General features: G+C 40.1%; 5 protein-coding genes across 8 annotated transcripts in view; all 5 read left to right on the forward strand.

Moving 5' to 3' along the window:
- The first annotated feature begins 8,111 nt into the window (after positions 1 to 8,111).
- TAAR1 (trace amine associated receptor 1) lies at positions 8,112 to 9,131 on the forward strand. Its single transcript, XM_009966033.3, has one exon. The coding sequence runs from the start codon at positions 8,112 to 8,114 to the stop codon at positions 9,111 to 9,113; it is 1,002 nt and encodes a 333-aa protein (XP_009964335.3). The 3' UTR covers positions 9,114 to 9,131.
- An 8,772-nt stretch (positions 9,132 to 17,903) lies between these two features.
- On the forward strand, positions 17,904 to 20,102 carry LOC104367095 (trace amine-associated receptor 2). The gene is made up of 3 exons (XM_032983226.2): positions 17,904 to 18,278; position 18,854; positions 19,359 to 20,102. Exons 1-3 carry the CDS (start codon positions 17,919 to 17,921, stop codon positions 19,934 to 19,936), a joined length of 939 nt encoding a protein of 312 aa, XP_032839117.2. The 5' UTR covers positions 17,904 to 17,918; the 3' UTR covers positions 19,937 to 20,102.
- Positions 20,103 to 27,077: 6,975 nt separating this feature from the next.
- LOC104367094 (trace amine-associated receptor 5) lies at positions 27,078 to 33,121 on the forward strand. Its single transcript, XM_032983162.1, has 3 exons — positions 27,078 to 27,286; positions 30,789 to 30,812; positions 32,131 to 33,121. The coding sequence occupies exons 1-3, from the start codon at positions 27,078 to 27,080 to the stop codon at positions 33,119 to 33,121; spliced, it is 1,224 nt and encodes a 407-aa protein (XP_032839053.1).
- A 7,331-nt stretch (positions 33,122 to 40,452) lies between these two features.
- On the forward strand, positions 40,453 to 73,364 carry STX7 (syntaxin 7). 4 transcript variants are annotated; one of them, XM_042795892.1, is made up of 10 exons: positions 40,453 to 40,568; positions 46,328 to 46,468; positions 60,812 to 60,881; positions 62,758 to 62,848; positions 65,075 to 65,212; positions 65,890 to 65,942; positions 66,707 to 66,797; positions 68,071 to 68,143; positions 69,127 to 69,209; positions 71,948 to 73,364. In XM_042795892.1, exons 2-10 carry the CDS (start codon positions 46,387 to 46,389, stop codon positions 72,038 to 72,040), a joined length of 774 nt encoding a protein of 257 aa, XP_042651826.1. In that variant the 5' UTR covers positions 40,453 to 40,568; positions 46,328 to 46,386; the 3' UTR covers positions 72,041 to 73,364. The 4 variants fall into 4 exon arrangements, with proteins under 4 accessions (XP_042651826.1, XP_042651825.1, XP_032839096.1 ...); XM_042795891.1 differs by having other exon boundaries at positions 40,454 to 40,781; XM_032983205.2 differs by lacking the exon at positions 40,453 to 40,568 and adding an exon at positions 40,914 to 41,050.
- Positions 73,365 to 95,063: 21,699 nt separating this feature from the next.
- The window catches only part of MOXD1 (monooxygenase DBH like 1), a 52,338-nt gene continuing 3,222 nt past the window's right edge, over positions 95,064 to 144,179 (forward strand). The window contains exons 1-11 of the mRNA XM_032983266.2: positions 95,064 to 95,581; positions 107,722 to 107,868; positions 109,371 to 109,538; positions 109,665 to 109,748; positions 128,079 to 128,258; positions 130,548 to 130,650; positions 133,739 to 133,905; positions 135,354 to 135,545; positions 138,307 to 138,366; positions 140,328 to 140,470; positions 144,041 to 144,179. The exon at positions 144,041 to 144,179 is cut by the window's right edge and continues 30 nt beyond it. Coding sequence (XP_032839157.2) covers positions 95,315 to 95,581; positions 107,722 to 107,868; positions 109,371 to 109,538; positions 109,665 to 109,748; positions 128,079 to 128,258; positions 130,548 to 130,650; positions 133,739 to 133,905; positions 135,354 to 135,545; positions 138,307 to 138,366; positions 140,328 to 140,470; positions 144,041 to 144,179 — 1,650 coding nt within the window. The 5' untranslated portion in view covers positions 95,064 to 95,314. The remainder of the gene's footprint in view (positions 95,582 to 107,721; positions 107,869 to 109,370; positions 109,539 to 109,664; positions 109,749 to 128,078; positions 128,259 to 130,547; positions 130,651 to 133,738; positions 133,906 to 135,353; positions 135,546 to 138,306; positions 138,367 to 140,327; positions 140,471 to 144,040) is intronic.

Below are 144,179 nucleotides of genomic sequence, written 5' to 3' on the forward strand. Positions count from 1 at the left end.
CTCAGTGAAACTTCAGGGGAGCAGCTGCTGGCAAGCATGGGTCTCCATCAGCACAGCCCACAAGCCAATGCACACGAACTGACCCAAAGTGGATCAGTTCTCCTCCCTGGGGTTAATTCTTTCTGGAAGGACTCTCCTTCTTGAGTTCCACAGCAATACTACCTACAACTCTTATTGTTTGAAGACACAGATGCCGGTCAATGAGCTGTGCTTTAAAAAACAACAAGTTGCAGTTTGGCCGCTGCTGATTTGTAATTTGACCACATCTAGGTATAGTTTTTCTGGTATCATAAAAGATATATAAATAGGCAATCAACACCTCTTAGGTCCTTGCTACAAAGCATATAAACACCAGAGCATCATAAATAAAAGACAAGCAGAAGTTTTTCCTTAGGAGGAAACAATATATTTTTAATCAGTCTTATTTTCAAATACTTTTGAAGCATTGTAGTTGTTTTTTTTTTGCAAATATTCACCCTGGGATAGACAAAATATTCAAAGATAACTGAAATTGCTATAGTTTGTCAACATTACAAAAAATTGAAAGGAGTGCAAGAAACATTGGGTTATCTTAAAAACAGTTCAGTGCTGCTAGCTTCATCTGTGCCTTGACAATAATAAAAATTTGCCTTCATTTTGTATGCTTCTTTCCATAAGCCTGGCTTTAACTTGTTTCAGACAGATTCATCTTTGCATATGCTAGTGGCTAGTGCCAGAATAGATTTATTATTTCCTTATCTTTTCTGAATATTTAATGTTTACGTCATCCTGTTGAGATTTTTCCAGCAGGCTGTAAACTAGTCAAACCAAATGTGCAGCCGCTCAGCTGAGGGATTCATGTGGGATGAGTCACTATCGTGCTGTATCCACAGGCTGCACCAGTTCATGATGAGGAACTAACTCCTGAGCAGGTACCGTCTCCGTGTCACGCAGTCCGAAATACGGTGAGCTGCTAATATGCTAGTCTGGGATATTATTTTGGTTCAAAGATGACTCATCTATGGTTAGCGCTAAAGATTATAGCTGTTATTATGCACAGATCACTGCGTTTTTTCTGTAATGAACAGCAATATCAGAAACAGCAACAAGGTTTCGGTGGTGGCTGAGAAGATGATTTAAGAAGTCATTCATTCCCAATAGCTGAAAAAGAAACACAGTTAGGGGGAAAAATGCTTCTCAGACACAGCTATGAATTCAGAGTAAGGGTCTTTATGTTCTGTGAAGTTATTCCAGGGCCATGAGTTTGCAGAGAGCTGGGATCGTGTCTGCTTACTGCTCGCTACCTCCCTCCTCCATGTTCACCTCTGTATTGGAGGCAGTGTTGGGAGGCCACCAAACCTCTACAAAACAGCCACAGTCCTAAGTTTACTCCCAGGGAATTGGTGGGTACACAGGAACACTGGAGAGCCCCGGGGGACCTGCCCCACTGTGTGGGTGCCTCTGCTCTGAACCCACACCGTGGCTGGGGGGATTCGCTCAGCCTGCCCCACCGGGAGAGGCAAGGGGCTGTTCCTGCCCGCCAGCAGCCCCAGTGCTGCTGTCTGCTGGAGCAGCCTTTGCTGCCGAGAAGAGGCAACAGGCTGTGTTATGGCATTACTTAGCAGGGCTATCAAATATGTAGAAACCCCCTCCACCCCATGCAGAGATAGCTTCTTGACTTTGGATGGCTGTGGGTTGCTGTAAAAACTTTATCTTCTTGGAATCTCTTATTCCTCTGTGCATTTCAGAAGTTTGCATTTATCTTGAGGCTTGGATTTATAGTCCTGATTCTGAGCACTACACTTCAAGAAAGCACAAACATCACATTACTCTGTATAAACAGCTAGTTTTACTTGACAAGGAAAAGTGATGGTTTCCTCTGAGAAGTAAGAATATAAACCATGGGAAAATATCTAGAGGTCAATAATCTCATCCATTCTTTAAATTCCTCTCGTATAAATTTGGGATAATTTCAAACTGTCTTCAGTGGAATTGCACCAGGTTTACAGCAATAGTGGTCAGATTAGTAGCTGGCACATCTTTGTGTTGAATGCATAGAATGAAATATTTATTTTTAACTAATAGCTCATCGGGAATTTGTGTATTTCCCCCCAGATTTCAAACATATGAATGGAAACTTAAGAAGATAATTTTTTGTAATACTATGTTTTTTTTTTTTTCTGAGGACTACATAAATGGTGAGTGGAGTTATATACTTTCAAAATTCCTCTCCAACCACGGGGCCACCTTAGAGCCTCCAGTAGTTTTAAATCCATGGTTCCTCTCATAGAGAGCCAGTTTTTAAAATGAAACATATGAAAATGAGAAACTTTTCTCTGTCAAATATGTACTGTAAAATTATATTTTCTTCCAAATGACCAGACTGTATCCATATAAATACAAGCTAAAAGAATCACAGTAGAAATCAGTGCTGTCCTGCATTTTGGGTTTTTTCATGGTTTTTCTCATCCCCGATCCCTGTTTTATTCCTTTCCATTTCCAGTGTCTCTTTCACAGTCTTGCCTAAGAAGGACAGAATCATTTTTTAACACATTGTTCAAACGGGTTTGGTGTCTGGCAAAAGTGCTATATCCATTCTCTTCTGTGGTATTTTCCATTTTGATTATTTTGTTTTTTAAAAACAAGCAAGAAGTGTAGGTGACCTAAGGTATGCTAGACTGTGTGACAACATCTCTTGTTCTCGGTTTTTCAAAAATCTGAAAACTGATTTTTGCAGAAGTATAAATTTTCCAGAGAAGAAAGCCACAGCAACAATTTTGTAGACAAGTTTTTAGTTTAAATTTTGATATACAATTGCTTTACTATATTACAGACTCAAAAGACTGTTAAACACTATTTACAAGTGCTCTGAGGTCTCCCAAAAATAGATCTTGACCTGTTTCTCTTTAATATTATAAATATCAAGTTTGAGAATATTTTCATGATCAACATCAGCATTAAGCCGCAAGAAAATGCCTGTTTGAAGCATCTGCAACAACAGCATGAAAGCTTGTTACCAAAGTGCTCCTTGTTGCTCTAAATCAGTTGACAATTTCGCCTGCTTAATTACTTAATTATCTTGATATCTTATAAACTGCCACTTTACATTTTGTTCAGTAAACATACCATTAAATTCCACCCTCCCCATGCTCACAGATTCTTCTAGGTCTGTGGTTCATTCCTTTCCTATGCGTATGGGTCTTTCAGTACAAGATGGTGTATTCAGAGATAATGAATGCTAAGTGCTACGTCCGTGGGTTGGTGTTTGGTAAAGAGTGAAGGGCATCTCCAAAAATAGATTATACAGAGACATCGTCCTGCTGTGCCCTCCAGCGGCTCCAGCCGTGGGCAGCCTCCTGCTGCCGTGGGGCTGCTGAAGGCACCTGCTGGTCCCTGCACCATCCCTGGCCCTGCCGCGGGCAGTCATGCTCACCAACCAGCCCCGGCCCATTCTCCCCTGTGCTTTGCAAAGCACGTGGAAGGTGTTTTGCAGCCCTTGGTCCTGAGAGGACTTTGGTAGGAGCAGGAAGTCTGGCCAGCCCCGCAGATGAATCTTTTCTTCTTTAGAGGTGAAGTCAAGGTGAGAGCCCAGACGTGTTGATACGAGGGACAAAATTCACCTTAATGTTGCCAGGCCCCTTTCTCTGCATTTTTTACTTTTGAAATTACATTTCATTATTTTAAATTATGTAGGCAATGTATGTACTCAGCTATGTGATGGCCTGCCCTAGGCACCTGTGCTCATACTGGCTGGTCTCAGATTTGTTATCTGAACTTCCCTTCCACCAGCATATACCAGTGTTCGGTGCACAGTGCAGGCACAGTGCGGGCAGACAAGGTATGAATGCCATACAGTCATCTGATAAATATAATAACCCTACAACATACTGGTTTGCATCACTGGGTTTTGACTCTTCCTCTTCACTTTATTTCATCTCCCTGAGGACTCCTAACCCTTCCAAAAGTCCCCAGCATGTTTAAAAAGAATCATGTTGCCTCCTGGAGAAGTATCAACTGTGAGAGGAAAAATGGCAATTTGTTCTTGCATTTTATCGCAAGTCAGAAGTTTGAGGGAAATGCTCCCTCACTGGACTCAAAATCTAGTCATGAAGGGAGGCAGAGCAAAAACCCAGACTTCAGAGCTGCCTGCTGCCTGCCTGCCTGCAGCAGAGCAGAGCTGCTCGGGGCAGGGGAAGGCTCCCCAGCCCCAGAGGGTCCCCTAGGGTTCTGGCTGGTTGCCGCTAGGTAGCTGCATCTGAAACAAACACTTCAAGCAGATCTGCCCTTCCAGGTCATGCCCTTGAGTTTTAGCCACCGTGTCACTCGAAGGGGAGGGCATGGCAGGGAATCAGTGTGTGTGCATGCGTGGAAGTCCTTTGACTAAGTCCCCATAATGAGCTGGCTGCCAGACTACAATTAAGAGTTTTGTACAGAGTATGGCAACATGGATTTGTTCACCCAAACTTTACCTTCCTATAACATGTATGTGTCAGTATAGTAATTACCAAGGCCTAAAACTTCAGTCTTCAAAGAGGAGTACCTGGTTCCAAGAAAGGCCCACAGCTATGAATCTCAAAATGTTGAAGGCCTCTCTCAGTGATCAGAATTTAATGTTGCTTTGACATTTCCCCAACTTTGAGCCAGAATCCCCTCCTCAACATATACTCTTGACCAAGAGGTTTTTCACCCAGCCTGATGGATGTTTCTGCACATCTTTTATTTGGCAAACACTTTTCCCATAGCAAGAAGAACCTTGCATTGCAACACCCAAGACCCTTTATGAGTGCGCCCTCAAGAAAAATAAAAGAACAAAGTTGTTTGCATTCATTTAGATTGTTGAGCACATAATATAAAGAAGAGGTTAATTCAGGTCATGCAGCAGATCTTGCAAGAAGTAGTATCTTAATCTACCTTGTTGCATATGTCCCTGAGGCATCCAGCATAACTGGGCTTTAGCTGATGGTCACCATATTAACAGTCATTTATGTTCAGCAATATCACTGTTTTAAAAGGCTGCATGGTCTTTTGTTGAGCAAAAAATTGATGCTCCTCATCTGTGACGCCAGTACAGTCAATAATAGGTGTTTACTTTAAACACCTTTTTAGTAGCTGTATCTTGCAAATGGCTGTTAACTGATTAGGCTGTTAGATTAAACCTGTTTGATCAGTAGAGTAATCAAAACTTAGCTAATAAATACACATCATGTCAGTCAGTACACAATACGCCTTTTCAAGGAAATCTTACATGCAGCTGTAAACTACCTATACTTATTTGTTCTCCTATATTTTAGAAGCTCACAGAAGGGCAACTACGTAGTGGGTTTTGTTCTGCACCTAGATAATCTTGGACTGCTCACAATCTCACCACAACATTTAATCAAACAAGTAAAGGTACTCCAAGTGAGTTCAATTTACCTATAAATAAGGCCTGTTAAACAAATGAGTGTTATAGCCATTATTTTGTTCTTAAGTGTGTGACAGAATAAACAGTCTGAGCTACTATTCACATTAACAGCTGCTCCTCAGACCAGGGGCCAAGAACACTATTCATTACATCCAACATCCTCCAGCAATGTGCCAGAGCTTCTGAAGGCTGCTCTGGCTGTGGATTAAGTACCTGTCCTCTCAAAATTTGTGTTATTCAGCACTGTTATGACTGTGAAGAGGCTCACCTGTCTTTTGAGATGGTCTTTAAAAGGAAGGGGTGCCACTCAATCATCAGAACACAGATGAGCTCCAAGAGCAGACTTCTACCCAGCGTGAGGGAAGAAAGGTAGGAGGACAGGATTTTAAAAGGATGTATCTTCGTATTTCTATTTTATTGAATTTTAAACTTTGCAATTAACTATAGAAGAAAAGTGTTCTGCTTTCCTGTTGAAAGTTTCAGTGTTCATCTCATTTAGACAGTTTGCCACATGAGTTTTTAATTATTTTGTTTCCATTCCATGCAAAGCCACACACATGATCTCAATTTGCTCAATCTTTTGGTTGGAGATTGGAGTTTCTTCTTTCTGTTTAATAAAAAACCAAAATCCCCTGAACATAAGATTTTTTTTTTAAGGAAAAACATTTTCCAAGGGACATCATGTTTCTTTAGGTTAAACGGTTTCTCTGTCAGAGAACAATAGAGAAGATATTCATCGTTTAAATAGAAAACTAAAGATAACACCTTAATTATTTTTTATTGTCTTTTTAGCCTGTATTACTATATTTGTTTAATTTATATATAAATTAAATTTATATTATTTATAATATAAATTTAATTTATATATACATTAAACAAATTAAGATCAAAATCTATGTGAAACCTTTATAACCTGAATGTGCTCAAAACTTTTATATTTATATCCAGTACATTCAGTTAAATTGGTGTTGAATTCTTTCTGCTGTGAAAAATTAAAATTTGGGTTCATAAAGATCCATCTGGCTGTGATTTCTCTATATTGGGTGTAAATGAGCCAAAAGAAGGAATCATAGGAAGGAAAAGAAACATGTAGAAATGGACCAAAAGTAAAGGAAAAAATATATGAAGTGATAGTTAAAGTGATGTGGAAAAGAGCAGAGATAGTGTTAAACATTAGTAGCCAGAAAAAAGGGGAAGCAAGATACATGCCAACCAGTAAACAAATATGCTTAGATTCCACATGTCCTTTTTTCCTGAAGAGTGTCTCTAGATGCACCTTGTCCCTGAGATCCGGGTACCACTTCCTGGCACTACTTGAAAATCCGTCTATATAACACAGGCCGTTAGTGGTAACTGCCAGGGTTTTGCAAGCAAAGGTTCATCATGTCTATTCAGCTTCCATTTAGTTTCTAATGGCATGGTGTGCTTGTAATAGCATTTGTTTTGATAGAGGAAAAAGTAATTATTTTTTGTATTCTATTGAGAATAACCAGAGGCTGCAAAGTCTCGAAGCAAATGGGTCAAATTAGTACTGGCTGAATTGCCATGTCAGTATTTTTCTGACTTAAACAACCATGCTATATCTTAATGATAATGCTCGTAAATAGTTCTCTATTTTTCATGAGAATACTATTTTTCTGTTGATCAAAGGAGAACCAGATCTTTCGACAATGAATGTTTCTTGACGAGTGCTTAAGTACTTCATTAAATGCTTTCATAAAGAGAGATTTGCAAAAGGCACATGCTATGCACACACAAAAGACAGCAATATTTGTGTCCTCAGATGCAGAATAAAACAATATTCAGAAAATGCTTCTCTCCATGTTTGTGTCTTGACTAAAAACAGTATTAACGTAATAAATACACACAATGATACTAAACTACTATAACCCAACAGCAAAGATATTTGCTCATACAGCAACTAATACTTCAGATTAGTCAGGATCTTCCAGCATATTTTGGCAGCAAAAGGGCAGAAAAGTTTTTTCCTCTTAGATATTTTCCTTACATCTCAATCTACAGCTAGAGACTACAAGAATTTTGCAGTAAGATTTGATCTGGTGATGCAGTGCTGTCTGCCTGAAAACCAAGGGCTCGTGGAAACTTTTTGGTTTTGCCAGGCTGCTCAGTGGGTTCAGTTATTGCTGTAAGGACAGGGCTGGAGGAGAGGCCAAGCATGAGCTCCTCAGCTTTAGCCTTCTGTTTTAGACTTGTAGATCTTAGACTTATGTATCAGAAAATAAGTTGAGGGAGTTTCAGAATCTAAAATTACTGATTTTCAAGAGCAAAGAGAGAGATACAGGACTCCAACCAGTTTTGATGAAGACAACTAAGACTGTCTAAGCAGAAAATAATGAAAAGGAATTCTCATCTGCCCGCTAGACAAGACATTGGCCAGTGCAGGCCTCTGGGAGCCACTGCTGTTCTGGTGTGGGGACACCCCATTACACAGTTTATTTCATCAAATGAGATTCCCATTTCAAGGGAAGTCTAATGATAAAAGTGTCATTCTGTTAAAAGTATAATTACAAAATATTTTAATCTTTCATAAATAATAAAATGTTTATTTCCTATTCAACCAAATAAATGAAGGTGTTTATGATTGCCATTTTTTTTTTCCTCCCTACAGCTCTCTCCATACAGAAAAGAAAAAAAACAGTTGTAAATGTATCTCAGGAAAAACAGTAGCAGTGCTGCATACCTACATGGATTTGAGACCTCATTAAGGATGCAACTGTGTTGTGAATCTGTAAATGGCTCTTGCATAAGGAGCAGCTGGTCAAACAGTATCCGTGTTTCCATGTATATCTTCATGGTTTGCATTATTCTGGCCACAGTGGTTGGAAATTTGACAGTTATCATCTCAATATCACATTTCAAGCAGCTTCATACACCTACCAATTTCCTGATACTTTCTATGGCTATAGTAGACTTTCTGCTGGGATTCCTCATCATGCCTTGCAGCATGGTGCGCTCTGTTGAGCACTGCTGGTATTTTGGGGAGCTATTCTGCAAGTTCCACACGAGCACGGACATTATGCTGAGCACAGCTTCCATCTTCCATCTTTCCTTCATATCCATCGACCGTTACTATGCTGTGTGTGACCCTCTAAGATACAAATCAAAGATAAATACTTTTGTTATCCTGGTCATGATATTCGTAAGTTGGATGGTCCCTGCTGCTTTTGCTTTTGGGATGATCTTTCTAGACCTAAACTTGCGAGGGGCAGAAGACATATATAATCATGTCCATTGTGCAGGAGGATGCTTTGTCATTTTTAGTGAAACTTCAGGTGTTGTGGCCTCTATAGTGTCTTTTTACATCCCTGGATTTATTATGCTGTACATCTATGGGAAAATATACTCTGTAGCCAAGAGGCAGGCAAGATCCATTGATGCAATTAGCCAAAAAAAGATGCAATTTGAAATGAAGCACCACGTTTCACTCTGCAGAGAAAGGAAAGCTGCCAAGACATTAGGCATAATAATGGGAGTGTTCCTCATCTGCTGGAGTCCATTCTTCTTTTTTACAGCAACCAATCCATTTATGAATTATGTGATACCTCCTGTTCTCATTGATGCTTTGGTTTGGTTTGGTTACTTAAACTCTACACTTAACCCAATTGTTTATGCCTTTTTTTACATGTGGTTTCGGAGGGCATTAAAGATGATTCTGTTTGGAAAAGTTTTTCAACAAGATTCTTCCAGGACTCATTTGTTTTTAGAGTAACACTTTAAATTGTTGGATTCCTGGCTTTGAATTTTTGCCTCAAGGCTGAACTCCTGGACGTAAGAGTTGAAAATGAAAGAAACAACTATTTGTTTACTCATTTATCAAATCTGGTTCAAGCACATATGCAACTACTGTGCTTTACATCTTCTTTCATTCCAGATTGGGATTTGTATGTGGTGTTTTGGTTATAGCTCTTTATGTGCAATGCACAGAAGAGCAAGGCTTAAGTTTAAAAACCCCAGCAGTTTATAACCCTGCTCTTAATTATTAAGAAATTATTCTGATACAACAGATTAATTTCTTGAACACAGTATATTTATATTACAATATTTGTGTTTATTTATTGTCCTCTAGAAAGAGTAGGAAAGCTTTTCCTTTTGAATTCCTAGACATCTCTGAGTAATAACTGAAAGCTCTTAAATTTTGTCCCCTTCAGTATATGAGCAGAGGTCAAAACAGGCCCATAACCAGCCATACCAGCACTCTCCATGGAAGGAAGATGGAACCGAGAAAAGTTGTGCTACTCCTTCTGTTTCATTTCAACTAGTGCTTGTCACTTATGAGGTTGTCACTTCAAGGCTTTGCTGCTTAATGAGACCAAAAGCATTTTTAACAAGATCAAAGACAAGGAAAAATATGATGTGTGGAATGAAAAGCGATAGTGAAAAGCAACACTGAACCTAACAATGCCAGAAAATGTTGCCTAGTTAATGTTTCAATGTAAAATATTTGCCAATTTGCGTCTGGTGGAATTTTTTTTTAGCTTGGACATACTGTTATTTTGTCTGATGGCAATGCCATGACATCTGGTGAGGAAAGTATATAGAGAATTGTGAAGAAATGTTATGGTTGGCATGAATGGAGGGTGAATGGGTCAGGGTATCTGTGGAAGCACCAGGAGAAGTGGCAGGACTATGGGAATTGCTTGGGGTGAGCAGGCTACCAACGTTGCATTTGTGGGCAGCTTCTCAGGACACCCCGGTTGGGGCACAAAGGACAGGCAAGTAAATGAAAAACTAGCACATGGTCACCAGCTGAAGCAGACCCACAGACTATCATTTTTTTAATCTATGACCTGTTTTTTCTAGAGTTAACATATCACCAAACAGAAGGAAATAATACCTCTGGCCTGATCCTGTGACATCTGGTTGGACTATGAAGGACCAGTCCTATGAATGGACAGGAAAGGATTAGTATCTAGGAAGAGACTATGGAGAGAAATTGATGACTCTGTACTGAAGTAAGAGCTATGCTCGGCAGTAAATGATGTCCTCCATTTATGTTGCTTGTATAAGTACACATCGTACGTGTATCTTGTCTTTCTTTTCTACGCTTTGTACAGCACTGAAGCACTCTAAAAGTTAAATGATGCTATATTTCAGCAGAGCAAAATATCAGGATCTGAGATTGTCTCTTTTATTGTTTCACTGCCGTCTTGTAAGTTTGTACTCTCCAAAATGACATAAAAAGGAATGATGAAATATACACCATATCAGCACTTGTGTTGTGGGAGATAATCCTTGCTAGTGACAATATGACTACTTTAATACTTTATCTCAGGAAAAAAAAGTAAGTTAAGATTAAAAAAAAAATCTATCTTTCTGATAAATTAATGGGTAATTCTCTTCTTCCTTCATCCCCCAGTGAGGCTGGCCAATGTAGTCAATTTTCTCATGTTCAGTGTTACTTTCTGAAACGAACTGCATGATCACTTGGATATCTTGATCTTTCTTGAAATAGCAGTTTCAGAAGTGCTGCCAGGTCATTCCTCCTTTCTTCTGGTGGTGTTATAGATTGAAGGAAAATGATCTTTCCCTATGAGGTATGTTGTCCATCTGAGGCTTTCTAAGTATATTTAGTAAGTTCAGCACATATTATCTTAGTCTCTTCGGGAAGTCAATGGAGAAGTTGTTTCTTTCCCCTCATCCACTATCTATATCCCTGAAAATTTTGAAACATTACTGTGTTTCCAATGAATTTCAGCTTTACCAGAGTTCACAGCGGGTCAGTCTGTCTTCATAACTTGTTCTAGCATCTTTCTGGCATTATTTGCTGATTGCAGGAGGAGTTTGTGAATGAATATGATCCCAGCTTGCTTGTAAGATAGCTTCTAGTTCAAATAGAGCACACATCTCTCCAATCTGTGCCTACACCCATGTGCAAAGCTAATCCACTTCAAACCATAAGAACCAGACTCATAGTCCTGAAGGCTGATATCCATCTAATCTAAATTTAGACATCCAAAAGTTAAGCATTACATATGCTCTAGTCATTAGTAGCTCTCTTTATACTCACTGTAGAAAAATAGTCACCTTCACAGGATGTTTTATCTCACCATCTTATCCATTTTTAGGTAAGATGAATTGTTCCAGCAGGTATTCTTTCTCTTGCTACCAAGAGGTGTCTTCCAGTCACTAGAATAGATATTTTGATGATTTTAGATACAAATTTTAAGAAGCTGAGATGTGGACTATTCAGCATAGGTGAATCCCACACTATGGAAAAGTTGGCGTGATCCTAGAACTCCAAAAATGCTTGCATCAAAGGCTAGTTTTCTGGAACTAACAGTTAGATATCTTCTCAGGACCAGCTAGCAAGACCCCTGAAATGAGATTTTGGATTTAGGCAGTGATCCATAGAGCTACTACTGAAGATTTACCTGAATAGCTGCAGCTCAGAGACAGTGGTGGGACGATGGATTGTAAAGTCTCAGAGGCACACATGCAGTTCCCTGTGTCCTGCCCTGGAGCATGTCAGGAGGGAAGCAGGTCAAAAATTGTCAGCAGGCAGTAGGTTATCCTGAGGAGACAGGGGAAACCTTGTGTTAAGGGAGTCCCAGTTATCCCTTACATTCTGTGCAGAACTTTGGAGGGTGTCATAGTTTAACTCCACCCAGCAACTAAGCATCACACAGCTGCTCGCTCACTCCCCCAGTGGAATGGGGGAGAGAATTGGAAGGGTAAAAGTAAGAAACTTCATGGGCTGAGATAAAGAAAGTTTAATAGGTAAAGCAAAGCTGCACGTGCATAAACAAAGAAAAACAAGGGATTCATCACTACTTCCCATCTGCAGGACATTTCCAGGAAAGCAGGGCTTCACCATGCTTAATGGCTACATGAGAACACAAACACCATAATGTTGAACATCCCCCTTCCTCCTTCTTCCCCCAAGGTTTTATTACCGAACATGACATCATATGGTGTGGAGTACCCTGTTGGTCAGTTGGGGTCAGCTGTCCCAACAATAGTTAAAATGGGGAGAGGGGTTTATCAATGCTGTTTTAATCACAAATCCAAAACATAGCACCATACAAGCTATTATAAAGATAATTAAACCTATCTCTGACAAAACCAGTAAAGAAGGCATCCCAATATCATGGCTGTACAACATCATCACAAACTATTTTGTGTAAATGGAAATAGTAGAAGACATTTTCAGTGTATAGACCAACAACTCTCCTGCAAGCTAGTTTGGCCAAGATGTCACCAACATTTATTCTCTGCAGAAGTAACATGGGGCTTCCACACACAGACTGCTGGTGACCTTAATTCACACCTAGAAGGCAGTTCTCCTCTTTCTTAATAACCTACAATATAAGTCAGCTTTGTGCATGGCCCAGCTTAGAAAGTTTCAGAAATAACTTTTTCTCTGGTGTCCTATTACCTAAAGGTGGCACTTTCCCAAAGAGCCTCCTTGCCTTCTGTTTACAGAGTGCCTTCTCTAGCAGAGCAACTTTAATGAAGTCTCATGTTACTTTCTCTCATTAGCTCTAATCACAGGCAGCGCAAAGCTATTTCTCACTGTGAAGGGGATGTACAAATGAGCTGTGTTAATCAGGCCACAGGGACTCTATTTGAACCCAAGACTGAAAAATTAGGAGAGCACAATAAAAATGCCTCATGCTGTTGTCTGATCAGATTGAGTTGGGTCTGGTGAAGCAGAATGTACCTTACTGCAATCTCGAAGTGTCATGATGTAAATGAAGTGCAAAGGGTATTGTTAAATTCCTTATCAACACACATAATTAGTGACCTTATTAAACACTTCCCAGATGGCTACCTTTTTCAAAACAAATGAGTCTCCAGTGGGTGATTTCATATGTCTTAACTTCCCTGAAAACTTGTGCAAAGCAATTACTCCAGCATGACAAAAGGCTCTGTTTCACCAGCAAGCCTATGTCTGTTCATTTTGCCACCAGTGAGCACAAGTTGCGACGTCACCTTCCTCTCATGCTTTGCACAAAACTGGCAGTGAATTTCAGAGCCATGGGCTGCTGCCTGTCCTCTCTGCCTTAGTGGCTGTAGCTCATGTTTTGGTGGTTGTAACATGGTGCTGCTGCCTGTGGGCTGCCCCTGGCTATGGCCTCCTGCACAGTGGTCCCAGCTGAGGTCAAGCCTTATGCTTTGTCCCTCTGACAACAGATGCACCCAGACGGGGGAAGAGGAGGAGCACCAACTGTCCAAGCAGTACCCTTCTAGAAGCCTCACAAGAAAAGCCTCCCTCCAAAATGGAGTATTTTAAACTGATAGATAAAAAAAAGAAAAAAAAAAAAAAAGAACACATTAGTGCAGTGTTCAAACAGAAAAACTGAGCTCTCAAACTGTGTAAATATTGCCAAGTGTATAGCTATAGCTTTCCTTAAATCATTAACTCATCTAGGTTGTGCACACTGTGCACTCTTTGTCCTCTACAATGCACTGATACCTATTCAACAAGGAAGAAAATACTACAGTCAAACGTAAGATATTTAATGTTCTACAAGTATTTTACTTCTGTAGTTTTTCTGAGCATCTTCGTTCTCTACAACACTACTCACAGTACTGTATCTAAAGACATAATTCAGAAAGATTATGCCTACCTGTAAGCACTTCTTGACTAGTCTATTTCCATTAGACATAGCATAATTCTTATGAACTTCTGTGATGGCATGACTGGCTGGTAGATGAGGGGAGAGCAGTGGTTATTGCCTACCTAGACATCAGTAAGGCTTTTAACACTGTCTCCCATAAGATCTTCATAGAGGTGGTAATGAAGTACGGGCTGGATGAGCAAATAGAGAAGTCAATTGAAAACTGGCTGAACAGCCAGACCCAGAGGGTTGTGATCATTGGCACAAAGTCTAGTTGGAGGCCAGAAGCTGTTGGTGTACCCCAGGGGTTAATACTGGTTCCAATCCTATTCAACATCTGCATTAATGATCTGGATGATGGGGCAGAGTGTAGATTTCCAAGCATAGCCATTCTGTGACTCTGTGAAATTTAATTCCTATACTTACTGAGTCTTTCTTAATGTTACATAGTCTTGCATAACTAGATTTTTACAACTAAATTTAATTTCCTACTTTGTAGGGTTTCTGATAAGATCTTTTCACCTTCATGATGGCACTTTAACCAACTGCATAGGTAATTGAAAATGTTTCTATGTGATGACTATACAGTAGACTTTGTAAAACAAATTAATTTCCTAAGAGACCAGATCCACAGGTAACTTAGAGAGTGGGAAATCCACAGCCCACTCCCAGATGACTCCACTTCTTATTTCCCATAGTTATAGGAAAAGTCAATCTCCTTAAACACTGACTACTCACAGCATACTGACTAAATATATCTGTCAGTTAAAGAGAGATCACTGAAAACACAGTGCATCCTATACCCTTTGGACTTTCTCAGTTACCAACAGGAGGAAACAATTATTTGGGAAAGTTTAAGCTTGTCTTTTGCTCTCTATAGCTGTGACTTCTGCTTTACTGAAGCCAGCTCAGAAGAATAAGTGGTTGGTAATAAGTAAACAAATAGTTGTCTCCAATCATTAACTAAGACCAACATTGAAATGATGAGGTACAACATGGAAAAAACTCATAGGCTGTGATAAAACTGAACTGTTTTATCAGTGAAAATAATGACTACAAAAATTTTCTCTCCACACTGCTTTTGCAGTACAGTAGTGCCTTATATGACTAATTCTCAAAGACAATTTCTAAGGTCCTTGCTGTAGTCTTGCTTTAGCCTGGTTAAACAGTTTCTTTTATAAAGGTTTCAGTTCCTGTACATTTGTTGGCAGGTTTTAGACATTTAATTTCTGAGAGGTAAGGTGTCAAACTGTTCCCCCATCACTGTTTTCTGTCCCATGATGAAAGGAGGACCAATGGTGAGGCACATGGGACACTGCTTTCTGAAGGTAATTCAAGTGTAGCCTCTTTCCACAGATTTTTTTTTTTAATCTAATATAATTGTGTCTGCATATATTTCTGCACAGATTTATGCTTCAGTAACCTATTTTAATAAATAATCATGTCTGTGAAGCTTGCATATCTCAACTGATTATTCAAAAATCAAGTTACTAGACATGTCTGTCTCAAAAATACTGGCAGATCTCAAAGATTAAATTTTTCTGCTGTACACATTGACAAAATTTTACTATTTTTGGTGTTTGTAAATTATTTTGTTGTAGATAATCCCAGAGATTTGAATTTAGTTTCCAACAGAAAGCTTCCTTCTTTGTCTTTAAAACAGCTGCCATAAAGGTAGACTCCTTTAAATGTTGTTAATTTTTCCTTAATTAATTTTAAAAAACATGTTTATTTTCTGCCCTGTTCTCATGACATACCGTATATCGTATTCAATAAAAATCCAGCCTCTGCTGAATAGCAGTCATTTACCCTTGGATTAGTAATACATCTTCAACACACCTGCATAAAGGTCAACATTAAGTCTGAATATCCACCTCTGACCTCAGAGGACTCTGTTTATTCACATCAATAGTGAATAGTTTGTTATTTTCGTGTAAATACTACCTTTCCTACTTTTTATTTCTTTATAAAGAATAGATTGTCCTATAACAGATGACAGATTGACCTAAATTAACACTTCTTTTTATCCATTTCTGTAACATATGGGGAAGACTTTCTGTATGTTATATGAAAGATGTAGATGCAACCAGCATGAGAGAAAGTGCTGTTGCAGTCCATTAAACTACAAGATTATAATCTTCTTCAAGATTATTAAAAATTTCATTTCTACGTTTCATTAGAAATGGTAATTATTAAAAAATAAGAATGTATTTACCACTAAACTAAATAAAAAAAAAACCAAACAAACAAAAAACAAAAACCAGAACATCTTTAATTCATCTTTACCTTTAGACATTCTATTCAAAGACTCCCTTTGATATGACTTGTTTCTACCTTAAGTCACTAAAATAGCTCCCCTATACATAAGGGTAAATGAATTAACAGAGCAAACAAAAATAATGGTCTTGGGTATACAGAGACTTGGCTTTGTTTATATAAACCCCTGTTGATATAAACCCCTAAACTATATACATAGTTTTAACTCAAAATATCCTGGGAAATAAATATAATATCATAAAAGAAAAATAAATTCTTACCTTCCATTAATCTGAGCCAAGTTACAGAGGGGGGTCTGTCTTCTACCAACATTGCAGTCTTGTAGAACAATAGCAAAACAAGAAAATGTCTACTTAATCTACTGATGGTATTATTAAAAGACATGCAGGTAGGAGTAGCCTATAACACTGACTGCCAAGCACTCTTAATCTTTTGATGCTCTGTTTCTATATTTCTTCATTCCAAGGTGATACATATTGAAAACAACTCCGTGGACCAAGTTACTTCCTGAGTTCATTTTAAGTGGGTTAAATTGCTGTAGAGAAGATCATCTCTTTCTGCTTCTATTTCTAAACTTGCTCTTAGTCCCAAACAAGTTATCATGTAAAGAGGTGGAAGAAATGGGTCTGGTTCTCCCCAAATAAATGAAGGAAATTTTTTGCCCCTTGAAAATATTCAGTAATGTATTTGTTTGCAACAACTGCAGCTGGACCACAGTCTATTGTAGGAGACAAGACTCAACCTATCTCCACTCCTTTTTCATTAATGGAATTAGAATGATAGAAAACAAGTATATATGTAGGGAAAGAAAAGACTGGTTTTTATCATACCAGTTTTACAACTGATTTCCATCAGATACGTTCATTTCTAGTACTTCACAATCCACAGCAGGTGAGTTTATCATCATAAATACTTTGAAAAAGGGGATTTTGGCAGCCGATTTGTGACTCTCAAGATGAGCATTTAGGTGAATAACTCATTAACTGAAATCTCCGAGGAAGCTGAGGTATATCAGCTTGCATACCATTTCTCCTATAGAAAAAAAAGATTGACATTCTAAGATTGAAAAGGCAAATAAATCCTACATATTATTTACAGACTGAAGTCACTTGAGGGGTTTCTTTGTCTAAGCATTTTCTTCTAACACTTTAAAATTACTAAAATTGTGATATATATAAAATACAAGAACCATAGTTTACAAAATGCTCCAGATATAATAAAATGCACAAAATAAAGTTGATGTTATTATATCATTTAGTTTAGTTAAGAGATAATTAAGTTTACTTTCAACTGCTTTGTTTTAAATATTATTTGCAATTAATTTTATAATAGCTTCCAGTTATCAGATTTCATGTACCATTTCAGAAAAATAATGGGTTGTAGTTAGTCCCTATTTAAGCCAAGAGAAAGTTTGTCTCTGAAATACTGCATTTCACTCAATTACTGAGTTCACTTTATCTTGACTTATTTTGTCTTGTATCCTCCTGTTGGGATTTGGAATCTTTTGGAAACTTATGAAAAGTAATTCTGCCTATGGGACTGCATCTCCAATAGAAAAGTCTAATAAAGAATTGATCATGCTTTCTCCAAATATCTCAAGGGATTTGACTGATTGCTCTGAGTTTGGAAATAGATCCTGTCCTGAGAGCTTTAGGTCAGCAGGAATACGAGGGGTAATGTATCTATTCATAACAGCAGCCTTTATTCTCACCGTTTTAGGGAATCTGGCCATAATTGTTTCCATCTCATATTTCAAGCAGCTTCATTCTCCGACCAATTTCCTCATCCTATCCATGGCCGTCACGGATTTCCTGCTAGGCTTTGCCATTATGCCCTACAGCATGGTGAGGTCTGTGGAGAACTGCTGGTATTTTGGGATGATATTCTGCAAAGTTCATTACAGTTTCGACCTGATCGTCTGCTTAGCTTCCATTTTTCATCTTTGTTCCATTGCCATGGATCAGTTTTATGCAATCTGCCACCCCCTGCATTACACCAGCACCATGACTGTCATGGCCATTAAACAAATCATAGCAGTGTTGTCCTGGGTTGAGTGAGTGGTGGAGTTTTTTGGTGGCAGGGGAGGGGGCTATCGGGGCGGCCCCCTGTGAGAAGCTTCTCGAAGCTCCCCCAGCTCCACGTCAGCTCCACTTCTGTTTGAGAAATTGAGCCAATCGGCTGCGCCTCTGCGATAATGTATTTAAGAAGGGACGTGGTGACGGGCAGTGGGACTTGTGAGGAGGAGTCGCTGCAGCTGCATGAACACCAAGGTCAGTGGAGGAACAGAGGAAGAAAGGAGGGGGGAGGTGTGCTGGAGCAGAGACCCCCCTGTATCCTGTGGGGAGACGGCAGGGCGCCCCCCCCCCCGCCACCCATGAAGATCTACGGTGGAGCAGACATTGATTTACAGCCTGTTGTTCCTGCTCGGATGATCAAGGTTCTGTGCCCGAAGAAGGCCGGGGTCTCATGGGAAAAGGTAGCCCCGCTGCTGTAATTCAGCGCTGGGAGGATTGCAGCATGCGGGGGAGTCCCACGCCGGAGCAGCTCGGGAAGGGCTGCAGCCGTGGGAGGGAATCCAGTCGGAGGAAGTTAGTGACCCATGACGGAGCAGTGTGGGGAACGCTGCGGCCCATGGGAGGAATTCAAGTCAGAGAAAGTTTGTGGAGGACTGTCTCCTGTGAGAGGGGGACCACGATGGAGCAGGAGGAACAAGTTTTGGACAATCCCCTCACCGAACATGAAGTAAGCAGCAGCACTGACTGCACCCTCCATTCCCTGCCCCTGCGCCGCTGGGGGAGGAGGTAGAGATATTGGGAGCAGAGCTGAGCCCGGGAAGAAGGGAGGGGTGGGGGGGAGGTGTTCTCAAGATGTGGCAATGCTTCTCACTGTCCTACTCTGTTATGTGTCATTAGTGTCTGTAATAAATGTATGTCTTTTTTTTCTTCCCCTAACGAGTCTGCCTTTTGCTCGTGATCATAAAAGGGGGATTTTTCCCCCATCCCAGTCCTATCTTGAACAGAAAGCCCGGCTCTCTGTCCCTTCTCATTGCCGGAGGGGAAGGGAGAGAGAGTGGCTGCGTGGTGGTTGGCTGCCAATCAGGCCTAAACCACGACAAGTGTGCTGGTCAGTGCCCGCTGCTCTTGCTTTTGGTGTGGTTTTCTCAGAAGCTTATGCTTCTGGAATTGAGGGCTATGAAATACTGGTTAAATGCTCAAGCTTGTGCCCTATTGTGTTTAACAAACTGTGGGGGGCTGTTTTATTTACAGTTGGTTTATTTGTTCCTGCTTGTATTATGATAGGGATTTATGTTAAAAATTTTACAGTCTCCCAAAGGCACACATTTGATTCGATCCAGGCACACATGCACACAAAAAGTGGTCAGAAACATGAGCTTTCTAAGAATAAAGATAGGAAAGCCGCCAAGACTTTGAGTATAGTTATGCTAGGTTTCTTAATATGCTGGTTTCCCTGTTTTTTCACAATCTTAATTGATCCATTTTTAAATTTCTCTACTCGTTTACCTTTGTTTGATGCTCTAAACTGGCTTGGGTATTTAAATTCTTTCTGCAACCCATTAATATATGTTTTTTTCTATCCATGGTTTCGGAAAACATTTAAGTATATCTTAAAAGGCAAAATATTTAACCCACATTTTTGTACAATAAACCTTTTATCTGAAGATCAGTCACAGTAATAGATACTACTACTGACAGCAGCTCTAGAAATGACGAAGAAACAGTGGATTACTGGATATTCATGGTTCAATAAAAGCCTGAAATGTGCAATATGAATTTTGAGTCAGCCCTGTAGAATTGTATCATTAAATATTTCTTAAATAAAATGAGACTCATTTTATATTATATTTATTTACCACTTGTATTCACTCTTAATGCCTTGGTAATGTTTCAGAAGATAAGTCTTTCTCGGATCTCTTAATGCATTGATTTTGTTTGTTGTGTTGTCTTTATTTATTTATTTATTTCAGAAGGTATTTACATACAGTCCATAAACTCAATTTTTCATCTGATCTTGTATGCATGTAGATATCTTTCTTGAGGTTCACCATCAGTAATATCCTACACTGAATACATCCCAGGCTAATATGGTGACCCCTTTTTGTGACTGGGGCATTAGCAGAGTCTGCTGTTATTCCCAAACAAATACGACTTGAGTGTAATTTTGTCTTGAAATTGATCTTTTCCCCTGAAAACAATAGAATTTGGATTTCTTATCATCCATGTGCTCTGTACTTGGGGAGGAATACTCGGTAATGAGAGTACTGCTCATACTCAGGTATGTACTTGTCCTTTCTTTGTTTAAATGTCAAGTTCCAGATGTCATAAAATATGCTTGCTGACAGTCCACCTTGTATTCGCCCCACCACAATTTCACACTGAGCTGGAGCCTCTAGTTGAGGTCCTTGTCATGCTGAGCTCCCTCTGAAGTCAGAAAGAGTCACTGCCATAGTTCACATCAGTTACACGCTTAAAATAAGGTCGACTGAGTTGTCATTACTGAATGCAGCTATTGCAGGGTTTTTTATCGTGAATTATACCTCTGGATTACCTTTTGCAGTATGCATACAGTTATTAAGGTCTGACTACCAAAAAGCCACCCATATGCTTATTCACTTCTTGCCTTATTGCATCTATATTAGTATGGCATACCAGTGATAGCCGCTCATTTTCCTTGTTGAAAACTTTTTAACGGATCTGTGATAACAGGAACGCGTTCTATTTTGGATCTGGAAAATCCCAATTTCACCCCCACCCTGAAACACCTGAGACAGCAAGGATCTGGAAGGTCACAGACTTTTCTGGGGTGGTGTGTAAGGCTCTCACCTTTCATAATAAGAAACATAAAACCCAGGACCTTTAAGTTGATACAAACACTCTCTGTGTACCATTGCCAGAACAGCCAGAGCAGGGAACAGAGCAGGGCAGGATGCATTGAGGACTTTAGGCACCTAGTAGTTAGATAATACATTGTCCCATATCATTGCTCAATACATGTCCAGGGACACCCCTGAATTAAACACAAGGGCAGCAGGAGAGATGACCAGGGAGATAAAGAAAACTGAGCAGCAAGTTGCTTGCGGCCAATGGCCCAGCTCTGGAGAGCTGCATCACTTTAAGACAGCCCAGCCCTGACTTTCAGAGCCTGTGCTGTCACCTCAGGTTTGTCTAGACTAATCTTAACCTGATTTTGCTCCTGCAGTGCTTTCCTAGAGATCAGCTCTCTGGAAGCTCTGGTGAAGTGGAGGGCAACCTTTGCATACATTTTACACAACACCTTACTGGGCAAGGCACCATCTGGGATGCTGTCAGGGTCCTTCTGCTTCTCCTTTTGGAGCTGAGCCACATGAAATACACAGTGTTTGAGGGTGATACGGAGAACCTGCAGTGTGCCAGTGCTGGCAGGGACTGGGGAGCTCCATTCCAGGTGATGGGGGACACAGCAGAGGCGACGTTGTAACCAGCTGTGCCAGGTCATGTCTACATGCAGCTCAATGCTGCTTCTTCAGAGAAACTTGCATGCCACCACATCCATCTTTGTGTTAAAACTAGTCCATGAGAGGTTTTTATGAGTCAGACAATGGCCCACAAAAGATTAAATATAACGCTAGACTTGGAGGCAGCTACAGATCCTTTTTAAGTGTCTTCACAATATTTGCTGCCAGCAGTATTTGCTGCTGTACTCAACTATTCTGCAGGGCATGTTTTAATCCCCCCTGTTAGTTACATAAGTATGTGTTAAGTCAATGTTAGATGTCTAACTAAGTCTCTAAGTCCACATTTAGGCATTTCTGAAAATTCTTCTACATATTAAATGTGTAGCTGGTGACACATGATGCAATTGGAGACATTGTAATAATGATTGAATTACTTCATTAACATATAGCATAAATAATTCAGAGCCATCCCAATACATTGCAGCCCCTACAAAGACAACACTTCTTCCAGACTATGAACATTGGGGGAACAATTCTGAGCTGTCTGTAAGGCTTCCGTGTGTCTTGTCCTTGTGTATGTCCAGTGTGTGCCCTTGGATGTTAAAGGAGTGTCTACTTAGTCTTGCTATTCAACTTGCAGCCTGAAGCTAGATCTTCTTCAGTAGTTCTTCTGGCCAAGGGGTCTTGCAAATCTGTCAGACACTGGGATTCGTTTCCTGAAAGACTTTGTGGTATGCCATGCTGTTCCACCTGCTGTTAAACTTGATGTTGGTTCTAAACAAAACACTGCTTTGCACAAAGCCTAGGGCATCAGAATAACAGATTTTTTGGGGGGGACCACACCTGTTGGTGCACAAGGGAACCAGAGTGTCTGTGGATATTGATATAACATATTCATCACATTCAATTCAATAGGATACATTTATGTTCAGATGCAAGCACTGCAGATCTCTTCATTTCCTCCTCTCCTTAAATATCATGGTAAGTTGCTTTGGTTTATTTTTTTCTGAAACACATGTTCACCCATTAATCTGTTTTCCCAGACTACACAGTGAACTGTTTTAGCATGTGTTCTGGTCTATATCAAACCCAGACTGCGTTCTTCTCCTCAGAGCAACAGACAGAAGAGTTAGGACTTCTTGTATCTTTTTTACTGTGAATCATTACAGCAAGAGCTAATGCTGCTCTTGGAGGATATATTTCCAATCCCAGATTCAGGAGGGAGTTCCATCTCCCACATCCAGGTGGGCACCTCAGTCTGAGAGCACCCCCCCCCCCATAGTCCTCTTCCTCTCTGGTACATCCCAGTTGGAACATGCAGGACAGCAAGACAAGTGTAAAAGCATCCCAGCCAGGTAATCCATACTCAGCCTCCCTTTTGCAATGCAGCCTCTCACAGCAATATTCAGAGCTGTCTTCAAAGCCAGTGATCTTTATTCAAACAATTGTTATATTTTTATTCTTAAATGGTTTGCAACTCACCAACTCATGGGCATTATCTGCAGTGCCTGCTTGTGGTCAGAATAGTTAAATTCACGATTATATTTTTTTTTAATCTTTTCTGTCACAGCCTAAACTGTGAGAAAGGATTTCCTACCCCCTTGTGGAGTCCACATGCAAAGGCAACCTTAAAGAGAAAAGTCGACATCTATTACTAAAATAAGGGTAACAAAAAAAAAGAAGTTTAATCCTTGGGTTGCAAAAACACCAGCTGAAAACTTTTTGAGAAATAGACTGATTTATTTTTACAGGCTCTGTACTGATTTTTATTTTATACCTTAATACAGCAGAGCGCTTAACAAGTATTTAGCATGAGGACACTGACATAACTGATTCTGAAGGCAGGCATGTTCTGGAGGTGAAGAAAGGGATTAATAACATAAAATATCCAAATGGCAATTCTCTGGAGACACTGCAGTAGCATTTCCAAAATAAATTCTTCAAGATTTAAATTAAGGGTTTTGGTTTACAGGCATTAGTTTTTCTATTCAGAATGAAAAGATGCCAAAGAAGTCAGATAAATTCAGGTAAACTAATGCCCAATAGTCAGCATCCAATTTTTACTTATAATGTTTTTTTTTGGCAAAAAACCCCACAACATTTTAATCAGCTTTAGTTAAAACAAAGTAAATAAAAGCAACTGCTATGTGAATCTCCTGACAAAAGGGTGTATACAGCTGTAACTTTAATATATTAAAATAATTTATTTATTTTTTTCATTTATGTAACCTAATCAAATCATCTTCCCACTGGATTGGTTACGTGTCATGGCTGCAGCAGTAATAAAGCATTGATGAAGCACTACAGAGAAAACTGACACAGGATGTGAAGTTTCTCAAGAGACAACCATGAGTCTTTTTACATATATATAAACCAAGAACATTCCAGTTTTCTTGAAAGAAAAGAGGAGTGTTTTCAGCTGTATTTTTAGTTATACATCTCCTCCAAAACGCGGGATGGAGAAAATCCAAAGCAGATTTGGTTTTCTTAAGAGAAAGGATATTCAAACACAAAAAATCCCATCTGGTAGTGCTTTGGGGTGTAGACGGGAGCAAGATGGAGGGGCAGGAGGGGAGAGGAGAGCAGGCAAGTGTTTATTTGCCTCTGATTGGGAGCAGCTTTCTCCTGCTCAGTGCCTGCAAGCAGAGGCTGTGGCTGCAGCAGCTCGTGGGGAGGCCAGCGGGGAGCGTGGCGGCTGGCACGTGCCACCAGCCCGCACCAGCATTTTCACGCTGGGCAGCTGGGGACATCTGAGCTCCTGCCCTCAGGGATCCTGCCCTCAGACACTTCCATGTCGGAGCCTGCGTGTGTCCCAGGTACGCTGGTGCCGCAGGTGGAGCGGACATCAGCGGAGCTAAGGGCCAGGTTTTGTCCCCTCGTCCTTCAGCTCAGATGCAGAGTGACAGAAGTGGCAGTCACAGCACTTGGCGACTGTCACATCTGTCTCCAGACCCGATGTAACACTGTATTCATGGTGGTTTAAAGATACTTCTGAAGATATAAAGATATGTTTTAAATAAATCAGGAGAGGCAAGATTTGAATCAAAGGAGGGACTGTGTGCTCAAGAACATCTTTTTCCCAAAAAACTTTCCCCTACACATCTCATTCTTCAATGCTTAAACAAACTTCTTTTATCTGTTTTCCTTCCCCAGGACTGGCTGCGTTGCAGTACTTCAGCGAATACTTCATGCTGCCAAATCATGATTTCATTCACACTCTGGAGCTCATAGCTGGTGTAGTATTGCTTTGATTTTGTTAAGATTTTTTAGGGCCTAAAACCACAAAGCATAGAATTTGCCCTTGTGCTATGTAGATGCACACGAGTGGAACCATCCTGTCCAAAACAGGAAGAAAAGACATCTGTGACTGCTTCCGTCCATCACCTCCACCAATTCACTCTCCTACAAAGTTTCTGGTTTGCTCCATGGTCAAAACTGACTTTTCCTCAGTGTCATATCACAGCGCAGCCAGGTCCATTAAATAGTGCCAGTACCTTGGGGTTCTCTCCTGCAAACTCTGAACATCTTATGAGACAGTTGTGTGTAGCACCTCTCTTTTTTGTCTGATTTATTTTGTCTTGACTGTAATTATACCTTCTTTGACCCACTGAATTACATCACCAAAATGATCCTCCCTGTGATATAAGTAATTTGCTTAGATAACTAGACAATTTTATTCTTGTTCCCCTTTAGCATGGTTTTCTCAGGGTTAAACACTGACATTATTGAAGAATATATGGCACTTATTGCCTGCAGCATTTTTTTTTGTTTAATAAATCCTGAGGAGTGTTGGCTTCTCCTTTTTCTTCCTCTTTCCCAGACACCAGGATGGTAGAGATATAAGTCCACATGCTTTCTGTAGCAAGAAAACATTCCAGAAAGATTACTAAAATTCTCCTTGTGTCACAATCAGGTGCAAGGATCAACATTCCTTCAAAAAACAAAACAATGTAAAAGAAACACCATATGTAATGATGGAAATCTAAGGGCTTTTTGGTTGGTTTGTTGGTTTGGTTGGTAGTGTTGGCTCCCTTTCTCACAATAGTTGATCTTTTTATTAACTTCTCAGCAGCTAAGGACTTGTGCAGTGCCACCTTTTGAGTGGATTATTTCAGCTCTGCATGCAGCCCTATCATTTATGGTTTGTTTTACTCTTTGTTTCAAAAACCTTGGAAAATGGTCATTGAGCTGCAATATTCAGACTCCTATTTTCAGTGTACTCTACTGCCTCCCTGTTAAAGCTTGGTTAACTAGACACATTCATTATAAATGAATTAGCAACTCCTGGAATTATTTTCAGAAAACTTTGCAAATATTTCTATCGTTCTTTTTATCTTTACAATATTTGTATATACTGTCAAATACAATAATAGGTAACCTATGAGTGGACTTACATTCAGCAAGATAATACAATATTCTAGGCAATGTTGTGTCTGGATGCTAGGAAATGACCCAGCATGCTGACAACCTATACAGGACACATTATCCAGATTCTCTGCTGTGCGCAGAGAGACACAGGCTACGTGGCCATGGAGCTGAAGAGCCATTGTGTCCAAGGGCCAGCATGAACTCTCAAGTTTAAGCTGCATGAGGTATTTATTTAGATATCATTGTCTGAAAATTAGCAACCTAGTCATCCCAATCTATTAGCCGAACTTTCTGAACAAGCCAGAGGAGCAGAATGGAGACAAAACACTTTTCACTGCTGAAAAGCATTCCTTTGTCTTTATCTACTTACAGGACTCCAGACACAGTCTTACAAGTGCTGGTAAACCAACCTCAGCCTGCTTTTATAAACATAATTTTTGATACTGTAACTGAAAATTATTTCAAATATGGGTTGATCTGGGGTATGATGTTCTAGCTTCTGAACAACTGCCTCTCTCTCCACGTGCTGCCCTGCACTCCTTATGAAAATAGTCATCAAAATAGTCATCTGTGAAAGTAGTTACATTCCCTCAGAGGAATTAAAGGTTAGATTTTAAGAAAAGGAGTAAATGAAATATAAATTAAAAACAAACAAACAAACAAACATCATATCTGTCAAAAGTTGCATGGGCAAAGTTTCAATTCTGTCTTCCCAGTGGTTAGTGCACTGTGTCCCTTCCCCACAGTCAGGATGCCGAAGTGATGGCTGGGTGGTGCCATGCAGCTGCTCTGTTGTGTGAGTAAAAAAGGAGAGTGGTCCTACTTGGGGACACAGGACATTCCAGTGCATCTGACTTTTCTAATAACGGGCAGAAAAGTGATTTTTATTCCGTATTGTGACAGTTTAGGAGGAAACAGTATCTCATTCAAGTGACACTGCCAGCAGTGCCACATTGCCAAGTCAGACAGGAAGAAAATGTGTTTCTACAGGGTTTGAAAGTGATGCTTGGTGCCCATGGAGCAGCCCTGGACCAGAACATCCCCTCTAGTCTTGCAGGCCCCACACAAGCTGAGCAAGGAAGAAATTGTGGGCATTTATATTGGCAATTTCTGCTTCCGTTGGTGGAAATTGCAGGGAGTGAGTGATATCTGCCCAGTCTGGGATCAGCAGCCTGGCTGCAGGTGCCTCGAACCAGCAGAAGATGGGCGCTGGGGAGCCCTGCTGTAACCTGCCGGGTGCTCTCCTGCTCCTGGCCCAGGGGAGTTCGGCCGCCTCTGCCCACTTTGTGCCACTAAAAAATTGTCCAGTACAAAAAGGCAGCTTTGCAAAGGCCACATCCAGATGGCTGAAGGCCATTTGATGCTTTTCACACCCGGACTACTTAGTGGCTTGTATTTCAGTATTAACAATTCGTTCATTTATTTTCTGCCAGCACTGTGCAGTACAACACCATACTTCTCCCTCTCCCTTTTTTTTTTTTTTTTTTTTTTTTTTTTCCCCAGCTTAAAATACCTTAAGTTTCTGATTTTTCTTCTGAAATGTGAATTAACAGGCCCTATTAACATATTGCTTGTTTTGGTTAGATTATTCCCAGCTGACATGTGTTTTGCTCACTGCAAACAACAGCAAAGGGAATCGGGAGCTCTGGGGAAGGGCTGTATCAGTTGTACCTGCAGACCTCTTGCAGTCTTGGGATTACCTTTAACACCTATTATTAATGAATTATTCTGCAAAGAACTCTTGAACTAGAGTATGTCGCATTCAACTTCTTTTCTGTGTATATTTTGGCTTTTTCTGTCACATCTTTTGCAATTCCTCTGCTGCATCACTAAACACTGATTTCACTAAAAACTGCACTTGGGGTCACATTCAGAAAAATGGGTTGGACAGAAAAAAAATTATGAGAAGAAATGTTTTGAAGATGATGAACTATTGAGATTTTCACTTTATAATGATGTTGAAAATTTCAAATTTTACATAAATGGGAAAATGAAAGGAGACAACAAAAGGATAACAAGATCAATAAACTGAAAGAAAACAATTTAATTTGGGGTTAAGACAATCCTAGACTGAAACAAATATACGAGTTGTTAATTTCAGAGATAACAGATAAAATATTTGAATTTATTAATTCTTTTTATTAACTTCCTGAACTAAAGTGTTTGTTTGTTTGTTTGTTTGTTTGTTTGTTTGTTTGTTTGTTTTTACTCCTTCCCTAATCCAGAATTCCTCAGCTTTAATCCTTCAGTTGACTAATTTGGACAAAGATGCTTCAGATGGAGACCATGCCAGTGAGTTCCTCTCTCTCCATCTTCACTTCCACTTTTAACACGGTTTAAGAGGTCATAGTTAACTTACAAAGATTTCACTTCTAAAACTGCTCATATAGGTGTGTCCATTATGAGCACTTGAATGGACAAAACATAGACCAGTGTAACCAAGAGTGGGAAAACGTAAAAGCAAAAGTTACATAAAAATGGGATGCAGCAGGGGAAACCATTTCTTCTGAGTGCTGTGGACAAGAATTTTCCATTGTTACAAAACTGAAGGCCAAATGCTGACATTTGTGTAAGAAATATGAAGAAAAACATACATGCCACACCCTATGGAGACCACCTGTCTGCACAGAGGTGGGGTGTGCTACACCTAACAGAATTTTAAGATGGAGTAGGTGAATATTTACTCTACAAACATTTCCGCCACTCTGCAGTAATGAACACTCATATATGATACACCAACTTCTTCTGAGATGATCACTGCTCACTACTACAAGGGAGAGCAAAAGGCTGCACTACAGACTATACAGATGTAATAGACGTGATGGAAGATTTGAAGTTTAGATTCTGTAGCTCAATGTAGGTCATTCTAGTAAGCCCATAGTCTTTCCATGATATTGTATTCTATTTAGAGATCTCAGACTGACTCTTTTGGAAAATGTGGGCAAAAAATTCATGACAAAAGAACACTGATGATGGCCATCTTAGAAAATATGTAATCCTTTGAAATTGTCTTGTTCTCTTTTAAGGAACTCAGACTCAGAGGTTACTTAGAGGAATTTAGATCTTAGAGGTTACGTGCAGCAGTTTCAATAAAAAAAAAAATATTGGCTATGCATGTCTTCACTGCAGGAGATCAAATAATAGCAGACAATACACTTTTCCTTCTATTTTTTTGTGTTTTCCTGCTGAATACTAGGTCGCACAGTACATTCCATAAAAATTCAGTTTGAGATTATATCCGGCAATTTTGTCTGAAGAAGGAAGGGTAAAGAGAAGGAACATCTTGAGAATGATTGGGATTTTTCATTATATGATAGCATTTTTACTTTCAAAGTTGATACATGTTAAAAATCTTTTCTTGTTCCAAAGTATGAAGACCTATATTTTCAGGATTTGAGACTTCTCTTATTAGTGAATTGGTGTCTTTTCCCATGACCAGAGGAGAAGAGGGGAAAAAATGCAAAGCTGAGATGGTTTTGTTACATGTTATTCCCTTTAGGGCTGGTGAGAATCGCTTCAAAAGCATCACAATAGTTAGCTAGCTAGACAGGGTAAGTATTTTGAAAAGGACATGATTTTACTTGGAGTCTGAATGACAAAGTACTTGGATGAGAATGATATTTCATTGCATATAAAATACAGGAAGAATGAAAACTAATGAAAATGTCAGAGCATCAAGGACAAAAAGCTTGTTGTTAATCTCAAAAACTATCCAAAAGCCACTGACAATCTTAATACAAATGATCACTTATTGAAATGCGGAAATATGAAAAGGAGAAACAAATCTCTTTGAAGTTTTACAGCAAGTCTCCATCTAAACACAGTGTTTCAGAGAACTATACCCAATTTATACCTTTTTGCACTGGGATTTCTAGTAACGCAGAAATGTTACCTTAAATCGTTGTTAGAGCAAAACTGAAAAAAATAAAAATAACTTGCTCTTGTAAGAGTTTTTAAATCCCTATAGTAATAGCTGTTACTTGTGTCCTGGCATAAAACAGAATGATATGGAAACTGACGTTGACTTTAGCTCTTGTATTAAAAATTGTCTAAAAAATTGCCTCAGCCCTGTTTTAACAGTCTCTGATGGGCATCAGCAACCTTTGGCACAGAGAGCCTCAAAAACATCAAGAGGAAGGGAAGGGCAGCTGGGCAGCAGGCAACTTCTTAACTGAAGAAACTCAAAGTAGGGAAGAGGAAGGATGGCAGTCATACTGAAGAGCTTGTAAAAAATTAATTGCAAATCAGGGAAGAAGAAGATGAGCTCTGAGAGATGTACCATCAAATTCCCTTAAGCAGCTGGTATGAGCTTGCCCTGATTGAGGAGGAGATGACAGTGGAGGATCTAAGCACAGGGAAAACTGTCACTGAGGAGTGGAAAATTGTTTTAAAATGCTGCACCCTATCTAGGATGAAAAATTCAGGACTTTCCTGAGTGATATTTGTCTTTGTAATGTCCACGTTAAAACAGACTGTTCCATTGCATCAAAGAAATATTACAAAATCGTCCAGGAGTGAAGGCTGCTGTACCTACCTCATCTGCCAGCTTATACTGTGGGATAGGAATGGGGACTACTATGGGGGAAGCAAAGAAAATCCAGAGGTGCCTGATGTACCTCCTTCTGGAGTGAAAGACATGGTTTTGGGAAGACCGAGGCTCAGGAGCAGGCAAGGGAGGCCTCCATGGGATGAGGGTCACTGATGTCCCAGGATGACCTGACATTAGCTGCATCTTCTTGCAGGAACACCCAAAGAAAGAAAATTCACAGAAAACTCTGATACAAATATTCAGAGATTCAACAGCAGCTGAGCGTGCATGCATTTAAACTTTTTCTTAGAAAATGGCAATTTTTGCCAAATACACAACACTCTCTATGCCTCTAAGGTATATTAGTCATCTATAGGGACTCTCTCCATCTGGTTTATATAGCATCTCATGCTTTCCACGCAGGCAGTAGACATGTACTTAGAAAAGGATTTCAGTGCACTGCAGTACAGCTCCCATTCTACAAAAAGAGATATTTTACCGTAAGTATTCCTGATTTAAATGTTTATGGGCATACAATTAAGAGAGATTAGCTATTATGTTTTGTTGCTGCTGGGAAGGATGGGAGAGGTGGGAATAATTTCCAATTGTAATACTAGTCATTTCAAGAACAAAATTACATGTAGAAAAATGTAATGTATTTAACTGTAGTTGTCCCACTGGTAAAAATCATACCATTCAGTTATCTGATTTATTAAAAACATTATGGGAATAATCCATTATAATCCATTAATATTGTCTATTTCTTACAGTTCAAATTTCATAACTAAAAAGCAGGGGCAAACTTTAGGGCACATAACAGTATTTCTGTTTGCCTTGCTACTTATATCATCAGCACAATGGATACCCATATATATTGCTATAGCCAGAACACTATAAAATTAGCAACTTGCCCTGAGGGGTTTTCCTTTGCAATCAGATATTACTTGTTTTAGAATAACCATTTCACAGCTTCTACTTAATAAAAAGAAACAAAACTAAATTGGAATTTAATTTCCAGGGAAATTCACAAGAACCAGTGTACCACTATACTAGAGTCAGCTTTCAAATCCCTTAAGGAGCTTTGGCTTGCAATGCCAGTTACTCAGCACTGGTTTTCCTTCTAAGGCAGACCTTCTCTTTACTGATTTCTTGCCTGTGGAGCTCTGGATTTGCTGAATTTCCTGTACTACTTGTGGTATTGGCTAAAAGAAGACCAAAATATAATACGAAAAATGATGCCACAAAAATTGAATACACTGATCGGGAACTGATTTATTTCAGTAGAGATATAAGCCAGATAAATCTGGCTCATTTTTTTTTCACCTGAAATATGGAAACTCTACCATGGCTTTAATAAAAGTACTTGATTAAAATACATCTCACCTGCCTTTTTATTGCCTTTTTTTCAGATTAGTCATTTGGCACCTCTGCTGGAAGGTGAATCCTTTTCCAGGCTTGTGGCAGAGCCGGGGGAGGCAGTGGGATCTGGGCAGACTGGCATGAGCTCGGCACAGGGCCCCAGTGCTGAGGAGGGGATGCTTGTCTCCTTGTGCTACAAGGTGAACAGCTCCTGCTACCGGACTTCACGCCCCTTTGGGGTCCAGCTGGCCATTTATCTGGCCTGTGCCTTGGGCACGCTGATCACGGTGCTGGGGAACCTGCTTGTCATCATCATAGTTTCCCATTTCAAAGCCCTGCATACCCCCACCAACCTCCTGCTCCTCTCCCTCGCCCTTGCTGACCTTCTCTTGGGGCTGACTGTGCTGCCCTTCAGCACCATCCGCTCCGTAGAGCGATGCTGGTATTTCGGAGATGATTTCTGTAGGCTGCACACCTTCCTGGACACAGTCTTTTGCTTGACCTCCATATTTCATCTGTGTTTCATTTCCATTGATCGGCACTGTGCCATCTGCGACCCTTTGCTCTACCCCACCAAATTCACCGTAAGAGTGGCCTGCATTTACATTGGGGTGGGGTGGGCAGTGCCTGTGGTTTATACCTCTGTCTTCCTCTACACTAAAGCGAATGCAGAAGGACCGGGGCAATTTTTGCAAGACATGCCCTGTGTTGGTAGCTGTCAGCTGCTGTTCAACAAGGTCTGGGGGTGGCTGAACTTCCCATTATTCTTTTTCCCTTGCCTTGTAATGATAGTTTTGTATGTAAAAATATGTACTGTGGCTAACAAGCAAGCCAGGCTGATAAACAACATGAGTAGGAGTATTGGGTCTCAGCTACATGTAGGAGCATCCAAGAGTGAAAGAAAAGCAGCAAAGACTCTTGGGGTAGCTGTAGGAGTCTACCTCCTGTGCTGGTTGCCCTTTACTATTGACACCATGGTAGAAGGTCTTCTGGATTTCATTACCCCTCCAGTTCTGTTTGACATCCTAATTTGGTTTACTTACTTCAATTCTGCCTGCAATCCCTTGATCTATGTATTTTCCTATCATTGGTTCAGGAAAGCTGTGAAACTAGTCTTAACTCATGGGATCTTTTGTTCCAGCACATCTACAGTAGACTTGTACCAAGAATGACCAGAGCCTTCACATGCACTGTAGAAAATACTGTAGGCTATATCACAGCATTTCTCATTAATATTCTTCAACATCCACTTAGCTAGTATTTCTCATCTTATTTTCTAATATTTTTAAGCAGCTGGCTTGGGCAGATCCCCAGTTTAAACAGACATGTCATTTTGTGACTCACCTTCCACAACATTTGTGCCAGCTCACACACGTCATTAAAGTCTTGTGTTTGTTATGTAATGCTAACAAGTGTTTGAAAATTGGCTGTAATCAGCTCCAAAGAGGATCCTGTCCATATTATTCCTTGGCTATCCTGAAATAGTTGCTGCTTTTTTCTGAAGAGGTTTTCTTCACAGGCCATTGTCTAATTTTTACACAAAACAGGTGGTGCTGATTTGCAAAGTTACATAGGTTGTTATGTCAGTTTTTAAATACAAAAAAGGCATAAGGATGCAACTACAGGTGAGTTGAAATGTCTGCCTAAGCTAGTGGCCAACAATAGAGGAGAGAGTAACATTATACCAGTATTTTTTACATTATTTTTCTAGCCCACAGGGACATGCCCTTAAACCAAAAGGCTACATATGGGAGATACTATCCTGAATTCCTTGGTAGTGTCCATTGAAACCCATAGAATCTTTGCCTGTTTGATCCATGTGTGCAAGGAGGCTGCTGCATACCTTTGAACACCTTTTTTGCCTTGCTCCATATCTTTTCTACTCTTACTGCATAAAGGGAGTTAGAAGAAGGAGGAAGAGGGAGGACAGGAACTGCACTGGGTACTCCAACTCCAGATATCAATAGGTGTTACGGTGTTTTATGTTTTGTTTTTCCATGACAATCCTGAGATTCCACACCCTCTTTTGTTTACTTGTTTCCAAGGAAATGAGTAGGTTTGCTTACAGACATAACATATGCTTACATACTGGGGCTTACCAAAAAATGTCAGTGTGTGTTTTCAGTTTTCTTTGGCTATGTTTATGTACTTTCATGAGGTCGATTTTAAAACGGTAGGTACTGCTAAGTTGAGATCTCTGTTCAGCAGGAAGCTGCATGACAAAATATTGTGCTATTCATAAGGGAGTTATTTTCTACCTCACTGTTATGAATATTTTATCAGAAAAAAAATAAATTGTAGTAAGCATTAACTCTTCTATACAAAGTTAGCAAGCAGACAAATAACAACTCCAATAACTTTGTCTTCTCTTTCTCTTAAGGGTATATAAACCTATAAATAGGTTTGAAGGTTGTTGTCCAAATTTTTAATGCCTTTAAAAAAAGTTATTCTGTCTTATAGTCAGCTGCATATTTTCTGAGTGACAAACACTAAAAAAACAAACAGCTACAGAAAGCACGTAAATAACAGTAGGATGCCCCATAGACTACTGAAAAGAGCCATCTGTTTCTCACTACATGCGGCAAGCAATTGAATCGGGCCCTAGATGTGTAAGAACAAAAGAAAGGAATTGCACATCAGATATTTTGTAGGAATAAAGTGCAATACAGTGGTTGTTGTAACAGATGGGTATTTTAATGTATGTAATAAACTAAATGATAAAACTATTTTCCCTCTTTTTCATTTTATCATGTTTTTTGCATAGCAAGAACAGTTTCCCCTACTAATACAAATGAGCTACATCTTTGGGATGTTGTAATCTGTTCTGACACCCGTTTATGTCCAACCCTTTTTGGTTTTGTCTGTAATCTTAAAACCTCAGTCAGAAAAAATATTAGTATTTAAAATGTTCAAAGGTAAGGCATATATCTGGAGGAAGGAGAAGAGAAAGAGATCTTATGTGTTATATTCAGGGATGTACTGAATAGAAAGAGACCATAAAATGTTGGTATTTTTAAACTGAGACATTTATGAAGCCTTATGACTGGAGTTGGAGTGTCATTCAATCTCTCTTCATTCTCCCAGTGCCTGATATCCCCCCAGTTTGCTATATTAATCTTCATTGCTTTTTAGGACAGAAGCCAAAGCTTCTACTATTCCTCTGTCTACTTATAATTGTAGAAAGAGGTAAAAACCTGACCCCTACTGCATACAGCTGTAGATTTTCTATAATAAGGGTACCAAACCCAGGGACCAGGGTGAAAACTGAAAGACAGAATCAGATTCTTAGAAAAATTCAGGTGCCAAATTACCATAGAAATATATAGAAAAGCTGTGGTACATCTTGAAAGACATAGACTGTGGGACATGTTTTGAGATTAAGACTCTTAAATTTAATGGGTACAGGTAGGTGTTTACAATTATGGTAAATGTCTAAGCACTGATTATAACTACAGCCAGAAAGGCTGTTTAAACTTGGGTTGTAGTCAGTGGATATTTAGAGGATATGAATCATTTGCCTAGTGCCACCTGAGGTGCCTTAGGGAACCTGAGACGTCTGTACAGGGCTAGCATCCAGCACCAATGAAGCAGCAGTTGAGAGCCCAGTGGGACACATCTGGGTGTCTAAAATGGCACTAGACATCCATCTGTGGGTCATCGAGCTTAAGCAAGGCACATAATAGAAGTTTAGACGTTTAGCTATGTAGAAATCTTCAGGTCTCAAACTGAGTCATGTTCTACCGGCATCTTAACAACATCTTTCATTGACATTTTTTGCTCTGAACTCACTGCAGCCAAAGCAATAGAAAAAGATAACTTCCACTGAGTTTCTAGTTGCTTTTTGAGACATCTTCTACCAGTCCTCAACAGATTTCAGAGGGTATATGCCAAGAATGCATTCAATTGGCCGCTTCTTATTTGAGCCCCATTGCATAATCTGTCTTTATAGTTTTCTTTTCTTCTATGGAAGTGGATGAGCCATATTCCCTCAATGGATTACCACTCTCTATGCTGTTGTATAAGGATTATACCATAACATCATGTGATTGTTGCTAGATGTTCTTTTTGGCTAAACAGCATGTTGGAATGATGGAGAGAGGGAAAAGAAGAACTCAGAGTACTGATGTGTACAGTGACGGTGGCAGAGCAAACAAGTGAGAAAGAAAAGCTGCTAAAACTCCAGGAGTAGCCAGGATTGCTTTCCTGATTTTCTGAACACCTCATTTCACAACTACCATTAAATAATGTTTTCTTCATCTTTATAACTCCTCCTCTGTCCCCTTGCCTTTGATGTCTGTATGGCTTACCTAATGAAATTCTATCAGGATCTCTTTGCTTGTTTTTTTTCTTCTCCATGGTTTCAAAAAGAAATGAATGTAATTATGAATTGTAAAATGAGGAGGAGGAGCTGTAAAATAATGAAAATTGATTGCTCAAGAATGACCTAATTTTTCAAATGAGAATCTATCAGATTCTATCAGAGCTAGCTGCTGACCAAAAAGTCCATAGATTTTCTTGCTTAGAATATATTTCCTTCTGTAGATTTTTATTTCTTTATCTGGACAAAATGTTGCCATTTAATTTTATGTCCTTTATAAATATTTATTATTTCAAAATGGTCTGGCTGATGTTAGAAAGATTATGTATTTGCAGGTATTACTTAATTAAAGACTGGGCTTTGAAATAACAATGTCAACTCATTTCACTAGTGCAGATGAAAGTACTCAACACAGGACAGTATAATATAGTCTTTGAAAATTAAACAGAAAGGCAAATAAAGATTTGAAAATATATTTTGTCTTTTTTTTTAAGAAACATTATCAATATTAGGAACAAAAATTTTTCTCTGTTTATTTAAAGCATATGTTACCATGTTAATTACTTCTGCTGGAGAGCAAGTGCCAGCCTAAATAACATGCAAATGGTCAATATGTTTTTATTTTAAGCAAATAGGTTTTAAAGGCCGTTCTTCAATATAATTAATCCATAAGCTTGTTCAGGCTAGAAACCGTCATTCATCATAATTTTGTACAGCATCATGTGTAATAGGAACCTAATCTCATTTCAGGTTCTGGAGCGGATATTTTAATTAAATTAGCAAATGCAAATGATGACAACAATAACAGGAATTCTTCCTGATGATGGAAAGCGTCAGTAACAACCGCATGGGAGGCTCTGCCAGGCTATTTGCCGTCAGTACCAAATATTGGCAGCGTTGTTCTTCCTATCTAAAGTTAGAAGTGCGCAAGTGAAATATGATAGCAGCGAATTAAATTTGCCCATAAGGTAAATTACACACCACTTGGGCACCGCTCACGCCTTGGAAAGAGGACACTCATCGGGAATACAGGGCCGGGGCTGGGCTGCTTCCCTTTCATTTCATCACGCACCGTGCAGGCACGGGGAGCTGCATGGAAACGAGCGCCTCATTCCTGCGTCACCGTCACCAGCAGCCCTGACACTTGTGCCACCCACCCTGCCGGGCCCACGTGCCTGCCGGGGAGGTGCCAGGGCAGGAGCAGGAGGTGGGAGGTGGAAATACAGAGCCAGCAAGGTGGGGCAGATTCGGATACTGGGCTAGGAGGAAGGTGTGCTCTTTCAAAATCTCACTATGCTGGCAAGGTCTGACTTCCAGCTCTTCCAAACATGAGATACCATACTGAGTATGGACCCTCAAACAGCTGTGTTTGAAGTGGCGTCCCTTTTAGTTCAGTTTTACACACAATAACGGGAACATAATTGTCAAATACTCGGATCTTCAGTCAGAGAATAACCAGAGCATTCTCCATCGTATGCTGTGCCTATGTTTATCAGGGTCTTGACATTTTCCCCTTTCTCTCCCCAGAGCTTTCCCCATTTCATTTAATCAATTGAAATCTGATCGTACTGCAAAAGCAACAGGAAAGGTAAATGGATACATGATTCTGAACTCAATCCCCAGGTAACGCTGGTATGGGAGCTCTAAAAAGAAGCCAGTGAAATGAGTTTAAGAGACAGAATTGTGCAGCAGCACTCGGTTTCAGCACTTCTGACGATGACACTTAGAGACAGCTTCTTTACAACTCCTGTCCATGTACCACTGCTAACAGAGGAAAGCATGCGGAAACTGAATGAATCGTCCTATTTTATCTAAAAGGGTGAAACAGAGCACATTCTCTCAGTCAGTGGCTTTTCTATAGGAGCTAACAAAAATCTTCTGAGGACGTACTGTGCTCTTAGCAGTATCTGATCAATGAACAGGACTTTCTGGCTTGTCTATTTACTGTATCTTCATAACTATTTTATATGATTACATTAACGAAGCTATTTAAGTACTTTCAAAGCACAGACAACATTTTAATGAAGAGTTCATTTTGTAATTCAGTTTTTCCTCCCAGGATGTAACATCTTTGCAGCAACTCATTACATTAAAGAATTATATCACAAAGATTTTTAGATATTTAACAATAAAATGTGGATGCTGACGTCAGCTAACAGCAGGTGAACACCAGCATTTTGTTCATAAAACACCCAGCACTGATAGGAAAGCATTTGGATACCTCTTTTCCATATCATGAGAATGAACACTGATCAGTGCTGACTGTGTATTAACTCCAAGCCTCAAAAAAAAAGTGCCCAAGCGATGATCTGCAGATAAAGCATCATCACTGATAAAGGGTCACTTCTTTTAATGGGAAGTACATTTTTGAAATCAGATAGCAAAACATTTATTGTGTTCTGGAGAAAAACTGACAGTGAGCTCAGCTGAAGCTTTATAAAGCAAGAGTGGCTGGGCTCAGTTAGCAGAGTTTTTATGGCAAACACTTGGAGATAAAAATCAAGGCGAGGATTTATTCTGGAGGGATGCGCATCATGCTCTCATTAGTGCACTGTCTAGTGGGACCACCTTGGATCAGCATCAGTATGTCAACCGCATGGGGGCAAACACAGGTGCCTGTAGCAGCACTAAAATCACTGCTAATCAAAATAGCCTATTAAAACCAGAATGAAGATGTATACAGCATTCCTGCAGCAGACAGACATATCAGAATGTTTTTTCCTTAGTGACTTTAATTTACGAAAGCGAGAAAAGGATGTTTCCAAGCATCAGTTAACATAAGAACTCTATGTAGGCATACAAGTCTTGGAGGCTATGCTGTCTCTCCTTTCAGCATGCTTTGAGGTACATCAAGAACCACCTACGTAAAGGGTACTCTCATCTATGGCAGGCCTTTAACCCCAGTCCACTGTGCTGGCAGTTTATTGGACTCTTATATTAGTGTTATTTGGTTAGGATGCTATTAAGGTTTCAACTGTTCTAGTTATGTCTAAGTCTTAGCGATGACCGAGATCTATGACGCAGAAGAAATAAACTTGCACTTCCCAACTTCCGCAGCTGTTCCCTGGGCAAGGCTGGGCTCTGCGGCAGAGGTGGCGTTCCCAGCCATCAGGTGCTGTGTGTCATTTGCTCTGCGGCACTTAACGCACACACGGCGTGTCCTGCAGGCGAAGCAGCCCAACCCCAGGTCTCTGGGGAGCACCCGGTCCTCTAATCTTCCCTTTAAAGAACTGGGGAGGGTGCAGAAGCGCCCCAGCTGTCACGCAGGGGGGCCTCGAGGGTCACCTGCCTCTTCTCCTCGGGGCGGCTGGGGCAGGAGGACACCCGGGTTCCCCGTGGCTCGGCTTGGCTCCCCGTGCCCCCTGCGGCCTGCTCCGCCTGCGCACCCCCAACCCGGTACCGGCCCCCCTGCCAACACACCCTGCCTTCTTCATTGTTCCTGGCACTGCTTAACTAAATATTGTATCATCTAAATATTGTAAATATATTTATATTTATTTATACATCTACATAAGTTATATATAATGATATAGAATAATAAATTCTATATAATTCAATATACCCATTTAATAATATAATTAATATAAAATATAACAAATATATATTTATTCTATGTAACAATAATTTTTAAAATCTCAGCACAATATTGTAACTCTTCATTTAAAGTCACCTTTAAATGTACCTATAATTTCCCACTCACTTTCTTCTAAGTGTCCGTTCCCACCTAGAGACAAAGTGGCCCAAACCGAAGGCAGTGCTGCAAGGCAGGGTCTTCACGTAGGAACGTAACACTTGTAATACCGTTTCCTTACTCATGTTTTCCCTCGCATTCCTGACGCGGCAGCACCTTTTCCTTCAATAATGACACCCTCTCCCCGCCCCCGTTTTTTCCACTCGGACAAGGTTGTGGCTGTCGGAGCGGCCGGGCTGCCCCGTTCCCAGCGGGAGCCCCCGGGGGGCTGCCCCGTTCCCCCCGGGGGGCTGCCCCGTTCCCCCCGGGGGGCTGCCCCGTTCCCCCCGGGGGGCTGCCCCGTTCCCCCCGGGGGGCTGCCCCGTTCCCCCGGGGGGCTGCCCCGTTCCCCCCGCGGGCTGTCCCGTTCCCCCCGCGGGCTGCCCCGTTGCCCCGCCCAGGCCCCGCCCCCCGCGCGGCCTGGTGGGCGGGGCATGGGCGCGGCCCCGCCTCCCCACGCCTCCGCCGTCACGGCGGGCCGGGGCGGGAACGGGCCGGGGCCTGCCCGCCCCTCCCCTCCCCGCCCTGCCGCCGCCGCCGCGCCCGGTGGGATCAGGTTCGCCGGGGCCGGGTAAGAGCGGCGGGAGCCCAGCTGGGGCACCGGGTGTTTGTCCGTCCGGAGGAAGGGGTGGTCAGGGCGGTGTCCGGCCAGCCGGAAAGGAGCTGCCGGGCGCGGCGGGAAGGGCCGCAGCGCCCCGCGGGCCCTCACCGGGACCGGGACCGGGACCGCCCCACCGCGGCCCAGCGCTGCCGCCTGGCCTGGGGCGGCTGTGGCAGAAGGGAGGTGAGTGGGCCGTGGGGCGGGCAGGGCCGCGGTCGCGGGGGGAGGAGGGTGCGGTTTTGTGGTGCTGCCGGTTGGGTCCCTCCCACCCCCACGCCGCTCCCCGTGACAGCGCCCTGGTGTCGCAGCCTTGGGCTTCGCGCTGACCGCGGTGCTCGAAGGAGGGACGCGGGGCCTGCGGCTGGTGTGTCACAGCAGCTCGTGCCGAGGAGTGGGGTGGCGTGGACACCTTCGCCGCACCGAAACGCGCTCCGTGCTCTTCCAGACCCGAGGTGAGCAAAACATGTCAGCAGGAGGAGGGGAGGTTATAAGAATCTGCTACATAAATAGCGAGCCCGGCGCCTCAGGCCCCTGGCCCGGCGTTGTCACCCCTTCCCTGATGACCCATTCGCCGTGGCACCAGGAGCAGGCACTTCTTGGAACTCTAGAAGGAAGCGGAAGGTTCCACTCTGCTTTGCGTGACATGCAAGGCGCTGCATCGTAATCGAAGCTCGGTGATAAAAATCCCAGGATGCTTATTTCCCGAGGCGGTGTGCTCCGGCGCTGTGACCCCCGCTGCTGCTGACCGAGCCGTGCAGAGTCAGGGAGCTGTGCCGGTGGGGCGAGCGGAGCCCTCGTGGTCAGTCATCACCCAGACGTGTGCTTTGCCGGCAGGGCAGCCCTCCTGCTTGGAGCCTGGGGTTTTGTGCAAGTGCCCTTAATAGAAAAGGAAGAGAAGACGAGGGGGGAAAAAAATGTTAAAATATCTTAAAATCAGAAGGAAGTGATGCTAAGTGGTGACATTGTTATAAACTGTACTTATGTTCTCTTTCATGAAGACATCCCATGTAGTCTTATATCAGAATATTAAGTAGCACTCCTCTTGGTGATTCATGTTGAAGTGAAACCATTTTGGTGGGGGGAGAAAAAAAAAAAAGAGACCATGAGCTATATATAGTTGTTAGCATCCTGGTAGGCCTCAGTGAGACCCAGCATCCAGCGCCATCAGATTCTGTGCAAAGGTAACTTCTCCCTCAGTGTATTTGATCTGAACACTTGGTTCAGAGTGAACAAGCTGCTGGTAGAGACATTTGAGTGAAAATGTGTAGCGTGCTAGATGTCTGGTGGTTCTGGTCTATCTTTGTTTTCCCATGAGATGTTGTTTGTCTACCTGCAGCACAAGAAACTTGGAACTTTGCAACAGTCATCCTGGGTTCATTTTCAGCCCTCCCTGGAATTCAGCTGGAATACAGCATGTACTTTTTGCTTTCTGAAAGTTAAGGAGCTGTGAAAACATTTCTAGGTTCTGATATTAAAAATGTTGCTTAAACAGTAAAATTATTGCCTAAGGGTCTTTATCCTAATGTATATATGCTATGTTTGCAAAAGAAAGAAAACTTGTAGAATATCTAAATGAGAAAATACAAAATAGATTAGGTGCTTATTAGCTGTAGCTGACTGGAGCCTGCAAGAAATTTGGGTGACTGCTGATGAGATCTAACATGTGCTGTGCTTGTCACGCCGCATCATTTTGTCCTGATGGAGCTTTTAAGAATGGCACTCTGGAGCTGCTCAGTTGTGGAGTTCCCACTTTCTTGTCTCTGCATTTGGCAGTGATCTGACTGGAAATAGCCAAGGGAAAAGTGGGTTTTTTCCATGCCCCACCTTTCTAGAAAACAAGTTGATACTAAGGTGTCATTTTCTGCTTGGGTATGGAGTGACAGTGTGATGCAAGAACCAGCTAATGCAGAAATTGGGAAAAATACATAGCAATCCTTTGATTTCTTTAAAAGTCATGTATGTACGGAGAGGTCTTGCTTCAGTGAGTATTGACAAAGACTTCTGATTATTTTATTTGTGCCAGTAGACTCCATTCTTCGGGCTTTCTTCAATAGCTTGGCAAGCTGAGTTGCCACTAGGTATATTCCCATTCAAAGACAGAGATGTTAAAGAGAAGATAAAGGTACAATCAAAAGCTCACCCCTTGACTGAAACTTTTAGAGGAACTGAAGACTACCACAGATGCAGCTTTGTTCCAGTTTGAATGCAAAGTGTACTTCCTTCAACTGCAGCAGGTTATTAACTACCATTTTAGAAGTTATGCAGGCAGCAATACCAAAATATGTCACAACAGAGTAGGTAGATGCTGTAGAAGTGAAAAGGGGTAATTTCTGTGGAAGTTCAGAGTCTTGATGAACGCTCCCCTCACCTTGGTATGGAAGGAAGTGCTTGGTGCACGTGTCTGTTTTGTTTCCTGGTGGTTGAAACCCAGACCTTGTGAAAGCCACTAGCAAAACTCCCATCCTCTTCCCATTGGCTCAGCTATCTGTGTTTACAGAGGTGTTTGAGTAGCTCAGTGCTAACAAGCGAAGGGTGTGTGAGTAGAAGCAAGGTGTTCATTCAGTTCAGACACCCATGTTCCTCTGAGAACTAGAATGAGGAAGAAGTTCACATTTCCCATTTGAAAAATAATAATAAACAAACATAATTTTCCTTCTATTTGGACTGTTCTGTTTTGGTTTTTCTTTACTTGGGGAGTTTGTGCTGAAGATTCTGAAGTGATGAGAGCTGCTGTTGACCCTGTAGCTCTCCTTCTGTCTGTTCCCCAGACCCGTAGCTTACCCTGTCACCAACCTGTATTCTTAACATTCTCAGGAATAGCATTGTTGGTGAAAGAATTTGTATGGAGTGAAACAGCTGTGAATTTGCACTGATATCGTACAAATTTACTATAAATCTCTATTGAAATATGTGTGTTGATACAAAGAACTGTATCAACAATCAGATCTACATGTGCAGACAAAGAGCTAAACTATACCCTGTGGACTTTGCAATCTATCATCTGAACATCCTCTCATTATGTGTTGTGCTTGGCTGCCCAACTATGTAGCTATAAAGTTGAAAAGCTCGAAGCCTTATGTATTGTACAGTCTGTACATTTGTCAGTATAGTGCAGTGTAACTTGTTTAAAGATATGGTTAGCTGTAGGAAAATTCAAGGCAAAATAAAAAAAAAAAAAAAGTCAATCCCTGCTTTTGTCAAGATTTGGATGAAACATTCTGTGTGTGTCTCTCGATTGTAACGCTGGTGCTGACAACAGTGTTACAGACAGTTGTCTAGTGAATACAGATATGAAGGGAGAATAATCTATGGTGAAAAACTATCTCAGTTAATTTTGTAACCATTCTACACAAAGTAATTTGGTCTTTTGCTGTCTCTTCTCCCAAGCAGCTACATTTTAATGTTTAACTAAAAAGTACTTTTAGCCAGTGCTAACATTGTAGTTAGCATGGCACTAATGTGTCTAGAAAGTCATAAATTTTAAAAGAAACAAATGATGTCAACAGTTCTGAGAAATCTCCTTTTTCAAGCTAACTTCTTTTAGGTGGTTTCTTCGGATTTTATGCCTACAATTGTATTTTCCACTAAACTGTTAGAATTCCTTTACTTAGTCAATACACCAAGGCATAGAGCCATTTATTCACTATAAAGTTTGCATGGATTTGGTGTTACAATACAAATTCAATGCAATATTGTCTAGAATTTCCGAGAAGTTCAAGCATTGTTATGCCAACCTTGGAGCAGATAAGTGGGATTTAGGCTAGCTGACTGACTGACTTCAGACTTTAGTCTGTGACCCAAAATAACTTGAATCTGCGTGTGGTGCAGACAAAGACAGGAAACAATACTGCAGAGAGCTAACATGACTAGGGGGTGATTGTGCAGCAAGTACACAGAAGAGTGCAAGTGTACTCCCTGTTGCCTCACCGGCGATCAGGTTGTTCATTCCTAGGGGATATTTCACGGCCTGAAGACTCGAAGCAGGGTTTTGGGATCCTGGTGCAGCAGCCATTTCAAAATCATGCAGCGTTTGTCTCTGCGGTAGCAGCAGCTTGTTCATCCAGCGTAGGTAATGTAACCTGCAGGGCAGCAGAAGTGGGCCTGACCTCTGCACTTAGAGCCCTGGTGAAGTTCTGGGGGGACGTTTCGTGTCTGACCAGTGCACTGTCTCGGCAGCTCTACCAGAGATCATCTCGTATCGTGGAGATATGAAAGCAGTCATGTTATAAAACACCCAGAGTGTTGCTGTGCTGTATTAATACAGACATTTCCAAAGGTGAAAGAAAATAATATTTGGCAATGAGGATTGTTACTTTTTTATTTTATTTTTCCTTAAAAAGAGTACATAAGGACTGGAGTTTGCAAAATGTAGCACAGCTGATATCACACTTGACAAATCAGCTGGGCTTTCCAGTTCCTTCTTTTCTGTTTCAACACTTAAATATGCTTTCTCCCTCTCCCTGAAATTTAGTTTTAGCAGTGTCAGTTAACCAGAAGCTGACAGGCTAGGAGAAGAGGACATATCTTGGAAGGCACGTGACTTGGGTTGAACAGTGGAAGTGTGGGGAACTGGCTGGAAAGGATGAAGTTAAAACTAAGCACAGCCTGGATGAAGTTGTGGGATTGTGTTGGATGCATGTATGCTTGATTGGTCTGCATTCTCACTGCAGATAAATGGTCAGTTTTGGTTTGCATGTGTATCCTAAGCTATATGTTGTTAATTTAGATTTAGGATATCTTTGAGCTTGCGCTGAAATTTGGTCTATATGGATGGAAAGAGGGGTTGGACATCTCTGTTAGTTACATGCTGCATGATTTTACGTGTGCTTTTAGGACAAGTGTATTTGTGAGTGTTTGTGTTGTCAGATTTTGACCTTTTCAGTCAAGATACGATAGTTCTGGATGCAAAAAACACCCCTAAAATCACATTTGTATACCCAAATTATTGAAAAATTAGTTCATATTGAGAAACGCAGCAGTTAAAACAGGATAAAGTGGCAATTCCTAGAGTTCAGATGAAACTGGATTACAACTAAAACTGAAGTTGATTCAAATTATTGGTGTTTAGGATGAATTGGGTTCCTCCTTCATTCTGGTACCTTGTGTGATATCTGCTGGTTTGTTTGTGTGGTGGTTTTTTTTTTTTTTTTTTTCCAGTTGTTTGTTTTTTTGGTTGTGTGGGTTTTGTTTTTTGTTTGTTTGGTTTTTTTTTTTTCTCCAGTGGTTTATATACACTAAGTTGTATTGGTGGGATGGGTGATACCCTATAATTGGTTTGGGACATAATTCATCAAAGGATTTGGTGTTGATGGATTAAATGTACAGCTCTTTTCTGAAATGGTGACAAATTAAAATGTATACTTTTTCATTGCTTACAGTGGGGAAAATATTTAAGAAGTTTGACAAAGCATGTAGTTTCTGTGATGTAGCTGCTGTAGAGTAATTGCAGATCTTAAGCCATGTGTATTACTAAATCTTAATAGCAAGCATTATTGTAGAAAATACAAAAGGATGTCATATTCTTATTTAATAATTTGTTTTTAAGAAAGCATTCCCTTAAATTCTGTCTTAGAAGTACTGTGTTTTTGGAGAGGGTAAACATTAGCATACCAAGTTTTCTGTAACCTTTTCCTGTGTATTCTTCTTTAAGATGATGAAGACCATTGCAAGCCATTGACCAAAATATAACTGTTTTCTTGGGGGGCGGGGGGTCTATGCTTCCTTAATAGGTGGAGACGGTCTGACTTGTTCCCATCGTGGATGACCTTGACAACAAATCTACTCAGCCATGTCTTACGGTGCAGGCTTTGGGGATCCTAACCAACTAGCGCAACGCATAACTTCTAACATCCAGAAGATCACACAGTGCTGTAAGTTGCATTTATGCATATTTTATATCAAACTTTAATAGTGGCGGTCCCCCCCTTTTGAGGTTAGTTTCTCAGATTCATTTGTGGGAATTCACTCTTTGGCTTCACCTGTTCATTTGACAGGTTTGTGACACTTCACACAGCAAATCCAGTCCTTTATATGTATGGTCAAGTGTGATCTATCCTGGGGAAGTATAGTATCTCTCTGTATTCACCAAATGAATAAATAATTAGTAAGGTGGCTGCTGATAATAAGCCAGTTTTGTCCTGGCCAGTTACATGACACCATACTATGGTAGGCTGAGATGTTTGCTGAGCAAGGATTGCATCAAATATTTGCTGGAGCTTGAATTGCTTAGCAGGGACAAAAGCTGTGGCCTTGCAGCTTGTCCTTGGAAGTACATATTAGATATGTAAATAAGATTATACAAGTTTATTAATATGCTTTTTCTTAGATTCATGCAATTTAATTTTTTTTGCCACCTAACTGGAATGTTCAAGTTAGAGGTAGATTAGGCTGCTGGTGGATTTTGGTCCTTTTTCCTTTCCCTCCATTTTCCATTATGTTTTTAATGCTTGTGTGTGTGTGTATATGTATAAAGCAAATACAACTTGATCTCACAAATTATGCAAAGTATCCTGTTCATCAGAAGGGAGCTAGCCATGAACAACATGTGGCTAGGTTTTAGCATGTATGTTTTTAATTGTGTCCATACAGAAATGGGTATTATTTTATTAACTGATCATTTGAAGTTTTAAGTATATCAGTTTTTATTAAAACTTTGATTTTTGTTTTGCAAGACAAGTTTTAGAAGTTGGTCCTTGTAGCACAGATTAGTGGCACAGATTGGGCTTTTGCCAGTTTTTCAGCTACACTTTGTATTTTCTTCCAGAAATACTTTCTTTAAATCTCAACAGACAGGAATAAAAATTTCAATTTTCCTCTAGTGAAATGTTTCTGTACATCGGGGTTGTATTTCCTCAACCTAAAATTAACAAACTGGGTCTGTAAAAGCCTTTATGCTTTATTTCCTAAATTCTGCTCAGTGAATTCACTCAGTCTTATGGCTTCTAACTTGGTCTTCCAGAGATGCCTGCCAACCTGTGACAGACACTGAGCTTCCAAGATGTAAAAAAGAAATCTTGGTTGTGAGGTGAAAACGTAAAGTGAAAATCAACAGCTAAAACTGGAGCATTGTGAAGACAGCTACTGAACATTATTAACCATCTTGTGCTGGTCTCAGCGAGTCCTTAGTCTCATCCTGCCTTTTCCATCTCGCCTCTTGCTTCTGCTGTGTCTCCCTTCCCCTTGCGACTAACAAGGCGTACTAAAAGTAGGCTGCTCAGGCTTAAATAGAAGATGACATGCCACAAGGCTTACCTGCTCTCCTTTCCTTTTTGAAATTTGGGTGGCTGATGTCTGAGCAATAGACAGGTGCTTCTGCCCTTCTAAGACCCAAGTCCAAATCTCTCTTAACCCCACTGGTGCGTGACTTCAGAAGCATAAGGTTTGCCTTTAAAAACTCCAGCCAAGCACTTTTCTAGGACTGGTAGGTATACAGCTGGATTCTATCCCTTGCTCTTCTGTAGATCTGACTGAACTGTAACTACTCAGTTACTCTGGCAGTCCATTCTCCTCTGGTAGATTTTACGAGAATCTGGATCCTATGGACATGATGAACATGTTTCCTGGACTGACCTCTCCAAGGGCTTATGTACCCTTTTCTAGCTTTTTTGTTCCCACGTGTACTACCTGTCCAGCTTTCTGTTGGAAGATGTGAGCTGCAGGAACCTCCAGGTCAAATGGGGAAAAAACATGCAAGCTTGGGGAGTTACAGAGGTGGTCAGCTGCTGAGTGGGTGTCTCTTAAACTGCGATTTGTGATCTTGCTTGGGGAGAGAAACAGCAATCTTGACCTTCAATCCATTTGACTTGATTTTGCACTTCTGACCAGAAATGCTGAGTGTTTGTGAGGTGTGTCAGTACATTTGAAATTGTCTTGGTTAACCTGGAGTTGTGTAGATATTCTGGTTTTCAGAGCGAGATTAATGAAGTCAGAGAGTTTTGTTTTGGATTACTGAAGAATTTCAGGAGGTCCCTCAAAACTAACTCACCTTTCTGCTAACATGCAAGCAAACTGTGAATACTACTGCAGAAATATAAATGAGATACAGATTAGTTGAAAGGAAGCTGGCTCTTCCATCTAGAAGCTGGCCCTTTAACTTGTGGGAGAAATACAGAACAACTTCCTGAAGTAGGCAACACTATGCTGCCGAGATTTCATAATACACCAGAGTTTTATAGGAAGCAGCATTGTTCGGAACAACAATCTTTACTGTAACATTTCTTCAAGGTTGAATTATTACATACCCCCCCCTCCAAGTAATACATTTGATCTGGTTCTTGATTAACTGTTTTAATATGCCATACATAGACAAGATAAAATACATATATTAAATGCCTCATATTTCATAATGCATCCACATGATGCTGCTGTCCTATTAATGCTTGTGATCCTTACCTCCCTTCTTTCCTAGTTCATGTAGCCCACTTCTACTGATTGACAAGCAAAGCTCATCCCTGTGCTGGTTTAGCACACCACTTCAATAATTAAATCAGTTGCAAGATAGTATTCTTTTTGATTTGGGTTGTTCTGTAGTAATGGTGAGGACCTGTATTTGTATGGGGTAACAGCTGGGTTAGCTTAGCACCCTTTTAACTTTAAAGAACAGATTCTATTTATCTGTTGATCCAGTCATGCAGTTGGTTGTTTTGTTGAAGATGTGTTGAGAGTTGTACATTGCTTATGCCTTGCCTGAACCCTTGGTGAACTACTACTGTAAATGCTAACTGTAGTGGGCTGTTTGTGTTTCTGCCAGAGAGGCTTGGTGGGTCATTTTTTAGGACCTTGAAGATAAAATTGAACTAGCTAATGGGAAGCAGCATACACTGCTGTCTGCACTCTGAGCTCTCTTGGAAACTTAAGCCAGGAGTGTGGCTTAAAACACCCCTGTGTGTTTGGAATCCCAAGCCCCAGAGCCTTCTGTGAAAAGAAGGTTCTTTCAGCTGTTCTTTAAACAAGGATCTGTGTTCTGTTTTGCATTTCCAACACTTCTGCAGAAATAAGTGATTATAACATCACTTAGCAACACCTGGGGAATGGAGTTTACTTTCCTTGGCCTGAAACTCATGTTTTGCTTATCAGTGACATCTCCAAGCAGAGTGTTTCTCCCTGCCTTTTGTTAAAACTGTTTGAGCAGCTGGAACTGCAGAACTCAAGGCTCTTCTTGACATCTGATATAGAGCAGCATGCCCCAGGCAGGAGAGGGACAGTTAGGCTCTCAGACCTACTCCTAAGCATTTTTGGAGAATCCATGTGACTCTCTGTGAGCCATGCTCTAAAACCCGGGGAGCCTGGATCACATGTGCTTGAATGAGCTGCAGTGTTGTGAGCTGAACCATGATGAGGTCAGCCATGCCTGTGAGCTGTGTCTCGCTGGTTGGGTGTTGGGTCTGTGTTGACTGTGATGAGAAGTAGATCTGCAAACAGCTAGGGAAAATTCAGATTTAAATAATAAAAACAGAGAAGTGTATAATGGACTTTGGCACCTCTTAGGCTTAGGCAGTTGCTAAATTTCTGTGTTACTAGAACACAGTTTATGATTAAGGTTTTAAAGTCTGGCTGTCTGGAATCTGGTCCAAAGTAACTGTAATTCTCATTCCAGGCCTATCTTATATCTGATCATAAAAACTAGATGACACACATTGTGTTGGACTTTTGAAATGTAAATTTAAAGGTGATTGAGGTTTGTCCCTAACTTTCTGAATGTGGAGAACCGAATATAAGGAATGATGCAGGGTGTAGAGCTCTAACCTGTCTGGGCTTTGCAGATGGAGAACCTATTATCAAGGTGTTTTAATCAGTGTTTACTGAAGGAGCAGTAATTCCAGAACTGGGTTTCATAGGTTGCACTCTTATGTGGCAGCTTAATGGCAGCTGCTATTAACTTGAGAGAAATCTCAATGCCTTCCTTCAATATTTTCTGTTGGTCACTCATTTACAGCAACTGGATAGATGAGGAATGAGTGTGATGCACAGAAACAAGATGATCTAGCAAAAAATTTCTTTGCGACAAAACAAGTCCTGCCTGCTTAAAAATCTGTATTTCTACCAGGCGTGTTCATTTGCCATACTAGGGATATGCCTAGTAGCATGAGATCATTGAGTCCATATTGTGATTTTTTTTTTTTCTCCCTCCTGCTCTTCTTGAAGAGCATGTAGCAAACCGTACAAGAAGAAAGCTGGTCTTTCAGCAAATAAAGAGATGGAAGTAGAATAAGTAAAACAAACAAGACTAATTTAGAAGCCTTAAAAGGTTAATTTCAGAATTCTTATGACTGTGAAGATGAGGGAGATCTGTTATTTGAAATCTGTCCTTTTTCTGCATTTTAAAGAACTGATGCTCAGTGTGTAGCAAAAAGATGAAAAACATTTTGTTTAAAAAGATGTTCCCAAGAGGGAGCAAAATGGGAGCTGCATTCATCTGCAGGGACAGCTCCAGAGTTGTAAGAGTGCGAACGATAAATTTAGAGGATTAGGGGCCTCTTTTACTCATCTGGAAAGATTTGGCTTGTGTCTCTGACAGGAACTGTGAAAGAGGAAGTAACCAGCTGTGGTTTTTCCTCCCCCCACATACTACTACTCAAGTCTTTCCCCCACATGTTTGTCACTGAGGAAGAAGGCTTATATGCCTTTGTTTTGGTTTGCTCCTAACATTTTCTTTGTAATTACTGAATATCTCACTTGGTGCAATCCCCAAAGAAAAGCAAGAATGATACAGGCTAGATAGATAACGATCATGTCTCCTGGCATCTTAAGCCAGGGTTTGGGACCTGTTGGTTTAGAAACAGTTTAGCGTGTGGATTTTTGCTTGGGAACACAGAACAAAGCCTGGTGTTGATAAAGTACACCCAGTCTTTGAGTTTTAAGGAATTTTTAGTTTGCAGACTGCAATTAGTTACAGAGCCTATGCTAACTGAAGTGAGGCATTTGTATTCCCCCCCTACCTCTCCCTTCCCAACTCCTCCAGTTTATAGAGGTCATGGCAGGATTTTGTGCGGTGGTGGTTGCAAAGTCAGTAAGAATGGCATAATCTACCCTTGCTCAGTATTGGCAAGGTCAGTGATAGAGTATTTGACTTGTTCAGACACACTGGAAATCAGCCCAGCCAGAGAAACATATACTTTGCATTCCGCAAGATAACAAAAATAAAATTCAGTAGCCACAATCCACTTATGGCTAAAGGGAGTCTGGCTTTGAGAGATTCTTTCTCATAAGGACTCTTGCTTTCTGCTGACTTTATTTTCTGTTTGTTAAGGTAGCACAGACATCAACTCATACAGAGCACATTCCCAGGTCAGCTTCAGCCAGCCAAGATCCCTCTGTCATATGATACCTCTCCTGTGACATCGTTTGTCCAATTTCTGTTGTAGCCCAAATTTTCTACAAGCCAGTATTTTCACTGAATGTTTTTAAAATGGGAGTTGCATTACACCTATCGTATGACTTTCCCTTTCACTTTATGTAACTGTAGAAAATCATAAACACAGATTAAACCCTTGAAGAATGTTAGAGTTCTTATATATGCCTTTTTGTTGAGGTTTAAGACCAGTAGGTAGTTAAAACATGCAGCTAAAACAGGCTGAAACATTAATGAAACACTGTGTCTGCCAGTATGTTTTTAACACCAACAGATTCACATGATTCTTCTTTAGCTAAAGAAGGACATAGATGAGCAAGTGAAAAGCAAATGAAATCAGTGAGGTGTTGAGATCAGAGACTGTATGAAAACAACATTCTGTTTTGTCTATATTTAAAGTGCAGTTTTGTACAGGTGTGGTTTTAAAGCAAATAGGCTTAAAGTAGAGCTTGGTGAGACTTTTAACAGTGATATTGTCAGAAATTTCCAATTAGCTGCAGTTAACCAGAATTTAACTTTGTGGGAATATATGAATTGAAATTGAAATAGATTTTTTGTTGTTGTTGTTGGGGTTTTTTTTTGTATTATTGTTGCTGTTTTCAGGAAGTTTTCTTGGATTTGGGATGAAGCTTCTGTAAAACCTGGAAAAGTCTGGCTATTTAGGGGTTTTAAGCACTGGTTATGGGTTATGGTCCTGCACATTCCATTTTGTGGGCTTTTCCAAGGCCGAGGAATTCAACTTTAATCTCCTATATTCAATTCATAACCTGAATATGGAGGATAACAGGAGGAAGAATTCAGATATTTTGGGTCTTCCTGTGATGAGGTGAAGTCATGAAGCCTACAGTCTAGAAATAAACTTTCTGAAGACTTCAAGAATGAAACATTTTTATGCTGTTCCTAAAGGCTTTGTTTTATGTAAAGTAGCATATATATTTAAGGTATTACACCTTACAGATTTGTTGATTAATTTGGAGAGTTCTGTTAATATTTTTGTGCTTTGTCTTGTTTGTTAAAATTATTTTGATTCTATGGGAAATAACGTATGAAACTGTGTCTTATGTGAATGACATTGCACAGGAGGGACAGGGATTTATTTATGCTAGTGGCAGAACAGAGTGAAAAATGTGTCTTCCATGTACACCCCAGAGCGCTATTTGTGTTAGTATGTGCAGAAAAGACAGAATTTTCCTTGTCTTACATTGTTTTACTTTGCCTTAGTTAACTAGTCTGGGGGTGGTGGGGACAGAAGAGGTCTGTAAATTAACCCATTTTTAGTTTGGAAGTGGTTTAAATAGCAATTGTAAAACCACTGTGGAATTTATAAATACAAGGTAACCGGTAAAGACATCCACAATTTGTCTGCAACTGTTGCTTTTGCTGATGGAGCAAGTAGAAATGGACTCACCTGGACAAGATAACTTTTGCAAACCAGCCTGCATTTGCAGCAGAGGGGGGGAAGGGATGTGGCCAGAGTCCCCATGCTCATTCACATCTCTAGAGTTACATGTCAGTGGCGTTCTAAGCTACTTAAAGTACCTATTCCAGTTCAATTCTGTTGGATTTTCCTCTTTGTGGATAGGAGAAGAGGATATTACATGGCAGTTTGATAATCCAGAGAGCCCTCTATCAAATCTGCTATGTAACTGCTGTGCAGGAGGCTGCACCCCAGGTAGGGCTCAGAATAAACCCAGGTCAGTGATTGACTGTGAGTGACCCCCCAGAGTGACAGCTACTGTGTTGACCAGTCTGTGATGTGTTGCATGTCTTTTCTTCCATGTTAGCTCCAGAGTTAGTTTCCTGACCTCTTAAACAAGCTTTCTTCATGTAGGTGGGTTGGGTTTATGGAGCTTGTGCAGCTACTGTTTACTGCAGTATCATGTGTCATTTTCATAACCTAGTGAGCTATGGGTGTTCTTTAGAGAAATGTTCAAACTTTGGGGTTTCAGGGAGTTACCAGGGATGTTTCAGTATACAAATATAAAGTGACTGTAACTTGATTTAATGACTTACCCTTGGCTGAGCTGTAAGAATTGGTCACACGATCAGTTATTGTGCATTTAAACAATATGTATTTAGCGTGCTCTACACCCATGTTAGAAGAACAGGCACTACTTTGATCCCACTTCACAGTGTCCTTGGAAGACCATTATACATGGTAGTACACTAGCAGGAAATAATTACAACAGCACCGAAAAAACTGAAAGCAGATCCTGAATTCCAGACACTGTTGCTGATGTTTCTGGTCACTTGGGGGCATGATTCTATTTAGAAATGCTAGAAGCTCTAATAAAATCCAGCAGGAAAGGGTACAAGACTTGGTGTTTTCCCAGACTTTTGTGCTTAACAAGTCTTTTGTCCTTAGACCTCTGAGGGTAATCTTCATACCCATTCTCATTTTATTTTCTCCTTTCCACACATACTTCAGTTACTGTTTCTCTGTGACAATGTATTATCCTGTTTTAGAAGAATCAGCATTATTCATTGAGTTAGGACAGAATAAAGCAAATTACTTAAAAATTACTGAAATTTTTAGATACTCTATTCCAATTAGAGAGCTCTTAGGCATGGGGGTGCTTTATACTAAGCTAGGGTCTTTTGGCTGGTGTCCTGGATTTGATTCCTCTAATGAAGTGTCATGCTTTGTTAAAGTAGGGTTAGCAAAGTATACAGCACTGTAGCATTGTAATTAATTTAAAATTTTAGTCATTGTGAACTATGCTAGTAGCTCTAGAGAGGCACTTAATGCTCATACAGAAAACATCAATCTGCTGAATTTATTGCAACTACATTAGGTTGCTGTATGTAACACCTTTTGTAAAAGATTGATCCAGGAATGTTTTCTGCAGCATCTGTACATTTTTAGTCAAGTATCCTCAATTGAAGTGCAGTAGGAAAACACGTTGAACTGAATTTTAATAAAATGAGGAAGTTTCTTGTCTCCAGGCAATAGTAGTTTGACCTGGTGTAATTTTTACAAATAATTCTTGTATTCCAGTAACCTGTTCTGGAGTTTATTAGATTCCACACAATCTGTAACTGGATGTGCTGTTTGTTGACTCACTTGTTCAACTGGAAACAAGTAGGAGATTTCATCATAGTTACCTAACCAGTGGCAGTACATGTAAGGTCTTTGAAGCATTTCTGAGTAGAGACTGTGCTGGTGTTGTATTCACTGCTTATTTGATGTATGAAGCCATAGCTGAGCCTGAGCCTCATGTGGAGCGGACTTTGCATTTAGTGACAAAGGAATACTTTGCTGATTGTTTGTTCTGCTTGGGCTCAGGAGCTAGGAAGATGACTAAAACAGTGGCTTTAAATCCCCATTATTAGTTTTAGTCCTGTGAAACTTAGGCAGTGACTAAAACCTTATCTGTCTCTTTAAATAAGATGGTGACATGGAGGGGACCCTCACAATTACAGTTGATACTCGGGAGCCGCTGTAGTTGCTGGTTGGAACAGGGCTCAGCTCCTTCCTATGACATGTCCCAAGCATTCCTGTTCTGTAGGGCAGGTTTCACTGTACTTGCCCTGCCCGCTTGTCTGGGTCTTGTCCTCTGCAGTACAGTGCCTTGGTGTTTGCTGCTCCTGTTGCTGCCGGTGTTTTTTCCATGCACACCCAATGGGTGCTGCATTTCCTGTGGACGCATTAGACTGTAGCTTTATGAAACTGGGCAATGTGGTGGGTCTGGCTTGGACTTGTAGCTCTGAAGGAAACTGCAGCTGTGTAGCTACAATGCAGTCTTGTGTGATCCAAGTAAGAAGTGAGGTTTCAGGCTGCAAAGGGGTAATAAACAGCACACATAAAACATACTTTTTTCCTCCCAGTTTCATACTTCTGTGTTGTGGCCTCCTTTTTAGAACTCTGTGGATTGTGTGTTGATTCACCTCCCTCTCCAGCTGTAAACCTGCAATGAGCCTGGTCATGGCTACTCAAGAGTTTAAAGTCTGTTTTTTCAAATGTTAAATAGAATGGAGGTTGAGATAGGAAGACAGGTGATTGTAGGTAACCTGGGAAAGCTTCCCTCCTTTAGCTGGAGTTACTGGTAAGTGCTCCAAAGTAAGACGATCCTCAGTTTCCCTTGTCTTATGCTAGGGACAAACATGGTATTTGGACACTTCTCAATCCTGCCAGAGGCAGTTCGTGACTTACAGTCCACTCTTCATTTACCTCCTCTTAGTTAATTCTTTGCCTTTCAAGCATTAGGATTTTATTGAAGAGTTTGTTGTTTGGGTTTTTTTTCACCTTTTTTTCTGCAACAATATTGTGGTGTTATAGTCTGTACAATGATTACTAATTTTCAGTTGGGAATAACATTGTTTGCTCCTATGTTCTTAGAAGCAAGAGGTTGTTTACATTTTGTTCTTCATTGTATTAATTTATTAATTTGTATCTTTATTTTAAGTTTGAAACTTGCTGTGTGATCTTAAACATTTTCATGTTCAAGGAGCAGAACCAGAAGTTATGTCAACATGGATTTACTTGTAGTGGAACAGCTTTGCAGAGCCAGCTGAAAAACAAGGGAAGATGAGGAGAAAGGAGATGAAACTTTCTTCTTTCCCAACCAGACAAAAGCCAGCTGTTAAGAAGGGATAACATGTGATACAATACGTGAAATATGTTTTTATGTATGGAAAAAAATAGTATGTATTACAGATCTGGCTGGAACATGCTTCTCAAATACTCCTGCCTGTTAAAAAATGTAAATATTTCCACTGTAAATCTTACTAATCTGGTAACTCATGTAGAGAAAAGGAGGTCTTTTATATGAGACAGTATAACTATTTTTTTCTGGACCCCTTTTTTTTTGCTCCCTTTAACTAGAGGGAGAGTTTCCACTGATAGAAATAGAACCACGGTTTGGCTTAGTAAAAGTAAACATGAGCTGGCTCTTGAATAATTTTTCCCTGTAGGAATTCAGATTAGGTCTTAATTGTTTCTCTGGCTCATCATTAACCGTGTCTGACCTGTTCCTGAGCATGTGACTGGTCTGAGAGTAGCTGAGTAGCTTCCATCAGCTAGTAGTTAAGTATTATGAGATCTAGATCAGGAATGCTGCAGAGAGAAGTGTAAAGTCTTCTTACTAATATGGTATTGCTTCTTTCTAATACAGGATTCGTTTTCAGGTGGAAAAAGCAAGATTCTTTTCTTTTGCATGTGAGACAGCCGTCACCTGGAGGAAATGCATTTTGCTTTGCGTGGTGTTGTGCACCCTGCTTCCTGCACTGCCCAGTTCCCAAGGGGAACTTGCCTTCTGCGGTGGCTAGTTGCCAGCCCGCAGCTGGCAATGTGGTGCTCCTGCACAGTTGCAACGTGAGCCCTGAAAGAGCTGTTGATCTTCATTATACGCAAACATCTACTCTGCTCTTCAGCGCAGAAGTGGCTGCAGGGGTTTGCATGCCTCTGACAGAGGCTGTTGCCCTACCCTGGTGACTTTGGTGAAGAATGCCTGTGTGTGCCCTTCTGCAGCTCCTGAGCAAAGTCCAGTAGCTAGCTGTATGTACCCAAGGAACCAGAGCTGAAGTGTCAGACTTTGCACTGAAATGGATTAAAATCATGCACAAGATCCAGTCAGGCCGTGTTACAGGACTGGTAATGCTTAGAAGGACAGGAGGGATCTCTGGCAGTCGTATGACTCCTGTCTTTCAGAGCTCCTTGGGAAGTTGGAAGAATCAGGAAGTGAGGAAGGGAAAACCATAAAGGATGAGGTAACCTAGGAACCCATCAAAACTGTGCTCTGATCTTTGGTCCCTGACTGACTGTTGCCGGTATGTTTACAGTCTGGAGCTAGGGCTTTGCGAGTTGGGATGCTTGAGCATTACTGATGGATTGAGAGGCACCGAAGCACCTGCCAGGTGCCCTGACATGCAAGCCTGAACTCCCTGCACAGGGGCAAAAGCTGGTTAAACAAGGGAGGCAGGACCCTTATTAATACTGCCATCAGCAGTGAAGCTGGTAACTTAGGGGCCTCTGTTTCATGAAAAGTAATCACAGGTTTTCAGCAGTTTTGCTCTCCTTTCAGTCCCAAGACCCTCTCCCTGCTTGTTTCCCAAACAGGGCAGTGGAAGGAGCCAGCAGAGGTGTTTTTACAGTCTAACCTTCAGGATGAGAGACTAAGGCTACCCTGATTTTCCCTTGGGGAAAAGAAGGGACATTGACTTTTATCCAAGAAATTATTCAAGAAATTATTCAATTTTAGCCAAGAAATTATAGCCTGGAATTGTATGTGGTGCTGGCTTTTAATTTCCTCTCAATTATATACTTGTGTTCAGTTTTATAAGTAGGATAACTATCTAATTAACTTGGAATGCAAATATTTTAAGTATAGGCTTTGTTTCAGAGAATTTTTTGAGTAAGAGCCTTTGTTTAAAACACAAACCTGTATTTTATTTATTTGCAGTTAAATAATGCATCTCTAGGTGGCAGTAGGACACACCGGTGAGTTTTATCTCTGCGAAACAGCTGTTAACAGAGTGCTTGCGGTTTGTTTGGGGTTTTTAAATTCTCCCTGTAAAAGTACATACGGAATCACTGAGCTCCTTTGCTCTTCAGTTAGAAGGGAGAGTGCCTTGGAACAAGGAAAGGATAATTTGTGTTCAGTATTATAGATATTAAAATTTCACACTGTTGAAGGTAACACCAGTTGGTTATCGCAGAATGGTTTGGGTTGGAAAGGACCTAAAAGATCATCTACTTGTAACGCCCCTGCCACGGGCAGGGACACCTTCCACCAGCCCAGGTTGCTCAAAGCCCCGTCCAACCTGGCCCTGAACCCTTCCAGGGAGGGGGCAGCCACAGCTGCTCTGGACAACCTGCCCCAGTGTGTTGCCGCCCTGAGAGTGAAGAATTTCTGCCTTATATCTAATCTAAATCTACCCTCTGTCAGTTTAAAACTGTTACCCCTTGTCCTATCATTACACTCCCTGATAAGAAGTCCCTCCCCACCTTTCCTGTAGCCCCCTTTAAGCACTGGAAGGCCGCTGTAAGGTCTCCCTGGAGCCTCCTCTTCTCCAGGCTGAACAACCCCAACTCTCTCAGCCTGTCCTCATACGGGAGGTGCTCCAGCCCCCTGATCATCTTCCTGGCCTCCTCTGGACCTGCTCGAGCAGGTCCATGTCCTTCTTATGGTGGGGGCCCCAGACACAGTACTTCAGGTGGAGTCTCATGGGAGTGGAGTCGAGTTATCTTTTTGTTTGTTTTAAAACAATGCATTACATTGAACATGACAAGAAGGCTTAATTAGATAAAGTCAATATTTATCAGTATGTGTGACCAGCTCCAGCTGCCCAGGAGAAGCTGATGGGAGGCCTCCAGTGGCCAGGGAGGGAGGGGCTGGTGCTCTGTGGCAGGTGGCAATTGGAGGCAAAATTCAAACATTTTCACTTAAGTTTTGCTGCTTTTCAGCTCAATTAAAACACAAGCTGTGTGAAACCCAGTTTACAGTGCTGTTCCTCTCAGTAACTCTTTTAGTAGCTTATGTCCACTCAGTTTCTCCAAAGACTTCTGACTTAAAGTGATTGATTTTTACCTCATGCAAAACTTAGGTACTAACTTTCCCTTTTTTGATATCTTTGTTACCTGGGTGCGTACAGAAGGAACTGGATATAGCAATTGTCAACATCACGATGTTATGTAAAGTAGTATAGAAAATCCAGTCTCATCTAATTCACTGGAGACTTGTTATGAAACAAATATTAGAACTAATATTATTACTAAAAATGTTCTATCGTATTCCAGTTTTATCTAACTGTTTAGTATAAGTCACAGGTAACTTCCTTGTAACTGAATGTTTGTCTGTTACAGATCTCTTCCATGGTATATGGAAAATATTTTTTTTTTTTAAATGGTTTTCTTCATTGCTTAGAGATTCTTTTTTACTGCAATTTTAACTGTATTTAGGAAAAAAAAGATAGTGTGCTAGTAAAGTGAGGATCCCACATGACATCATACCGCTGTATTTTCTACTGACTGTGTTATACCAGTCTGCCGGGAGAGGGCCACAGAAATACAGGAAAGACATGTCTACTACTAGCTGAGGTAAAGCAAAAATGAGTTATTTTGCATATGTATACTTTCATTTTAGAAGATGCAAGGGTTTTAAGTTGAGATTACACACATCAATGATATTTGTTTTTTCAGTGTGGTAAACTGCATATCATGGAAGGGTCTGTCTAATTTTCTCCTTGCTCTCTCATGTGACAATAAAATATATTAAGCTGAAAATAAGGCTCAGATGATGTGTCACTTCTTGCAGTTCAAAACTAACATATTTTATGAAATACAAACCACCACTGATTTTTAAGTGTATCCCACATTTAAAAATATAGGGATCTTAAAATTACAATTTAAACCCGAACACACCTGACTTTCTTTTTTTTAATGTGCTGTAAGCCCATGAATGCTTTGTTGCTGTCTCTTCATTAATACACTGGGTCTGAAATATTTGTTTGCGATAATGTCATGGCAGTCTTTCATGTGGCTTTTCAAAATGACATGCATAAAATATGAGTAAGCCAGAATGAGAATTGTGCGGCTTATTTTAAAAATTAATATCGAAAGGCCTGATTTATACTTACTGTAGTGAAACTATTAACTGTTATTTAAATTGTCTGTTTCTACATAGACACTTGAATACATTCCCATCCTTTATGAGAAACCCTGGGCTTTGTCTTTGACTTGTCAAAAAACATTCACTAGTTGTTCTGGGATTTTTTAAGTGGAATCTTTGTAGTTGGTTGAAAAAATCTTGCGTATCAGTTTCTGTTAACTTGTATGGCTTTAGAATTGTCAAACAAAAATACATAAAAATTAAGTGGGAATTGTCTGTGCCTCATTAAAATTTCTCTTCCTCTTCACAAACAGCTGCTGAAATACAAAGAATACTACATCAGCTTGGAACACCACAAGACACGCCTGAGTTGAGGCAACAGCTGTGAGTACTTCACATGAAAATGTTTGATTTTATTGCTTTGTAAACAATCATCTGGTAGGTGATGAGGTGGCTTTTTGTTAGGCAGATTGCTTGATCTCACCAAGAAAGGCAAGTTATAGAGAAATACTTGAAAGTTGAGTTCTGGGATGTGCTTTTTAAAATTAGTTTTGGGTAGTCTATAATCTAGAGTCAGCTGGTTTGCCCATGTACCTTGCCTGCAATATCGATATATCTATAAAACCTATGCTGCGTGTCAGCAAAGGGAAAGTGGCAGGACCAGAAAGCAATATCACTCTTTAAAAAGCAAACGCGCACACCCCTGGACTCCAGTCAACTATTCAAATCTGTCTGTATAAGTTTCACAAGGTAATGAATATATTGGGTTGTTTTTTTCTGTGAGAAGTGATACTGGAGGAGAGAGGGGAATGTCTTTTCAGTGATGAAAGCTATGGTAAGGGATAACATTATAGAGTAAGTATGTACCAGAAATAATAAAATAGCAGAAGTGAAATTTGGCTCCAAGCCAGATTCTGTGCTGTAGTTCAGTCACCTGCAGGTGGACTTTCATTAATATGCCACTAGCAGAGACAGTCAGCTGCCCTCCACCTCTCTGCACAGTCTAATGAACCGGTATGGCTTTTTCCATTAAACTCCTTTAGTACATTAATCTCAGCACCATAAATGCACATAAGCAAAGTGTTTTGCTAACCCTGTGGGTGAGAAAGTTGTCAGTCTTCAGTGTGTTTAATGCCGCACTGTGGCCCTTGAATAGTAGTAGGAGGAGTGTATTGGACCAAAGGCATTACAGTCCTTTTGTGTGAACAGCCAAATTGCTTTATAATAGCCTGAGTTCAGGGCCCATAACATTAGCCAGGTACAGTCTTCAGTGGATATTCTACTGGAGACTGGGAATAGGTGAAGATCAACATACACAGTTTATGCCTTAGACAGGATCTAGGCATAAATTCACAACTAAACAGGATAAAAACTGTTGTGAAGGACACATTCCAGTCCCTTTATGGAGGTAATATATGTGATAAGCTTCCTTGAGTTCTCATCTGTCCCTTTTTCACTTGTCTGAACATTTGGCTCTTCCTTTCATGTTAGTATGTACCTGAAGAGTTATTTGATTATTTTAAATATTTACATTGATTGTTTGCTAGTAGCTTTCCAGATAAAACCTTTTTATATGCACTGGGGAGGTGGATGCAAAAGCAGGTAAAGAATTTGAGTTGCTTCAGGAAAAAAAATGTGAAGATTGGTAAAGCAATGTATGATAATATCAGAAGCAAAAAGACAAAAAAACCTCCAAAATAACAATGCTGTTGAAGACAAGGGTTTTTTTTTTTTTTAAGCACTGTTAAAGCTGTTAGCTGAAAACTTCATTATTTACTAAGTTTGCAGCTATTGTATCATGGAAGAATATAGATCTCTCTTAAACTTCCCAGTAACTATCAGGAATTGACCTTTCATGGGCTGTAGTATCAGAATTATATTCAAGCCACAGTATGTTCTTCCACGCAGAAAAAAGCTTGGTCTTTTCTACAGTTATTCTGAACTCAATAATGTCCAGGTGTTTCCACTTATTGATAGCCTCAAAAGGACTATGAAAAGCTTGATTAGATATCCATAATAACTAGACACCTGCTGATGCATGTTAGGAAAAAATGAGTACTGATGCTGTCACACTGAGGAGCACAGCTTATTCAGCATCTGTCCTGCCTGGAATCCATGATGTCACACCTTTACAGTGAACAACAGAATAAAGATGGCTTTGTGCACTTCAGAGAAGCAGTTAGTACTGCTGCTTTTCTGAGAATTCATGAAATTCCGAGTAACCTAATGGTCTCTAATGAAACTTCATGTTTGGTTTCAGGCAACAGAAGCAGCAGTACACCAACCAGCTTGCCAAAGAGACTGACAAATACATTAAAGAGTTTGGATCTTTGCCTGCAACAAGTGAACAGGTATAAAACCAAAGAGTATGGCTTGTTTGACTGTCATGTTGACTCATGCACAGTATTTGAGTGACTTCAGTTCTGCATGCCTATTTTTGTGCTCCTCGCCAGGCTTTCAAACCGCTGTTCAGTTAATCAACACATTTGCACAACAGGGATGCTTACAACATAAGAATATTTTGTTGCAGTCCAGACTTGTTGCAAAATTGTTTTTCTCTATCAGGAATGAGGTAGTTTGACAGAAATGGTAGGAAAGAAGGCAGCGGACTGTGCCTGTGATTTCAGGTATGCCATCATTTAACCCCAGTCAGCAACTAAGCACCAAGCAGCCACTCGGTCACTCCTTCCTGCTCACAGTGGGATTGGAAAGGAGAGTTGGGAAAAAAGTAAAACTCATGGGTTAAGATAATAATGGTTTAAAAACTAACTATAAAATAATATATAATGATAATAAAATATAATAATAATTGTAATGAAAATGAGTATAATAGAAATAAAATCCAAGAAAGACAAGTGATACACAATGCAATTGCTCACCACCTGCTGACTAATGCCAGAGCAGTGATCTGCGCCCGCCCCCCCAGTTTATACTCTCAGCATGATGTTCTATGGTATGGAACATCCCTTTGACTAGTTCAAGTAAGCTGTCCTAGCCACACTCCCTCCCAGCTTCTCGTGCACCTGTTCACTGGCAGAGCATGGGAACTGAAAAATCCTTAATTTAGGATATGCGCTACTTATCAACAGCTAAACCATCAGTGTGTTATCAACCTTATTCTCTCATTGAATCAAAAACACGACACTGTACAAGCAACTAGGAAGAAAATTAATTCTGTCCCAGCCAAAACCAGGACAAAGTAGCTGGGCACTTTGTAATCTGTTGCAGTGATGCTAAGTGTGACTCCGCAGGCAGTCTGACTGCTTCCAGGGTCAAGGAATTGTATGCCAAAACTGCTTGCATGGCAAGCAGCCAGACCTGTTCACCCACTGTTTCAATAATTTGATTATGCACAGCAGATCTGTTCTACATCGCTCAGATCAGCATAGCATATGTGCTATGTCTTGTCCACAGGCCTTTCCTTTTTTAAGAGGAGTAGACAGGAGCTGTTAATAAGACAACCTGTGCAGTCTTTACACTGCTTCTTTCCCAGGTCTGTGTAAAATCTCATCAGGAGGTAATGTGAAGTGGCTGTTGTTGTTGACATACTCCGGTCTGCCACCGTATGCAACAGGATGCCAGAAAACATGGATTCAGGTTATTGTCACTCAAACACCTTGCCTAGTTTGTGGCTGGTTACCAAGAAGCCTTAGGGAAAATTAATTATCTTGAAATACTGAATTCCAGTGGCAGGCCGTGATCCATGTGTGCTCATCCTGTCAAGTTGTAAACTTCTAATAAAAGTGTTAAAACTTGGTCTTGGTATGTAACCACTAGTTCAGGCAAAGAATGTTCGGGGATTATTTTATGTTTTTTCTGTTTCTTTATCTTGGAGCTGAAAAGTTGACAGTGAGATATTTTACTGTTTAATTTTACTCCTTTTATCATGAGTATCTTCATCAAAGCTACCTCTAGATTGATAAATGACAAATTATAGCCTCAGAAGTTTGGAAGGAAGGGTTGATGTAACAAATACATTTAGGGAAATGTGATGGAGGCTCTTCCGAGTGCCCAGTATTTATATTCCCTCCCATACATCTTAATATTGCAAGAATTTTTTTTTTTTTTTAAACAAGCATTTTTGAACCATTTTCTAAGCACTTAAGGGGGGATGCAAACCCACTTCTGGATGCAGCTCAAGATGCATTTCCAGCATTTATGTAAAATACATATGAAGTGCCCTGTTTTTTTCTTAACTGCACCTTCTACCCCATTCAGTCACCTTTGCAAGCTTTAGCATCCACCATATCAAAATGTTTCACACTTAATCCATAGGTTTTATAATCAACAGATGATAAGGAAAGTAGAGGCTTTCCTGTCCCTATTTCTCATTTCCAGCTGTTAAATGAGAATGAATACATTGGTTTCCTCTTTAAATGCCTTAAATTGTTCAGAGTTATGTGATACCAGAGGGAAGGAAGATTTGTCCATGCAGTTGCAAATGAGTTTATAGACATTCTTCCCTTACAACTACTTAGAAGAAAAAGAGTATATACCTTAGCACTGAGAAGCCTGGAAATGGCAGAGCCTTGAAAAGCCTGAGCTCATTTGACTTGGTAAAACTTTTTCTCCAATAGCGTCAAAGAAAAATACAGAAAGACCGTCTTGTGGGGGAGTTCACCACAGCACTAACAAATTTCCAAAGACTCCAAAGGCAAGCTGCTGAGAAAGAAAAAGACTTTGTAGCCAGAGTAAGAGCCAGCTCAAGGGTATCTGTAAGTACTGGAAAATATGCCTTTATACTCTGTTTACAGTGGTGTTGGTGATGCTTGATGTCAGACTTGCCTCCACAGTGCTACTTACAAAAGCTCGTATCTGACTCCAAATACTGCAGAATGTGTGCTGTATTATTTTATAGTAAAGACTGAATTAAGCTGCAATAAACACACATGCACCCCCCAAAAGAACTGTTACTTTTTCTTTGCCTTTGTCACACAAAGGCATGAATTGCTGCTGGGCTCATGCTGTGATCTTGCAAAAGCAATTTTTAGTAGATTTTGAAATGCTTTTGCTCAACCTTTAGATATCAACAGGTTTTTTTCTACGGGGAAGAATCGCTTGCCAACTTTCTATGCAGTATTAAAATGGAGAAGTATTGAGAAGCTTGAGTTTTTCCTTGTTAGCATATCAATTTTGCCTTTTCATTCTGTGCCAGGTACACGTTGCTGTACTTGTAAATTTTAGCAGGCAGTTACTGAGCTGAATGTTTTTGCTTGTATTTCAGCTTTATGCGTGCATAAAACAAAATCAGGATGAGAACATGTTAAATCATGTTGCAGTTTGAAGTTGACTTACTATAAACCTTGTAATATTGTCTCATTATAGAAATGCTGAGAGTGCTTCTTTCAGTGCCATAATGTTTTATTTATGTTTTTAAACACTGATCATGTAGGGTGGTGCTCCTGAAGACAGCTACAAAGAAGGAACACTTGTCTCTTGGGACAGGTAGGCTGAATTTGTTAATAAGTCTTAACTTAGCTCTGAATAATAAATGGCCTGCAGGGAAGCCACCTGTTGATTAATGTTATTGTTGTTATTATTTTTGATCAACTGTCTTTTTCTAGAGGCAGTTGGTAAAGGTTGTTCAGCTTGGCTTTCTTCTATAGCACAAGTGTGGAGAAGGGGCTTTGGTGGAATAGAGGGAAGAAAAAGGAGCAGTTCATATCATCTTCCCCCTTTTTCCCCCCATGCTTCAGCTGTAGTCATCTCCCTAAGCTGCCCTAAGTCTGTATTTGGGCTTTGTGAGACCCAGACTTAGGTAAGCAGAGTCCAACCTGTGAATAGAGTAAAACTGTTAAGCTGTGATAAGGGTCCAATGTTTACTGAGATCTCACATTGCTTTCATACTCTCCAAAAACTGCTTCCCAGTCTCAGATTCTGTTTTGCTGGCTAGCTTGCTTTTGCTTTGGGTGGATATACACTCTGCAGTTTATACTTCAGGAAAAACTTTGCCCTTGTATTCATACTTGGAATCTGCGACTGGCTAGCTCAATGCTATGTGCAACGCTGCTACAGCAACAGCTTCCTAGACCAAAGGTGTGACTGTTAGACCTTCCCTGTTAGCTGGACAGGCAAGGGTAAAAACGTACGTTTTGTTAACCAATAATGTAAAGTATGTGCTATGTACTTAACTGTTGTTTTATTCTTCTGAGTTATTTATCATCATGCCTGTTCAATTCTGGATGTTTTTTTTTTTTTTTGTTTGATAGTCAACCACAAGCACAAGTGCAAGATGAAGAAATTACAGAAGATGACCTCCGTCTTATTGAGGAGAGGGAATCTTCCATTAGGCAGCTTGAGGTAAGTACAAGTGGTTTGACAGCAGAATATGATTTTAATGTTTCCAAAGAAAAAAAAAAAACATTTTATAGTGGCATGAGCATTAATTGCAGAAATTAGTCTTGAGGAGTTAGGGTTTGTCTGTGAGTGTGTTTTTTTCCTCCATAACTACAAATACTGCCTTTAGATATGAAAAGTTCATTAGAAATCTACTGTATGAAAACCATGTTTTGATACTGTGTTTAACTTCAGTGGTTCAGTTATGGAATAAGAGAATGCTCATGTGATTGCAAGAAAAAATACCTATAATTTTTTTCCAACATAATGGTCATGTGACATAACCTTTTTTAACAGTAACTATAAATGAAGCAAAATTATACCTTTCCTCCCAGGTATTTCCAGTATATTGTTCAACATCATTTTGTAAGCGGCTTTTTTGAACATTTCTGGAAATGCAGAGATACTCTGTTTCATTCAAACTTTTCTAATTAAGTGCATGTCAAATAAAGATGCTGGAATTGGAGTTTTTCAGGAAGCCTTGCATGTGGCTAAATCCATTCTATGTATAAATTTTTCAGTAATCTCTCCCTTGCCACCCATCCTTTAACTTACAGTGAATTGTACTATACATGTATCAGTCATTAGTTAAGAAGAGATCATATGCGCAGTGCTAACAGGGCATCTGTCACTTCATCATAACCAGGTGGTAATAGGATAATGGAATATAGGTGCAATAGCTTGGCCATATTATAGAGGTAACTTCTGTAAACTGTGGTGCCTATGAAATTTGTATGTGTTTAATTTTACAGGTGTACTAAAACTAATGCAGAATACTTTCTGCACACGTTTTTATTGGTTTGGCTTAAAAGGATAGCTTTTAAGCAAAGTTGGCATGAGCCTTTCACTTCAGTTAAACTAATGCAACTGTGTGTGTAGACAAGCCCTCAGCAAGGAGAGATCCTGTTTGTGATGTGATGTCAGGTGTTCCTGTCCATGGCAGTAGGGTTGGAACTAGATGATCTTTAAGGTCCCTTCCAACCCAAACCATTCTGTGATTCAATGTGAAGTGTACTTTGTGCACATACTCATCTTCAGCTAGTGTGATTATGATAACCTTGGTCTCGTAGTACCAAAATAAGCCTTCCAAATAAATATATTAAGATTTTTTTTTTATCCTGTAGTGTAAAGAGTCTTGGATGTGTACTTGGGAGGAGAAGGAGCAGTATTTGTATCTAAATGTACAGAGATGCTAGAATATGTTATGTCAATCAGTGCGATGATTGTTTCCTTGCAGGCAGATATTATGGACATCAATGAGATTTTTAAAGATCTAGGAATGATGATTCATGAACAAGGTGATGTGATAGGTAAGTCCAATGCAAATATTCTCTGTAAAGTTTTTGTTCTGTTTTTCTGGAGAGCAGCAATATAGAACTTTCTTTTGCTGGAAACATTCCTCTAATGAGACTACTAATGCCAAAGCAAATCAGGTGCAACCTAGTAATTGTAGACAGACTGACAGGACCGGAAATACATTAAGAAAGTGTATTTAAAGTGTAGTTTAAAGCATTACATAGTTTTTCATGTGTATAAAATGTCTTTTAAAATAGTTTTTTTGAACTGTTTGTATGTAAAATCGGAGTTCATGTGGGGAGTTTTACTGTATTACTAATGATAAAAGTGTGCAGATTCATCAAAGGTTCCTGCTTTGATATCCATGCAGACAGGTTTATTTTTTTCATTAAATGGGATTGGAAAATACATTTCCTGAGTCTGCAGCTAAGGCATGCTGTTGTCTATGCCCAGCATACATTCTCAGGGCTTTTTCTATCATTTTAGCCCAAAATCTGTTCATACTTTTTCAGGAAAAAAAAAAAATTGTGTCAGCATGATAAAATACCTAACTCAAGTCATACCTCTTGAGGTGTTTTGTGTGCTTGTTTCTTCTGATTTCACAGGCCTTAGGACTTCTTTAATCTGAGCAGAGTGTAGCCAGTAGCAAGTTGGAGGACAACTGAAAGTTTAAAAATAATTAAAAAAAAAATTATAGAAGTGCTGAAAGTTTCTACCCTGGCTGATATCAAAGGTTCAGCCCTGCATCTCGAACAGGGGAGCTGTTACTGTCAGGAATTCAGCCACTCATTGCTTGGGCGGTTCTGAAATGAACTCACGCATAAATATAGGATGGGTCAAACTTCCATAATGCAAGCTATAAAACTGTGGGTGTTGGTAAAGACACCAGCAGTTGGGGGGCAGCTATTACATGTGCTCACAATTGTATTTCAGCATTCCAAACCTTTGGCTGAGTTATGACTAACCAAATTTTTAAACCTTTCATTTTTAAATAAAGACAGCATAGAAGCCAATGTGGAAAATGCAGATGTACATGTGCAGCAAGCAAACCAGCAGCTGTCAAGAGCAGCAAACTACCAGGTAATGTCAATGCTGACTGCCAGTTGTGTGTAACTGTTTTTTGTCAGTACTCCTGACTTCCACTTTCTTATGCAGTTCAGATTTTGCTTATCAATTTCCTCAAGGCTTGGAGACGTACTTAAAGGCTTATATTAGACTGTGATGATGTTTCTAGGTCACTATGAAACAAAAGTCAATGATCTCCAAAAGCTTTGGGTTTCCTGTAAAATTAGCCAGGCTGTTTCAGAGCACCTGGAGTTACACCTTTATTTAAAAAAAAAAAAAAAAAAAAAAAAAAAGAAGAAACACAAAAGAACCCAAACAAATAAACCCCTCTTTTTACAGCTTAAGAAGTAAAAGGTTCCTGTATATGGAGAGCAAGTCTCTAAATATCACTGGAGGAGTAGGGAAGATAGGCAGAGAAGTCTTCTGAGGATGCTGCCAGTTAGCACCATTTTTTGCTGTCTAAAATCTTCTCAGAGCTGTATATCTCCAGCTTCTGTTAATTGCTACCCTGTTGCTAAAAATGTATTTCAAACTCTCAAACCTGTTTGAAAAGCCTTTTTAATACCTTTAATGCCACTTCTTTATAACATCTCTGGAACTTATTAGAAATAATCTTACTAGTAATAAATCTTCCCTCTTAAGTCACAGTTAGTCCTTAGACTTTTTTTTTGTTGTTGTTAAATCCTCTTGTGTCTGTTAGTAGTAGCCAGGACAGTAAATCAATGACAAAATGTCTGAAGGATTGCCTGCTGATTTCACAAGTGTGAGAGGGAAAGGGTGTGGATGCATCCTTGAACTGTATTCTAGGTGTCACTAATTGGCACATTAATTGTGGTTAATGGCTCCTATTTTGATACGGACAAAGATTAGGGAAAAAAAAAAACAGCAGCAACCAAAATTTTCTGTGGAAGATTTTAATTTTCTGGTTGAAATTTAAACCTTGCTTTATCTTGAGGAGGAAAGGATTAATATCTTCTGATCTCAAAGGAAGGTTATCGGAACTTTTGACAAGCTTCTGTTCAGTGGGTCTTGCACCCGAGACCAAACACTTGGCAGAGCTGGCCTGTGTTTGAAAGGATTTTGTAGTTTGTTTTGGATTTGAACTTTTCTTTGCTTGAAAACTCATCCTTGTTCCAAGACACTAAGAGATCGTTTCCACTTTCAGCAGACTTATTTTAATTTTGGCAACTATTATATCTGTATGGTCTGGCCCCCTCAAGGAAGTGTTAGAAGCCCAGGCATGCTGGCAGGGTGGAGGCTGCGCATGGTTTGCATCCTCAGAACTCTTGTTTGTGACTGGATGAGGTATGCACCCCTCATCTGCCGGGGGGGGGCATTCACATAGCAGAGCTGTTTGGGCAAAGCCGGGTTCCTCTCTTTTCATTCTGCCTTTACCACTGCTGCTGCAGCACTTGTGGAAATGCTGATCAAGTGTATGAGGAAATAAGATCGCCGTGTCTTTAGTCCACTACCTTACTTAAGTAGTGTTACAGGACAAATGTTTGACTTCAATGCAATGTTGACAAGAGGTGGTCTCCAGGATGAAACAGGAAGAGACTGGCATTGTAGGGAGACAACTGGCCACAGATTTAAAAAACGGAAGGTACTCTAGCAAATGGATTGATTTCTAGTAAATAAAACGATGAAATTAAGAAATCTTAGCCTGACAATGGGAGAAGGGGCATATTAAGTTAGTAAAACTAGTAGCCTTGTTGGTAATGGGCAGAGAACTGGCAGCTCCAATGAAGAACTGACACAGAAGTATTTCTTCAGAGAGGCGGGGGGGAAAAGAAACAAATCATCCAGCTAGAAGAACCTCTGACAAACAGAGCAAAGCCTGGCTTTGCTTCTGGAGTTGTGGCCTAGAATCCCAAGATTTGAGTGTTATTATCCTATGGCTATCCACAGAAGTCTGTGAAACGTTCTGGTAATCTCCTTTCCTGCTGTGAAGGAAACCTTCAGATTCCATGTCCTTCAGATTCCATGTCCTTCAGATTCCATGTCCTTCAGATTCCATGTCCTTCAGATTCCATGTCCTTCAGATTCCATGTCCTTCAGATTCAGTATTACAGACTGCTGCTAGTCTTGGATGATCTGGTGGCTCAAGTTACAGACCTGTATGGGAGATGTGAAAGTTCTGGACATGCTCATAACTTACTCTTTATTGTAGTGACATCTATGTGACTGGGTGTCTAGTTAGGTGTGTCTTTTTTTTTTTTTTTTAAAGAGCAAGTTTTACCTAAGAAACTCAACAAAAACAACTTTAAAATAACTGTGTGAATAGATGCAAAGTCTATCTTCCAGAAGTCTAAAATTGCAGTCCATTGTCCCCTTCTGTATATAAATTAATAGTCTTTATCTTTTTGCTAGCAGACCACTGCTAACTCCTCTACTATATAGACTGATTGTCCATTTTCCTTTATATGCGGTTGCCTGTGCACTCATGTTTTCTTTCCCCCAGTGTTCTAATTACATTAATTCATTATGTTACTGCATTCTTTCTTTCATTAGTTTGTTACATATGCTATAAAATACCACTGAAATCATTCTGTTGAATAATATAGCCATAAAAGTAAGTTGTGGATAACTTTGCTTTTTTTTTTTTTTTCTTGAACAACTTTATATACCTTGTTGTTAGTAAGGACACAATTTGGTTAGATTGCACAAGCAGTAGGAACATAAATTAATTTGAGTAGTCTTCTGATGTGGTTAGTACAGTTTTCAATCAACTTGTGTTTTTTCTCTATTGACAGCAAAAGTCCCGAAAGAAGATGTGCATCCTCATTATTATACTTGCTGTTGGAGTGTTGATTACTGGAATCATCATATTTTTACTCTCAAGATAAGTCTCTGCAGAAAGCACTGTAATTGGTATTTAAGTTATGAAAGGAAATTCCTAGTCACTCTTTGCTCATTGTGAAGCTGAGTAAAATAATGGTTCTGTACTTCATCACACTTATTTTTTTAATAAGACGTTTTGTTTTAACCTGAGAAGTAACATTCTCAGTACTACTGTCAGTATAACTGCCTGCCTTCTTGGATGTGGGTGCTGTCTTATCAGAAGAAAACAGTCAAGGTCATAAACCGTTCCGTTAACTTAAACATAAAAGCCTATTAAGGTGTTTAGGGGGCTAATCAAAATCCTGATAATTTGTTTTGATGGGGCAGGTAATTATATTTTGGGATATTGCTAAATGTTGCTGCCAAAACAAACTCCTGAATTGTTGCTCGAGGCAACGAATACGCATCTCAGAATTTATTTTTAAGTTAGAAGTGTCTTTCTATCTCTTCCCCTTCCATCCCACTCACCTGCCCATTTGATATGGGTGGCTCAAAACTAAAATGTAGGTTTCTGAAATTGGTATGATCTCTCTTTTATAACTGAAGCCTTTGAATTAAGCCTTCAGTTTGCCTGAAATCTTTTAGATGCTTCATATATCTCTATATCTGGCATTGAGTATGGTTACGCGTGGAAGCCTCTTGCAAAGGTAGGTAGGGTGGATGGTGTAATTATGTGGACTTTTGGTTTCAGTTCTTGCATTAAGAAATACTGTGTTTTATGTGCACACGTCTGGTTTGTTTGCATCTGAAATGTGCATCAATGAGCTTGGCTAGATGAAAATAAGCTCTAGTCTGTGAATTCTTAGATTTGCTGGGAAGAATAGAAATTCCCAACTTCCTAACTGCACTTGAAAGTCACTGTTCTGAAACTGCTGTGATTCAGTTTCCATGAACAGATCTAGAGTTGTATGTGAGGTCTTTCTTACAGCTGAAGAAAAGAAGATTACAAGTTCAACAGTCGTTTTTGAAATTAAGTTGAAATCGGTTGAACTGATTCAAACTGTTTAAGATGTTTGATGCTTATAGCCTTTAAAATGACCTTTTCCCTTTTGTGCCATTTTGTACTAATATATTAAAAATGTAACAACACTGTTTTGCCAATTAATCTATTTGCCTTTTGAATTGATCTTGATGAACTAATCTGAAAAGTGTACAGATGCAAAATTCACTTAATCTGTATTTTATAGAGTACTTGGACTCTAGACTGATAGAGAATGCATTGTTTACATGGTGAGCTATGAAATATTATTTGGGAACAATCTAACTATAAGCATAAACAGACTTCAGAATTGTAACCATGCAACCAAAATAAAGGTCTTTTAAAGAGTACATTTTTCTAGTAGCTCCTGTTTTCAGATTCTGTCTTTATAAGCACAGCTGTTGTCTTTGCCTTTATGTAAATGATTGAAACTTCTCTGAACAACTCCAGAGAATTTCAGCTCTGCTGGCTAATCAGCCCAGAGGGACCTCTGTTCCTGGTCTGGGCTTCACATGGTCCATGGAAACGCTCCTGGATCTTGCACTGCCAGATGTGTGAGCCCAGCCTCGGGAGGGAAGGCTGCTCCACTCGGTGTGGATGCTGAGGATGGACTGTTAGTAGCTCTCCTTCAGCGTAGCATGGAACTTCTGAGGGATGGGTTTCCATGGTGCAGGAGGGAGTCTTGTGCTGCCGTATATGGATTCCAAAAGCAATGGAAGAAAATTAAGTCCTGTGAAATGGCATGATTATGTTCTACGTAATGTAGAAAAGACCTTAGAGACTAAAAGGAAATTTGATTTACTTTAAGTTGCAGTTTGGACTCTTGTGTGTTGAGATCCCAGCTACTGTGTTCCTGTGGCTGCCTTTGTGCCGAGGCTGGGACTCCATTTACCCTTGTTAAGTAACCATCGGGTATGCTTTGGGCCACTGCCAGCATGGTAAAGCTGGCACTAGTGATGCTAATGCCTTTTTTTTTTATTTCCAGACTACACTAGCCTAAACTAGAAGAGCAGTCAGCATTTTGGCTGAGTGGCTTTCTCACCAGTGAACTGTCTAAAACTGACGTTGGAAGTTTCCTGACCTTAATGTTTAACAAACTCCTTACTGTATTGCACACGGACACAGAGGAATGACCTGGTCCTTCTTGCTCGGGAGATCCTGTTGCAATACCTCATGCCTGCTTCTGTCAGTGACTGACTGATTCCGCTGAGATGCTGGGGAAGGAAAAGCAGCACTTCAACAGCAAATCTTCAGTTCTGACTCCTGGCAGATCAGAAATTCTGTCTATGCTTGATACTTGTCACATTTCGCCTGCATTGTGGTTTGTCTGTTTGGTTTTCTACTAGGAGGGTTCTCTACTAAAAGGCTTACCAAGTTGAAGAATAGTGCTCATCTTGGGATGAAATGGTATATTTATGGGTTGCTTATTTACCTCATAAAGGGATGAATACCCTCCTTACTGAGTTTATCCAGCAGTGGTTGCAAAGCAGAACAGCCAGTACATAAAGCTTCATCCATCAAGAGCTGGCGGCAACAATTTCAAATGACTTAAAAATTCTGCAAGTAGCACAGCATTGCATTTCCCAAACCCCTGCCACAACCTGCAGCCCCTGTTCTCGATCTTCTGTATCCGTCTGGTCTGCATGTCTTTATTTCCTGCATGGAGTTGGCTCTTTATTTTCAGGTTCACCTGCCTGTTCAGGTGCTCTCTGGTGGCAGTGGTTTGGGTGCTGTCGGGGAGAAGAGCGCTGCTGAGAGCCATGGTGTGTGCATTGCTTGCTTTCCTTCACGATCTACTCATAAAAACTGCCTGTGGCATGAGGGTGCCTCCCCCACATGCTCTCGGATGGAAGATTTCGTCCTTTCTTGAATCCCAGTGGAGTGGGGGGGACACTGGAGCCCTTTACCTCTGGAAGAGGCTGAGGCCTGGCTGTGGGGAGTGGTGGTGTTGGGGGTGTCTCCGCCTGGGCAACCGGAGCGGGGCTGCCTGGTTCCCGCAGGCTGGGCTGCTGCTCCAGCCCTGGGCCACGGCCGGGGGGAAGTCAGGGCTGGAGACTTTGCACACAAGCGCCTGTACCTGTTGGAGAGACCAGCCTGCAAGGCCCTAATTTCTCATTAAGAATCTTGGTGCTATTAGTTTTCAAACTTGATTAGACAGAAACAAAGTGTTGGGCTTTTTGTATTTAGAGCGTCCATGTTGGAGGGCATAAAAACTCCTTTTTAAGCTGCTCTTACTGGAGGTCCTCTCCTACTCTTTTCCCTCCCCTGCATACATGCATGCTTAACTGTATAAAATGCAATTTCCAGGTATTTAAAGAAAGCTTTGATATCTGTTAAGAACTCAGTAAAACATCAGGGCGTAACGTGTATGAGTCAATGTTTTTAGAACAAAGATTTTGGCCATTCCAGATTGTCCATCAATATCTGTCAGATTAGCAAAGCCAAAAAATGCAATCAAAGCACCCTTCATTTTACTCAAGGAACTTGGTAAGAATAGTTCCTTTGTAGTTATCTTAACCACACACCAGGGGTGCTTTTCTGTTCTTTCTTGCTTTTTTCAAAGAGATGAAAATCACAGGGGCAGACAGCTTTTTAAAGGCACTTTTTTTTTTTTTTTTTTTCCCTGCACTTCCCGCCTTGGAAATTGTTCTTGAAAATCAGCAGGGTATACCATATTCCCAAACTAGCTCCATACCTAAGAGCCTTCTCAGGTCACCCACACGCACACGGTGTGCATGTAGTCGGCAAATTTCTTTGATGTCAGAGGTATGGGCTAGATTTTGAGCATCAAAAGTAGCTTGAAACCATGAAAAAAAATTTAATCCTGGGAAGTAAGGGGTCGAAAGGTGGGGAGAGGGACATAATGACATAATCTGCTAGTAAAGTCTGAAAGATCAAATACCCTTGTAGTTGATTACTGGTTTGGGATGTTTCAAGGACTGTTTGTGTTGCTGGGTATCACGTTTGGAAGAGATGACTTGCTTTGCTTTTGTTTAGTTCTGGTTGAACCTATCTGATTCTTTCAGGAGCAGGTTAGTGAGAGAGGAAAGAGCAGAGGTCTCCCTACTGCTGTATATTAACATTTGATGACTTTCTGTTTCTTACGATACCTACAGTGCAAAGTGGTGCTTAAGTGCATAGCATGCAGCTTTCCTTTTCAGATTGCAATTAAGTCCAAATCTCTCATCCAAAGCTGTTGTGGACTAAGGACTAATTATTCTCTGATGGGGCGCCCACCTGCAGAGCCATTCTAGATGCTACTGCAACACAGAGTTGCAAGAATAAATATCTGAAAGTGATCAGCTTTCAGACATCTTCATCCTTGTACGTGTCTTCGATGGTGCCCCTGACGATGCAGAAGTTTCTGTAGCTTCAGAATGCAGATGACAAGGCATTTATTTAGTTCTCTCTGTGTCCTGAACTTAATCAATGATAAAGGAAGCCAAGTGTTTGCACAACAGCAAGGAACTCTACAAACTTAGAAATAACCAGAAAAAAGTAACAAAATGTTCATTTTCAAGAGGTGTGCTGTATTCCCTCAAGTAGAACATGAGAGCACCAAACAATGTTGTAACTTGCTATTTATACAAATGTTTCTCTGCTTTTCCCGTTGGCTATTCTGAATGTCTAGGCTTGAACACAGCTGCAGTTATTATTCTTGCTCCTATTCCAAATATCAGAAAGGTACTTGGAGTAAGGTAACGTATCATGCTTGTTGATATTTGCAAGAATATTCTAAAGAATAAATACTCATAAGTGTCTACTCATTAATAGTTATGCCTCAGTCCACAACACAGCACTTTTCTGCTGCTGATAAAATAGACTTTCCTGTTTTAAGAAAAAAAAAATAACCTAGATTACAATGCTTGTTAGCACAAGAAAATTAATCAGACTGCAGCTTTGTTTTTATTTACGTATTTTAAAATATGTCTTGCAAAAAGCGTGGAGGGGGAAGTAAAAATAAGGAAATTGGATGTTGCTAGAACCATTGTTCACACACACACCCCCCCACACACACACACACACACACCCCCGGCCAAGTTCTTCAAGATTTATCATGAACTGAGTTATGATCATGTTTTTCCTTTATTAAATGTTTAAGCAGAAAATATTTGGTCTTTGGCAGTGCAGTTTGAAGTGTGAGGAGGTAATAAGCATCAGAAGGAGTAGGCAAACTGCATAATCCAAGCAGTATAAATGATAATACACCTTCCCACCTTTACTGAAAAAAGGAAAAGCTGCTGGAGCTCATGCTGTAACCGCCAAGCTCGCAGTGAAGGAGTGAGGACTGGACTGTGCTCAAGACCCGACAGCGAGTTCCTCAGCGACAGCTTCAGGGCTCCCCAGCCCTGCCCACTGGATGGACCTTTATCTGAAGGAGGTAAGCAGGAACAAGGGGGGGATCTTTTCTGCCCCAAAGGAGAACATCATCCAGCAACTTGCAGAGAGTAGATAAATATACTGCCTGCCATCTGTGCAGTGTTTTCTCCCTCCCACCCACCCACCCTCGCATACGCCTGCGCCTGGATGTTCTCTCTTCAGAGGGAACTGAAAACCCAAAATTGTGTTTCGCTGAGCCTGGCACAAGAGTAGACCTTCGCATCTCATACTCCTCAATAACTTCTCTGCCACAGAGTGTCACTGAGATACTGAGAAGCCTCATTGTCTGATACGCCGTTGCCTGACAGCTCTTCTTCAACCAGATAAATAAATATAATCGCGGAGACTAGCCACTGTGTTGTCAGGGGGAAGTTTGGAGGATTAGAAATGCTTATTAAAAGTAGACTTAAACTGTCTTTGTAAGATGATAAAACCAAGTTGAGGCTTTCTTACCCTGTGTCAGCCTTGGTTTTGATGTCTTCAACAAATCATTATTTAAAATAATGAAAAGAGAACTTTAAATGGAGAAGGACACTAGAGCATTTGTCCCTGATTGTCCCTGATTTGCATTGTTTCTGTTAGTTAATAAACAAGTTTGCAAATTCCCAAGCAGGGAATTGCAAACCTTGAAGCTCTAGGAGGAGAGAGGCTGTCTCTGTAGCAATGAGCTACTATCCTTCTGCCAAAGCAGACCCACAGTGGTGTCCCTGGAAAAGGGCAGTCTGGCACCTGGGCAGCCAGGCAAAAATGCAGGGCATCATTAATTTTCAAGTCTTAAGGCAAAATCAGGTTTTTTTCATTTAAAGGATTAAATACTCTTAAATGCCATCTGCTGCAAGAGGAATAGAAACATGCCTCTCTGATGCCTGAGTTTTAGAGTCACGAAAGGGCTCTTCTGCAGTCTGGTCAGCCAGCATGTGCTGGGGCAGTATGTGGTAGCTATTTAAGCTTGTCTGGTTGCAAATAGGAATAGAGTCAGGTCTCTGAAATTACAAAATCTGAAATTACGGTGAGAAAATGCAGCTGGTTTATTGGAGAGAGCCACTTGTGTATCTCTTCATAGTTGCTTTGCATATGAGTGTTGGACTGGCTCTTGTTAAAGTCTGTGGTGCACTGAGTGAAGAATTTATTTGTTATGGTTTTTGTGGAAGTTTCTTCCACAGTTTTGGTATCTGAATGTTTCAATGAAGGGTAGAAATCACCTTCTCCTAATCTGGAGTATGGATTTTGTTAAAAATATTTGGAATATAAAATATATTTTGAAATATACAGATTTGCTTTCAGTGCTGTATAACCTGAGGGTAGTGGATTATATGCTATTCGTGATTTATTCAGGAAAAATACCGGTATGATTCTGTAAGATGTGTAGGATACGTTTTTGGTTGTTCATTATGCTAAACTAAATGAGCAGCTACTTGGAAAGATGGGCTGTTTCAACAGGATTTCTGTAGCCTTTATTTGAGGCAGATGTGACTGTCCGTAAGGACCCAGACCCTGTCAGCTGCTGCTGGGTCATTCTGCATAGCCACGTAGTGTCCCTGTCCCTTTGAAACGGTCTCTGAAGCACCGCTTACAGTTTGTCCTTGCAGAAGTTTACCAGGAGAAGCAAACAGTGTTTTTTTGCACGGGGGGTTGTATCTGATTCACAGACAGGGTGCAGGAGGTGCGCAAACCGGGACAGAGAAGGCAACCAGCACTGCAATCCACCTCCTGGGCTTTGCCACCCTCGGAGCGGTGCCCTCAGAAACCGAGGGCCCTCTCCAGGACTCGGACTCGCCTCCTTCAGCATCTTCCCTGCGCTCCCTGTGCCAACTCACCCAGACAGGAGGCAATTTTTTGTAAAAGCAACTCTTTGCACAATTTATCCTGGTCTTTCTTTTCCTACTGGCAGCTTCTCGCCTGCTCCAGCCTTTGCCTGGCAGCCCCTATGGACAGAACCAGCTCTGCTTTAAGGTTCTACCTACCCCATTGTGCCGACTTACTTTCTGTAAATAAGGTAATTTAGGTTGGCTACATGATTGCTATGCAAGTCAGTAGTTCTAGGCTGGGAACAAACATTTTATTCATTTGGTGTCAAAGGCATTCAGTGATGAAGAAATTTGACATCATTAATTCAGTAACTTCTATGAACTTCTCAACCAGTTGTAACCTTGATCTCACTGTAGCTCTTCCCAGTGAAAAGGAAAATTCAGTTTGTTTCTTCTGGCAGACACCGGAGTGAGATATTTTATTTATTTATTTTCTAATTTTATGGTGGAACTGCACCTGAAAACATGCAAGCGCACAGTGACCCAAGAGTCTCCTTGTAAGTAAACGCTCCTGTCATCTCCTCTGACCCCTCCCCAAGATTTGCTTCTGAACATTGCCAGGACAGTGGAAGTTTGACCTCAAGTTTCTCTTCTCCCCTTGACATAAGATATCCATAAACTCTCTAGCTAAACTGCAACTCCTCTGGATTTTCAGTAGAAATTATTTCTCAAAAAAGAGTATGAGGTTTGTGATTCATCCATTTGCAAACACAGCTCTGCATAAAAAGGCTGAAGGGATATTTTATAAACCATGCACATAGACTAGAAGAGCTCTGGAAACCCAGAAATATTACCTAAAGACCACAAGACTAAATGAAAGTAAGAAAAATATTTGAGGGGAGAGGATGAGGTAGGGAAGACAGAAAAGGATCTTTCTATAGCTTGTGCTATAGAGAAGGGCAGAAACAAATATAACAACTGTAGGTCTGAGAAACGACATGACTGCAGAGGGTTGTACTGAATAACACTATGCAACATTGTTCTGAGCAATAAATGGTGGCTGACTGTCACTCAATACAGATGACTCAAATTTTGGAACTTGCTCTTCTATGAATAGCCTTCTAAAGCTGCACTTCTCTACAGCCAGAAAAAAAAATCTTTGCTCTTGTTTTACAGCTTTGGGAGGGAAAAAAAACAAGAGCTTTTCTTCATGTTGTGTTTCGTATGTACCCTGAGGATTCAGCTGTCTGGTGGAGTGATTTTTGTTATGAGTCGGAAGTACTCAGATCCCTGAACTTTTCTTGACTTTCCAGTTATGTTCTTGTTTTCTGGGAGGGTGTGTGCAGAGTAAAAAAAAACAGGAGCAGATGCAGGATGTGTTAAGAAGGCTTGTAAAAGGATTAATAAGAACAAATCATAGTAATATCAAGAAATTTAAATATACAGGTATAATTCAGCCTGGCTATGCATGAGTTGTTGTAAGACAAAATATATACCAGTCTCAAAAAATTAGATACTTAGCAAGTCAGATATTTTATTAAATCATATTCAAAATTTGAGGAAGGCATAAATATATTTGCCTTGACAGCATCCTTAAAGTTCCAAAGCGTCCAAGAATGTTCATATTTTAATTACTTTTGTGCCATGTCATCTCTACTGTTCTACCAGGAAGGTGCTGGTGAAGGAAATGGGCTGTTCCCAATGTGTTTGTTCATTTGTGCTTTTCACCACAATTCCTCTGCATCAAAATCATATCTACAATACTCTAATGCTATGCTGTTGGGATGTTTCCAGCAATAAGCCTGCTCCAAGCTGTGTCCTCTGCTTGGATGCAGCGACTCTGATCCCCAAAAGAACACAGGGGGAAAACTGATCAAGATTGATTGTTTTTGAAAAGTGTGTTCAAAATATCATGGCAGGTACTGAAGATGTACTAAAACCTTATGCTTATCTGACATGCTGCTCTTTGATGTCAAGGAAACCTTGAATATTTTCATTTGGCAACTAAACCTTTTTTTTTTTTTTTTTTTTTTTTTTTTGAGCCCCAAATTTGGACTGACTTTTAGTAGTCGTTCCTAAAGGGGAAGGGAGGAGTTTCCTCAGCCTGATCCTCAATCTTTCCTGGTCAGGCTTTGCCATGCAGATACATGGGGGCTCTTTTGATGAGGTCCTTAACAGAATCAGCCCTGAAGCATTTAAGGAAGGCAAAAAGTACATTTCCAGACCCTTTATCAGGAAACCATGTCTGATCAAAAATTCCTGAATACTGAAGAAAAAAATCATATGGGGTTTGTAAATAAAAATGAGAAAGAGAATGAGAATTTTGCATGTTTTGACCCAGCCTCTAACATGAGCTCTTTTTAGGAGCTGTTTCTTGTGTTGTTTTTTCTACTTATCCAGAATTGTAGAAATTTCCATGGGTATGCATTACAGAATACTTCCCACTGTGCTGAGTAGTGCTTAATGACTATTAGTCACTACAGTGCTAATAGTACTGATTTGCTTTTAATGGGTGCCAAAGCACCTTGAGTGTTTACTTTGTTAAAGATGCTGTGGGCAAGAGGATGAAGTAGACTTAATAGGATGAATGGCACAAGACTGGGGCTAGTCTGGACCGGTGCATAGGTGTCATCTCAGACAAGAACAAGTAGGTGACAACTGCACCTCAGAACCATGCTGCTCCTGAGGTAGTGATGGGGAAATCATTTATTAAGAAAACCAAAAGAACAAATCAAACCAAACTTGTCTACTTGAAACTCAGGTAACAACCTTGTGGTAGAGTCTGAATCCTAAGATGCTGTGGTATTCCTACTTAGGCTGCCTTTTCCCTCAAAGATGGTCAGAGCAACCTGGACACTGGCCACCCTATTGATGACATTTTTCCACCAGCTGTAAGAGCGCAGTTTGGTGATACACAGGGGAAAAAAGGTCCAAGATCCACAGGTCAAGATCTGCAGATGATATCTGGAAAACTTTTGAGGGTGTTTTTAGATCGTTATTCAAGATTAATATTTGCTAGGAGAATAAACAGGTGACGGTGGATGTCTTTTGAACTAGTGGTGATGTACTTCACAGAGAAATCTCTGACAAGAAGCTGTGAGCACATACACTAGCAATTTACAGGGAAGTTTGGGTTTGGACTGTAACCTCTCATCCTACCAGGGATAACAAGAGTATGGTGTTAAAATAATACAGAAGTTCCTGAAAAATGCTGAGGAGTCAGACTCTGATCTATACTTAGCAGTGTAAAATTACAGTACAGCTCCAACAAACCAAAGTTCATTACTCGTAGACCATTTAGTTAATGGAAAACTGAGAGTTTGGCTGTTGCAATGTTGGGCTTGTAGGAACAGAGAGAGATAAATGAAGCAAAACAAAAGAAGACATTATGATTTAAAGTCCATGAAATGCCACTGCTTACTGAAAATGACACATTATGCAAGTAGGTTGGAAAGAAGTGGTCAGCAACAGCATTGGTATCACATGAGTCTTCTGAGGTTGTGACCACAGATGGATGTGTACTGTGACCGCCTTCTCCAGCTTCCAGAGGGTTTTGGGGAGAGCACTGAATTCACTGCTTCCTTGAGGAGCTCTGCTTCAAGAGCAGAACGGTTACGGGCCCAGATATGTGAGCTCCAAAATGTTATGCTGCCAGAACAAATTGTCTGCTGGTAATAGTGGTATTCGTAATTTAAAGCAGATCTGTAAAACACTAACAGGGCAAGGAGACATGAGAAAGAAAACACTCTCGGTAGGTTTTGCTGATAAGTTTTAATAGTGTGTTGGCTGGGAGAGGAAGTTGTAGTGTTGGGATTTAGTGTCTTTAAAGGGCTTAACTTCAGAGATGGGAAGTCTGCGGAGCTTGGAAGTGTGAGTTCCCTGGGTAGGGCTGCTGGGACTGGTCCCTGAAGAAGGAGAGCTTTTCTGTTCCCAGAGTGATTCCCCAACACTGCTGCTCATTGTCCTGTGTTGCTTTATTATATATCCCTTCTCTAAGGAGAAACAGAGATCTCGTCTAATGGAATCATCCTTACCAGCAGGGATTATAATTCCCTGTAGTTTTTCCTGCTGAGCAATTTCTGTATCCCGTTGATCTCAGTAGGGTAATTTTTCTATTATTGCAGGAAAGAAAAGGGAAAAGAAAAAAAAAAAAAAAAAAAAAAAAGCAGTTTCTTTTCCTGCTCTGAGCTAGAGTGGTGTATGAAAACATTAAAACATTACTTGTCTTCAAAATGCTGTATTGTAAAGAAATCATGCACTGGGGAAGAACTTTCTGTTTGCAAGGTGCTTCACAGGCTATATCATTTCACAGCATCACCCAAGTCAGATGTTTGAAATCTTGGCACCACACCCACATGGGGCGTTTAAGGCAAAAAAAACCCCAATCCTTTGCAAAAAGGGATGCCTCTGACCAGCCTTGGGAGGGAGTTTTGAGAACATTGTTTTGTACACATGTATTTCCATATCCGGACTGAACAAAAGCTACTGCTCTTATATTTGCACTGTTAATGGTTTGCTTGTGCAGTTGCTACAGAGGTCTTGCTTACCCAGTCCCCAGTGCGACCCCGGAGCTGCTGGCTTTGCGAAAGGAGCACTGCTGTTGATTTACAGCCTGTAGACAGGTCAGCTCTCACCCCCAAGCCTACAGAAATGGGGATCAGAGCTATTTTCCTATTTTTATGCCCTTTTCTCATAGAAATATTTTCTCCTTGGGAGTAGGAAGAGGAGACCCCATGCTTTGATACATCTGCAGAAGAGTAAAGCTGGGGAGGGAGGCCTCCCTGTTGTCTTGTGCAACCTCTTCCCTGCTTTCCTCTGCCCCAACCATGAGGTAATCACACAACCAGACCTGAAGTAAATTTAGGAATTGAGTAATCAGTCTTGATCTTCATATTTAGAGGGAAATGTTTTCCTAAATTTTTTTTTTTTTTCACTTGTCAGCTTTTCATGTTAAAGAACTTCAGCTCCTAGAAGTTCAAAGCAAGATCAGTTATGGGAAGAGGTAGTTTCTTTTTCCCGCAGCCCAGCTGTGTCTTGTCAAAATGCAAAATTCTATCTATTTTGTTAATATAATGACCCATGACTAGTACAAAAGGAATTAAAGCCTCAGTTAAAACAAAAGTCAGCAAACAGGCAGTCACTTCTGCATGATCTTTATTCGGCCCTCACACCCACACAATTTAGCATGCCTAGAGTCGTCTGATGGCTTATAAAGCAAACAAGGACCCAAATTCGTATCACCCGAAGAAAGTGTTCAATACAGCTCCACCCAGAAAGTGTCCGTAAATGAGCACGACTATTGAGCTCAGCTTGTACAGTCACATGTAGAAAGGTTCCTTGTATAAGTATGGGTTTCAGGCTTCAGTCTCGTGGATATATTAACAAACCTGTCATTGACAAAAATTGAAATAACGCATATTCATGCTTTGGATTAGTATTATGTGCTCCAAGTGATGAATTGTTTAGTTTTGTTTGGAAGACTCCAGCTTCCATGAAGTGAGCCCTAATTTGAAAATGTTTGTGCCTATGAACATTAGACTCCTACTGATGTTTAGAAGAAATGTCAGCGATCTGCTGTGGTCTGGATTTAAACTTTCTCCAAAAGACTAGAAATCTCTCCATCATACTTAATGTTTCTTCTGCAACATTTTCATAATGCCTTTGAAAAAATGTCAGTGGTTCATAAAATAATATGTACTGATGACACTGTATCCTCAACATAGCTGTATTGTCAAAGAATAAGAATACAAAGGTTTAAATAATTCTGTCAATCAGACTAAGTCCTAAATAACCAAACCGAACATGGGAGGATATTTTACCAGATACGACATTCTTGTATGGTCATAAACCCTCTGTGCAGACCCCTCCCTACACAGCCAGCTACTGAGAAGGTGAATGGTGGTGTTGCAAAGCAGGTACAATGACTTCCTTGTACAAATACAGGACAGGGCTCTGTAACAAACCTGGGAGGAAAAAAAAAAAAAAAAAGGGCAATTTCTTGATAGAACTATAATGAGCTAGGCTAGTTTAAAAGCTTTGAAAGGACAATTTTGGGTCCACTCATTTGGAAAGCACTGGGTGAGAGAGTTGTTAGGGGAGTAAACTGAGAGGCAGAGGCAGTGTAAGGAAGGAAGGGAAAGATGGGGGGAAAATGGTAACTCCTGGCTAGGAAAGTGGTTGTAAATAGTTGGGATTTGGCTGGGAGAGCAATCTTTTTTTGCCAGCTCAGATGCAGTAAGAACAAGATGTGTGCACCAGCTCAAACATGCTTCAGATTTTATTACATTGATTAAAATCTCTTACAATGATAACTTGTCATTAAGCATCATAATTTAACTTTCCCATTAATACTTTTTATTTAAAATCTATGTCCTGTTATCTCCTGCCGATGTAAAGGCCAGAACAGCTACTGTGACTCTGATGTGTGATCACCATGAGACATTGCTCAGAAATCTCTGCACACAATTCACAGCTCTGGGTTGAGCTGGCATGTACCTGCATGTAGGACCATGGGTCCTGCCTTGAGCCCTGCAGGGCCTGAGTGCCCACCGCATCTTTTGGGAAGATGGTCAGGCATTTATGGTTACCATTTAGCTTTTCCATACATTTGTCCTTCTTGTTTTGAATTTGAACGGCTTTTGCTTTCCGTGATGCAGTTAAGATCTATATTTGCAGACTATTTTTTGCTGTAATTTTGTCCATAGGTATCTACAGGCCACGATCAATTCACCTCTTACCTTTGACACAGAGCTAAGAAGTGAAAGGAGATTTTTGAGACTTTCAGTGAGTCTTTCAGTCATTTCCTGTATATTTTCAGTTTCTTAACTATCTTTTCAGTGTGTGGACACTGGCATAGGGGGCAGAGCACAACAATGTTTGCCTCCTTCCCTGGTGGCACAGCCAGTTCTCCTCTCGTTTCACACTGGGGGTTCCTGCTCAGCTGATTATTTAGCAAGATACCTTCATCTCTTTCAGCATCACTGCTTCCAGGGTACTTTTTCTATCACATACCTGTGACTTTATTATTTGTCTACATTTGATGTTATGGTCTGGCACTTTTGTATTCCTTCTTCAAGTCTGCGGTTTATCCCCTGAATTTAGTGATTCATTGCTGATATCGCTAATGTTAAGAGCTGATGTAATTTGTTAATTTTAAGGATTTTTATTTCATTGCTTTTTGTCATATTCCTTTCACTTTCATAATATCAGTGCTTGTCATTCTAGGATTGAAACTTCAGAAAAGCATCTATGACCATGGCAAGCAACTCAACAAATCCAGGAGAAAAATCCAGGCATTTTAATGATGACCATGTTCAACACTGCTTTTTGGAAATCTTACAGTGAACTTACCTTCAGATCAGCAGGCAAGAATCTTGTTCCTTCATCTGTGTACGCTTTACATGCATACACTTTATTTATAAACTACACATTTCAACGAAACTTTCTTCTCTGCTTAAACACAAGCCTTCTTATGTGTGCATAAGTGTTTGGGGTGTGTGTTATATATACAGGAGCAAAATGAGTTGCATCAGGTCTAAGTAAAAAAAACTCAGTTCAGCAGAGTGCTTGAAAGTTTGAGAGATGGGGTTTTTTTTCCACCAAGGAATGTTTTCCTTCTTAAAAGCAAGGTTATTTCTCCTGTTTGCACTGGGAATTTACCGCTGAATTCAGTGAAAATAGGATTGGGTTCAACAGTTTGATGTGTTGAAAAATTCTGGAAACTTATGTGATGGAGTAACTGCAAGCTAATCTTCATAATCCATTGGGAAGACAGACGCTACCATTGTTGTCCAAAGGATGCAGTACATTTGGCACCCTCTTCTGCTACATTTTTGTTTCTTGTGTGTATTTATAGCTTTGACTGGCTATGCAGGCTGTTTGCTCAGAGGGTAGGGCACGGGGATGCTCCACACTCCTTGAGAACAACACATTCCCCCAACAGCACCAACTCCCACCTCCTGCTCTCCGTCTGTTTTGTGTTTGTTCTGCTAATTTTGACATAAATAAGAGAGGGAAATTAAACCCAGAGGTAAGTTATGCTCTCTGAATCCATCTGCGCAATTAGGAAAAAAGTAGAGATTGTTCGTTTAGATTTAGAAAACTGGATGCCTATCAGGCTTTATGAAAGCTGCATGGGAGGGAGGGGTGGTCTTCAGCTTCTTACAAAAGTCATACAGGTTGCAAACCTATATCCACCAGTTGGTTTCTGAACTATACCGAGACAGAGAACAAGACAGCGAGGAGTAAGGGCCAGAAAGCACCTTTCTCCCCTCCAAGAGCATCAGTGCTGGCTTCTACACAGTCAGGTAAATACCTAAGGTGCAGAACAGCAATTACAGGCTTAAATTGTTGCTTCCAAAATTAACCACCTAACAGAGCTTCCTAATGGGAAGAATGGTGGTGGATCAGAGTCAATTCTATCCAAAGGGAGAAGAGAGGAGAAGAGAAAAAAAAATCCACACTGATGGACATTGTAAAGGGGAGGCTAGACAGACGTCCCTCAGGTCTGACACAGGTAAAAGGTAATCCTGCCCCGGAGTCAGGGTTTGTCTTAGATGGTCTCAGGAAGTTAATTCTCACCTGGGAAGTGTATTACTCTGGTAAAGACTCTAATTTTGATTTTAACCAGTCTGTTTTAAGGATCAAAAAAAATAAAAATCAACAGGTCTCTTCTCAATCTGGCAATAATTTGACAGCCTGCCTTTTTTTTTTTTTCTTTAAGAAAAAACATGTTAATATGAAATAATTATTAATCCATTAGCATATACTTTGTCTCTCAGAAATTTAGTATTGTGTGGAGATAGCAACAGACAATATTTATTTAATCAATAAAATCAATGATCTCTCTACAGTCTTGATGTAATCAGTAAAAAAATGGGTTGACTAACCTCAGATTTATACTCATGTTTGAAATTACAAAGACACAGCAGAGAGAAGCAGTTTGACTCCATCTTTTTCACTGGTGTTACTGTGGTAAAAGTCCACCTGGTACCAATTGCTCTTCTTCCTGGAGCCAGCTGGCTTCCTGCACTCTGCCTGTACTCCAAATAAATAGATTTATCTGGCCATATGAGAGGAAGATTATAGGAGGTACTTTTTAGACGAAGAAATATCAGAAAAGAGGAATTATTTTATAGTGTTTAATTCAGCCATGTTTTGTGTAATCACCAAAATCTTTGGGATGGAATTTTTAATGGGACTATGAGAAATGAATTTAGAGGTGTACCATAAACCACCCAAACCCAGAAGCCTCAGACTCCTTGTTTGTTTTTAAAAAATAATGTTCACGACCCTAAATTTTGTTGCTTATTTGTTTAGTGGGTTGGGTTTTTTTGGTTGTTTTGTTTGTTTGTTTGTGTTTTTTTTTGTTTGGTTTTGGTTTTGGTTTTTTGTTTTTTTTTTTTTTTTTGGTGGTGGTGGGGGTGTTGTTAATTTTTCAACTATGGTTTGTGTGCATTTAAAGTTAGAGAGGTTTCTCTCCAAAATATGTGCTGCTTTCATGCTCGTTATATGTAATGATTTTCTCATTAATTCAGGCCTACAGCTTACCACCGTAACACACCTGTATGTAAACTGAACGTGGCAGGTTTTAGAGCTGGGTGGAATACCCAGGTTTAGCAGAGGGTAGCCAGTTCTGGGAAACAAGAGCTGCACTTTGCCTCCCGGTGTTACCCCACTGGGGATGCTCCCAGGCATTGACAGGAGCTGGGGAGTGAATGGCAAAGAGATGATGCCTCTCTATTGTTCCTTAATGAGTCAATTAATTATGCAGATTTAGCCTGATCGTGGGTAGTGACCTACCACCTAATTTTCCCCTGCTGGTGGGTTGTGGCCTTGCAGCATTCTTTCTAGGGAGCAGCCCAGCCAGAGCTGCCTGATCTGTATGTTTGTAGGAACAGGATATCCCAAAGACGTAGAAAGCTTTGGATCCAGCCTGTTTCTCATGTATCCTGGGCCCTGTGGCACACATTGGGTTAGTTAGACCCTTGCTGGCTATTCTGCTATGCAATTTAGCTTACGTGCAGGAAATTCATGAATATTGAACATTGACTATACATTACTAATTAATGCAAAGACTTTTATAAACCTACCTAGGCAATGACAACACTGTCTTGCTAACAGAGGGCAACAAGTGGCCTGCTCTCACCTGTGAAAATGAAATGAAGCACCTTTTATTTACCCCTTTAATGAAATGATTTCAGAATGACCTACATAAATCCAGATTTTGTTATCAGTGTGATTCAAGAGTGTTAGGGAAGCTGGAAGCTTGTTACAGTGGGAGAATACCTTACATAGAATAAACTCAGCTTCACCAACAATCCTGTTTGTGTTTGATGTAGATGAGCGACTGAGAGCGGGAAGGTTTGTGCGTTGAACTTGATGTTGTCTCCGAAATGCTGAGCCAGCAGGACATGCTCCTAGGGAACTTTACTACCAGCACAAGGAAGAGGAGTTGGAAAACTCTTCTGTCTTGATCCAAGGCCAAGATTGCTTCAAGAAGAAGAAGGTGGAAATGTTCCACCTGTGCCTCTGCCAGCACCAAACATTTCCTCAGGCACAGACGATGACCTGTCTGGTCTTAAACATTTGTTTAAAGTATTTAACGTGGAGAAAAAACCCTTCAAGTTGGGAACAACTGTTTTGTCTTAACCTACTCAATTAAGGTGGGAAAACAGAGCATCATGCTTATTTTATTGATGTTTATTGAAACTGCACTTAGGAGAACAGCAACGTGGCCACTGTAAATACACCAGACATTTTGTATTTACCATTCCTATGCATTCCTGTGTGTTTCTGAAAAGACATCAAAGGCATTGACTAGGGCTGAGAGGGGAAGTATATGGCTCCACTACGTCTTCTGAAAATGGAAGCTCTCTGAAAGTGACATATCAGTCAAAATGGGGCTACAAGTTCTCCAGAATTGCAGTACATATTTTTTCTGGAATTTGCTCTATTATTCAATCTTTTGGTCTTTACAGTTTTATTTCGCCCTTTGTCTTTTTTCGACCCCATTTCCTAAATACTTTAAAATTATTTTTTACATTGTAAAGTGGAAAATGCCTACATTTTAATTAATCACTGTAAACAGAGTATCTGCACGAAGGCTTTTTATGTACTCATTTTGCATTTTTATTTTCTTTTGCTGGGAGTAAAAGAGAAGAAGACAGTTATTTTTGTTTTCAGGTTGGCATACCAAGGAGATACCAATTCTTCTTATGAAGTGATATACATTTATCACTGGAGCTGGAAGCAATGTTTGTGAGCAGTGAGTACAGAGGTGAGTACCTTTCCATTCCTGAAGCAGCCTGACCTTGGCTCAAGTTAGGATAGTTTTGGAGCTCTCCAGTGCTACCTATGCTTATGTTTTAAATGCTGTTACTCTCAAACTAGTATAAATAAAGACTAATACACTTTCATCTATTCTTATGATGAGTTTGGACTCATGTCAGTTGATGTTTTAAATGACATGCCTGAGGACAGAAAAATAAAATCAGTGTTAGAAAAAAAATATTTTCCTGATCCTGTGCTCGGGGAACTAGCAGAATGATTTAACTTTCTTTTCCACAACTGGCAGGCTGGTTTCTGCAGACATTGCCAAATTTCCAAATACCTTGACTCAAGTTCATAAAAACTTCTTCTCTTGGGAGAGAAAATTGGAGGGCAAGAGTTTTATTAGACCAGTTGGAAAAGCCAATAGGCTTTACAGAGAAGAGACTCTCATTTCTCTTGCTTGTGGTTGTTGTCTTTTCCCTTCTTTTACGAGTACCTCTCCGAAAGGAGGCACTTAGCTGCAGTCAGTCATGCAGTGTAATGCTGGGAGCTGATTCACAGTAAGTGCCACAAGGGGAAACCCCAGCAGTGGCACTTCTACCTGGTCATATCTCCTCAGGTGTGGGGTAGAATTCATTCCCTTTCATTTGAATTTAACCCAATCTCATTTTTTTTTTTACTTTTCACTGAGTGTATCTGTTCTGATGATGATGCTCCCTGAAGAGGAATACCTTTCAGCATATGTACCTGTAGGTATAAATACCATTTTAAAATGGTTACTTATGCTTCATATATATCTTTATTAATTTAATACACATGTATTTACAATTCTACCTGTCTGTACATCTATCTGTCACACAGGGCATACACAATTTAAATGCTTTTTGCATGTGTTTCATAGGAGTTTTTTTTTTTATAGTAATTGCTACCTACTGTTCTTCACGGCATTACTCACAGGTACCTGGTGACGTGCTTGTCTGTAATGCATTTGCATGCATTTGTTTCAGAACTGAGGCGGTCCTTATGCAGATGGTTTCAAATGTTTCTATACTAATTAGACAAGGGTTGTCTGGTGCAAGAGTATTTTTTAGGTAAAAGTAGTGTGTTCGAGAGAGACTGTCGTGTAGCTGCTCTGGATGAAACCCAGCGGCACTTTTGGCTCCAAGTGATTTTTAAGATTCGTTTCTTACGCAGCTTAATTAGCTAACTAGCTGAGGGCCAGCTTTCTTCTAGATAGTCACAGGTTGTTGTTTCAGCTGTGCCATGTTCTTTCTTTCCTTACAGTTTTGGGAACTGATGGGTGGAGCATCTCCTACAGCAAAATGTATTGGTTTGTAGCAGAACATGTCTATGCTTTTAGTAAGTTGATAATGCTTTATAGATCTTGTGCTTTTTTTCTCAAATATTTCCGATATGAACTAGAAGGTGCCATTTTTTAATCAGTACTTTAGTATATGAACCATGCTATGCAGTGGTGTGAGGGAGCAATTGGCAAGATCCTCTTCAGTAAGAGATTTTTTAAAAGAAAAACACTTTGCTCAATCTTTCTGTGCTTGGTTAGGTGACTGCCTTCCTCGAGAACAGAAGTGGTGGGACTGAGTTCATCTGGGAGAAGGTGGTAATCTGATGTTGCCCTGTGCTCCTGCCAGCAGCATTACTTCTAGTCCAGGGCTCGGATTTAGCCTGTGTTTTCTTCATATGTTTGGTCTCTTAATGATGCAAAAAATTTTTGGTGAAGTCATCAAAGTCTCTTAATGTGAGTTTTGGGAATTGTACTACTCTGCCCACAAAGTGCTGCTTCTAACTCTACTAGGAAAGTTTTATTACATGAGTATTGTTCTTGGGATTATAAATAGCAGCAAGTTGAAAAAGGTTGTTTTTGTCACAGTGTTTGTAGATCAAGCGTGCAGCTCTGCAAAACCATTTGGATGGTTTGTTTTAATGGAAAAATATCTGCTGGAGATTGGAAAGCAATAGGGATGCTCTTCCCTCACTTCTACTGGTCTAAACGTGGCCAGCGTGATGGGGCAAGCAGTGCCGCTGGGTGCGGCTCCATTGCTGGAAGACAGGTTACCAGCACCCCCAGGTTTTGGTAAATGGTCACAAGGGTTTTGGGAATAAGGGCCTCAGAGCTGCTGAGAAGCAGCACTGACCCTCGAGCTGTGCCAAGAGAAGATCATTCAGTCCCACAGGAGATTCCAAGAACTCCAGTATTGTTTCCATTCCAGCTCTCAGCCTCCAAAATGTCATTTTTCTCCACAAAAGAAAATAAAGCCTGGGAGCGATCTGGGGTGAGCTCCAGAGCTGTGGAACAGGGATGTCCTGGCCATGTGGTCTGATGGCCCAGGACACAGTCATGCTGGGCTGTGCGGGGGCTGTCTGCCCTGCAAGGCCCCTGCAGCTCACCAGAAACACCAGGCTGTTTGCCGTGAGTGTCAGCACTTGTACCGGACCCACCATAACAAACCTCTGGCTTTTCTGAGATATTGCGCTTCGTCCAAGTCAATAGATGATCCTGCTGTTTTGGCTTTTGGCTGGATTACTGGAATGATCTCAGCCGACCCTAAGTTTGAGTTCATCAGAGCCTGTCTTTCAGTTTTCTGTCTGTGCCTGTTTGCTGCAAGAGGAGCCGGGAGCTGGATGGAGGTGTGGGGTGCGGAGAGGCCGCGCTTTCCGTACGGGGAGGTGCACAGCTCTTACTGACAACAGCCTCTATGGTGCACAGCTACCTCGGGCTCTGCTCCCTCGTGGCATCCAGGCTGGCTGGGGAACCCTATTTCTGCCTGCTGTGCTGTATGGCGTTGCGTACTGTATGAGATATTCCATCACCTTTCCCTATATAGCAATATCCCATAGTGTGTACAGGCTTCTAAAATGTCATCAGCACCACCCTTACCAAACTGAGGCACGATGCAGTACTTTGAAGTGAGCATTTTCCATTATTTTGTGCAAATGTTTATACAATGAATGCTATAGGAAGCACTAGTTAAGACTTCACTGTTGTGGTTGAAAGGCAGCAATTCTCCTACTAAATGTGTAATTCAATCATTTTTTTTCTGAGAGTGAAGGTGTTGTATGAGCTTGTCATGTCAACGTGGTTGAAACTTTATCTCAGGGTTTCTGTTATGTAAGAGCATTTAATCTTATAGAAAAAAAAAAAAAAAAAAAGAAAAAAAAAGAAAAAAGCTAATTTTAAGAAAAATCCTTCATTCTTTCTTTGCCTCTGCCCCCAGAAAACATAAGCATACTCTTTTGTAACTGTCCTAAGGATCCCTTCTTTAACACAGAGTTTTACAAAGGGTGCCTCACCCCACTTGAGTGCTCAGGTCACACCTTTGGCCTTGGGAGGTAGTGTGCACTTGCAATTTCTCCTTAAATTAATCCGCATCCACTTGCAGGTGTTAGCAATTTTTTAGAAGAGGGTCTAACCATTCAGCATCTCACCATTTTCTATTTTGTCAGTCATCTGAGGTTGTACCTTTGAAGTTACTGCTATAACTGGAAGAAAAGTCCTCCTGATATATTCCCTTTAAAAAATATTTTAATTTCACCAGTATCTAATTATTGTTTTTCTCTCATTTCTTATGATGTTTTAGGTGAAAGTAATTATTGGTGCTTATAATTTTTTAAGCGTTTTCTTTCCTAGAAGTTGTTTAGTAGATTGATGTATTCCTCACATCACAGTAGGTGGTGATATTCTGGAAGCCCCAGTGATATTTGTGAAATATTTTCACGCAGAAGCCTAAAAAGGAAGCATTACTAGTTTCTCTTATGTACTAGTTCGCATTGGTTTTCATAGAATTAGTGTTTAATTTCTGTTGAGTGCCAGGCTCTTTCTCCATCGTTTAACCATGATCAAAACACATTTCTAACAGCATAACTTCACCTCAAAACTGATCCCGTATTGCTTGGAGCTTTCAGGGGCCGGCCAGTACGACTTCTTGCGGGGCATGACTTTCCTGTTGTGGGTGCTATGCTATTTTTCCTTTCCAGCGAGGTTTGCAGGGGGCTGGGGAACATTCCTCCAAACGCATCTTTCTGATCTTGACTTTCCTGCCGAAATGGCGGTGGGGCTGGCGGTGCGGGGGGGGCGGGGAGTGGATGCAGCGCCCGTTACGAGTGTGTCGGGGACGGCGCGGCCGGGGAGGGTGGCACCGGGGACGGGGGGTGTCAAGGGACGCGGGTGGGGGGTTTGAGCTCCGCTTCTGGAGCCGTGTCGGTGCAAATCACTCTGGGACTCCCCGTTTTCCACGTACGCGGCAAAAATAACTGTCCCGACGGGGGGGATCTCCGGCTTAGCCCTCCGCCCGCGGCACCGCGCTCCCTCTCACGCCGCGTGGAGAAGCGGCCGAGAGCTGGAAAGAGCGCTCGTTCGCCTCCAGGCTTCCTCCCGCGGGCTCCTTCCACTGGAGTTAAAGCCCCCGTGGGGCCGGGGGGACCCCCCGCGAGCAGCGGAGAACCCCCGTCCGCCTCCTCCCCTCCGCTTCCCGCGTCAGGAGGAGGATTTTCGCTCGTGAAAGCGAACTGCGAGCGCCCCCCACCCCCCGCGGGGAGCCCCCCGCGGCGAGCCCCCCGCGGCGAGCCCACGGCAGGTGCTGCCAGCGCGGCGGGGTCCCGGCTTGGACACGCCGGGGGGGCTCGGGGGGGGGGGGAGCCGGGGGGGTGGCCGCCAGCGCCGGGCCGGGGCGTGGAGCGAACAAAGCGGCTGCCGAGGTTCGCGCTGCCCCGACGGGGCCGCCCGCAGCGGGGGCGGGGTGACCGGGGCACCCGGCCCCCCCTTCTCCGCCGCACACATCCACACATCATCGCACACCCTCCCCACACGCACATCCCCACACGCACCCGCCCGGGCACAGGCGGAGACCCCGGGACACGGGCGGCCGCCGGTGCGCGGCGGGAGGATGCGGCGGCTGCGCCCGTGGGCGCTGGTGCTGGGCGGGCTGCTGTGGGCCGCCGCCGGGCCGCCGCCGCGGAGCTACCCGCACAGCGCGGTGCTGGACGGCGCGGCCGCGTACCTCCTGCGCTGGGGCCGCCGCGGCAGCGCCCTGGCTTTCCGCCTGGAGGTGCGCACCCGCGGCTACGTGGGCTTCGGGCTCTCGGCCGGCGGCGGCATGGCCTCGGCCGACATCGTGGTGGGGGGCGTGGAGAGGGGCCAGCCCTACCTGCAGGTAAGGCCCGGCTCCTTCCCCTGACCGCAAGCCGTCTTTGTCCGCCTACTTTCCCCCTGCCTCTTCTTCCTCGGGACACCCCCCTTTCCCTGCCCCTCTTCCTCTCGCAGCCTCCTCGCCCCTCATCTCCGTACCTCTTTGCTTCTTCCTTCCAGCTTTTTGGTTATCCCTACTGTTCTGCGTTCCTATCCCCACCCCCCCCCCCCGGAGGAGCTCTTCGCTCCGCTCCCTGCCAACCTCCCCTCTAAACTTCTCCATGGGTTTCGTCAAAGGTGTCAGGTTTCCTTCCTCTTTACCCAGAAAACGCAACGGCCCTTCTCTCTCTCCCCGGGCACCCTCTCCCCGCCGGCCCTCGGATCCCAGACCCGCGAGGCAGTGGGGAGGGATGGCGGAGTCTCTCCCAGCGAGGTGCGGCACCTCTCCCCTCACCCTGCCCGACAAGGGACGGAGCTTGGCCCTCCTGGTCCTGCCTGAGCTTCCCCTTTGTCACCCCACTGGCATGGGGGCACGATCCCACCAGCTTCCCAGCCTGCTGGCGTCTTCCTCTGCCGGGACACAGCCGGTGCTGCTCCTGGCCCCGGGGTTCCTCCTCACCTCACCTTGGAGGTGTTTTGACCCAAATATTGAAAAGAACTTACAGGGTAATCACTGGGGCTCCTGATGCTTGTCCTTGATCTGGCAAAGCATCCTCAGAGGTGCCCAACTCTACTGGCATAATTCTCTTAGGTGCGTTCCTGTAGTTGCCTGGGTACTGCAGGGCTACAGCTGGGAACGGGCATGTGGGGCACAGGCTCCACTGGTGCTCCCAGTGAAGCATCCCCTCCAAGAGACACTGCTGGCTGGTGGGGTAGGAGCCGTGAGAAGAGAAAGGACCCCACGCCTTCGGTCCTTCTCAGTGTCCAGCCTGGAGGAGTTGCTCTAGGGCTGGGGGAGCAGGAGCAACTTGTCCCACGGGTGAGTGGAAGGGGAATCAGGCCCGGCAATAACATCTTGTCCCTCCCAGTTGCCTGAATAATGACTTAGAGAGGCAGTAACACTCAGTTGTTAGAGTCTAGGGGAAGTTGTTTGTCTTCGCTGTGTTAGAGCTAGTTGATCGTTGAAGCTGCTGCTTACACTTTGACAGCATTTTCTTCAACAATATGGATTTTTATTAACATTTTACCATAAGAAAACTAAATGCTTAATATGCTCTCCCTACTATTTGTCAAGATTTTTTAAAATGAAAACTTTTCCAGAAAAAGGGAGCTTTTAGCATTTTGTTGTTGCTGTTGTTTTCCCCCTGTTAGTTTTACTATATGAAGTTTAGGCAAATATTTGTCTTATCTAAGTTCAGACCGATGATTTTCAGAGTATTTTTTTCTCCATATTTCAAAATGAATATAATTTTTCTGAAAACATCAGTCTAAACGCAACACTAATAATAAAAAACCCTACTCTATTCATCAAGCAATGAGCTCTTAGCTCACAGAATGTGAGGCTTTCTGGAATCCTACACTTCAGAAGATACACCTATTAACCCTTAAAAGAAACCCAAACTCTGCGACTGGTTAGTTCATTGATCCTGTTAGGGTGAAGCAAGCCTTCTAGAAAGGCATCCAAACCTAATGTAAAGACATCCTGTGGTGGAGGATCCAATGCTTCCCCTGATACTTTGTGGCAATGGCAAGTCTGTGCTATTCCTGATTCCCAGTATTAGTCTGTCTGGGTTCAGGTTCCAGCTATGTATTTTCTTTGCTATATTAAAAAACTCTACTCCCCCTGCATCTCACCTCCATAAAGTTTTTTATATGCTGTAATCAAGTCACTCCTCAGTTTTCTTATGCGTAAAAAAAAAAAAAAAAAAAAAAAACAGATCGAGCTCTTTAAGCATCCCACTGCAGGACGTTTTCCCAATCACTCAAAGGACTTTTGGGGTTCTTTTCAGCACCTCTTGCAGGTTTTCAGCATACTTTAAAATTGGACCCATGCAAATTCTATTCTTACTGCCAAGATTTTATTCACTGGTATCCCATGACAAATACAACTGAGATAGAAGAGAGAAAGACTGTAGCAAGTGCCTCCTGTTACAGAACACCTGATATTTTTCCTGAAACACTAATTTAGCACATAAACATCTGCTATGCCAAGTGCTACTAGTTATTTTGTTGCACTTTTGAGTAGGTAAGGTACAGAGGAAACACTTCTGTTAAATTGTCTTGCAACATGAGGTTTTCTCTATCCCCATTCCTTCTTCAGTTCCAGGCAGCAAGGTTCCTTTTTAAACTGGACTGAGGTCTTTCCAAAAGTTGCTCAGTTAAAATATTTCCATACTTGTACCAACAAGGAAAGGCCAAAAACAAAGACAATGAAGAAACAAAATTTGTCCAAAGGCTTTTTCTGGCCAGTCATCAGGGATTGCTATGAAATGAATAACTTGTTCTAGAAAGCTATTTCAGTTATATCCGGTTCTTCGCTGGACACACAAATGCAGTTAATATTATAAAAACACATTCTGTATTAAGTGTATATCATCATCATTTACATTATTGACTACTGAAAAAGAAGTTTTTCATAGATAGTACCCTTGAAAGTATGTGGTTTTATGCCTAGCTGCACTCTATAAAATATGTACACCCTATAATGAAAGAACTTACTTTTCTTTTTGGTTTTAGAAATATGTTTTTATTCCATGATCATCAGTCGGAAAATGTGCATCGTGGTCGAAACTCTTAGAAGGGTCATTTTTTGGTTTCTTTGAAAGTTTTGAGATGCTTGTTAGTGGCCTGATTTTCAGAAGATGTTCTGAAACACCTTTGTAGCCTTTCAAGTGGGCACTGAAATTGCTAGTCTCTTGGGAGATTTAGCCTGTTTCCCCCCCTTAAATTCTCTCCCCTACTTTAAAAATAGAAAGTGTTCTCGGTGGGAAAAGTCCTCTTCTGGGAGCAAACATGTAAATGTAGTTAGACTTCAGCCATCAGTAAAGGTAAAAGCAGATACTCCTTAGTCTGTGGAATATCTGTGTATCAAGGTAGAGGAAAACTTCCAGATAGTTTTCAGAGAAGAGAGACAACATTTCCTCTGGCATTTATTCTTTAACTCTCAGAATAAGTAGATTATATTCCCACCATCAGCAGGCAGTGCTTGCTTTGAAAAAAATCTGGTGACTCAGAGTTCTGGATATCCAAGATGGGGTTGTACTTTCTCAGTTTTTAGGTGTGTCTTGAACTTGGGTGTAATGAGTTATTTGTTTTGGTTTGCTTTTCCATATTTGAGCTGTATTTAAGCTAAAAGGGTGTCTGGCATTAGTAAAGACTAAAATGATTTGAAAATCTGAGGTTTAGTTCTCTCTAAATATACCAAGGTGAAAAATGTTAGGATGTCATGAGAGAAGACCCAACCTTCATGGTGTACTGGAGCAGTTTTTTTGGAGAGCATTTCAATGATCAGAGAATTATACGTTTACTCTCCTAATGTTTCAGAGGTTCAGTATTTGGAATGAGAGCCTAAACATATTTTCATAGAGGACATAGCTTGAATGCATACATACATACATATATGCATAGCTTTACTGTATTGTCATGAGGGAGACACTTCTACCAAGCAGAAAGAGAAAAAGAGGGAGATCAGTGAACAAATCAAATTATTCTCGCATGTTTCTGAGAGCCCTGTGGTGACAGAGCAGCAGATTATGTGGGGTTTGGGTGAGCGTGTTTAAGAACAAGTAGAAGATACCAATGGGGGCTGGTGTTAGAAAGCTGGGAGATGCCTTTGTCTCTATAGGGAGGGTCTGGTCTTGGAAGAATTCTTACTTAGCAAAACGTTACCTTGAAATATTGCCACAGCCACTTGCAGCACATGTTACTCTTCATAAAAGTTATTGGGGCAGCCTTAGTTTTTGCCTCTAGTTTTCCTTCTTTATTTTTATTTATTATTTAAAAAAAAAAAAATCATCTCTTTTGTGCTTATGAATTGACATAGTATGCATTTTCATGCTAGACCCATGCCTTTTCCTTGGTCTCCACCCCTGTCTGGAATTGTGCATCCCCACCCACAGCACGTAGCTGCCGAGAGCCCCATTTTCAGGAGAGTAATCCTCCTTGATGAATGCCTATTTTGTGCAAGTTATACAAGAGGGTTGCATTGTTAGAATCTTCTGTTGAACTTGCACAAAAATAGTCCCTACTCAGGGTGAATAGGGACTGTGTGTCACTAAAAAGTACTTTATTATTCATTACAGCCTTGCTTGTTAACTGTCACCCAAAGTAAAGAATATCTGTTATCAAATGTATCCCATAGAGTTAGCTTAATTGCTCATAGGGAAGTACTTGGAAGAGATTTTAAAGGACAGAAAACAGCGAGCATTCTCTGTACTTAACGATATGCTGCTTTTAAGTGCACTCCTGCCAACAGCAACAAAAGAAGTGTTTAGAAAACAACTTGAAAGGCATCAAGAGAGAGATGCAAAGTGAGTGCCACACTGACATATCTCAGTTGGTGCTTTGTTGGAGGTATTTCATGCCTTTGGGCATTTGGGCAAAATCTCCAGATGACTAATGAGTCCATCTTGGCTTCGGTGTGGGGCATAAAGAGACACTCCAGCATACATCTCCACTGGCTGGGTGCTTTGTAATTCCCTTTCAGAGGTACAATAGTTAGGACAAGGAAGCAACAGTTGGTGAACAAAAGATGAGAAGAATTCTGTAGCTCTTGTGTTTTGCAGGCTTGGGGAGGGGCTGTTTTGCAAGGTTTTTTTTTGTTCTTTATGTTTTTTTTTTTCTTGTCCTTTGGATTTTGGAAACACCAAGAAAAGGAAATTTTCTTACAGCTGACCAAAAATAGGTACCTGGGGCAGGATGGAAACATAACCACCTACTAATTTCCTGCAAATGAGTGATGCAAAGGCTTAAAATAATGGGGGAATGATTACATTCTCAATTTGAACAGGTATCTTAGAAGTAGGAGAGGAAAGAGGGGAGATTTTCTAAGGCACATACAGAAATTTTGGGAACAAGTATCACTAATAGTTGTGCTTGAAAATCCCTTAAGTGTTTTTAAAACTTCCTCATAACTGAAGTAATTAAAGTAATTAAAACAAGAAAACTTGTACTCATCAAATGTGGCTCCTGTGTAAGGAAAGTTCCTTGTGATAAAGTGCAGTTGTAAGATTGGATCACACAGTATCTCCTATCTACAGATTTTCTTTCCCTTAAAACATTTTGCTACATGTTTTCTCTAGCCTGTTTGTGTTAGGACAGCCTTCCATCTAGCTTTATAGCTTCTGATATAACTGACATATAACCTCTTCAATCAACATTTATTTTTGATGAAAAAACTTGGATAGGTCCTTGGGACTCTGCTGCTAAGTCAAATTATCTACACCGATAAGCGATGCCATATTTCAACTTCTAACCACTCGTGCTTCTTATACCTTTGTGTGGTAAATTAGAGAGCTCTCCACATTTCAGTGTTTATCATTTGTGTGTGAAGAAAGTGATATTTTTCTATCTCCCAGGAATTCCACAGAAACCAAGGGGTGTCACTGCCAGCTGTAGGCTACTGGGAAGCTGCCTCAGGCAGCATTTAACTAGATGTAAGAAATACACTGAAGTGTGTTCAGATGACTTATAGTTTGAATGAGGAAAGACATGTCTCTAAGTAAATAATTGTGTTTCATGTATAAAAAATACACACCCTCTTTTTGCAAAGAAAATATATGTACATGTACACACACATACATGCATTGTCTGTTTCTGTCAATATGCAGGTGGAATATGCGTATCTTTGTGTATATGTGTATGTCTGTATTTAAACTGCAGACACACCCACAGTTATTTGTTACAGATAAAAATTTTCTGTAACTAACTTGTCAAAGTTAGTAGTACACCTGAAGTAAATAATCCACATTTACTCCAGTGTAATTCAGCTCTTTTCATTGGAATTGTACCAGGAATTGTGCACAGCTTCTTGGGACTGCCCGCATGAGTGAGATCCAGGCTTCCTAGCAAGGACTGACTCACTTCGTGCTAATCTGATGTCTAGGTAAAAAAAAAAAAAAAAAAAAACAAACCCAAAAAAAAAAACCAAACAAAAAAAAAACCCAAAACCCCACAAAACAAAACAAAAAAACCCAAACCAGTAAATTTATTACAGACTACTCGTGGGGCAGCAGATGAAATTACTGATCCCAGTTACTTTAGGAACTTCTTGCAACTGTTTGATTGCTGTCGCTGCACCCTTTCTGTGGATATTTTTTCATTTCGGGTCAATCCCAAGATTGGATAAGTCAACTGGAATGCTCTCAAGGTGTTCTTATAAGGAGCAGTGATGCTTTTGGACTCCTGCTTTGTATTAGTTTTCTGTGGGTGGGCTCTTGTTTTCCCTAACATATGAGCATAGTAAGATCTTTGCCTGAGACTCAAGCTGAAATTTATTTGAGGTTGCAAAAAAGTTTGGTTTGCTTATTTGTAAACTCATGCTCTGTCTGCTTCTTGCTAAATACAATGTAAAAGCAGCTTCTTTTTGGTGGTAACATCCAGTGTGCGCTGGAACCATGAGCAGCAGGATTCCATCTAAGGCGAATGCAACAATAAAAAAGAGAAATGTTAACCACAGAAACTTTTTTGGAAACCCAGAAAAGCATAGCTTGGTGCTTATTTCAAACAAATGTTTTGGTCATTTCTTTTGTGTACTGTTGCAAGCTCAGATAGATACTCTTCTGCCGCAACTTTCACCTTGGTAACAACTTCCCAATTCCTTTGCCAAACTTGTCTTCAGCTCTGGTCTCAGAGGTCGGTTTGGGTACTTTGGGGATGTTCAAAACTCCATGAATTGGCAACAGACCATAGGTGAGGACCAGTTGCAACACAGCTTGTTTTCCCCTCATTTCCCATTCCTGGCCTGTCCCTTTACTCACTTGTAGATGTTAAAGCTCTGCTGAAATGGCAGTGATCCCCCGGTTAGAGAAGGGCATCACGTACGAATTGCGGTGGCAGAGCTGCTCGCAAGCCGAGCCCGCAAGGCAATTGCTGGACGGAGCCACAGGCTGAGAGTTATTTTATGCTCCTTGCGGTTGAAAGACACTGTATATGATTTAGAATGGGAAATGGATATCATAAAATCATAAACAAAGCAATCTTGTACACTGTAAAGGTCTTGGGGGAGAGTCCCACCAGCACCTGTTCAAGACTGTGATGGCAGCTGGTGGTGCTTGCGAGGTCAGGCTTCCCTCCACAGCTGTGCTTGCACTCTTGGAGGAGAAACCAGCCTCTTTTTACATCCTTAAGAAATTATTCTCACTGACTGTTTGCATAGCAGCAGTCAGAAACCATATATGCTGCAAAGCATTTTTTTTTTTTTTGTTGAGAGAGAGGTTAATGGATCTAAAAAACAGGATAACACGATCAGCTTCACATCTGGAAAAGAACATAAAATAACTTGTACTGTTGGGAAGATTTTTCATTTTCCATATGCTGTTTCAACTTCTAGGTAACACAAGGAAGGAGATACTTAATTGTTTGACTGATTGCACAACTTAGTCCAGAGCCTACAATGCCATTTTATACATCAAAGGGAGTGCAGAAACTTTAACTGTTTCACATGTAAACAGTATACATAGGTAACTTCTGAAATACAAACATCTTTGTTATTATGTAGCATGATCAATGACACTTCTGAAACTTTGTTTTAAACACTTACTATTTAAATAACAAAAATAAGATATTCATACTAGAAAAAGATAGTATTTTCACCCTTATCTTCTCTTTCTGTAATGCCTACACTTCTGTAAAGTTGATGTGAATCTTGACAACTTTATCTTCATTTAATGGATGATGCATACTTTTGTGTGTATAAGAAACTGAAGAATCTGGATGCAAGTGCCAAATCAGCACATAAATCTGTGTTGTCAGGTTTGTGCTGTGGGTGTTTCAGAAATTCAGTTTTAAGGACTTGATAATTGTGGATTTATTCTGGGACTCCATGAAATTCAGGGGGACTTATTTCAGTACAATCTATCCTATGAATGACACAGGTTTTCTAGCTAACTGTATGGGGTGGCAAAACCAAATCTGTGTAAAAGAGGCCACCACGGTAGAGCCTTTTCCTACCTGGTGGGAAGAAGAAACTGTTTCAATACGAGGTGCGTTTCAGACCACCTGTGATAGCTATCGAAGCACTCTAATTCTGTTGATGAAAATGTCACAATCCTTTATCTACAAAATTAAATGAGTAAAACTTGTGAATTTAGGTGAGTTCTGTGTTACGGCAGTCTCCCCCTGTAAGAGTTTTGAACCGTACTTAGATATCCCCAGTTCAGCTGAAGCCCAGATGCCTAACGTCCCCTTTCTGGCCTTTGGTGGATCCATTTTCTGTGCTGTCGTTTGGACTTACAAGTCACTTTTCAGTGGCCTTCAGAGGTACCCAGCTTTCTTCTTTGACTAGAAACAAGGACTTAAATGGAGTGTAGGCTGTCCAAATGTGGTGGTTTTGATTGATTGCATTTGTACCATACAAGTGGGACTTTCCTTTATTCTTATTTTTCTACTCTGAAAGGAAGCATAGGAGATGTATGCAGATAAAGACAACTATCTATATAGATAAATCTACAGCTAACTTTTTTTTTGCTTTTCCAAGATGCTGCTGAAAAGGATGTGACATCACAGTTTGTCACTGTGTCTTAATTTTTGATAGCATTCTTTTGTTTATTATGTGTTGTACACAACCATGTCTTAAAGACTTTTAAGCTCTGATGATTAAATTGAGCACAGTCTGTGCAGTCTGACTTAAAATCTTCTCTGAACAGAAAGAGATCAGTATGTTTCCTTGGCAATGTAGCTTATTTTGTTTTAAAACTGATAAACAAACTGTTTTCATGTGAGAGGTTGAGCAATCAAATTCTGAGCAATTCAGAATTTTTTTTGTTATATTATTTGATTTTATTTTTGGGATGAACATCTGGATGATTTTCAACAAAGCAGATAAAAATAGCAATAGAGACAGCTCTCTGAGTCCTAAACAACTCCTGGCAAGTGTACTCACACTTCATTCCCCTAGCGCAGTCTCACTGCAATCAGTGGACTTGTAGGATTTGGGGAATAAATGAATAGCTCTGTCTTCCTGGGCACCACGTAAATCTGCTTCCCAGGTATTCTCAGCACCTTTATACTCAAGGGATGTTTCAAGGTGGTGTGTATCAGGCCGCGAAAGTAAGTGGAGACAAGGAATTCATTACTTCAGAGAAATTTTCACATGGGAAAGATTACTGTTATTCAGTTAGATTAGCATCTACCCACAAAATAATTTAAGGTGAATCTCTGAGTGAGGTGCTGTTCAGTGTTGACAGCAGGGGTAGGCAGCGAGTGCCCGGGCAGGCAGCGCTGAAAGCACCCAAAGCAGCTCACCCAACACAGCTCTCCTAACAACACAGCACACCCAACACAGTTCACCCAACGCAGCTCTTCCAATGCAACATGACCAACGCAGCTCTCCCAACACAGCTTTCCCAAGGCAGTGTGCCCAGCGCAGCTCACCCAACGCACATCTCCCAACCCAACACACCCAACACAGCTCACCCAGGGCAGCTCTCCCAACGCAGCGCGCCCAACACAGCTTGCCCAATGCAATGCGCCCAGCACAATGCTCCCAGTGTGACGTGCCCAACACAGCTTGCTCAACACTTTTCTCCCAACGCAGCTCATCCAGCGCAGCTCGCCCAACGCAGCTTGCCCAAAGCAGCGTGCCCAATGCAGGTCTCCTCCTGTGGGGAGCCATGTGGTCCTCTCCTGGGGCCTGGACTTTGGGACCACCTTCCCCAAAGCATTCGCCAGCAGCCACAAAGCAAGCCCCTTACAGTAAGCCAGAGCTGTCACCTGTCTTTGACTGTCATCCAGGCAAGTGAAATAATTACACTGACAATCATGTTATCAAGGCACATTTGAGGTAATACTTTAATTACACAACTTCTTTGAGTTATTTTTGTATTGTCCCTGCAGGCTTATGGAAATCAGGACTATATCACGAGAGGGTTTTTTGGTTACAGCTGTGTCCTCTAGATTCGTTAAGAAATGGTAAAGGTCACCAGCAAAATATTTGCATCTGTACACCTAACTTTGCTTCACATTTCTGAGCTTTCTTTCAGAGTGGCTTCTGGCAAAAACTTTCAACCTGGTCACATGAGGAAAAGCTATTCTTGAATTTTTAGTCCTCAATAATTCAATGTGTGGGTGCTTATTCTAATACAAGGCTGTCTTCCTCCAATTTAATGTAACATTTAATCAAAGATATCACACTTTAATAAAAGCTGATGTTTACAAGGTTACATTTCTTATGCAGACAAGCCATTGCTATTTTTAAGATGGAAGTGGAGATTCCACAGAGGAGTGTTTTCAGAGCAGGGATGGTATTGTGTATAGAGGTACACTGCCTCTTGCCAGACTCTGATGCAGGGTTAAAGTGGAGTATTTTGATCCCATAAAGTACCCATCTTCAAATACCATCCCAGAACAGGCCCATTATTTTCCTCTGAAAAATAAATCCCAAATTCTTTCTCTAAACAAACAGAACTCATCATTTCCCTTTCTTTCAGAATATAACTTCAGGTCTCAGACTCCTCTTGTGCTCTTTTTGGTGATTATTTTTCCATGTGTGTATTCTTTCACATATGTACTCATTCATTTGTAGTCATGAGAAGTGCTGACAGGAAAGGAAGAATTCCTTTTGGTACTTTTCAATGTTTTTGAAATTTAGATTTGTTCCAGAACTGAAAAAATCCAAACCATTTCAGTAGCTTTGACAAGACAGAATTAAATCTGAATATTTTCATTCTGATAAAAAATGGCCAGCTTTTTACCCTTTTCTTCCTTGAAACTTCACCATGACAGATAATTTTATACAAATTTTCATCAAAATGAATATAACTTAATGAAATGTTTGGGCTTGCAGTTACTTGCAGATCTATAAAAGGCAGACCAGCTCGTGAACTCTGACTGGTGTGCACATGGTCCCTTGCATACGCAGAGATTTCTAGGGCAGGGTTAACTTTAGGATTACAGCTCCTAAGTGATCCCTTAGTGAATTAATACGGTATCAGCTACTTTTACTGGTATCAAAATACTCGGACATAACATTTTATAATTTTTCATCTTGGTTACCTCCACTTTAACAAAAGGACAAAGATAGAAATCTCTCTAAAAGTGAATGGAGGTCCTAATAGCCACACAAGTAAATGTCTTCCAGGCACAGCCTGTGCTGCATTGTTTTGTGAAGGACACTGCACAATTAATGGTGTCTGCCTGTAGCCTGTTTGGCATGAGACAAATATCTATTAGTTAAAAGCTCCCCTCCCCATCCCCAACTGGGCAGCAACAGCCTAAAACTCAACAGGAGGGCGACCAGAGGAGGTGCCTCTGAGGCGGTGGCCAGCCCTTTTCCAGGTGGCCAGGGTGGGAGGAGAGGGAGGGCAGTGTCCCAGCTGCATGGGGCCACAGGAATTTGGGGTGAAGAGGTTAATGACCTGGCATAGCTGCAGCCGCTCCTCCATTATATCGTGCCTCTGCTGAACCCCAGAGGGGGAGCGTCTTTCTTACAAACACACACACACACACACACACCCCCAAACTCCAAACTAACCCCAACCCAGCACCTTTTGTATGAACTGAGCACTTTTTGTTCTAGTTAAGCAGTAGGGTTTCTAGTTCTGGTCTATGTTCACTAAGGATGCTTGCTTTTTGTGGGGAAGAAAAAACCAAAGAAGTAGTTGGGCAAAAAAAGAACAACAATACTGTTGATGTGAATGTTAAGTGAGATTTGTTCTCTCTGTAATTTCTCCCAAAGTTCACAACATCCCAGTTATGATAAATCAATCTTCCTTCTTGTTGGGTACAGCCTTTATTTCTGCAGTTGTGTACAGGCAGCACATTGTTAAGGTTGCTCAAGACATTCTTTAAGCTGATTATCAAGGAAACTTGCATTTGTGGGGATTTTTAATAAAAAAAAGGTTCAGTGCCGCCTCAAATTTATCATTTGATTCAAAACTCTGATACTTCAGCATTTTACACAGAGACTTGTTTTAAGGTTTTAAGGTGCTTCAGTATTGGACATAAAGTTTCATTTTTAATTTAATATCAGATTTTAATAATGGATCACTTTTTTTTTTTTTTTAACAGGATTATTTTACAGATGAAAACAGAGTACTAAAAAAGGACCCTCAACAGGATTACCATCTGGAATATGCTATGGAAAACAGTACACATACAATATTGGCATTTAGCAGAGAACTCCACACTTGTGACACAAATGACAAGAGCATAACGGTAAGAGGCTCTGCCTATACATAGAGAGATGAAGTAATTAATACAGGCCAAATGTATATGTTGTTATCAAGCTGGTTATTAAAATCTTATCTTAGTAAAAGGACAGAATTAGAGAAACTGAACATCTGTTTGGTCAACTTAATTTAACCAGGTAAAATATTTGTGCTAATTTTATTAAGGTCTTCTATTTTAATTTCAGCTTTGTTTGTCCTTCTACTTTAATTCATTACGTTCTCTAATTTCTAGCACAACATGTGAATACAGTATTGAAATGAGTACCTCTGGGCCATCAAGTCTCATGTCCCACAGTTACAATCACTCAAAAGTTGTCAACTTGAGAAACTTTTTAGATCTTACACTAACTCATAATTGATCTTAAAGACAGAATTTTAAAAAAGCTTGGAGCAGATATATTTAAAGTATATATTTTTTAATTTATTTATTAAAAATTAAGAAGTTGAAGAGTGTTATGATAAAACTCTTTCCATGGTAAAATACTTTTCTTGGTAAATTCTTCTGTTGCCCTAGGGACTGCTATACTGTTTCCTAAGCACAATTTAAAATTATATGAAGCTGATGACCTCTGTATTGGAATTGACAAATAGATTATAGAGATTTGCAAGGCTTTCCATGCTTTGGCTTCTTTACTACTTATTTTGGAAGCGTTGCTATAATAGTTCAACACTATTTTCATTATCTATGTTTTCTCAATATACATAATAATAACAACATGAGGAGCTGAAAGATGCAGGAAGCAAACTGCAGCTGTATAAAATGATAGATTTCCAGGCAGTCAATGGACCTATGGTTTTCGCACCTGCTCCAAATTCTCAGTATAATTTAACATTCTGGGACACTTCATGATTTATTAGCATACTTTGTCTCAAGGGTGATTATTGCAATCTGAGAATGGTTTAGAGAGAATTTATCTGTGCTGTGGCTGTAGATTGATTTTTAAGATGTAAATCTGTTCTGCAATTGAATATCTTCCCTAGCATGTAAAGATAGCAGTTCACAAAAGGTATTCACATCTTTACAGAGCTGAGCCTGGAAAAAGTTTTTTGGGGAAACCTTCTGATTGCTGGCCAAATAAGTGAGATCTCTAGAAAAGCTTTTTTCATGTATTTAGTTGCTTACCTCTTTGTGAGTTTGTTCTGCTATTTGTCGATATGATTTAAATTTGTGACATTAATGAAGGAATCTATCAGAGAGCAATTCAACTTCTGCATATCTCCAATGAACCCTATGAGTATAAAACATTATTAATTTTAAAGGCAAAATTGTGTCAGTAGATGACTGCTCCTCTGGTATACATTGTCATTGTTCAAATACAGCAACTCATACATCATACCTATTGTAAGAATTATGTGAACTATGTAAGGAAGATATTGTTCCTATTCCTTATGGACTTTTTTTGTTTATTTGTTTTGTTTTGTTTTGTTTTGTTTTGTTTTGTTTTGTTTTGTTTTGTTTTGTTTTGTTTTGTTTTGTTTTGTTTTCAGGAGAGCACAGTGCGGGTAATATGGGCCTACCACCACAAAGATATGGGAGAAGCAGGTCAAAATTACCACGGGTCTAATCGTGGGACAAAGAGTTTACGTTTACTGAATCCTGAGAAAGAAGAAGTCTTTTCTGCCTCTTTGCCGTACTTTGACTTGACAAACAAAGACGTAAGTTACTCTGGGTTTTGGGTTTATGTGGAGATGGGGATAAGGTGGTAGCCAAAGCTTTGGGCTTATGTAGCGGGGTAATATGACTTTTATAATATTATATTTTCATCCTTTTTATTAAGACAGGTGCCTGTACCAGACAAGGATACAACATATTGGTGCCAAATGTTTAAGATTCCTGTACAACATGAAAAGCACCATGTGACAAAGGTGAGTGATTCAGACTGAGCAAATTTAGAGGAGCTCAGATAATGATTGCACTTCAAATAAATTCTTGCACTTTCAAAATTTGTTTTACTACTTGCTGGAGTGAAAACAACACTTCTTGTCTGTCTTCACAAACATGGGTCAAGTGTACGTGTATGTGTGCCCGGGACCTGATTCTGGTGTGCCCTGACAACCGGCACACACAGTGACAGAGCCCCTTTCTTTCTCTTCTCCTACGTCCTCTCTTTCTTAAGAAAATGAGGTTTCAAATTTTTTCTGTGTCAAAGACTAAAACTGTCTAAAAGTATGTCCCATCAAGTTTCTACTTTTATATAGGAATTTAATGAATTTCTTTTAGCAAGGAGTAATTTTAGATTAAAAAAATAATTAAATGATGAAGTTTGTTCAAATAAAGGGACAGGTTCCTATTCGATTCCAATCACCTCTCTTGCAATGACCACAGCGGAATCATGCTACATTATATCACATGAGCACAGACTCCTTTGGCTGTGTAAAAGCCAAATATTATGAAAAAAGAGATGGATGTTGTAATTTATTTAAAAACTAATGAAAATGTGTAAACATCTACACAAGGTTCAGTGAGATCCAATGTGATTTCAAAACCCACATGCATAAACATGTTTTCCTGTAGCACATTTTCTAACTTTTCTTTCAGTTTGGAACTGAAAATTTAAGACTGCTGGGGGAAAACTGGTTCTCACATTCCTTCCCTAGAGCAATATACTGAAGACCTCCTAGAAGAACAACTTATTATCATTGTTCTAAATCGCTTAAGATAGCACAGTGAGATAGCTCTGGCCCTTGTTTTTATCTTTCTTTGAACCCATGAGTGCTTTTAAGTATACAGTTCTATTACATTTTTGGATTATTGTCAGTCATATTTCTCCAATGTGTTCAGTAAGACTGAAATTTTAAATTAGCTCAGAGAATTTAATGTGTAATCTCTGGTGTATGTCTGAGAAATACCTATAGATATTCTGAAATATTGTGGATTTCCCCACTTTGTCAGAATGAAGAACTTCAAGGTCCAAATTTCTGCCTTCAAGTACTTGATCTTTAATCACATTTGAAATTTGTGACAGCTACTTTCATAGATCTGTATGAAAAGCAGTATTTGCTTGTAATACAGTATATAGGTCAGGATTCCTAGCTTTCTGCTTTCAAGTCAGAGAGCTTCAAAATGGTAGTATCAGAATCATGCTTTCCACATTAAGTTTGATGGAAGTTGTAGATATACGCTGTTCTGCTAAAACATTCTCTGGAACTATTTATTATTTATATTTTCTGAATTTGCTTTTTAAATGTTTTGCCTGACTGCACATATGGTTACTCTTTTTTTTTTTTTTTCAGAATGGTGTCTGGTTGAAGCTAAAACATGATTTTAGCTCAGAAATACACTAATTTTTCAGAATAGTTTTATATTCCTTATTTTTATGGTGATATAGAAAGAATATTATAACTTGAAAAATTATATTTTGAAATCAGCAATTTATTTGCTTTTTATAAAGTTAAAAATTAGAGTAGCATCCTCAGAGATTTTCCACCTTCAGAAAACCAAAGAAAGTTCACCTTGCCACTTAAAAGATGCTTAGAGAGAGAAAAATTATTACAGAAAGAGAGAAGAATTTTGTAGGAACTCTTCCATAGCATTTCTTTTCAGGGTTACAACTTATATTTTTATATATGTGACTTTGATATATGACACATAGAGGTTTGTTGTGAAATTGTATCTATGTTGTCTTGCAAACTGATTAAACATTTCCTAAAGCCTACTGATACACAAAGGATGGGGCTTATGGCTACTCAGGAGGATATTAGTTATACAAAGACTGAATTTCACAAAGGGGAGGATAGATGAATTATTTGGCCCGATCAAACTGCCTATGTTAGTTAAATGCTTATGTAGATGTTGATTTTCCTTTTGTATCACCATTTTCATACAAACCTACATATCTCATTTTTACAGACAGAAAAAAATGTTTAGAAGATGGTACAAATTTGTCTCTGGCATAATTCAGTCTACTTAAGTAGCATGCATGTGAGCTGACTGGCCATTTCTGTCCCCCTGTATGATTCTGTGGAGCACTGAAGTGCAGTTCAGCTCTTGTTGGATGATGCGTGCCATCAACACCATGGATGTGTGTGCTTAGCTGTGCGTATGTGTAAATCTGCTGGTGGTCTGGAGCCTCAAGCAGGTGCAACAGCCACAATAAGAATTTTTTTCATACTGTTCTGCTGTTTGCTGTCATTCCTTTCTTCTTCAAAATTGCTCTGAGTGTTTTATTGTATTTTTTAAAATATCAGTTTCATCTGGAAATCACAATATTTTAATGAAGGAAACTGTCTGCAAAAAAATTACACCTATCACTAAAGGTAGAGGCGAAGACTTTTAATCATCTCTGGTTAACAAATGCCAGATTCTGAATGCAGATTATGAATTAAAAATTATTTTTTAACTTCCATTGACCATGCATTATTTTAAAAAAGAGTAACTATATGCTGTCAGGCAGAACATAGTCAAAGCATTTACAAATATAGCTGGGTAAGTGGTAGCACTTGGTCTCAGGGTGCATCTACAACAGTGTTTTAGTTTGGATGAGAAGCATGCTTCTGAAGCGAACCTTCAAGTTATTCTTGCTTACTCCCTCATGGTTACTGCCACGGAGCAGTCTTGGAGGTCATGAACTGCATCCCTTTGGGTGAACCTCCACAGGAGGGTGTGTGCCAGGAGCACAGTAGAAGTCCCCCAGGTGGAAATGGGCCACTAGTCCGCAGGACTGACTGGTCCTGGTACAAATAAGACATCTTTGATGCTGGATAGTGAGGATGTCCAGAAAACATCCTTTTCCTCTTTTGTGCTTTTCTTCTCATGGAAGAAAATGTCCCCCAAACTGAATGACTCTCTGGGCAATGAGAAACCATTTTTTGCAGAAGTCTCAATATGCTGCCTTTGCTTTCTGGGTAGCTCAGACACAGTCCTCCATCTGACTGCTTGCACAAGCAAGCTTTTAATTTGAAGTGAATAAACGGGCTTGTTTGGATAGTGATTACAAGGCCATGGTTCTTCTGTTATAATGAGATAAAGAAATAACTAGCATAAGAGATCTTAAAGTAAATTATGCAAGGCCTTACGTCTTTTATTTCCCCTTGAATAATATTCATGCTACTTTCCAAGAACCTCAGGTAATGAAAAACAGCTATTTTCATTGACTGTTTTTAATCAAGCTGTACTACATGACATGTAAATTGTGCAAGAGATAAGATTGTAATCTTGTGTCCATCTCATAGATAGAGGAAGGACATGGATAAGTAATTTCTCCTTATGCTGCATTTATCAATGGAGAACAGAGGTTCACTGTGATAACGGGGCACCCAGCGAGGGTTAGGACTTCTCCGTTTAATATTCCTTTCTTTCATATCTCTTGCAACTTCATCCCTAGGGAAAATATTGTGTCTTCCTACATGTCCCTACAATGCCTTCTGTTATGATGTCTTCTCTGATGCCTCTGGGAACTCATGGAGAAATAAATCATAATAACATTATGTCTGTTAAGAAATAAACCAAAATAAGATGATTTCTCAATAGCTGGGCATAATACTGATAAGTTACCCAGATTCCAACCAATACCAGGCCCTGAGGTGGTTTTGTGACTCTGATGGAGGACACCAGTCCTCAGCTTCAAGCTGCCTACCTGACTGAGTGGTGGCTGCTTGAAAATTTGTTAAACTTCTACAGATTTTCCCTCCCGTGTGTTTTCCATTAGTGGAACCAATTATCAGGGTAATAGGTCAATTTTTAAAATATCAATAAGCAGAACAGATGAAAGGGATTGCTTGGAGGCAGTAGCAGGCAACTGTCTTCCATCAAATCATCTGTTTGCAGGATGGCTCTGCAGTCATCCTGGAGTGGTGGATCCTGGCTTGTCCTCACGTGGGAGCGTGCCCATCACCGCCTGGCTGCAAATTCCTCCTGTGGCTACGTGTGCATTGGCCTGTTTTGCTGCTTTGAGCTTCAGGCTGTGGTATGTGCCTCAGGCTTACTACCCTAGGGATTTTTACTTTTCTCACACACAGAAGTTAGCCAGGAGCTTTCTCAGAAGTAGCTTTCCTAGAAAAAAAAAAAAAAAAAAGCATTCCACTTATTAACCCAGACTTTCCGGAGACAGGTTTAAAGTTATTTCTTGCTAGGATTTTTGCAGTTCTCTGTAAATAACGTTATTCTGACTGGTCCTGAATTTACCTCTTAATCTCTTCCTAAAGTAAGTTCTGTGGTTTCACTGACTGCGCCTGGGGAAGGACCTCTGCTCCAGCAGGACCTCTCAGAGGGAGGGAGGGACCCGCTGGCAGAGCAGACACACAGGCATGTCCACGCACCGACTTCTGCATGAAGAGGTTTGTGTGTCCCCCCAGAAGCCGTGCTGAGGGCAGCTCCCCAGGTGGGGAGAGCCCTCGTGGGTGCAGGCACTGCCGCGCCGGGGCTGGGAGCGGGCGCCTGCGGAGCCGGGGGTGCCCACCCAGGGGAGCACACACTGAAGAGAGTCTCTGAGGCACCCTCCCTCTTGGAAATCTCCCGTTTTAAAAATCTCTTCCTTAATGCTCTTTCAGTTTATAAAAAAGGTTATTCGGTGTCAGCACACTGGAGCATCTGAAATCTTTTAATTCTTGTACTGTCGAGATGTCTGATTTTCATGATTTTCAATGTGCGGGATATGTGTGTGCTGACACGTCTCTCTACTTCGACAGTTTGTAAGACTAATTGTTGATGATTTTTTTTGCTGCCTATTTTCTGAATTTATTTTTTACTTAATGTGAGCTAGCATCATACAGATGTTTACCATGGCATGAAAGTGAAATTTTTTTTAGTGTTAGTGAGAAATACTTCTCAGTATTTCAGTAAATACAGCTTTCACTTTATATTCAAATCTTGGTTTTACTTCTCATTCTACTTGTGGTTCTATAGATACAGCTCTTTTTTACTACTGTCTTTAGCTTAGGTTTCAATACTCCGTGTCATCTGTTAGTTTAATTTACTTGTATTGCTTATTAATATAACTGTGTCTTCTAAGGATTCATTACTTTGGTTTCACATTAACCACAAGTCTCCCATGTGCTCCACTGTTTTTTCTACTGCAATTGAAAAACCTTAAGATACAGTATTTCCCCTACTGTCTCTAGATTTTCTGTGAATTATCTATACCTGTGGTCTCCCACTACACCTGGAAAATTGTTTAATGCTGTGTGTAAACTTCTGAAAATTTACAGTATATACTGGGGAAGGAACGGTGTGTATATCCTACATGCCAGACGTGCCATAATCAAAATTTCAGCTTCAGTGTATAGCATGTCCGTGCTAGTTTCAACACTCAGTAAAAATTACCTCCATATATTTTCTAATTTTTTTGAAATATACTGTATTTTCCTCAGAGAAAGTAGTTCCCCGGAATTCAGAAGTAATCCCATAGACAAAAACGTCGGACGTTGAATTTCACTAATAAGAGTAGGAAAATCAGTTTATGTAAAATAACACAGTTGGGAAGTAGGGTTATTTATCTTTATCTACATGTCTTTTCTCTAAGAATTACTCATTTTCCTTTACTTACAAACCTTCTGGGGCTTTTGAAACTAGTATAGACAGAGAAACACTGGCAGAAAGGCTGCGATGTGGCTGTGCTCAAGAGCATAAAATACTTCAGATTCTGTAAGAGAACTTTTTAAATCGGGCTTCCAGTTTTAGAAGGCATTTGGTGTTGGAAAGGAGGATAGTAGGTTGTATTTTGTAAGCTCTTAAATGTTTGAATTCCTGTATAAAACACTCCTTCCATGTATATTATTTGAACCTGCTTATGAAAATGGAGTGAGCAGGTTTAGCGCAGCTGAAATGGGGAAGAAGCCCCAGGCTGGGGATTGGGCTATGTGGTCAAAATTCAGTATCTCTTAAGTACACCTCAAGAATACTAAATTAAACCCAGGCAACAGATTAAAGACAGGTAAATTTCCAAGTACATAGATGGGCTCCTTCTCATCTAACTTGACTTATCCACAGGCCTGACCCACCTGCTTAAACGGCCTTACGGTGGCAAAAATAGTTGTTTGTATCATCCTAGAGGAGGTGTCTGAAATACATAAGCTCAAGCATCCCCTGTATGGTTCACTCTCTCTCTTTTCATAAACAAACAAGAGAACCCAGATAACCAGCCTGTATTAGATATATAGCTCTCAGATGGAAGAATCAGGAGAGGTATGTCCCACCAAAATGGACAGGGGAGAGAAGAGATTGTGATAGGAGCAACATTGGCAAGATAATACTTTTTTTTTTTGATTCTTCTTCTTTTTTTTTTTTCCTTTAATTTGCCTTTAGGAGAAATTGATTTTTCTTCACTACAACCCTGTGTAACTTTTTGGCACAGAATTTAGGATGCAACTAGTGAACACAGGCCAAATATATCACCAGAAAAAAACTTAATTATTTAACATTAGCTGAGAAGCATTACATTGGGCATATTTTTATATAAGCACCAAAGTTTTCCACTGTTGATCTTAGAAAAAGGGAGCCTCTTTTCAGTTAAAGAAAGGCCTATATTAGAGCACACCAGCAGCTGCTAGTTAATCTTCATGTTCAGTTTCAGGGCAATCTCTGATAAGGAAGTAAAAACTCAAAAAAAACCTTGTTGCCAAGGGTAACTCTGCTTTTTGACAGTGGAATGCTTTAGTAATACCAAAGACCCCAGTGTGAAAATACAAAGGGACTCCAGTTTAAGAAACTGATTGATTGAAAGCCAGAAGGGCAGCTTGTAGCCTTCAGTACCTAAATGAGGGCACTGATTTTTAACTTGAGTGGTACCAGACAGTAGCTACTTGTTGTTCTCTGTCTTGAGCTTTTACATTTTGCTCAGTGTGATAACTCTAGCAAATTGCATCATGCAGCTTGACATAAACAAATGTTCTGTATTTTCCTGTATGTTTCCCTGCAAAGCAATTTCAGCCTTGGTAAATTAGACTGGCAAACGAATGATCATCTTATGCTGCAGAGATTGTAAACTATCTGCCCTTTGATCTGGAGGGCTGTCTCTTCGGTGCAAGCCTGAATTGGCCCATTAGGCTTTGCAGTGTTAAAGAGTCATATAATTGAACTGGCTGGAAATTAAAAGTTTCCCAAGAAACTGTCTCAGAAAATAGTAGAAATACTGTCTTCTCTCATATTCTGATAGATTATTTCATATGTAAAATTATTTTATATATTATTTCACTCTGTGATCAAAGATGAAACTAAATATGACCACATATTTTAGTGGTACACCAAAATTTATATTTCTCAGTGGAACATATTCTTATTTTGTGATAGTCTTCTTTCATTTCCCTTGCATATCTTTACAATATGAATAATTAAACTATGCAGGTATAGCTGGATTATTTATTCCATATTTGGTATGCAAAAATCATCTACTTAATTTCTGTCATCAGCCAACTTGAACACCTAGTTAATTTAATCCAGTTTCTTTGATTATTGACTATGCCAGCACGTGGTTGAACAATATGTATTTTATGTGATTGTGTGGTTAAATGGTAGTCAAAAGTTATGTGAATTCTAGTTACATACAAGTGTTAGATGAAATGAGTCTTAACTTAAAATATGACCAATTGTGAGCGTGGAGAAGCAGAGGGCAGAATTTTTGCGAAGCTCCTTGAATTTCAACTCCCAATTCTGAGGTCTTTGTGGTGATCTTGAGGAGAGGATTGCTATTGATTGAGCCCATTTTATCTTGCCCCATGTCTTTGCTTCTTCTTCCTCTTCCTTAGCTTTGTGTATAGTTTTAGAGTAAGCCTGTGATTAGATAGTTCACTGAAAAGATAAGAAAAACCTGTCTAGGAATTGTCTGCAGTTAACTGATCTACAATTCTTATCATAGCAAGCATTAAAATATTTCAGAGTAGAATTAGACCTTAAGTGAGCAATTATAAACCGTCATTTGTGCAAATACCAGAATAGTCTGTTTATAGGTAGTAAAATCTGACTTGATGGGACTTGTGCAGTGCAAGGTGAGTGTCTGGATGAATCACAGAACAGATCTACCTTAGTCCTAGTGACTTCCTGTCATTGCTTCTTAAAATCAGCTTCCTGATTCAGAGAAGTCACATAGTAGCATCTTAAGCAACTTCTCTATAGGGCCACAATTAATTGCTCCGTCATCATTTATATGGAGAAAAAAATTAATGTCTTATCTGTCGTGATTTGAGCCTGGTCAGCAGCCAACCACCATGCAGCCACTCTCTCTCCCTTCTCTTCCGGCAATAAAAAGGGACAGAGAGCCAGGCTTGGGGTTTGAGATAAGACTGGGATGGGGAAAAAATCACCCTTTATGGTCACGAGCAAAAGGCAGACTTGTTAGGGGAAGAAAAAAAGAACATACATTTATTACAGACACTAACAACACTTGACAGAGTAGGACACTGAGAAGCATTGCCACATCTTGAGAACACCTTCCCCCCACCCCTCCCTTCTTCCCGGGCTCAGCTCTGCTCCCGATATCTCTACCTCCTCCCCCAGCGGCGCAGGGGCAGGGAATGGGGGGTGCAGTCAGTGCTGCCGCTGCTTCCATCTTCGGTGGGGGGACCTTCTGGAACTTGTTCGCTCACCCCATCGTGGTCCCCCTCTCACAGGAGACAGTCCTCCACAAACTTTCTCCTTCGTGAGTCCCTCCCACTGGTCGCAGCATTACCCCACACTGCTCTGTCGTGGGACACCAACTTTCTCCAACTGGATTCCCTCCCACGGCTGCAGCCCTTCCCGAGCTGCTCCGCCGTGGGACTCCCCCGCATGCTGCAATCCTCCCAGCGCTGAACTACAACAGCGGGGCTACCTTTTCCCACAAGACCCAACCTTCTTCGGGCACAGTGCCTTAATCATCCAGGCGAAAAACAGGCCATAAATCAGTGTCTGTTCCACTGTAGATCTTCATGGGTGGCAGGGGGGGGCCGCCCTTCCGTCTCACCACAGGATACAGGGGGGTCTCTGCTCCGGCACACCTCCCCCCTCCTTTCTTCCTCCGTTCCTCCACTTACCTTGGTGTTCATGCAGCTGCAGCAACTCCTCCTCACCAGTCCCACTGCACGTCACCACGTCCCTTCTTAAATACCTTACCAAAGAGGCACAGCTGATTGGCTCAGTTTTTGAGCAAAGGTGGAGCTGACTTGGAGCTGGGGGAGCTTCGAGAAGCTTCTCACAGGGGGCCACCCCTATAGACCCCTCCCCTGCTACCAAAACCCCCACCACTCACTCAAACCCAGGACACTATCCAACCAGGAAAAACATTTCTTGTCAATACTCACATCTCACTTTGCAACCCCAGCATCAGAGAATTCTGTTATGGTACCCTCTTCATCTCCACTTCCACTTGCAAAGCACAGGAGTTGCAGCTATATCCAGAGCACATATTTATTGACTCCCATGGGTAAAATAGAAAGAACATTAATAACAGTGGAAAAATAGACAGGCAATAGTCAGACAATAGCAGTCTACCACATCCACACATAGCATACATGACATCAAAATCCACGCAGATGACAACTGAACCATAGGCAGATGGTGAACAGTTTCTCTGCACCAAGTTTGAAGTCAAGTTTCACCTGGTATGAAAATGATTTACATCTTGGAACTAACTAAAATACAAAAAAAAGCCCAAAGCACCATAACCTGGGAAAACATAAGTATCTAAGCAAATTATTATAAACTGCAAACGAATGGTCTTCAGTCTCCTTTCTCCATCCCTTTGTTTCAGTGTCCTTTCCATTACTATTGGTGAAATTGCTCAGACTGGAATTATGTCCTTATTGTATGAAGTGCCAATTACAGTTTTGGTTTCTAGAGAATTTATACAGTATAATTTTAATACATTATTCTCAAGTGATTTCAAAAGAACCATGCCATCTGAAAATGGTCCTTGTGTGACTTCATGGGTTCTGTTGAGGGGTGTTGGAACCCTACACAGGGGTACCAGGACCTGGCTTGGGGTGAGAAACTGTGGAAGTCATGGTGTTAATGTAGACATCACCTAACTGCACTTATTTTGTAAACTGTCTCATGTTTGTATATTAACCCTGTAAATATGAATTTTAAGAGAGTTATGAGCAACAGTTCCTGAGATTTATTCTGCTGACTCAGGAGGTTGTGTCATGTCAAAATTGTGAGCCTCATGCTTATTTTACCCTACACTTTCCCTTCAGCAATCTTTAGGTGTCAGAGAGTCCAGGTTGATGAGTCCTGTAGAAGCTGTGTTTGAATGCTTAAGGTCTTTCCTGTGTGTGTTCCCTCTTGGTAGTCCTTCACAGAAATCAGCTTTTCCTTGTCAGAAAACACATTTCCTAACAATATACCCCAATATGTGTAGACCAAGAAACAGACACTCTGTAAATTCTCATATTCTCTGTATTTGGGCAAAGCTGCATGTTCACTCCCAAGCAGGAGGAGAAAAAGCATAATGTTATTAAACTACAAGATCGAAGGGATTGTTTTACAGTTGTACAATAGACTTAAAACCTCTTCCATTGCCTTCTCAAAGCAATAGATAAGGCATTGCTGTGCGTGGTGATTTCATGAACAAAAGGGAGTACCTTCACTGACTTTATTATTTATGCTATTCAGATTATATGTTCTTCTTGAATAAATATAAACTCTTTATAGACTACCTATTTTGGCTTTAGATCTGAAACATATTTGGTTACATAGTACTTTATTGCAATATTGTTTTCACAAGAAAGTAATGATGTTGCTGATTAATTGCTGATTAATTCTGCTTGGAGCGTGTCAACTGCACTGAGAGACTATGGCTGTGCTGAATGCTGCAACCGGTCTGTCAGTGTTTCTGATGCTTGGGAGTGCAGTGAGTGTATTCCAGAAAGCGTAACTGAATGAAACATGTTTTTTCTTGACCTGAGCTTTTTATCAGATTTCTCCTCAGGGTTATACTTTTTAACTGTTTCTAAATGTGTTATCTTAAATCTTCAGACGTACCTCAGGCAGAAACAATGTTTTATGAATATTTCTTTGAGGTATACTTCTTTTGGATTCAGTCTAAATTACTGCATGCCTTTAAAGTCTGAAACTCTTTATGAGTGGTGGAGTTCCAGGTGATTAATTAGGAATAAGAATTTAGGAATGGACTTGATGGCAGAGAGAACAAGAAGCACTTAACCCATCTCTAGTTCTCATTTTTAAGTGTTTGGTTTTATTAGTTATTGTGTTGTTTGATTTATCTTTCCTAATTAAAATATTTAAGTTATTCTGTACACTGGCCTATAAAAATTCTGGATGTACAATGTAATCATTAGCAGTAGTATGTGGGGACAGAAGGATTTGTGTGAATTTAGATATATAGCATTCTCTGCAAGCTAAGAGCACAGCAGTTTTACCTGAAAGTACATATTCTTTTCCAATAAAAATTTATCAGCTTAAAATGGAAGTATGATAATTACTTCTTAATGCGGTATACTAATAAAACTTAAATAAGAGCCTTCAGTGAACAACTTAGACACTGAGTAAACAAATCCTTTCTTCTTTGCACCAAGAACAGGAAATATCTGTGTTTTGAATAAGGTTTTCCATTCATATGGTAAGGACTTTTTCTCCACAGCGATATTAGAATTTTTGTTATGCTTTTCAAAATATACCCAAAACCAGTTAAACAGAAATGCCAACCATATAGCTTAAATAAATAAATAAATAAATAAATAAGTCAACACTGTTATTTCAATTTGGGATTATATCCTGTATTTGAATCTTGTTTTGAAAGAAAGAAAAAAAAAAACACAAACCTTCACACATATTAAGGATGAATTATGTGAATTTCAATACCTTAAGTTGTATGGAACCTCAAATTTGGTCTGGAAAATTTCCATCCTCCAAGGAAACCTTACCTAATCACGTTATGAGGTTGGGGGTGGGGATGGTTGCTGTTGCCTGGGCCTTTTATCTCAGCTCCTTCTCTTTTTTATTAAAATACAGGAATCAAGATATGTCACTAACTACATAGGGTATTTTTCCCTCCAGCTGGAAGATGTGTGTGAAAATAATTAGGGTGAGCAGTTTTATGTCTGAAGGACAATTCAAGTTAAGCTTCAATGCTGCCTGTCATACATAAGCGACAACCAATGAATGGTGGCTTTGCTCTGTCTCCTGTAATTCACGCACCAAAATATACACCTCCCTAACTAAGCGGCATAGTATAAACTCAGGAACATTTGGGACAGAGAGCGATTTAAAGGACTTTGTTAGTAATGATGACTAAATTTAGGACCGGGATTGTACAGTGAGGAAAAGAGAAATGGGCACTTAGCTGTGTGCATGCAAATGATACTGGTGATCTTGGGAAAGCTGATGGCAGTTAGTCCATGCTAGACTGCAACCGGCCGAGCACTTGAAGTATCTCTTTCAGCTCTATTCAGTGACATTAATTTTATGTTTTCTGACAGACGTGTTGGTGTGGGGGTGCTGGGAGGGTGGTCCCTGCCTGACCCTGGGATGCCTGAACTTCAGGCTGAAAGTCTGCAGCAGATTAGTGTCCCAGATGTGATGCTGGTCTACACAGGCTTTTCTAGTGACATGAGATAGCTGTTAGGTGTTAGGGTTAAACTCCTGGTCTGCTCTGGGGTCATGGACTTAAACACCTACCCCAGCTCAGAGGTATATTTTCAGCTCTTGAGTTTTTGCTCAGCTCACTTCTAGGTTGTGTGCAAGAAGCAGTGTTAGGCAGCAAATGACTGGTGTTTTTTTCAGAATATTTATATGAAAATAAAACCATATTATTATTGAGTTTTTTCTAGAATACATGAAATATTTTTGCTGAAAAATACTCAACTTTATTAAGCCAAGTATTCTAAGTATTTGCTTTTCTGAAGAAAAACCTAAAACCTTAAAAGAGATGTTTTAGATAAATATTTGTTCATTCCACAACTACAGTTTTGAAAAGAAAAATAAAATCAGAAAAAATCTTGATGATTCCTAATAAGAAGACATCATGTCTACCTTTGAAGAATTCTAAAATATTTCAATATATGTACATGGTACACATTTGTGAAAGCAGTACAAAGACCACAGTAATCATTAAGAAGGTATTAGTTCTTCCTGAGGATCAGTATAGAAAGCAGAGACCCTATAACTTGGTCTTCTGCTACAAAAATTCTCTCAGGTAAACTCAGCCAGTACTCAGTTTCACAACCATCACTTTTTGATCTGAGTTAATCAGAGACATGGCAAGCTCATATAAATAAAATAACCAATCACAGGCCTGAAACTCTCTTAGATGGAGCCAGAACAAAAACCTTGTGTCAAATATTTGTTCTCAATTTTGGGACTATAGAATAATGGTTTTTTCCTTTGTCACCACTGGCTACATACATGAGGCGTTGTGTAAGTCTGTGGCCTTATTCAGAGTCATTTATACCATCCCATAGCAATATACCATCCCATAGTGTCTTTAAAATGTAGGATTAAGTTGCAGCTACCTTTTGAGCCAGAAAAAATAAAATTGTATTTTTCATTCATATTTCAGTGTAGAAGCATCACTGCAACAAGATCAAAATCCTGTTACCATTTTGACATATAAAAAATAAAGTCAGCTTTTTGTTTTCTGAAATTCAGTGGCTTATATTTTCTAACAGGAACACTATGGGGACACTACAGATATAGTATACTAACTATTCATCATTCTCACAAGCAGGCATGAAGAACAAACCACAACTGTTAACATCAAAGAAAACAAAGCAGATAAAAAGGGAGCAAAACAGGAATAATCAAGAAAGACTTCCAGGCTTCTGGAGATATTTTTCCCTTGTAGGAAATCTAACTTCTTGGACCATTTGAGCTGTTTGCATTTTCATCCTGTTTAATACATTGTACATTAATGTCTTGACCCTGCTTATCAGCAGTTTGAGATTCAAGGGTCTATTATGTTACAATTTTGTCTTGTTTTTTTGAGAAACAACAACATGTGATATGTTCAGTTTGTGCAGTAGGTAAAGGGGTAGTGGGAAATAGAGAACAGAGGAAAAAAAATGAAGTAAAATTGAGTAACCCGGCACTGGCAGATGTAAGCATTTTCTTTGTTTATGTGATGTCAGTCTGTTGACTAAATGAGGGCTTCTGTTAAATTAACAGGTGGAAAGCACACGTCTTATTTGTTTTAACTTGATAATAAATTGAAAATTTGTTATTTTATATTCTTTGAAAGCCAGTAGTTTCAGAAGTGTTAAGAGATTCAGTATGATGAAAGGAGTTCTGTAAAACCTCTCAACTCGCCTGATGAGTACAGGTCATGCTAGCCAAACACCATAACTGTAACCCGTACTTTTGGTTGCAGAAGGCAGTTTCTTCATCTTGCATTTGAAAGTGGTGTATTTTAAACACCTTCTTTGGAAACCCTGATTTGATGTGGTGGGGTGTTATAGTATGTCTGTCATTTTTTACCTCCGTTAGTGGGAGTCAGATAGGATCATATATGTCAATATGGTCAGTAAGAAAGATCTTTCACACGTGCTTTCAAGAAACGTAGAGAGGATGAAGAAATCAAATCATCATTAATAATAAAACAAGAGCTTATTTCTGCAGGTTTCATGAAAAGCAGAAGAGATTCTGTCTTGTTGTTTGCAATTAATTTTTGCAGCCCCAAATGCTTTCAGCATTTGCATGTAGGGTGGATATAGGGCTTTTGTTCTCTGAGCCTCTGGCAGTTGGGAAATGTCAAGCAGAAAATGCACTTTGCCTGTAGGGGAAGAAGTCACCGAGGTGCCCCAGTGGTGCAGTATCTCTGCAGGCTCATGCACAACACGGTGAAGAGATGAACTCTGACAGCTGAGTCTTCCTCGCATGTCAGCAGCAGTGAAAGCACCACAGATGAGCCTCAGAGAATGAGGTAAAATGGGGAAAATAGGTAGTTGTATGTACATTCTCTTTCAGTCTCCTTTCAGCTTCTTTCTTGACTCCCTAGCCTAACAAGAAGTGGGTAGAGATTAGCAAGGAAAGGGGAAGAAACTACATTTTGAAGTCACAGGTTTCCTCATTATTCTTGGAAGTGAAAGCCGGATTCCTATTTTCACTGCAACCCATCTAAATTACTCAGTTATTGGTGGCTGAAAGTGTCATTTGAGAGTCCCCTTACACTGTGAGAACAGAGTGAACAAGGCTATGTATAAATAAGAATCCAGATAAAAATTAATTGTTCACATAAATCTGCAGAGTTTAATGAATATTAAGTACTATGCCTATTTTTCTCGTTTTTTTCTGTATTTCACCGCTTTGCCCTAACTTACCACAGTAAATGCTTATCTTTTCATAAGTATTCTAAAAGTTGCCTTATTTCTCGAGACAAATTAACAAAACAGTCATGGTGACTTTTCAGGGTTGGTCCACTATTACTGTGACAGGAGACCTGTGAAAATAGACCTTAGCTTAACTTAGCTTTCCATTGTGTGATTTGGGGATTAAAGACTATCAAAACACCAAAAAGTTTATGCTTAAAAAATTAAAAAAATGGAAACTTTAATGTGTGCATTAAATAGTTCAGACTTTTAAAATGAAAGCCTATAGTTAAGGATCAAGACTGATAGAGATCTGTTAATATAGGAACAACCTTGTAGGAGATGAGCCCTGCAAATTGTGTTATCATTCATTGAGGCTGCAAGTACTCTGGAAATCAGGCCACCCTGATCTAGATATTTAATTGTAGATACCTGCTTTAGTAACTAATTTTACACCTGGGACTACTTATGTGCCCTTTTAAATGCATTACTGATTTGCTGAATTTGGCCCCAAACTTGAGAAACTCAGTCATTGTTCAGCGTTGTTTGTAAGGCTGGCCAGAAAACAAGAATTTTGTTTACTTGAAAAAAAAAGAGGTTTTGGAATTTCTTTTCAGCTTGGAGCAAACTAAGCTGTACAGATGCTCTTTGTGGAAAAAGAGAGAGGAAGAGGGAGGCAGCCTAAACAACTGACTTTTTCTATACACTAAAATAACAAATGGCTAAGTAAATAGGGCAGCACTCACCTGGAAAGTAGAATGGCATGTTTAAGTCCTTGCTCCAGTAAATAATTACAAAAGCAAATGAGATCATATTTTTTGTGCATCTGAATAATATAAGTTGTTCTACAATATGAATTGGAAAGATGCTTAAGAGCTTGTTCTATTTTTTTTTTTTTCCTTCACTAAAGAATGCTGAACAAACTACTTTTTGAAGTGCTGTTACTGTTTAGGTAACCAACACTAAAAACTGATGACAGGATGTGAGTTTCTAATTTTGGTGATGTCCCATTGTTTTGAGGGGAAGTTGGTTTTGAAGTAGTGATTGTAAGCACAGCAGGTGTTGGATCTTGTAGCAGCGGGCAGAGCTATCACATGTTGGGACAAAAATACTCTTTTTACTTGGTAGATAGAGGAATAATATTCCTATAACCATTTCCCTGACTAACCTATATATTATGTGGATCTTCAGAATTATTGATATATATATTGCTACTTAATGTACAAACTGTCACGGTATGAGTGTGTTTTGGTTCTGCAGTATTGGGATAAATATGCAGATGTATAACTGAGCAGAGGGAATAAGCAACATCAAGCTGAAATGAATTTCTGAATCTTTGTCAGTTGGTCTGATATATTTGGGAATAAATTCTTGTCTGATGGGAAAACTGACTCTTATCTCCTTCAAAAATACCTTTTACTTCCATAGTACAGTAATTCATGATGATGGTAATTCTAACTGAAATAGGGATTACTGAGGACAGTACGGAAAATCTCTTGTGAAGTATTTCATTCTTGCCATCAAAACAAAACTTTGGTGTATCCGTGTAAATTGGCATCCTTCCCTTGAATTCTAAGCACAGTGAAGTGGGTGGGTTTGGGCTATGCACTTCTTGGACAAACATGCAGGTACTCAGCAGCAGCTGGACTCCCTGAGAGCCCAACTTCAATGGTATTTTGCAGATTCATATCAACGAGGGTGGTCTTGATATGCACAGGCTCTGGTTGTTTCTTCCTGCCCTTCCTCTTTTGTAATTGGTTTAGTGGTTTGAACAAAGTGCAGAGAGATAAATTTCTGGTAATAATATTGTGTTGAAAGTATTTTAATAATGTAATAAACTGTTCTTGCTTACACTGTTGTGGTCCTTTGGTATCTGGGGTTCATGTGCTTGCAAAACAAATAGATGCAAAGTTAGGATGTATATACATTTTTACCAGTTGAAAATGCTTTCTCTTATCTAATATTAAAAGGCAATACTGCATGGCACCCTACATCTTAAGAGTTGCATTTTGCATTTCTAAAACTTAACTTTTCTTGTGAAAACATTAATGTTTATCTTATTCAATTTGAAGGTAGATATGGTAGAAGGGGACACAATCGTTGAAAGCAAAATAAGGGAAAAGCTCCTTTCATTTTAATATTGTTTTCTATATGATATTTTGTGGAATATGATCTTTCTGAAAAGCAAAATAATTTTTCTCAGATGTATTCATGTTTGCCCCAGGGATGTCATCTCTGACAGAGATGATTTAACATCATCCATCTAAACAGAGAGTGAACACTGTTATATGGAAAGAAATCATTTCAGCCTAACCTGAAGTTCAGGAGTTAAATTATACCGGGAGCAACCAGGCGCTCCTGACAGCCCTCCAGCTCATCACTGCCATAAACAGGCTGGAGCACCTGACCTCTCAGGAATGACTTCATGTTAATAAAGTCTTTACAACTGAGCGGATTGTAAAATTATTCTAATTTCTTGTAGATGTCAAAAGAATTTGGAAGTCCTTCTTGAGCTGCTGAGGAATGTGAGGTATACCTCCAGGCTCACCCTGGATGTACAGAATCTATGGGCAGGTCTAGTTTGAAATAGTACAAGAGGCAGAAAAAGGCATGAAAAGTTGTGAGTAGTTCCGATACCAAGGGGGTTTAGCTGAAAAGACTTTAAGCTGGTTTATATTCCCTTCATGCTGGAATGTGGTGAAACAAGATTGGGCAGCGAGAAAGCAACAGTGCAAGACTGGGGTGGGAGAGGAGAGAACAAGACAGATGGCAACAGAGGATTCATCATGACACAGAATATTCTTCCTGTCCTCCATTGATGTACTTGGACAGTGAAGTTTTCAATGCTTGGGATTGCAGAATGCTGAAGTAAAATCTCAACCTAACTACCATCTAACGTCAGTGTCTCCTCTTTAAAAAAAATTGCACCATATAATTTTGAGTTCCGTCTGCATACCTGCATTGAAATAGTCACATCTGAGATGTGTTTTCTTTCTTTTTCTTTTTTCATTTTAACGTTGACAGGTTGAGCCACTGATCCAGAAAGGCCATGAGAATCTTGTGCACCACATCCTGCTGTACCAGTGCAGCAGCAATTTGAATGACAGTGTGCTGGACTATGGGCATGAGTGTTACCACCCCAACATGCCAGATTCTTTTCTTACATGTGAGACAGTCATTTTTGCTTGGGCCATTGGAGGAGAGGTAGGATGAATGGCTATCTAGCTTCAATGTGTCCTTGGGAGGGTGCATATCATAATAAAGCTTTTTCCTAGTATATTAGTGATTACTTAATCTGTCTGCTTTTAAGGGTACATAATCACAATCCCTAAATGCCTCACCAGTAAGTCCTCAACTTCTTGTTGGTCTTCTAAGTATGAAATGAAATGATCATCCTGAGTGATGAGCTAAAAGTAATGAAAATAGTATAGAGAGAGTCAATACCTTAGAGGAAGAAAGATGTCTTGGGAGCATGGAAATCTGTTGCTGTATCAGCTCGTCCTATCTGATATGAAAATACACTGCCTCCAGCAATGACCATTATCTGCTACCTGTGGAGAATGACAGAAAGAAAAGCACTCTGTAGGTGACTGCGTAAAATATATGGAAGCATGACTTTCCAAATGAAGTTAGACATAGATTTAATTCATTTTTTGCCTCACCAGGACCTGGCTACAGTGTTGTCCCATTCAGGCATATAATTCTGAAGTTTCCTACTAAACCCAAAGAGACATCATTTCAGTGTAGGAGTGATCCCGTGTCAGTGCAGAGCCAGCACAAGGACCACTTTGTTCATGTCAATAGGGCATATCTACAGAAAACACAGTTTCTGATGCCATGTTGATCCTGGCCTGTATTTTCAGCTTATTTCATATGTTAATTTAGTCTGCAGTTAATGCTTTCAGCTGACATGAGACATCATTATTGCCAAAAGAATCCAAATCCTTCTTTACCTCCTGGATTCATGGTGTGCCCACACAAACAGTGGTGTGGGTGCAGAGAAGATTGGGGTCATGAAAGTTTCTGGAGCCTTAATTTGCCAGCCCAGAGTCCAAAAACAGCTTTGAGCACTGCGATGTGAGGAAGCCAGAGCTGCTACACAGACCCATCAAAAGAAGTTTAATCTACTATGAGCATTATCCCTGATGTATGCTTTGTGCATTTTCACCATCAGCTATGCTCTGACCTAGTATTTGTACTTTCAACTGTCTTAATCTAAGTGAAATAAAAATCTCATATACATAAGTTATCATTTGACAAACACTATGGAGGCTTTTGCAAGGATGATCCCGTTGTTAATGATCTGTAGAGAAGAATCTGACAGATCTGGATTACGTTCAAGTTTACTGGAGTACTCACTTCACTTCAGTTTACTCTTACTTAGAATAGAGGTGATAATATTTATTACTGTGTACTACGATTAATTCATTAATGTCCATCAAGCCTCTGAAAGTTGGGATCTCAAATTGCACATTTTAGAAAGTTAGAATCTCAAATTCCATATTTAAATATTAGCTATATACTATAAAATGATGCAGATTGATTCCTATAAAAGTGAATTTGGTAAATGAGTTCACTTAGAAGATTTTGGTTTGAATCAGGAGTGAGCTTTTGAAGTAAATCCTCTGGTTACCCCCACTTACCAAGCTCTGTTTATCATCAGAAGTGGTTTGAGAACTTGCACAGCCCTCTTTGGGACAAAGTTAAATGGAACATGCAGGGGAGAATCTAACACCTCCCAGCAGTAAATGGGGTCCAGTGCATGGGGTGTGACCAGAGTTTGTCCAAAGGAACATGGTCTTCAGGACAGGGGCTCCAGCACAATCTGTTGCACTGTACAGAGCTATTTCTTTTGCACTATGTGCCTTGCTAATGTAAATGTGGCTATGAAGATCATCTTTATTGTTCAAATCATTTTACATAGAATGCAGTGATTTGTGCAGGAAAAACAATATAATTATGTCCAAACTCAGTATTCACTGGAAATCACTGCTTTTAGAAAATGGGAACATTTAAAATGTAGATTCACTTTTTCATAAGGGTTTTATTGTCAGACTAACTGCTTGTTGATGCAATGTTTATATATTTGAAATGGAATTTTTCTTTTCCACTCAAGCACTAAATACAGGATAAATAATCATAAGATCACACGATCATGCAGGTTGGGAGGGACCTCAGGAAGTCTCTAGTCCAGCCTCCTACTCAGAGCAGGGTCAGCGGTGAGGCCAGACCAGTTTGCTCAGGGCTTTATCCTCAAGCAAGCACAGGATCTACTATTTAATATTGACATATTTAGTGCACTGAATATATAATAAATATATTACACCACAATGCTATGTTCAGAAAGTTTTAAAAGAAGTTATCTTGTAAATTTTATCATTAATATGATTGTATAGTTGTAAAAAAAAAAAAAGCCAATGTATTTATAAAAAGAAACTAACTTTTAAACCATGGCAAAATACCTTAACTCTGTATGTGTGTGCTGATTTCCAGGGCTTCACCTACCCTCCTCACGTTGGCTTATCCATTGGCACAGCAGCTGACCCTCAGTTTGTTCTTATGGAGGTACATTATGACAATCCATCGTACACAGAAGGTTTGTACCCTCACACTCTTTAAAACATGGAAGACTGGAAAATGTACCAGCCACAACTGTTTCTCATTGCATTGCATGGCAAATAAAGCAAATACAAAACTGAAGCTTATTTTTCCCTGTTCAATAGTTCCTGGTTCCCAGTGTTTTTCTCACTGCACTTAAAAGCTTGACCTGAAGTCAGTGGGAGATTCAGATATACAAAGAATTGTGGACCAGGTGAATACAACTCCTTTTATCACTACATTTTTCATGTTATCTCCCTCTCCTTTCCTTTTGCTGGGAAAGCCAATGACTGAGAGAGAGCAGCACAGTACCCAGACTGTGAGACACCAACACAGGGAATAAGCCTTTCATTAATATTTTTTAATATTTTTTTTTAAGACAGCTACCTGAACTGTGGGCAGTTTCTGAGGGTGAACTATAGACTCAAGTTGCTAGACCGTTCACTGCGTAAGAGCAGTTTATCTTAAAAGATAAACTTTTAATTTATAATGGTGTTTTTAAATTCTTCTTTCTAAAATTCATTTATGTTTAGAAGAAGCAAAAGGAAGAAAATGGGGAGCCCCAGGAAATCTAGGGAATTTTGAAGCTGACTTTTGGAAAGATACTTTTGTTTTGAAACGAAAGTTTACTGAGCTACCATACCTGAGAATATTCTGGTGATTACTATATATGAACTGAGTAAAATGCAGTACAGCACAGTGTATTTCCCTTTCTCTACACCCCCATGTGTTAAAATAAAATTCTCTGTGTGGGTTATGGTGTTCTGTCCTTCTGTTATTCCCCTTCTGTGTTGTACTAGATGAATTATCTCAAAATTGTATTATTTAATGACAGACTCCCTTCAGCATGTACATTTTCATGGAATACAATAAACTTCATTTGCAGCCTTGATGTTGTATGATTTTCCATCAAGTATTACCTGAAAGTCTGAGAAGTCGCATGCAGAAAAACTGCTTCTGAACAGATTGTGTCCTTAAATTAACTATTTTATTTTAATCGTCTGTGCTGTATGATATCTTTGTTTTAGTTCACATGGCACACACAGAAACTGGGAATCAGTAATGTTTCATTTCCTTTTTGAGCATCAGGGACAATCTTGCCTTTGCTGAGACAGTCCCAGGTGAACACAGGGTCTTGTCAATGACCTGGGAAAATCCAGACAACCCAGGCAGAACAGGGAGTCTGTAATGCAGGTCACGTTTCTCTCCTCCCTGACAAAATACACAGTGTAAGGTCGTGCTACGAGTGCGAGGGAGTAGGCCTGGGTGCTCCATCTGCTTCAGATGGGGGCAAGTGAGCCCTCCTGACACAGCACCAAACCTGCTGCCAGGTCATCTTTGTGTTTTGGCACCTACATTTTCCCAGTTTGGGTCTCGTGGCTAACGGCTGCATTGTTAAGCCTCAAGTTGTGATCTGGGGTAATGTTTTCCTAATTGACTGAGATTGGTAATCTGTGCAGGCTCCTAGTTAGAATCAAAAATGTTTGAACTGCTCCTAATATGGCTGGTTTTGAATCCTTCTGTTTCTGAAATCCTTAACATTCACTTTTCATTTGAAAGGTGGCCTCTTTTGAGGTTGTTTATCAAAAACTCTTACATATCACAAAAGTTTCTGGCACTTAGATGTTAGTAAAAAGCTTGAAGGGGAAAACCACAAAGGAAAAGTTCAGGTTGATGAGATTGTACAAATAGCTTCAGAAAGGGAATGAATATGGATTCCCAAATGATCTAAAGTTGAGATGTTGTGAGACAGTATATATCATCTGAAACGTCATGATTAATATATTGCTGAATGTCTTATAGTTGGTTACCACTCTTAATTGGCTACTTATAGTTCATATCCTTTGTTCCTTAGTAATTATATATTACTCTGTCTTAGGTATTTTAGTGACTGGGTAACTTAGTCCCTGTTCTCTCCCTCCGTCATTTGCTTATCTTAAAATAGCCTGCTAATTTCATATTGATGTAAAATTTGGTTTCAGGTACTGCTATGTCTGTTATGTTTCTTAGAAGAATAATATAGGTCACTAGGAAGCCTCTTACCTTCTCTGTGATACTTGATAGGTTTTCTGCGTTTTGAATTTTCAAAATTGAAATTTGAAAAGAGACAACAAAGAAGAAGATAACAGATAAACTAGCAGAATGTAAGGCTCGTGCAACACAAATTAATCTTTGTTTTTAGTTATACCTTGCCTAATAAAACTGGCTAATAGAAGAGAAATAATTATAAGCATTTATGGAGGCAACATAAATTATGAATAGATACACAAACATGACTAAACATGTAGGTGAACAAAATGGATTCATATCATTTTGACTCTTAAAAGCTCAACCTTTTCACAACAGGCTTTGGTTCTTTAAATTACCTTTTGAAATCAAGAGAAGTCCTAGAGGGAGTGCAGCATTAAAATCCTCTGTAGTTATTCTGTCTACTTTACGCAAGGTGCTGGTATCTTCAAGTTTGGGATTTAGGAAGCTAATTTTCATGTTTAGCTGATGCTCTCTTAATTAGGGAGATTGTAAAGGGAATGTATTTGGTCATCTGATGTATGCTGTAATGTGACAGGCAATCCAAAACAAAGGAAAAATATAATTAATGTTAGGGCTCAAGGTGAAAGAATAGATAAATTCACAAATAGAAGATAACACATGCTTTGAAAATTTTAAAGAAAAATATTACAACTACTTTAAGCTGTGCTTTAAATATTTCTTTTGAAAATCACACATGGAACCTTTTGAGGTCTTATATTTCCTTGTATTGTTTACTCTGCCTGTGATCTACCTTCTTTTCTCAAGGTCCATGTAAGATAACTTAGTGGAAGGGGCATGGGGGCTAGTGGACAGCACATATTTTTAATTCACATCTGAACGGCACAGATATCAAGATACAGTGTTTAACAACCCTCCCGTGGGCTGCCCCTGTTTATTAATTTCTGCATATGGTTTGACTCATTTCCAATTTATTGAGGTTGATTCCTCGATTTTCATATAGAAAACTTAGGACAAGACTTGAAAAATCAGATTTTTTTTTTTTTCCTTTAAAATACTGATTTACAGCCATGGCTAACTGTGTTCTTTTGTTGCAGGCTTGATAGATAACTCTGGTCTGAGGCTAATTTATACTCCAGTTTTAAGGAAATACGATGCTGGGGTTATTGAAGCTGGTCTTTGGGTCAGTCTCTTCCACAATATCCCACCGGGCATGCCTGAATTTGTGTCAGAGGGTCACTGCACTCTGGAATGTCTGGAAGAGGTATGTCTCCTGTCTGAATCCATTGGTTTTCAGTCTTAGAAATAGTTTTGGACAATCAGTTTAAATTCTTGGTAAGATTGATAGTTACCAGTTAAAGACATGTGGGAAAAGGCATCTGCTACCTGCTGCCCTCCAGAATGTTGAGTCTTTTTGATCTGGGTATTTGGGGTGCTCAGTATTCAGGATCCTTTACTGATATGAGTAATACTGGATGACACAGTGCTTATGATGCTTTAATTGTGTGTTCAACATATAAGCACACAGTGCCTTCAATGGCAAAGCTATTAATAGCCTGGAATAGCTAGCCCAGAAGAAATGTTGAGAGACACTAATTAAGATCTGTGCATATGCAAAGGGCTCCTAATGGTGAAGTGAAAGCCTGGAAGGTAATCTTAGATCAACAGAAACTATAGACCTGAACAGGTTTTGTTGTATAGCCCAAAGTACAAAATAATGCATTCATTAAACACTTGGTTTCATTAAGATAATTTTAATTTCTCTACAGATAATGGAAGCATTGTCTAAAATCTGTGATTAATGTATCACGGGAGATTCCCATATACTTTGTCATTTATAGAGAAAGGTTGAATCAATGCTTGTTATGATGTGGTTTAGAGTGAAGGGCAGATGAAATATGGAATTTAGATTTGTTCTTGGTGGTGTTAAATGTTGCATATTGTTATAGCATTTTTCAGCCTAAAAACACTTGACTAATCTATTATCATGAGGTTTCTCACCATAAGGCTGTACTTGAACGGTATTGTGCTAACAGATTATTTCTAATTTAGACTCTGAACAAGAATCAAAGTTCAGCATATCGAAAGTTCGCATCTGTAGATTGCAGCTAGAATGAGAGTGATGTCAGATTTGTGTCAATTTGGAAAATTTAATTTTAAAATGTTTTTGACTTGGAAAAAAGTATCAGATGTAAAGTCACAATATTTCACTACCAGTTGACTTAAAGATGAGAAGTAGATCATATTATAAGTACAGCCTCTTAATTTAAAGTGCTTCTCTTGTCACGACATTGATAATAATGTAGTTCATAGCTGCATAGAAATTCTTTTTCGCAATAAACATTCACATTCATCAGTATCAACCACTAGCACTAAAATAATGTGCAGGTTTTAGTATAATTCCCTTGAAAGTCTTAATCTATTAAGAATTATTTCCAGTCCAGTTGATTTTCATAAAAACCGTGGGCATTAGGAATAGAATCATGGTTTTACTTAAAAAAAAAAAAAAAAAAAAAACAGAAAAAAACCTAGCCTTTTTTGTATATAAAAGCTTAATTTGACATACAGATTTGGTTTTGTTCCAGACTTCACTTTGCTGTAAACAGAGAGAATGTAAAATGCATTTATTAATATATTTTCACTCTGTACATTGCATTACATTACACTACATTTCATCAGGGCACACTGATGGTGTTGGTTTCCCCTGGCCAGGCTCTAGGTGCTGAGAGACCTGCTGGGATTCATGTGTTTGCAGTACTTCTTCATGCTCATCTTGCTGGCAGAGCTATTAGGATGCGCCACTTCCACAACGGCGAGGAGCAGAAGCTGCTTGCTTATGACGATGAGTTTGACTTCAACTTCCAGGAGTTTCAGTATCTGAAAGAAGAAAGAACCATCTTGCCAGTATGACACTCTTAATTCTTTCCCTGAAAGTGTATAAGGGATCATGTGCCTAACATTTACTCACATCTAGGATTAATTTTGCTACAGAATTTATTATCATAGAATCAAATAATTCTAGAATGATCTGTTAGTTTTTCCACTTATTGCAGAATGACTAATGCATTAAATTTGCAGTGTCTCAGGAGCATCGGCCCAATTCACTGTCTTGGCCCATCGATTCAAGATGTTGTTTGGGTGTGTTTGGTGTCCACAATTATTTGATTTGAACTTTACTATCACAAATGTTTGAACAAATTGTGCGCCTGCTTGTGCCATCTTCATGCATCCAGACATCTGAAGAATGGAAACACCACTGTGTGGCTTTAACAGAGCTGTTGGAACCAAATAGCACACCCTGAGTATTTGCACACAACAAGTATCCAGCCTTGCAAACATGTCTACAAATCAGCCAAGCCTTCTCTTGGTTTCACATTTTTATTTGTTTTTGTGAGTAAAACTCCATGCTCACGTTTCCTGTGAGGTTTCATTAGTAAACAAAACCATTTGGAAGAAGAAATCATGCAATTCTATCTGCTGTTCTTGTGAGAATAATACAATATAACTTTTAGAAAAATCTCAACTACAATTATATCATAAAGCAGTAGCTATCCATAGGTATTGCATGAAAAGAGTCTGTGTATTTTTGGATGAGTCACTCATTTACAAATTATTTACTCATCCTTTGTTAGTTCCAGTCGGCATCTGTTTTTGAAGCTTTGGCCTGAGAAGAGGAAGTTTAGTGCTGCAAAGTTTGGGTGCTCCAGGCCTGGCCAGCAGAGCAGCTGGAGATGTATTTGTCCTGGTGGATGTGAACAAGCCGGTTACTTGATGGAATTGGTCAGATGCAAAATATCAAACTGGATTTTGTTTGCAATTGGAGCCAGTAAGGGGCAGGGAGCTGAAAAGACTGTTGCAATGACTTAACTTCAAGTGTGATCAGGAGCCCCCATGGTTTAAACTTCCAGGCTTCTATCATTTCTCTTCTCCCACACTGGTAGACTTTGATATTTGTCCTTTATAGGCAAGAAGCTAAAATACGAACTTTCTAATTTAATTTCTACAGCAAAACCTGGATGTTCAGGTGCAGTATTTACTCTTTGAAGTCCAACTACTCGTACTCCACAGGGACTTCAAAGACAAGCTGGTGTTACCTCCTCCAGGAAAGAAGTGTTGAAGGGTTTAGGAAGAGGGCTGGCAGAAGATGACAGGTTTGCATAGAAAGCCTGTAATATTTTTTAGGAAAATCCATGCAGATTATAGAGAAAGGCCTCTTAAAATTCAAGAGCAAAAGGGAGGAGACAGCGGGAAGACTAAAAGAGGTATCTGATAATACCAACAACTTAAAAAAGACAGCTCGAGTAGAAGCTGGAATTCTTTCTCTGAAGTGAGCCTTTTTCATGCCTTTTATTGTTTTCATCTTATGCAAACTATGAGTATAGCTTTACATACAATGTCTGGTATAATGCAGACCACAGTCTAATCAATTAATTAATAATATTAAAAAAAATTATATAAATTCTCATTATTCTCACCTTCTGCGAGCTCTTCCAAGTGTGTATCCTTCTATTCAGCTTGTGGAGTCCAGGTTATTTGTTTTCTTTTTTGTACTAGCACTCTCTTCTGAATTTGGAAGCAAAAGATCTAATCTCACAGAAGGAACACTTTTAATGAATGTTATCCAGTCCATAAACCACGAGAGCCACTGACATCACTGGTGGGAACCAGCACACTCCCACTGGGAGCAGCGAAGCTGTGCCAGTTCACGCTGCTTCAGAAACCTCCATCTCCATTTGGCCAACACAAGCCTGACTCACTTTCTTCCATCAGCCCAGAGTACAGATAGTGCTAGCATTGATCTGGCAATGAGACAGCCTGCAGGAAAGAAGAAATTATCAACCTTTGAAGGGTGATCTGATTCTTTCAGGGAAGAGTAATGCAGTGGGTGATAAGGGAAGCTGATGATACAAAAAAATGAACCAAAGCAAATAAACTTTTGATATCCTTGTGATATGAAGTTGCCCCAAAATATCAGATTTCTGACATCTGGTTATGCTCATCAATATTTTAATTTCCACTTGATTATCATGGTGATTTTGAGATTTGTATTTGATTAGGTACAGGGAATAAAGGTACTACCAAACTGTAAATCAGTTTGTCAAGACAGCAAAAAATTAATTGTATGTACTTGAGAAGGTAAGTATTCAGCCTTTCCCATACATATCTGTCAATGTAGTTAAGTCTTTGCCTGCCACTCCTCTACTCCCAGGCTTGGCAAATAAACAGTTGTTATTGTGATGTGGAAAATCTTCTTTTCTTCATTTGGCAAGTATTTCTATTGAAGTTGGCAGGATAAATGAGCCTGAGGAAAGCTATCCAAAATAACACTGTATGAGTTTTGGAACAAGAATCATGTGTACATCTACATATACAATTTTCCTGAAAACAGGATTATAACTGGGCACCTCCATTGCTATTTTAATAAAACAGACAAGACTCTTAATAAAACTCCATTTAAATCCATGGGGGATGCCTGAGGATCTGGGATAATATGCATGCTAAGTGCCAAGGCCTTAGCATACACCAATTACCTAATCTGCTCTTTCAAAAAATCATACCCACAGCTCTGATCTTTATTTCTTAAGTGTTTGCTGTCATCTGTAGTTACCTGAAGCTGGTGTTGATAAACTTCAGAACTAAGAACTTCCTAAATCTTGTGTTTCAGGGGGATAATTTAATCACAGAATGTCACTACAGTACTGTGGACCGAATTCGCATGACATGGGTAAGAAAAGCTTTAATGGATCAAAATAAATACACAGATAATATTGGGGACTAAAATATTTTTCATAAAATGCTGTTAAAAAGTGTGAAGTTATTTGCTAATTCCTGTGTGCGTGTAATTATGTATTATCTTTCCTCTCATATATTCTTAGCTTTTCAAGTCACCAGAACTATTATGATCATAGTTTGATCTCTTGCATAAGGCATTCATGCGACTAGTTTATAAAAATAATCAAGCCAGTTCATAAAAGGTCTTTAAAAATCAGACTTCACTAGTATAAGGAGTGCTTTCTTCATAACATGTAGTAACATGCAAATTCTGCATATTCTAATGAATTATTTTCACGAACTTGTTATATATTTTCCCCTGAAATTGTGTTTGCCAGTTCTTAAACATTGATTTTTACGTATGCCATGACGAAGATGGGACCTCTTGCTTTTGTGCCTAGTGTAGAACCCAGGCAGAATGCAGGTCCTTGGGGCTGGGAGGAGGACACTGGGCGCGGTGAGCCTCTGGGCGTTACCTTTCTCACATGGTGGGTTTTCCAGGGGCAGGGACCCTCCCAGAGATCTGCTGCCCCTGGGGTGGTGCGGGAGGAGCCCGCGCTGTACCTGTGCACCCTTGCAGCTGAGGCACGAGGAGCCGCTGTGCCGCAGCCCAGGGTGCATGTCCACAGCAGCAGACAAGGCAGGGCCATGGCCAGGGGGTGATGGCGTCGAGAGGATCTGTCTCAGGTTTGGCACTTGACAGCAAACAGTCCGCCAGATGCAGCTTTTTAGCTTAACAGAGGGCAGGCACCAGCCGCTGTGATGTGGCCACTTGGTTTGGGAGGTGATGCAAATTCTTTTGTTGGGACATGAGCTGGACTGTGCCAGCTGGCTATGAAACCAGAGAGCGATGCCAGACCCACTGTGTTTATGGGAGGGACGTAGCTGCCGGCACCCAGCCTTCGCCAGGGACTGATCCTGCTTCCTCGGGCGGGTCTGGCTCCAGACCTCCAAGAGATGAGACCTGAGGTGTTTCTGCTAGGCAAGGAAGACCTGGTCCTGGCATCCAGAGAGCACAGGGATACCTCTCCGTGAATCGCATCTTGCATGTAAGCACATGCAGTAGGTATATAAAGAAAAGCAAAAGAGAACGAAAGCTTTTAAGTTTTTGTCCTATTTTCCTGTGTGGTGTCCACAGTAGCTCTTGACCCTTGGTTCGTGTGTTTGTCTTCTCCATTCCTATTCCCGAGGTTCTGTGAGATTTGTGGAACTGTTCCCACACAGGATTTAGGAACGTGCAGGTCATAATCTTCTCCATATTTACAAAGATTAATTTTAAATAAGTTGTTTGCTCCATGGCTTTCAATAGAAGACTGTTTAAAAATCTGTTTCTTTTGCTAGTTAAAAATCTTACTCTAATTAATTATTTTATAGTTAGTGCTCATTTGTTCTTGAGTCAATATTATCTGCTAACTTAAATAATTTTTGTTTCTTAGTCTCTATCTGCATGTGTACTTACAAAGAGAGTCCATGTAGATACTTATTCCATCCTGACCTCCACTTTACTAGGCAAAGTTAATTTAATTTCTTATTAAACAGACTAATTATCCTACAAGATTTTTTTCTACATTTGCTCCTCTAGCCCTTTTTCTGAAATACAGTAGATATATGTACCTTGGAGACAGCTGAAAATAATCCCAAACTTCTCAGATAATACTCTTCAACATGAGTCTTATTTTATTGATAGCTGTTCTTTCTGACATTTTTTAAGCTCAGGAGCTATTGCTCAAGCTTGCACTGTATTTTGTAATTAATTATGTAATAACTTCTTGCTCCTTGATAACCTAATGTGCAAGATAACCCTGTTGAATTTGGCCTCTTGATACACGTTTCATTAGCATATAAATGCTAATCAGTGTTTTTATCTGTGGGATTCCAATGTTATCTTGATTAAAAAAAAAATCCCATTTTCAGGGTGGTCTGAGCACGAGGAATGAAATGTGTTTGTCGTATCTGCTCTATTACCCAAGAATCAACCTCACCCGATGTGCAAGTATTCCAGATATAATGGAACAGCTCCAGTTCATTGGTGTTAAGGAAATCTATAGACCCGTCAGGCAAGTAAAATGTTTATGAATATGTGTAGCACCTCTATTGCTGTCTTTGGGATTACAGGGTCATTTTTATATGACTTTTATTTCTTTCTGTTAGTGCAACATGTTGCAGAGTGACTCATGCCACTTCTTTTTGGCCAATGCACTGTGCTGTTACTTATTTCTCCTTTTCTCCTGGCAAATTATTTTGCATTTTTTTTTTCCTAATTAAAAAGCAGTTTCTTATGTTAAAGAAATAATATTTCTCACAGCAGGGTTGTTTTTTTGTTTTTTTGGGTTTTTTTTGCCACAGCCGTCTGTAAAAAGACTATGTATGACTGTCATATCAATGTTTCAAATCTATCAATTTATTAAAACACATCAGTGTTTCACATATATAGAGATAGTTTTGAAAAAGGATTTTAGGAGCATGAGTACTGAATTACCCTGGGTAGATCTGTTGTCAGTAATTCTGCTGAAGTCAGTTGGTGCAACCAGATCCTAGAACTGTTGCTCACATATGGAGCTTAATGCTGTTTCAGTGACACTGAGAAAAATGCACAAAAGGGGAAGAAGTTGTAAGCTAGAAAGGAAATGGAGGTATTGAGAGAATATTAAATTGTTCATAGTAAAAGATAAATGGTAGATAAGCACCATGACAGAGAGAAATGTGAGAATGGAAGCTTTGGAAGACTAACAAGTTAGAGGATGATATACAAGGTAAGTAGAGAGAAAAACACAGAACCAGTGGTAGGAATCTAAACAAGAGGAACCTTTTTAGATGAACTGTTCTTGCATGGGCCTGCAATTCTGTGCAAAGACACTGTCTCCGAAGTCTTGGACTCCTACTGTTCAGGGAAGTAGCACACTGAACATTTTTAAGATATAAATCCATGTCAGAAAGAAAACCTCCTAGCTCATTCATCAATTTTTTGTCTTAATAAAAATAACCCACAAGAATCTGAATATTGGCCTGATGATCAGCTCAAAAGGGGTAATATCATTTTGGTGTAAGACCTGTCTGCTTCAGTGCTCCACAAATATTAAATATCCCCTCTTTGAATGGCAGGGGGTAGGGGGCTGTTACCCTTTAGGCAACTCAGGATCTGTAATAACCACCGTGAAGATCCATGCAATTCAGCTGGCATCTGACTGCTGGGGTAAACCAAAGTCTGGTGAATTTTAAACAAGTTATCACAGTTTCCCCAGTAAGTCAGCAGAAATCTTCCTGTCCTTCATCATGAAATTCCTCAGCAAGAGAAAAATCCTTCCCAGTGTGTTGTTGGATCTGGCCTTTCCGCCCTTTAATGTCAGTGGGATGACCTGCCCAACAGCATCACTCACTAAGAGCAAGAGTATTTTTCAGAATCTAACATAAAATTTAAATTTTGGTAGGAGATGGGATGAAGCTCACTATAGACAGGATAAATGTGTGTGAATATATAAAAATCAATAAATAGCATATTTCAGTTTTTAAGTGTTCCTTTCAGTACTTAAAATTAAAGCATCTCAATAGCAGATCAGCAGTGGAAGTGATTGTAAACAGAGTGAGAATAGTTTAAAGAAGAAAGTTCCCAAATGAATGAAATGCAGAAAAATAAACAATAGAAAGTAGAATGCACTATTAGTGGTGAAAGGTGAATTACATTTGTATTGTTAGCTGCAGTAAGCTAAGGTAAGGTTTTGAAACAAAATGGATAGACTAATAGCATGTCATCATATTTACTTTTTAAGAGTTGTCTTTCCTTACACAGTTTATCTTAACAAAACCATGTAAAACCATTATTGCAGAGTAATTTGATGTACAGACTTACTGGTCTTAGTTCTGAAATTTATATCCAAGACAGAATTGTTTAAAGAAAGTCACAACGGAATCAATGTCTACTTCATTTTCCACACTATTTCTATTTACAATCTCTTTTCATACAGGGAGAACAGTTTCTAAATTAGTCCTAGCTAAAAGAATCTTTCTGAGCTTATAAAGAAAATATTCTAACAAGCGTATGCTCTCTGGAGTGTTCATTCATGATAACTGTACTTAAGGAAAAAATGCACAGTTGGCCTGGGGAAATAAAGATGTTTTGAATAGAGTAAGTATGCAGACTGTCTGCCGCAAATGGAATCATAATTAGAAGAAGAGATTATTAATGCCTCTAGTATTTATGACCTAATCCACAATTCTTGTTTCATTAAGATCTGTCAGCCTAAGGATATGTGACCTCATACTCATCTCTCTTGTGTCAGTCTTACCCTGGAATTACTTCACTGACTCCTGTAAAGTCTCTCTTGACTTACCATGAAGGCAAACTGGAAGCAGGATCAAGGCAGTGTGGCTCACTTTAAAACTCATTTTTAACTCAGTCTGGTGGCACAGACAGTGGTATAAATCATGGGGAGCTGAGCTGAAAGCAACTGGGTCACAACAGTGTAAAATAGGTGCTTGACTGAAATAATATGCTCCATGTTGAGTAGAGCAGAACTTTGCCATAGACAGCACTTTACCCAAAGCAAGTGGGAGACAGTCTACTGCAAAATAACACAGATCTGACTAAAGTGCTTTGAAAAGATAACTCATGCTCCAACTGAGGTATTAATTAGGCTACTTAGATAAGGTTTTAGCTACTTTCATTCTTCCACTAGCTGTATTGGACTTTCTGTTTTTAAAAACTTGATCCATCCACCATGTTATTTCCATTCATCCCAGTACAGTTAAACAAGGAGAAAGCAAGAACAACAGAAAAGGTTTTATTTAGTTTTTGTTTGTTTGTTTGTTTGTTTGTTTGTTTATTTTTAATTTTTCTTTGTTATTATTTTTGAGTTTTCTTTACTAAATGAAAGACAAGAAATCTCATTCCTTCCCTTTCCACATCTTTGGCTGGTGGGGAACGGGATTGGCCACACTTGTTCATGGGGAGGATTCCCACATGTGGACACATAGTCAGATCTCTCATAGCAGCACAGCAGGTCTCTGTGCCACCCCTGGCCAAAAGTTCCCTTGCAGCCAGCATGTAGGGACATGCCAAAAGGCAATGTCCACAACACCAGTTATTTGACCTTTTGGCACTGCTGCCAACCAATGCATGTTAGAGTAACTCCTGTGCTAGGCTGAGTTTTGACCTATTATCTGAGTTATGACCAGAGCTTGGCAGAGCCATCTGGAAGAAGCTTTCTTATGGCAAATGTTTCTTTGCCGCACTGTCTGCCAGACCTAGTAGCGGGTGTGGCATTTTTTTTGGTTTGTTTTGTTTTTGAGAAGTTGCAACAGAAGATCTGTTTTGTATTGCCTGTGTATTCACTTTGTAGATCAGAGAACAGCAATGTAATTTTTTTTCTGAACTTAAAGTCCTTCATTTCTAAAAGCATCTGGCAGCAAGTCCTAAACCGCTGACAAACTTTTAAAAGTTTGTTAAAATCAATGAAAATGCATCAGTTTTCAGTAGCAGAGAACTTAGCTGAGAATGTGAGTTAGGCATAATATATGTATTAATGGTACATTAGTTCTTCTGAGTAGATTTGTCAGAATCTTTTCCTCATCATTTCCAACTTGATGATATTTATCTATTTTAAAAAATCTATTTATTTATTTTTCTTTAGGACTTGGCCTTTCATTATCAAGAGTCCTAAGCAATATAAAAACCTGTCTTTTATGGATGCAATGAACAAATTCAAATGGTCCAGATCGGAGGGTCTCTCCTATAATGAACTTGTGCTTAAACTACCAGTGAATGTGAGA

This window comes from Tyto alba, unplaced genomic scaffold (assembly GCF_018691265.1).
Source record: "Tyto alba isolate M040663 unplaced genomic scaffold, T.alba_DEE_v4.0 Super-Scaffold_22, whole genome shotgun sequence".
Taxonomy (NCBI): domain Eukaryota; kingdom Metazoa; phylum Chordata; class Aves; order Strigiformes; family Tytonidae; genus Tyto; species Tyto alba.

Excerpts from the sequence above, each read along its gene's own strand:
- TAAR1 (XM_009966033.3), top strand. The coding sequence starts at position 8,112 with ATGCAACTGTGTTGTGAATCTGTAAATGGCTCTTGCATAAGGAGCAGC.
- LOC104367095 (XM_032983226.2), top strand. The coding sequence starts at position 17,919 with ATGTATCTATTCATAACAGCAGCCTTTATTCTCACCGTTTTAGGGAAT.
- LOC104367094 (XM_032983162.1), top strand. The coding sequence starts at position 27,078 with ATGGAGCAGCCCTGGACCAGAACATCCCCTCTAGTCTTGCAGGCCCCA. Across the intron at positions 27,287-30,788 it reads GGGCGCTGGGGAGCCCTGCT|CTGCATCTTCTTGCAGGAAC; the intron begins GTAACCTGCCGG and ends ACCTGACATTAG. Across the intron at positions 30,813-32,130 it reads ATCTTCTTGCAGGAACACCC|TGTCTCCTTGTGCTACAAGG; the intron begins AAAGAAAGAAAA and ends GGAGGGGATGCT.
- STX7 (XM_042795892.1), top strand. The coding sequence starts at position 46,387 with ATGTCTTACGGTGCAGGCTTTGGGGATCCTAACCAACTAGCGCAACGC. Across the intron at positions 65,213-65,889 it reads GAGCCAGCTCAAGGGTATCT|GGTGGTGCTCCTGAAGACAG; the intron begins GTAAGTACTGGA and ends CTGATCATGTAG. Across the intron at positions 69,210-71,947 it reads CAAGAGCAGCAAACTACCAG|CAAAAGTCCCGAAAGAAGAT; the intron begins GTAATGTCAATG and ends CTCTATTGACAG.